Genomic DNA, 127353 nt, shown 5'->3' with positions numbered 1-127353 from the left:
CGTTCGACGATCCCGGTCTTTATGGCAGATTGCCCTCTCTGTCCCCCTAATAATTGAGTCCCCCACCACTAGAACCTGTCTAGCCTGCCCTGCGCTCCCCGTCCCCGTCTCACTGGAGCAGTCATCCCCCTGGCGTTCAGAGGGCGTGTCGTGCTGCAGCGGTGCTGGCTCTGTAATGGCATCCCCCTCATCTGCCAATCTTGCAAATTTGTTGGGTTGTGCCAGTTCAGGACTAGCCTCCCTGGTTTTCTTCCCTCTATTCCTTCTTCTTTCTGTCACCCAGCTGACTGCCTGCTCCCCCTGCTCTTCCGTACTACCATCCGCCCCCGCCTCTACCCCAGCGAGTGCCTGCTCAGTGAGCACCAAACTCCTTTCCATGATGTCAATGGCTCTCAGTGTTACCAGTTGCCCATTTAGATCCAGAATTTGGGCTTCTAAATGTGCGACGTGCATGCATCTTGCGCAACAGTATGCACACTCGATCGGCTGATCAAGGACCGCATACATTGCACAAGTAGCACACTGGATGACATTGTCAGGCATGGAGTTCATCCTAATGGGGATCTACAATTTACTTGTTGAAGTAGTGAAGATAGACTTGCTCACACTCCGCTCACCCGCTGCCGCAACCGCTGTGCCGCTGCCGCAACCGCTGTGCCGCTGCCGCAACCGCTGTGCCGCTGCCGCAACCGCTGTGCCGCTGCCGCAACCGCTGTGCCGCAACCGCTGACCCGCTGCCGCAACTCCTCACCCGCTGCCCCTCTCGCGCAACCTCTTACCCGCTGACACAGCTCACAAACACACACAGAGGTAGATACTTATCAGCTCCTCCGCTCCTCCTGGTGACGTCACCCGCTGTCCCGGCGGCCGCTCACTCTGCCCTCCTGTCTCAGCTGCTCCGCTGAACTCCTGGTGGCCTCTTGGCGCCGGCTGCTGCGCTCCGGTCACACTGGTCACTCCTGCCCCCGCACCTGCTTCGGCTGCCGCTGCCCCCGCACCTGCTTCGGCTGCCGCTGCCCCCGCACCTGCTTCGGCTGCTGAGCTGCTCCGCTCGTGCCTCCGTCTCGTGCCGCTGCTCCTGGCATCGGTTTATCTTATTCTGGATGCACATTGGAAAAGCTTAAGGTTTTTTTTTTTAACCATTTAGGAAACGTACAAATTTAACATTGATTACTAACATTTTGAGGAACATTTTGTTTTCCTACACCAAGCCAAGATTGCAAAGGCTCATAGGTGTCAGAATGATAAATACCCCCACAACTGACCCTGAGTTATTCACTGAGGGGGTCATGAGTATTTTTACCCCACAGTTTATTTTCAGGAATTAATGCAATTTAGAGGAGAATTTTTTTTCCATATTTTTGCAAATTAATCCACAGGATTTTTTTTCTGTAGTGCACATTAAAATGAGAATTTGCACCCAAAATGGATCCCCCTGGTTTTTCTGTGTTCAGAAACCTGCCTGTTGTGGCCCTAATCTTCTGTCCGTATGCACAAAGGGGCCCAAACCGTAAGGAGCAGCCAGAGGCTTTCAGAACAGAAATTTTGCTTAAAGGTATCTTAGGCCTCATCGCACACTTGTAAAGCCCTGGAGCTGCCAAAACGACAGGGAACCCCCTAAAATTACTGCATTTTGAAAACTAGACCCCTTTAACGCATTCATCTAGGAGTGTACTGCATATTTTTACCCCACAGTTTTTGAATGAATCTAAGCAAAGAAGGGGGAAAAAACTACGATTTTCATATTTTTGGCAATTGTCATTTTAAAATGTGGCCCTAATATTATGTCTGTATGCACAACGGAGCCCAACCCCAAAGGCGCATTAAACTTCAACTATGTTTTAACTTTACGTAATCGCCTTTATCCATTGGATAACGGTGATCACGTGACCACTACCTCCAGACGCCGGCAGCATGGAACTGTCCTGTCCACGGTTTGCAGAGTCAGTGTTAGACTCTTTATGCAAGCCTTGTCACAATGACTGGGAGTTGAAAGTCAAGCCAGAATCCATACACAAACAGCTCATAGGTCTCCTCACTAACTCACCTTCTAGGTGTGCTTCCCTAAGGAGAAAAGTTAACTTTTCTGACGCACATCTCAGGCCTCTCGCTAGCCAGGCCAGAAACCTACTGCACACTGATGAGGTGCAAACACCCCGAAACAGCTGTCTGTATGGATTCTGGCTTGAGTTTTAATTCCCAGTCATTGTTACAAGGCCTTGTATAAAGTGTCTAACATTGACTTGCAGAAATACTGCCTTCCAATAGGTGGCGCTGCAGAGGTATTGTTCCTTCTCCCATTCTGAGGAGCATGAATGGCCTTTTAAGTCTCCTCACTCACCTAGGTGCTCTCCCTAAAGAGAAAAGATAGCGTTCCTGACAATTCTAATTAGGAACATGATGTATATTTATGGCCTGTAGTTTATTAGATGAACGTACAGGTAATGATGTACTGAATGATGTGTACACTTTCCACCCAATCTGTGCAGGGCGGGTGCTGGCCTGTCCATGACAGCTGACACCCGCCTACAATAGCCGCAATCAGCTGATCGCAGCTGTTAAGCCATAAAATGATGCCATAAATTCTGACAGCAGCATTTAAATGTCCTGATCAGAGTTCTGCAATATGATTACGGGTGCTGTTTGGTTGCCATGGCAGCCAGAGGCCTTCTGAAGGCTGCCATTACAGTTTGCCTATCAAGCCATGCCTCTGACATGGCTTGATAGACTGCCTGTCAGAATATGGTATAATGCAATTCTACAGTACTGCATTATACTCTGAGTGATCAAATGTGTGCAATTCCAAGTCTCCTATGGAGAGTAAGAAAGATGTAAAAAGGTTTCATTATTAAAAAAAAATCCTATTAATAGTTTAACATCTGCTCTTTTCCCACATTTATAATTAAAAAGCATAAATATATTTGGTAAGGTCGCGTCCGTAAAAGTCTGATCTATGAAAGTAACGCATAAAAAAAAAACAAGTAAAACTATATAAATTTGGCATTGCCATAATAGCACCAATATTATAAAGTTACGTCTATTTTGCTGCAGTGTGTACACTGTGAAAACAACCCCCCCCCCCCTTCCCCGTGGAGTTGTGTTTTTATTTCCATTTCACACCACTTTGAATTTTTTTTTCAAGTTTTTCAGTACATTATATGGTACTAATGGAACATACAACTCATCCTCCAAGAAACAAGTCCTCAAAAAGCTACATCCATGGAAAATTAAGTCACAATTTTTTTGGAAAGTGAGGAAGAAAAACCAAAAATTGAAAAAGAAAAGGGGATTTGTCCTTTAGGCTAGGCTCACACGACCGTGAGCATAAAATGCTATGTGAATTACGCAGTGTTTTACCGAGGTAGAGCCAGCGGTGAGCCAGCCCATAGCTGCGTATAGCAGCAATTTTGGACTGTGCATGACAGCGTATCTCACACACACAGTCACATGCCGTCTTCCTTGGTTCTTCTTTTTTTTTTTTTGTTTCAACTTCCCAATCTGTCACTTTGCAGCAGTGTGTAGAAATGCCGCCCACATGCAATGTAATTGTGTATGTATAGCATTGATTACATGCCCAAAGAGAACAATGGACTCTATCGTGCGTAATAAGTGGCAAAACATGCTGCTTTTTCTTTGTCGTGTATTATACGCAATGAATATTCGCAAGTGTGAATGGATCAATGAATTGATTAATTCACATACTGCGAGGGGAAAAAAGGCAGCATGCTCCATTGCTAGGCATTCCATGGGAATGCCTTGCCCATTGTTTTCAATGGGACCTTGAAAGCTATCTCATGGCACTCAAATGCAATGTGCATGCGAGTGCAATGCTTCCCATTCAACGGCAAACTTGCAATCCTATCACATTGGCAAGCGCAATATCAGGCCAAGTGTCTGTCTGATATCATGCTTGCCCGTGTGAATATAGCCTTAGGGGGTTTTGATGGGGTCCAGATTCTCCCCCACCTTGACTAATTTATTTATGGCATGGTGGGAGGAGAATCACATCTATTTTTATTTTAACGCCTTTAGGGAGCAGATTTTGTGATATGGGAGCTACATCGACGATCTCCTCTTTGGTATGGAGCCATTATGTAGCATCCATGCGGGATACAGTCTGAGGTCCTACACAGATTCCTAATCTATATTATTTATAAGGCTGCTTTCACACCTGCGTTAGGACTCAGTTCAGGCTTTCTGTCTGCTCAGTTTGTGCAGTAGAGAAACTGATCATTTTTTTCCCTTTTTGTTTTTTTTACTGGAAAACACGCAGTGAAGAGGTCCCTGAAAAAACACCTCGGCAATGAGGTCCCTGGAAAAACTCTGGCGGAGGCAGAATGTAACACTCAGGACCAAGATTCAATTATACCAGACCTGCGTAATGCCAATATTATTGAACGGTTTGGAGACTTGGACCTTGCTGTCACAAACCACTGAGTGTCTGGAGTCCTTTCACATGCGATGCCAACGCCAGATTCTCCGTGTCCGTTGATTCGACTTCATCAGAAACAGCGAGATACAGGCTTGCACGGCGCTTGAGTCAATCACAGAAACAATAACAAGGAGACGACTCGCACTTTTTGGTCATGTTGCACGCTTGTCAGAAGCTGTCCCGGCCTACGGTGCTCTAACCATAGCAATTGCTAGAAAAATCGAGAGACGACCCCCTGCCGGATGGTGGAGGCCTCTTGGTCGTCCGCGGCGCTCGTGGGTGCAACAGATAGGCAACGGTACCTCCTCCGACATCAACACTGAATGGAACAATGCTCTCGGTCGTGGTCATTCTAGATCGGCGCTACGGACCATCGTCGTCCAAGCGAGATAACTAGCTAACTAAACATGCAGTCTGTTGGGCTTTAATAAAGAAGTGATTTTATTTTATGGAATTGACAGAATTCCTCTCTTATATTTGGACATTTCTACTACACCCCAACAGTTTCCTGAGACCCCTTCACACAGGGTGGACCCACTTGTGGAGACACAGCGGTGAGCTCATTCTGTTGGCATTGAAATTGAATCACGGACACTTTGGCTTCTTGACTGCATAGATTCGTGTCCATGAAATTTTAATGACTTTAGGATATACTGTGATGTTTAAGCACTCCCTTAATATTTTTTGAGCAATGCATATGACACCAACCTAAATAGAAGATCCCAACCACAAGTGAAGGAGTCGGAGTAGGTAGAATGACCCATTGTGTGAGCTCTGTTGTCTGGCTCATCTGCATATGGTGCAATTGTTTGGGGAGCTGTGTGGTGGGAGCAGGAGGACACAATATCTTCTTTTGAGCAGGGCATCTCACAGATGGACTATAATAAAGAGCCTTGCCAGGTGTTTGCTTTTTTGAAGGGGTATTCCCATCAAGGCTTTGATTAGGAATACTCTATACAGGATGGCCGAGAGAACAGAAACAACCAAGTGCACTGTGCTACATTGTTTCCCTATGCTTCTATGGGAGTTACAGAAGCAATATATATACAGTTTGTGTATTTCCAGCCACAGCATACAGCCAGGCCGGCGGTTGGAGGAATCCAATCACTGGAACTTGCAGCTATCAGACTTTTATGGCATGTCCTGTGGATATGCTATAAAAATCTGAGATGGAAATACCCCTTTTACATGTTTGCTGCCAGTGTTTTGGGACACTATTCACACTTTTGCCATTCACAATGAACATAGTAATATATTATGTTGGGATAAGAAAAAGATATATATCCATCTAGCTCAGCTTATTATTCCCCCAATGTTGATCCAGGGGAAGGCAAAAAAAAAGTGAGGTAGAGGCCAGTTTTCCCCATTTAAGGGCACCCACCCACTGGCGATTTTTTTTTTCTTTGCGTTTTGCGTTTTTTCTCAAGAGCAATTAGAATTGAATGTACTCCTGTCCACTGGCATTTTTTTTTTGCGTTGCGTTGCGTTTTTTAACATAGGAACTGTCAGTTGCATATGTGGCCTTATTTTTCTCCTAATGCACCCATGAAAGTCAATGGAAATTAATGGAAAAGCCGCGGAAAACGCGGGAAAAACGTTGCGAAAACGCTGCGTTTTTCACGCACGGAAATCGCAAACGCCAGTGGGTGGGCGCCCTAAAGGTGAAAAAATATATTCTCATCTCCAATCTGGCAATCAAAATAATCCCTGGATCACCGACCCTTCAGAAGTAATCAGTGAGTATAACATGTAAGCGCATTTTCTATTTCCCTCTTTCTATGTCTTCTGTTTGGACCGATCTGTTTTTTTAAGTAGACAGAGCTGGAAAATATGTATCAGGTGACTACAGCGGGAGGGAGAAGACCCGCCACTGCCCACTGACAAGTTTAAAAAAACGAATAAGTTTAAAACTGCCAAAAAATAGATAGCAAACTGAAGTCAGCCTGATGCGTCTTTTCTGTTTTTTTCAAATAAATCTGTCTAACAGGATCCGTTTGAGTCGGAAATACCGAATATACTCAAGTATAAGCCGAGTTTTTCAGCACAAAAAAATGTGCTGAAAATGCCCCCCTCGGCTTATATTCAAGTGGGATGTAAAAAAGAAAAAAAGCAATACTCACCTCTCAGCCAGCGTCACTGTCCCTGGCGCGATGCTCTCCCCGGCAGTGCGGCAAGCTGGTTCAGTGTTCTCCCCGCTGTCATCTCCCGGGCTTGTTTAATTTCCCCGCCGTCAGCACTGTGATTGGCCGGCGCTCGATAAACCAATCACAGCCATTCAGTGATGTCACTGAATGGCTGTGATTGGTTTATCAAGCGCCGGCTGTGATTGGCCGGCACTCGATCCAATCACAGCGCTGGCTCCTCCTGCAGCACAGCCGTGGAGTAGCCGGGAGATCTCCTTCTGCTGCCAGGAGTCCCCATTCCCCGGTGAGCGCTGCTGCCGATCCTTCCCGCCGGACTGTCTTACAATACAGAGCACCGCACAGTCTCCTGGGCCCGAGGACATAATGGTGAGCGGCTCTGCGGCCCCAGAGCTCCTACTGCACCTGACGGACGGACGATTCATCCTGCTGTATGTATGGTGTATGTAGTCTATTCATATTGGGGGTATATGGCTGTATACTATGTATGTGTATATATGTGTAGTCTGTACATATGGGGGGTATAAGGCTGTATGTGTATATATATGTCTGTATACTACACTGTACAGTCTGTGTATATGGTATGTATCTGTATATGTATAATGTGTCTGTCTGTCTATCTAATCCATCCATCCATCCATCCATCCATCGACATATATGAGACTATATAGGAATATGGGGTCTGACACATATACTCTCAAATATATATATTTGAGAGTATGTGTGTAAGACCCCATATTCCTGTATAGACGGTGTCCGTGTGTGTGTATATATATATATGTATATATATATATATATATATATGTATATATGTGTGTATATATATATATATATATATATATATATATCACATACCGTATATACTCAAGTCAATAAGATTTACCAGTTTTTTGTGGTAAAACTTATTGACTTCGCTTATACTCGGGTCGGCTAATGCTCGAGTATATACGGTAAATATTACAGTTCTACATTAGTTTGCAATCAGTCCTAATTTAGTTAAAAGCTGATCCATCCGGAAAGCTTTCAGTTAAAAAAAAAAAAAACGAAAAACTTAGAAGTTAATGGAGGAAAATAATCAGTTTATTTCCATTTTAATTCCTTCTCTCTGCTCCAAAAATGGAGCAGAGGAACAAAATTATGACTGAAGACCTAATGCAGATGTGAACTGAACCAGTTAGGCTGGTATCAAACGAGTGTATTTCACCTCTATATTTGGTCCGACTATAATGCGGAGCTAATGTAAATCAATAGAACTACTCACATGGCCGTATTTTAAAGGTTATACACATCTATATTGTGGATGTATGACAATACAGTCATCTGTAGCTTGCCTTAGAAGGACTCAAATTGGAGATGTGAATTCACCCTAACTGTACGCTGCATTTTCACTGTTTGAGTAGAATAAAAAGATTGTGACTACATGAATACTCCCCGATTGGTAAAGGGGGTGATAATATGAAGAAATTCCTGTATCTCACATTGGGGCCATCAAAACGTAGTACAAGGGAAGAGATGACTGTAAGAGCGGTGATCTTCCTTGCTGCTTTCACTTTCTTTTCTTGCTCTACATAGACACAGAACTAGGAAGTAAAACTTTTCAGCCTCCTCTCAAACTTTAAATGAGTGTTGCTCCCTGAATATTGCAGGGCTCCAAGCAAAACTCCAGGATTAGGTTCTATGGATCCCCAGTAGGACACTGCTGCCCTGGACAAGTGTAACTACAGAAATTTAATAAAATAATTTATTTAAAAAAAAACAAAAACGTTTTATGTGATACGCCAATTCCAAACTGTTTTGCAGATATAACTTACATATTACAAAAAAAAGCAAAAAGAAACTACAAAAAAAAAAACTTTTAAAAGTTCTGTTCACTTCAAAGCTCTTCGAGGTCTGTAAGATCAACTGCTACTTTAATAAATATTGTGTCTTCTTTAACGTAGCAAGCGTTCTTTGGATTCTCCAGCTGTGTGTGCGAGACAAAGCGAGGACACCCAGAAGCAATGTTCATCTCCCCTTCAGGCCTTTTAAAGCTGCTACTGTGAGGGTCGGCCTTGAAAACGTCTATGATATGGTTCTTTTTTCCGCTTTGGTCAATCAACATTAAGGTGACCTTTTGCTTGAATGGCCAGGACAGTAGTGAGTCAAACTCTCCTCTCATGACCACGAAATACAAAGATAAAAATGACCCCTTCCCTGACCCATCACCGTTCAGATAGGCCCGAGCACAGAGACGGTAACCACAGCGGCTGGTATAGAAATGTTGACTGTAGATGGAAACCACACGACCTTCCACTGCCTCCTTCTTCTTTCGCTCATAGTCTGTGATTTTCCAGATGAGTTTCCCATTATAACAGGTACCTTCCAGAAGCCTGAAGCGTTCCTCATTGCTATTCAGTTGAGACATGTGGATATTTATCTGGATGTCATGTTTGCTGGATTGCCCTTCAAGGATATCTGAAGAAACGGTAAAGATGTAAGAGGTAGTGAACTATTATGACCACGTGTGGTGTAACACACTAGTATATGGACTTGCACGTATCCAATAGAAACTTACAATGAAAGAGGATTTCCACCCAAAACATTGGTCTTATACTATGGCCACAAAACTCAGAGCCTATGTGGTACTATGGGACCAAACTTAGATCAACACTAGGTGTAATGGGCATAATATGGACTTAAAAATGCCATTGGCTATAATGCAGCTACTTTTCTGCATGCATATTACAGTCATTAGTACCGTACCCACCTCCCCACTATGAAGCCAACTAAAACGTAGAACACCACAGAAGATTAGGACACCCGTGGTTCAACTGAACCAAACTTGGATCTCTACAGTGATCTAAGTTAGGTCCACTTGAACAATGGGGAAGTCCAACTCCTGTGGCTGTAATAGGAATGCTAGAATGGGCTGTCTTAAAGAGGTTGTCCCACAAAAAGAAGAATGGGAATCCCAAAGATCCACTAAAAGCTGTACCCATTAATTTCAAAAGGACTGCCAAAGAAAGCCAAACTCTTGAATTTAGCCTCATTCAAGTAAATAGGACTGAGCTGCAATATAACGTGCGTTACATTTTGCAAAAAGCACAACAGTTGGACACAAAAAACAGTTCCCTGCACACCTAGGTTCAGGAGTACTACTGGGCAGGTAAAACTTAGAAGGGAATGTAGCACAACACCAGCACTGCAGTCCCTTCATTCTCAGGATTGGTGGGGATTCCAGAGGTTGCCATTAAGTGATGGCATATACCTTTAATCCAATATCCAAAGGAAACTAATATGGTATATGTTGAAGAAGCTGCATAAAATAAAAGTAGTCATGATGTCACCTCACAGCTTCCTCTCCAAAATATCTGCACATGGAACATACCTAACCGGTCTTTGTAGACCTCCATGGAGGACATCTTTTGCTTGATACCCTCAATAGCTGTCACAAGTGGCCTGAGGTTATGTTGGCTCTGTTCTTCACTAATCAACTGCACGAGGTGTATGACCTGCTCCTCCAGCCATGATGCCTTCTCCATGTAACTGGCTAAAGACTGAGGATGGAAGGGAAGGAAATATATAAAAAATAGATAGAAATAGTAGATAGTTTAGATAAGATACTGAAGTCAGTCTCTCACCTGAGCACTGAAGAGGTGACTCCCATTACCATTGAGCTGCAGAAACTGGCGACACTCTTTTTCACACCATTTAACCGTATTTGAGAGCTGCTGAATTTTGTTTTCTTTTTGTTCCAAACTTTGCTTTAAATCCAACATCTAGAAAGTACAGAGCAGTTAACTAAGCAAAATGTTAATGTAAAAGAACAGAAATGTGTAAAAGTAATAAAAAGTATTTGCTAGTCTCACACAACATGTAAAATGTCCATACATCTTCAATAGCAGTTGGCCAAACACTCATTCAGCCGACAGCTATTTCTCCCAACTCCTCCAAGCAAATGAATACTTGATTCTTTCAGGGTCAGCTGATGTGGATCCGCTATGCCACACACTGTTTTGGGCAAAATCCAGAGGTGACACCTGAGGTACCCTGGTCTTGACCCTTTAACCTCAGAAATCAGGACCTGGGCACTACTATTCTGGAAGTGGTAACAGTAAAATATTGGCAGCTGATGCTACTAAAGACAAAGGCGCAGTACCTGAGGGTGTGAACAGACTCAAACTCAGAATAATCCAGGTCGAGGTAGGCAACACAACATCAGAATGAGGAACAAGTCAAAGGTTGGGACACACATTCAAGATGGTACAGCAGGCTGAAGGTTGGAGCAGGCAGTAGTCAATATATCGGACCAGAGTCAAAAAGAGCCAAAGTCAGGAACCAGAGAATCAGGACAAACTTGAAATAGCACCTTAATTAGCATCCAACGACCACAAATGTAAACATGCTTCATAGGGGAATGTGTCTGATACAGTGAAGGATATAACATAATTGGCAGGGGAGGAATTTATAAGGTGTGCACTAGCCCTTTAAGAGCGCAGTAGCATGTGCGTTTGCACCCTTTAGACCACCCTCAGTGAGCAAGTAGATGCCAGAGTAGGGAGTCTGCTGAGGTGAAGTGCATGATGTGTTCCCTGCCACCAGGGTGTGTAAGCTGAAAGCCGCTGCCACAAACTATAGCATGTATTTTTCCAAAGGACAGTGGTGAAGCTACGGCTGGCCAGCTCTGGTAGCGACTTATCAGGGACAAAACAACTGGTTGAGATTCAATGCATCCAATACCTGACATCATCTGTTGAGAAAAGTCAAGAGACCGCCATACACATGTGAAAGTTATTCAGTCCTGTCGAAATTGGTAGTTCAGAAGACCTGTTCTCTAATATTTATGGGGGCGTTAAAGGGGTTGTCCCGCGAAAGCAAGTGGGGTTATACACTTCTGTATGGCCATATTAATGCACTTTGTAATGTACATCGTGCATTAATTATGAGCCATACAGAAGTTATTCACTTACCTGTTCCGTTGCTGGCGTCCTCGTCTCCATGGAGCCGTCTAATTTCAGCGTCTAATCGCCCGATTAGACGCGCTTGCGCAGTCCGGTCTTCTCCCTTCTGAATGGGGCCGCTCGTGCCGGAGAGCTGCTCCTCGTAGCTCCGCCCCGTCACGTGTGCCGATTCCAGCCAATCAGGAGGCTGGAATCGGCAATGGAACGCACAGAGCCCACTGTGCACCATGGGAGAAGACCTGCGGTCCACCGTGGGTGAAGATCCCGGCGGCCATCTTCGCAAGGTAAGTAAGAAGTCACCGGAGCGCGGGGATTCGGGTAAGTACTATCCGTTTTTTTTTTTAAACCCCTGCATCGGGTTTGTCTCGCGCCGAACGGGGGGGCTATTGAAAAAAAAACAAACCCGTTTCGACGCGGGACAACCCCTTTAAGGTGTAAAACATTTTTTTTATAATATTGCAGAAGAACTATTTTGTTACTTAGGGAAGGGACACCAGTACTCTAGCATTGGCACTCCTGATAGACCCTTGTGACAATGGGTTTTATTCATACTTCTGCTGCTAGATGGCATGGACCGTGGCCGTGGCCGGTGACTCCTCCAACAGTCTCCTTCCACCAGTCATAGTCTCTGTATTCCTCCTATTATGTGCAGCAGATGCTGCATAATCTCTTCAGCTGGGGCACCTGTCAATGCCGTAAGGTATACGCCCACAAGCAGTCTGCCTTTTAAAAGGCCAGCACACACACACAGATTTCCCATCCTTGGCTAATCCTGGTAGCTCCCTGGTTATTTAATACACCTTCCCCCTAGGGAGTGCCTGAGCAATTATTACTATATGGTTCTGCAAAAGTGCTGGTGTATCCTGACTGACTCCTGGTTTGACCCATGCATGATTCATTTAGCTTTACCGTCTTCCTCTGTCCTGACCTCCACGGTTATGCAAGAACTCCACCTGTCCTGACATTGACTTTGTATATCAAGTATGCCTCTGCCTACTCCCCCAGAACTGAGTTACAGTTCCTCTGACATGTCTTTGTCGGCAGCCAATGAACCAAGACTACTCTTGGGGTAATGGTGGGAGCCTCTGCAGCTGAGATCAGATTCCAATTGGAGGGGGGTAAAGGATGAAAACAGGGGAACAATGGGTGCTGCCCTCAGGAGTAGCTCAACGCCATATTGGTCAGTGGCACGGTGGCTCCACATCTGCTGTTTGTCATTAGAACTATGTCAACTATTTTTTGGGAAGGTTTTCCACCAGAGCTCTTTAGTCGCAAGAATATTAGTGAGGAGGGCACTGATGCTGGAGGACATCTCATCCTATGGATGTTTAAGCACGTTGACACGAGAAAACAGGAAATTCTAAGGTGGGGATGCAAATACATATTGCCTTTACCTGCTTCTCAAGCTTTGTATTCCTATTCATTACATAAAGCATATGGTCCCTCAGAAAGGTCTCTTCATGAACTTTTAGTTTTCCTCTTTTTACCTAAAGTCAATAAAACAGTACCAGTTGTAGAAATCAGGATTTCAGAAACACATATAAGTAGAATATATCAAACAAGTAGGAGATTGGTGAAACAGACATACAGTAGATTACCATAAGGCAGTATAATGGATTCTGCCAGGGCAGGGATATTGAAGGAAACACTTTATTTAGGTTCTTTTGCTCCCTCTAACCATAATTTCAACTGACTGTTGGTTGTAATCACTGAAATCTTTGGTGATCAGCTGTTATCGCTGGGAAGGAAGCAGTAGCCCCTACAGGAGAGATGGTGTATTACATAGCGCTCATCTAAAGAAATGAGCAACCATGTAATACAGTACAAGATTGTGCTGAGTCCTGATATGCCACTTCGGATATTAAAGGGGAGTCCTATGCAGGACATATGGACTAATGGGACAACTCCTCTAATACTGGGAGCAGGGCTGGCCTTTAGTTAGATAACAGGTCAGCAGAGCCTATCTGTAATCACAGCAGAGTTTCTGTGTAGAGCCTCAGAGATGGTAGAGCTGCGGTGTGTAGAGCAGAAGGAGCCTTGGCCGATTAAGGAAGTGGTTAAGGGCTGTCATAGGGTGGGGGAGGGGTGTTATGGCACCCCCTGAACTCCAGGAGAGTGACATATAGGTCGCACACCCATAAGGCCGGCCTTGACCAGGAGGATGCACGACTAGTAGGATTACCTTTACATAGCAGCCATAACTTGTATATGGACATTCCACTTCAGCTTCTGGACATACAACCAGGTGATCCTCTACCTGAAAAGTAAAATATGCCTTATTATATTATCTATATATACAAACAAGTGAAAATGTTTTTGCTTGTTCTTCATAGACTCCTACATGCCTTAATGGATGTCAACTAAACTAGGTGCTAGGTGTACATACTCTTCACGATCCAACTTGAAATATTGTGGGTGAATTTATATTGTTTGTTGCTCATAACAACCAATCACAACACAGCTTTCATTTTACTAGAGCAGCTTAAAAAATGATGATTGGTTATCATGTGCAAGAAACACAGATTTTTATATAGATTCAATAAATGAGGCCTACTGAACAATCTATGGTAAAATAAAATGATTTGCAACTAAACATGCTGAATAACTTTGTCGTATGGTAGTCCTGGAATGCATCAGAAAAATCAGGAACCCATTGGACAAGTCCAGTCGTAAGCAAAGAAACAAAAATTGCTGCGAGGAAGTGTGACAAGCGAACAAAGTGACCAACAACCTAAGTATGAGCGGAAAAGAGTAGTGAGGGGAGATCTCTCCATCTGGCCGATAGGGACTACCGCTGCCATTCGCGGGTCCACAACTCGTACAGCAGAATCGATTACATCTTTATCTCACACAAATTGTTAGACGGGACCCCGAAATGCACTATAGGGAACTTCCTCTGGTCCGATCATGCCCCAGTACTAGCCGAACTTAACCCGATAAAGCAGGACTACCGAGGATTTAATTGGAAATTAAACGACAATTTACTTAAAGATCCCACCTGCATGGACGACATAACTAAAACAATTACTACCTTCCTAGAGACCCACACAGCCGACACAACCCAGGTGCCGCTTAAATGGGAGGCACTAAAATGCACCCTGAGAGGAGTCTTCATCTCGCACGGCTCGAGACTTAAAAAAGAACGGTCATGTAGACTCAAACAGCTATTCCGGGACCTAGAGTCCCGCGAAATAGCCAACAAAGCACAGAGGTCAGAAGCCCTACTAACAGACATCATAAATATTAGGCATGAGATCTTGGCCATACTCGACCAGAACACCCTGAGCGCAAGGGACAGATTTCGGGCGGGGCAATACGAGTATGGCAACAAGAGTGGGAGGTGGTTGGTTAGGGCACTGCGTCCCCAGACCCCCCAAACGAACATCATGTCCATCCGTGACCCTTCAGGGACCGAGGTTTTACGCTGCTAGTGAGATTCTAGAAACCTTCAGAGTTTACTACTCCAAGCTTTACAACATACCCCGCCAGGGGGACCCGGATGGACACACTCAAAACGAGCCTACAGCACAGTACCTGCATCGTTACACACACACCACCATCTCAAGTGCTGACTCTGAAGCCCTTGAGAGTGACTTATCGCCCTCAGGACTTTCCCAGGTTCTGCGCGACCTGAAACTGGGGAAGAGTCCGGGCCCGGACGGGTTCACACCAAGGTTCTATAAACTACTGGGAGGACAGCTATCGGAACTTATGTTGTCTGCCTTTAACGCCATCACTAAGGGATGCCCATTTCCCCCTTAGGCCCTGCAGGCCAACATAGCCATGATCCTGAAGCCTGGAAGGGACCCTCTCTCATGTAAAAGCTATAGACCCATCTCTCTCATCAACAGTGACCTTAAAATATTCTCAAAAATGCTGGTCAATAGACTAAACCCTCTTATCCCATCCCTTATTGTCATTGATCAAGTCGGATTTGTCCCGGGAAGGGAAGCCAGAGAGAACACGATTAAAACAATATCACTGATCAATAAAGCTCGGAGCTCCCATACCCCACTGTGCCTTCTCGCAGTAGATGCCGAGAAGGCCTTCGTCAGGGTGAGATGGTCTTTCCTGGAGCAGGTGTTGAGGGAGGTGGGTCTAGGCCCGAGGGTCCTTTCCTGGATCATGGCCTTATACAGTAACCCCTCTGCGCATATCAGAGTGAATGGTCTTTTGTCTGAGCCCTTCCAGATGCGGAATGGGACCAGACAGGGCTGCCCCCTCTCCCCACTCCTATATATCCTAGCGATGGAACCACTGGCAGCAGCCCTGAGGAGTAACCCTGATATCCAGGGGATGTCAGACAGAGGCGGAGAACAAAAAATCTCCATTTTTGCAGACGACCTGCTGCTTTACGTTACAAGCCCCAACACATCCCTGCCCGCATTTTTAGAGGAATTAACAAGCTATGGGAAAATTAGCAATTTTAAGATAAACCATCAAAAATCCGAAATACTCAACATCTCCATACCATCAACGGAGGCCAACCTGTTGAGCGAGTCATTTCCCTTTATATGGAGAAAGGACTCCTTAACCCCTTAATGACGCGGCCATTTTTCGTTTTCCATTTTCGTTTTTTCCTCCCCCCTTTAAAAAAATCATAACTCCTTTATTTATCCATCCACGTCACTGTATGAGGGCTTGTTTTTTGCGGGATGAGTTGTATTTTTCAATGGTGCTATTTAAAGTACCATATACTGTACTGAAAAACTTTTAAAAAATTCTAAGTGGAGTAAAATGGAAAAAAAAAGACATTTTGCCATCTTTTAGTACGTCTTGCTTCTACGGCGCACAAATGGCAACAAAAACGACATGATAACTTTATTCTATGGGTCGGTACGATTACTACGATGCCAAACTTGTTTAGGTTTTTTTTTACTATACTCCTCTTTTTTTTTTTTTAAAGACATAAAATTTTTTTCAATTATTTTCTGTCGTCATTTTGTGCGCGCGATAACTTTTTTATTTTTCCGTCGACGTAGTTGAGCAAGGTCTCATTTTTTGCGGGATGTCCTGTAGTTTCTGATAGTACCATTTTGGAATACATATGACTTTTTGATCGCTTTTTATTGCGTTTTTTCTTGGAGACAGAGTAACTAAAAAAGTGCATTTCTGGCGTTCTTCATTTTTTGTTTCGGACGACGTTCACCGTGCGGGAAAAATTATGTGCTACTTTGATAGATCGGACTTTTACGGACGCGGCGATATCAAATACATATTTTTAATTTATTATTTAGATTTTTTAATAATAGATATGGCAAAAGGGGGGTGATTTAAACTTTTACAACTTTTTTTTTTTTTCAATTAAAAAAAAACTTTATTGATTCTTTTTTTTACTTTACTTTGAGGTCCCCCTGGGGGACTTTAAGATGCGATGCTTTGATCGCTCCTGCAGTATGACGTAATGCTATAGCATTACGTCATACTGCTTTTTGACAGGCAGCCTATGAAGCCACCCCACGGGGACGGCTTGATAGGCAGTCTGCTAAGGCAGCCCTGGGGCCTTTCATTAGGCCCCCGGCTGCCATGATACGTGCAAGGCTCCCCCGATCTCACCGCGGGGGGGCCGCGCGGGACCCCCGAACATCGTTCGGGGGATTTAAATGCCGCTGTCAGAATTGACAGCGGCGTTTAAATGGTTAATAGCCGCGATCGGCCGCGCGGCTATTGCCCGCGGGTGTCAGCTGTTATAAACAGCTGATGCCCGCACTGTATGAAGAGAGGTTGCCACGCAACCTCTCTTCATACATACCCCGACGCTCCATGACGTACCAGGTACGTCATTGGTCGTTAAGGGGTTAAAATACTTAGGCATAAACATCCCAGCAAATCCGTCGGATACCTTTGCTCTTAACTACAAACCCCTACTCTCCATATTTGAATCAGAAATGACGGGTTGGTCCAAATTACACCTTTCCTGGTTCGGCAGGATTAACTCACTTAAAATGAATATTCTGCCCAGAATCCTCTACGTCTTCCAGACTATGCCATATGACATACCCAGGAGTTTCTTCACACTCTTACAGAAGGCAACAACAAGATTTGTGTGGAGAAACCTCCCACCGAGAATTAGTTACAAGATTCTTACCCGACCACGGACAGCGGGGGGAGGAGGGGGGGGCCTGCCAGACCTAGAACTCTACCACAAGGCAGCAATAGGGAAATGTATCCTAGACCTACTTCATTACCCAGACACAAAAACATGGGTGACTTTAGAGACAGAACAGAATAACCTAAACCTAGGGGGCGCATTCTGGGTCCCGTGAAGAGTAGACTGGAGAGGACAGGGGGCCTCCCCCCTTGCCGTAACTCTCCTGGGGGCTTGGAACCGAATAGTCAAGAACAGGAAGATAATGAACATAAAGGACATATCAGCTAACCCACAAGATGTCCATCTCTACCAAAGCACAGGAGCTCAACTATAAAATCGTCACACAATGGTATAGAACCCCGGACAGGCTCCACAGAATTTTCCCAGAAGTCTCAAACACATGCTGGAGATGCTGCTCCGAAGTAGGAGACATGTTACACATCTGGTGGGCCTGTCAGGGTGGCCTGGGTAGATTTTAAAGGCTCCCCATCATTCCTCAAATGGCTTGCCGACGGTTCTCTATAGACAGAGATGAAAATCAATCCGGGTGGCGCTGGGATCCCCTTCCTACTCGCCCTCCTAATTCCTCTAACTCCCCTCTTCCCAGCATTAACATACGCTTAGCGAAATTATGAGACAGCCAAACCCTCTTCCTTCTCCCTCCTTTCCCCCTCTTTCCCAGTCTTTCTCTCCCCTCCCCTCCTTTTTTCTTTTCTTTTCCTCTTTTCTTCCCCCAACACTGTTTGGGGTATATCATTGTGTTTGTCAGTCTGGTTCTGTTTCTTATATAATGTTACCCACAAAATTTGCTTGCAATGCACATTACTTAATCCCACGGGAATTAAAGGAAATGTAGACTCGACGGTCCCTTAGTGGCGGGCACTGCGGGCGACTTCCCCAGAAGCCCAAAAGTTGACACCAATAATTGAAAGTAAATGTCATTGAGAGGAAGAGACCTTCATAGAAATCGGGAACCAAGGATCCCGTGGCCCACATAACGACACTATGGTCTAGACAGGTACACCCCTACCCAATAAAAACCTTGAATATTAAGCTCCCGATATAAAAAAGTGGAGAGGCACAAACCCGCGATAGCCTGTGACTCATACCGCGCTATAAGAAAAGAAAATGACACCCTGTATATTTAATTATTACCCATTTTATTGCAATGTTGTATTGTTGGCATAGAAAATCAATAAACACATTTTGAAAGAAACCATAGAACAGCATGAGGCCCAACTTCAAGTATTGCAGGAAAAAGCCAGAACATCAAGGGTTGCAGAGACTCCAAGGCAGCATGAGGGCAGCATAAAAAAAGTTGATGGAAAGATCCAGGACATCAAGGGCTGCAGAAACCTCGGAACAGTATAAGACCCAAATTCAAAAAGAAAAAGACAGAGCCAGTGCATCAAGGTTGGCAAAGCTACCTGGGCAACGCCAAGTATATAAGCTAGTTTATTATTATTTAGAGATTATTTCACTTTATGACTAAAAATATATGCTGTATACTAATACCACCCTATGGTGGTAAAACATTAGGTCATTAGTGTCCTCTCCATGATGTCCATAAAGCCAGTGCTTACCTTCTCTCTTGAACAAGTATTGCCGCAGTTGTTGAGACATGCAACTGGATATAATGGACAATACTTCCGTGTGTGAACCTGAAAGAGAATAATACTGAGATTACTGATGTATTATCCACTAATTCTATATAGTCGGCATGTCACATGATGTGTCATATTTCATATCTGAGCTAGTTTCTAGATCAATGTCCAAACCTACAAAGCTTCTGAGTAGCATGGCACTAACAAATATTATTCCCTGTCAGCAGGGCTCCTTAAGGAATAAACACAATATACGTCTGCAGAGCGCAACAAAGAGCATAGGAGATGGGGCCCTTTTACATGGAATAACCTGCCGGGCGTAGATGCTCAATAGGCCATCCCAACGATAATTGTTCCTGTACATTTAAACAGGAACGATTATCGCTAGTGAATGGCGGCAGAGAGGGCCGGGGATCATTTGACCCGTCTGCTTCCATTCACAGTAAGGGCGATTATAGACAATCTCACCGGTTATAGCACAACAAAGCGCTGCCTTTGATTCAATAGATTCGTTCAGACGAACGTGTTTTTTCTTCATCTGAGAAAAGATAGGCCCTTCCGTATGTTACGTAAAATACGCCGACGTGTGCATAAAAGCTTAGTTTGTGCAAATGCCCAGACGCTCGTGTGAAGGACCCCTTATGCATGCATAAACTGAGCAACGGACAAGAAGCGAACGGATTCTCGTTTATCTTCAGTCTTGGCATCCATTTACAGTGATCAATAATTATTCAGGTTCTCTCTGGAGACTGATCGATTTATTGGCCCGTGTAAAAGGGCCCGTAGACCTGATAGGGCATAGAGAATTCTGTGCTCCATCCTGACATATGATGGGAGTGATACAATCAATTTTGCTTCAATATCTAGCAAAATCCATATTATCACATCCTTCCAATAAAAAATTCATGGGCTGCGCAAAGCAATATGATGAATAATGCAGGACAGCAATATGCTGACAAAAGCAATTGGGTGCTGTAATGTCAGAAGCAATATAATGCAGAGGAAGCTGGGAGGATTTGTCGCAGTGGTCTGGTGCAGACAAGAGTTTTAGTGCAATGTGAAACAGAATGGATATGTGATGTGAGGTTCGACTCCGATATTGAAAACTACACAAGTTGCCATTTGGTAAACTGCAGCAGCTAAAGGGCAATACATGTGGAAAAAGCTTTATGGGACTCTATTGGGTGTCACTGTTCCCACATCTATCGTTACCTAACCCAGGCATGTAGGAGTCAGTCTGCCTTTAGGTAGTCAGGGTTTTCCTCATGACGCAACTTGTGGAAAGCCCTCAGGAAGTCCAGCTGCTGATGCACCTCAGGATAATAATCTTTATTTTTATAGTGCCAACATATTCCGCAGCGCTTACAAAGACAGGGGGGATACAGAAAGACAAAAGTACAAGAACAATTACAGAACCACAGTTACATAGTAATCAGTTGATGGAAACAATAGGGGCGAGGGTCCTACTCCAACGAGCTTACATACTACAAGTAATGGGGTGATACAGAAGGTAAAGGGGCTGGAGATGTGCACGGTATGGTGAGGTGGAGAGTGAGGGATGCTATACACATAGACAATGGTCAGACATTTAGCCATGTGATGGCAGAATTGGTATAACTGCAAGGGCAGTTGATGGTGGCTGGCAAGGATTGCAGTCAGTAGGTCAGGGAGCATGTTATCGGGCGGCGAACAGAGGGGTTTGTTTAGGGAATGCGGTATGCCTCCCTGAAGAGGTACGTTTTTAGAGCACGCCAGAAGTTCTTTGAGCCTGAATTTCCCGGGTAGCCTTTGGTAGTGCGTTCCAGAGGACTAGTGCTGCTCTGGAGAAGTCTTGGAGGCGGGAATGAGAAGTTCGAATTAGAGGGGCGTGCAGTCTAGTTTCGTTAGCAGAGCGGAAAGCCCGGGCTGGGTGATGGATTGAGATGAGGGAGGCAACATAGGGTGGTGCTGCGCTGTGGAGGGCTTTATGGATGAAGGTAGTGAGTTTAAATTGAATTCTGTATTTGACGGGCACCCAGTGCACAGGGCAGAGGCATCCGAGTAGCGGCTGGACAGGAAGAGGAGCCTGGCTGTCGCATTCAGGATGGATTGGAGAGGGTAGAGTCTGGTGCAAGGGAGGCAGATCAGCAACGAGTTGCAATAATTGAGCCGAGAGTGGATGAGGGTGACAATAAGCGTTTTTAGTGTGCCTGCACTAAGAAAAGACCGGATTCTTGCGATATTCTTGAGGTGCAGCTGACATGTTCGGACAAGAGATTGGATGTAGGGGGTAAAGGAGAGATTGGAGTCAAATATGACCCCAAGGCAGCGGGCGCGCTGTCTAGGGGTTATGGTGGCACCACACACTGAGATGGAGATGTCAGGATGAGGTCGGTTAGTGGAGGGTGGAAAGACCAGTAGGCCAGTTTTAGAGAGGTTTAGTTTTAGGTAAAGAGAGGACATAGTGTTAGAGACAGCGGACAGACAGTTAGTGATGTTTTGCAGGAAAGGTGCAGAGATGTCATGGGAAAAGGTGTATAGCTAGGTGTCATCAGCATAGAGGTGGTATTGGATGCCAAAACTCCTGATGGTATGTCCAATAGGGGCAGATCATGATGAAAGGAAGGGACTGCGCTGTACCAAAGATCATATACTAGCCATCTGGAATGTGCATGGAATGAGTCTAGGGAAATTGGACATTGTAAAATGCGAAATGATATGAAATTGGACATTAAGAAATACGAAGATCACCAAGCTCACGGATTTTGGCCATGTAATGTGAGCAGAGTTGCTAGAAACATCTATAATGCTTGGACAGATCAGTGGGAAAAGATGACCTGGACGCCAAAGAACACAATGGCTGATACTGTCAGAGCGGATACAGGCATGAATATCACACAACTGAAAGAAGCAGTGCAAAACCGAAAAAACATGGAGGGAGCCTCTAGGGTCACCGAGGGTCGTGAACAATTGTTACCTGCAGATCAATGGAAGTCATGCTTTTCTTGCAGTAGGCGCAGATTTCGTCTCTCAGTTCACACTGTGTTGCTAAGTGATTGTCCAGGTCTTTTCGGATCACCTTATCATGACAGCCGGTGTTGCTACACATGATCGTTTCATAGAGGCACTGACCCAGATGATCCTGTCAGTAAAGGAAAAGGAGTTGAATTAATAGGCCCAATGTCCACGGCGGATCTGATTTGCGGAAGATCCGCAAATAAAGCCACCCACAGGGATACATGGCCGTTCGCAAGTGAAAAAAAGCATGCGGATTTGATTTGCGGACCTTTTGGTCCGGAAAAAAAAACGCAGCATGATCCATTTCACTGCATATCCTGCACGGACGGCTTTCACTGAAGTCAATGGAAGTTGTCCCATCCGCAATTCAATTGCGGACAGGCCGTGGATCCTGCGGGAAAGCAGGAGTTTAAAGAAAAACTCTACTGCACATGTGCAGCAGCGCGCCAGCCGGCGCTTCCTGCAGTGTTGAAGACTCTCAAAAGACCCAGACGGGTAAGTAGAAGCTGTGAGCTCTCGCATGCGGAATCCAATCCGCCCGTGGACATGAGACCTTATGCAGCGAGAAAAAATGCACTTTTCTGGCTAACCAGAAATGCTTGCAGACAGGGGTTGTATTGTGGAAATTCCCTACATTTGTGTAGACTTGTTCAAGAAAAAGTCTGTACAACCTCAAGTTGTTGACTCATAAGTGCTTGTCATTGGTCAAAAGAGCTTAAAAGGCTTATCAATCCATCTTCTTGACAGCTCCACCTAGTGGATCATGCAGACAGACAGAATTTTATTATTTAACTCTATGACTATGTGAAGGGAAGCAATAGTTTTGAAGCTACTGAACTTAGGCACTTGGAAGCAGTATGGTGACTCAGCGCTGTGGTCCTAAGTTCTCCCTGTTCTCCCTTATATTCTCCCTGTTTGTGTGGGCTTCATCCCACATGCTAATAGGTGAATTAAAAAGTGTGAGCCTCAATAGGAACAGAACCCATATTATAGTAACATAGTATGTTAGGCCGAAAAAAGACATATGGCCATCCAGTTCAGCCTAGGAAGGCAATTTTTCCTATTTAAGGCTGGATTCACACGTCCAGGTCAGATTCCGCACGCGGGAGCCCGCAGCAGAATCTGACCCTGTGCCCAGCCGGCATCCGCGCATACCTGTCATTTTCTTCTTTTTCCTGTACTTCAGATGGTCCACACGGTGAGCCGTCGGACATGCGCAGTACAGTTTTTTTTTTTAAATCCCTGCTTTTCCAGTGTCGTTGCTAGGCGATGACACGGGTACCTGCGACCTTTCTGCAGTATCATTGCAGAACGGCCGCGGGTCCAACGGCTTCCATTGACTTCAATGGAAGCCGCCCATGCGGAATCCATACTGAAATACAGCATGCTGCGATTTTTCCTTTGCAAGCAGAAAATCGCAATTGATTTCTGCTTGTGGACAGGAAAAACGTTTTTCCATAGCATGCTATGCGCGGTATTTGCTGGATTCCGCAATGCAAATACGGCCGTATGCAGCCGGCCTAAAGGAAAAAAATCCTTCCTGTCTCCAATCTGGCAATCAGAATAATCCCCAGATCACCTTCTGAAGTAATAGAGTTACACTCAAGAAAGACATCCAGGCCCCTCTTGAACTCTTTTATCGAATTTGCCATTACCACGTACTCAGATAGAGAGCTTCATAGTCTCACTGCTCTTACAGTAAAGAACCCTCTACTATATTGGTGTAGAAACCTTCATTCCTCTAATCAAGTAATGTAAACTGTGGTGAAATATGTATGCGCTATATAAAGGTGATTCTTATTGAACAGTAAACCAGTGCTATGTTGTAAAATTAATCAGCACAGAATGTTAGACCTACTGAGATAAAACAATTAGATTACAGGCAGATGTTAAAAACATTAAGTAACCACGTACCTGGAACCTCCCCAGTGCTACCTTCACGTCACAGTCAGGAGCATTTCTACAATATACCATTAGGTTCAGGACTTCCCTTTTACAGCAATTGTCTTTGAATATCTAGAAAGGAATCAGAATCTCATCAGATATGTTCCATTTTACATGGTAATCTACATAACGTCAGAAACTTTGTTATACGTTCCATTCTGTAAGTTATCTTAACCTCAGTGGAAGCCTATATTATACTCTAGAGCCACCTTCATAATTCTGCAAGCTGTTACTGGAAACAGTCGACAAAATAAACAGCTGTGCTGAACTTAAGGCCCATTTAGACCTAATGATTCTTGCTCAAAAATCTCTCAAAGTCGTCTTTTGAGCGACGATCGTTGGGTCTAACTGCGCTGACATCGTGCAGTTCTTGTTAACAAGCATGCTGAAAGAGAACGATCAGCCTTATCAGGAGTTTACAGTGGGATACTGCTGATACTATTGCTTCAGCTGGTATCCCGCTCCGTGAACACAGCCGGGGTATGAAGAAGACAGCAGTCCAGCTGTGTTCTGCATACCCCACATGGAGCGCACAGCTGTATACCAACTGAGCGCTCCGTGAACAGCCGGGGTATGAAGAACACAGTGGTCCAGCTGTGTTCTGCATACCCTGCTCAGAGCGCTTAACTGTATAACAGCTTGGCGCTCCGAACAGAGAACAGCTGGATGCAGAAGACAAGCGGCCCCGCTTGTCTTCTGCATACCCAGCTGAGCACCCCAAGAAGAGAACAGCTGAATGCAGAAGACAAGCGGCCCCACTTATGTTCTGCATACCTCGCTCAGAGTGCAAAGTGATTGCTCTAATGGACGTCTGAGTGATCACCTTGCCCTGTAAATGCACACAATTCTTGCTCAAAAGATATCTTTTGAGCGAGAATCGTTGTGTCTAAACCAGGCATTATGTATTGCAAAACTCTGCGCTGCCCTGCATTTGGATGAGTTAGTTCCTCTTACTTTAGCCTTTATTGCCCGGTACAAAGGCTTCATTTCCCAGAATGCGAGTCATTAGCGTAAGCTCTGTGTACACACTGAGTCAGTAGGGAATGTTAGGAGATTTTAGCTATGAACTTTGTAAAATTGTGAAATGCAACTCTGGAGTATAATACAGGCTGTAACTCGGGATCAGAATAGGATAAGTAATGTAATGTGTGAACGATGTCACTCCACCAGCAGAATAGTGAGGGCAGCTCTGGAGTGCATTACAGCTTGTAACTCACCTTGTATTCCAACATCCCACACGAGGATGGACTGACTGCCTGCCAGGCGCATCTTGAGGCCAATGGCGTCGCCTCTGATGCAGTGCTACAACTTACAAGAATCATTCTCACACACAATTATTTCTCCTTTGGCAAAGAGATATTCCTGCAACTCACGGGGACTGCCATGGGCAGTAAAATGGCACCGCAATATGCCAACCTTTTTATGGCAAAACTAGAGAGTGACTTTCTGGCCTCCTATTCCAGCAAACCACTGGCCTACTTCTGCTACATTGATGACATCATAATCATCTGGACCCACACCAAACAAGAATTAATAAAATTCCATGAAAGATTCAATGCATTCCACCCCACCATAAAACTGACATTAAGCTACTCGCATACAGAAATCAACTTTTTGGACACCACCGTAAAGATTTTAAATAACTCAATACAGACATCCCTGTACCGAAAACCTATTGATTGGCCCACATACCTCAGATGGGACAGTTTCCATCCTAAACACATCAAAAAGTCCATTGTCTACAGCCAGGCCATCAGGTATAACCGGATCTGCTCCAACCCAACAGACAGAGAGGAACATTTGTACCATCTTAAAAGGACATTTATAAATCAGGGCTACCATCTCACCTCAATTGATGACCAAATCACCAGAGCCACCAGGATACCCAGGAATCAACTACTCCAATACAAGGAGATGGAAAGAAACAATCGTGTGCCTCTAGTAGTGACCTACAATCCGCAACTAGAGGTACTAAGGAAAACCGTAAGAAAACTCCACCATACCCTGCACAAGGATGACCGTCTGAAAACCATATTCCTGGACCCTCCGCTTCTGTGTTACAGGCAACCCCCTAACTTGAGGAACTTTATAATCAGGAGCGCATTACCCTCTGACACACAAAAAGGAACTTATCCCTGTAATGTAAGGAGCTGTAAGACCTGCTCACATATACTGACTGCGGACAGGATACGGATCCCCAACACACAGCAGGACTATAAGATCCCGGGGACATTCACATGTTCCTCGTCCAATGTTGTGTACCTGATCATGTGCAGTAAATGTCCTGTTGGGGGTCTGTATGTTGGAGAAACAGGACAGAAACTGAAAGCCAGGATGAGATCTCATCGCCACACGATTGAACACAGAAAAAGAGAATTGCCTGTGGCCGAGCACTTCTCTAACCATGAACATGACATAGGAGATATGAGAGTTTTGATATTGAAGGGTGGTTTCAAGTCACAAAACCACAGAAGAATTTGGGAATATAAATTGATAACAACCTTTGACACGCTGAATACTGGGTTAAATTATTCCCCAGGATTTATGCGTGAATGGGAAGTGTGAGACATTTATTATACAGATAAGACCCCTATCAACAGTAATTCAGGGACCATAAACTTTCACTCCGCTATCAGTGCTTAGACAAAAAAAGTTTGTTTGCTGTTGCAGAATTCCTTTTAAGTGCGAACCAATCACATCCATATCTGTGCCTTGTCATAAGTATGTATGTTATAACTGTGTATAAATATCCATGCCTCTTCAGATCCAATCCATAAGCCTGAAGAAGAACCCTGCGTTGGTTCGGAAGCTCGCTATTATTACATCATGTCTTTTTGTTAGCCATTAAAAGGTGTCATATCTACAAGATTACGTTGTTTCTCTTGCTGGGAACAATCACATTTAGCTTGTAACTCAGGATCAGTACAAATTAATTAATGCAATGTATTTACGAAGTTATTAAAAGGTAATAGGCTGGGTTCACATGGAGCGGAATTGCCGCGGAAATTCCGTCCAGAATTTCGCAGCAGAAAATCCGCCTGCGGCCGCTAATCCCGGTATTAGCCAGCCATGTGGACGAGATTTCTCAGAAATGTCGCAGAGTCGCCGGCCGCAGCATGTTCATTTTTTTTCTTCTTTCGCTGCGGCCGCGCTCTCCTCTATGGGAGCGCCAGCCACAGTGGAAGAGTGAGCAGCCAGGCCACTTCAAAACCCACGGCTAAGTGCCACGGGTTTTGAAGCAGCGCAGAAATCTCGCGTTTTTCGCTGCGGCCAAACCGCAAGATTTCCACCGGGAATCCGGCATGGGAGAATCCAGCCTTATAGTTCCACACTGCAGTTACATAGTTTGAAAAAGGACCCAAGCTTATCAAATTCAACATTTTTCAATCCATTATACATAATTACTTGCTAAATTAATTATAATCCTCAATGCAATTAGTCATTAGATAGACATCTATCCATTCTTAAATGCTGTCACTGTCACTTCCATTACTACCTCTTGGGGTAGGACATCCCATAGCTTGACTATTCTATGTCATGACACCAATAATGCTGTAACTTACAGGTTTTCGGATGGGTCTAGGCTGATGTCAGCACAGCACCCTGGACCATGTGAAGTGCGGGGGGGGGGGGGGGGGGGGGGCGCTGTCATTCAGTGCTGGACACCGAGGAAGTAACATTTTCAGTGCAAGTGCAGTGCAAGTGATCTCTCTAATATCACAGTGGACTAGAGAAATGTTTCACTTAGTTTAGTACTTTGAGTTAGTTAGTCTTAGAGGTTTAGTGTAGACTGTCGCCAGTTTGTCTCAGGCTGGTGTCAAGTCTCTGTTCCATAGTGGAGTCATGCTTTTTGGTGCGGGTGCTCCGCTTGAGGGAGTGGTCCGACTTGAGCGGTTCTGGCAAATCGGTCCATATACTTCTCCATGCCTTGCCATACTACTCTAGTATACGTAACTGTTTGTAGAGTCATGTATCATCGACTACCAAGTTGAATCAGTCTATGTTTCCATTACCCGACACTTGTGCAAACTAGTTGTACCAGCCATGACACTTTAACTGTAAAGAACCCTTTCCTATTTAGATGCCTAAACCGCATTTCCTGCACACATAATGAATATCCCCTGCTCTTTTGTACAGTCCTTGGGAAGAATAAGTCCTGAGGGCAGAGAAAGCAAGACTCACAGGTTTTCACTATGCGTGGGCAGGGGAAGCAAGACTCACAGGCTTTCACTATGCGTGGGCAGGGGAAGCAGGACTCACTTTGTATTGCCTGTACATATATACATGTAAATAAGATCACCTTTAAGTCATCTGTTTTCCAAGCCGAACAAGCCAATTTTTGCATCCTCTCATCATACAAGAGACCTCCCACCCTTTCTAATAATCTTGTCAAACCCTCTTCAGCCCACCTCTATTATTTTAAGAATATGAAACCCCAAACTGAACCCCATATTCAAGATGTGGTCTTAAAAGGGACCTATAGAGTGCTAATATCTCATTTAAAGCATAGATTTTTGTTTCTCCTTTTATACACCCCAAATCTTATTTGCTTTTGCAGCTGCTGCTTGACATTGAGTACTGCTCCTTAGTTTAATAACTATGAGAATACTTGTAGACTTGTAGAATACACAGGTACGTATTCTGTTTTGTTGTCCCCACTTCTATGCCATTTAATACATGTGTAGTAATATAATGACTGTGGCCTAGGTGCATCGCTTTACACTTATTAGCATTAAAATGATGCTGCCATGTTCTTGTCCATGGTGCCAGCTTATCCAGATCTTTCTGTAATTTTGTACAGTCATGATGGGTTTTAAGTATCCTACAAATTTTGTATCATAAGTAAAAATCGACACTTTACCTTCAACCCCATCCACAGGGTCATAAATATTGGTATTCAAAGGTGAATCCATACTCTGATATTAATATAATTAGATTTATCATAGTCTGCATGTCCATGGAAAAAGGGAAGTATCGATTATATCACATAACATGAGAGGGATTCAGCAATTATCCCCTGCCTTCCTATAATGGCTGAATGTCTAACAATGTGGCATATTTTGTCATCTAGACCCCTTCCTTCACTTTTATATTGATCATTATTCATTAACCCTTTCCAATCCACTGTCTGACCTGTGAAGACATTATGATTTAAGGCTGTACAGCTCCGATGTTGGTAGACATCCGGCAGAGTTCTCTTACTGTATATTGCCAGCCTCCCTATCCAACGTGTCACCTTATGCAGTAATGGCTTTAGCCAGCATATAGCGCCATTGTATAACAGCAGAAAAATAGTAAGCCCCCTAGGAAAACCAGGATACAAATTGGATTGGAAGGGGTTAATAGTGCCAGATCGAGAACCAGTGCTTGTTAGATGCTCTGTGCTCTTGCAGGTAAATGGGGGTCTTAACCTAATAAGACATATAGACAGGAGTTGTCAAGATGGTACACGCATTTTATATATCACAAAAAAATAGAAAAACTTTTTGAAAACTCCTCAAATCACCCACAATGAATTTCTATACGTAAATTAGTAAACCCACATACGCATATTACTCAAAACCACAGTGGCCAAAGTATCAGTCTACATTCAGGAAGCTGAATGATGCTCAGTACTGATAAAAGTGCAGATTTTCACACTTCATATTTTTTTTTCTTTTTACTGTAAGTAACACATAAACAAATAAGCATGGCAGGGATTGACAGCTCTCATTGTACACAAGCTCATAGAGAAATGCCAATCACTATGTGTGGGCAGGGGAAGCAGGACTCGCAGGCTTTCTCTATGTGTGGGCAAGGGAAGCAGGACTCACAAGCTTTCTCTATAAGTAGGCAGAGGGAAGCAGGACTCATAGGCTTTCTCTATGTGTGGGCGGAGGAAGCAGGACTCACAGACTTTCTCTATAAGTGGGCAGAGGGAAGCAGGACTCACAGGGTTTCTCTATGTATAGGCAGAGGGAAGCAGGACTCACAGGCTTTTTTTATAAGTGGGCAGAGGGAAGCAGGACTCACAGGCTTTCTCTATAAGTGGGCAGAGGGAAGCAGGACTCACAAGCTTTCTCTATGTATAGGCAGAAGGAAGCAGGACTCACAGGCTTTTTCTATAAGTGGGCAGAGGAAAGCAGGACTCACAGGGTTTCTCTATGTGTAGGCAGAGGGAAGCAGGACTCACAGGTTTTTTCTATAAGTGGGCAGAGGGAAGCAGGACTCACAGGGTTTCTCTATGTATAGGCAGAGGGAAGCAGGACTCACAGGCTTTTTCTATAAGTGGGCAGAGAGAAGCAGGACTCACAGGGTTTCTGTATGTGTAGGCAGAGGGAAACAGGACTCACATGGTTTCTCTATGTGTAGGCAAGGGAAGCAGGACTCACAGGCTTTCTCTGTAAGTGGCCAGGGGAAGCAGGACTCACCTGTTTTCTCTGTGAGTGACCAGGGGAAGCAGGACTTACAAGCTTTCTCTATAAGTAGGCAGAGGGAAGCAGGACTCAGAGGCTTTCTCTATGTGTGTGAGGAGGAAGCAGGACTCACAGGCTTTCCCTATAAGTGGGCAGAGGGAAGCAGGACTCACAGGGTTTCTCTATGTATAGGCAGAGGGAAGCAGGACTCACAGGCTTTTTCTATAAGTGGGCAGAGGGAAGCAGGACTCACAGGGTTTCTCTATGTGTAGACAGAGGGAAGCAGGAATCACAGGTTTTCTCTATAAGTGGGCAGAGAGAAGAAGGACTCACAGGCTTTCTCTATGTGTAGGCAGAGGGAAGCAGGACTCATAGGCTCTCTCTATAAGTGGGCAGGGGAAGCAGGACTTACAGGCTTTCTCTATGTGTGGGCAGAGGGAAGCAGGACTCACAGGATCTCTCTATAAAGCTGCCGGTCCACAGCCGAGGTAGCGATATTCCGCCACAGGGGCTGGGGGGGAGAACTGACAGATCTCCGTGATGAGCCTAACTGATAGATATGCTGACCATGAAAAATCGTGGCAAATCGCAGCATGCCGCTATTTGAATCCCGTGAGTGCAGAATCGTTATGATTCTTTGCTCATGGACGTCGGGCTGCACTTTCCATAGTTAGGTCTATGGAAAGCATTCACTGCATTATCCGCAGCCGGATTATCGCCACAGATAACGCATTGACATATCGCCCATAGACAGGAGGCCTTAGTGGGTAAAAAGAAGCAGGACTCACAGGCTCTCTCCACTGTATAAGTGGACAGGGGAAAGTAGGACTCACAGGCTTTCTCTATAAGTAGGCAGAGGGAAGCAGGACTCAGAGGCTTTCTCTATGTGTGGGAGGAAGAAGCAGGACTCACAGGCTTTTTCTATAAGTGGGCAGAGGGAAGCAGGACTCACAGGGTTTCTCTATGTACAGGCAGAGGGAAGCAGGACTCACAGGCTTTTTCTATAAGTGGGCAGAGAGAAGGACTCACAGGCTTTCTCTATGTGTAGGCAGAGGGAAGCAGGACTCATAGGCTCTCTCTATAAGTGGGCAGGGGAAGCAGGACTTACAGGCTTTCTCTATAAGTGGGCAGAGAGAAGAAGGACTCACAGGCTTTCTCTATGTGTGGGCAGAGGGAAGCAGGACTCATAGGCTGTCTCTATAAGTGGGAAGGGGAAGCAGGACTTACAGGCTTTCGCTATGTGTGGGCAGAGGGAAGCAGGACTCACAGGATCTCTCTATAAGGCTGCCGGTCCACAGCCGAGGCAGCAATATTCTGCCACTGGGGGACTGGGGGGAGAACTGACAGATCTCCGCAATGAGCCTATCTGATAGATAGGCTGACCGCGAAAAATCGTGGCAAATCGCAACATGCCGCGATTTTAATCCCGCGAGTGGAGAATCGTTATGATTCTCTGCTCATGGATGTCGGGCTGCGCTTTCCATAGTTAAGTCTATGGAAAGCGTTCACTGCATTATCCACGGCCAGATTATCGTCGTGGATAATGCAGTGACATATCGCCGATGGACAGGAGGCCTTAGTGGGCAAAAAGAAGCAGGACTCACAGGCTCTCTCTACTGTATAAGTGGGCAGGGGAAAGCAGGATTCACAGGCTTTCTCTATGTGTGGGTGAGGGAAGCAGGACTCACAGGCTCTTGCTATGAATGAGCAAGGGAAAATGGATTCACAAACTTTCTCTATGAAAGAACGGGAGAAGCAGGTCTCATCGTCTTTCTCTGAGGCTTAGTCTATGAGTGGGCAGGGGAAGCAGGACTCATAGGCTTTCTCTATGGGGAAGAAGGGCTCACCAACTTTCTTTCCTTGTAGCATTTAAAGAGTTTATTTTCATGAAAAACGGAAATAAACATAGAAAACTGTATCTTCCCAATTCTAGGTATCACCATTAATGGGTGATACATCTCCTGCCTCTAATAGAAATTTTAAGTCCATGCATGAAGGACAAAAGTTAGCCCTAATAGATTATTTAGTAACTTCATGTTCATCTGACATTAGTGCTATGGCTGAATGCTAAATCAGCAGGAATTCTAGTCAGTTGGGTACTAGAGTAATAAATTTAGTGCATGTTATCACAGCAATATCCTGGTTTCTATCATAATAAATAGTTTTCCTTACCTCTTGTGATTTAATATTTTCTTTGTCTATTGGACATTGAGGAATCTCATTCAACTCCCTGCAAAGGAAAATTAAAAAAAAAAGGGGTTCTGTCATTAAAAAAAACTCTACACTTATCTATTTTCCCCCAGGCAGTCTACTTACTGCATCTTCTCCTTGCTGATCTTCTCCTGTCTCCTGCAGTCCCGAGGGGGTCACCTCACCACTAGCTCGCTGATTCTTCTGCTTACTGTGACGTTACGTAAATTCACAGGCAATGCCCTGCCATGTACACTTAGTCACAAAATCACAGTCTGGCATGGGAAGTGCCGAGTTATTGCAGAGATTACTCATGCGTGCTGTCTCTGTAATAGATCAGCATTCCTTCCTAGCCAGTGAACGCTATGTCACAGGGGCAAGACCTTCACTGATCTGCCGGCTTCATAACAAGGTGGCAGGCTGGAGGTGAGCTGACCCATGGGGTGGAAGGAGGACTAGACAAGATCAGGAGGAGAAGATGCCTTAAGGAGTCTGCCTGGGAAAGAATACGTGACTATAGATTTTTTTTTTGTTGTTATGACAAAACCCCTTTAAGCTTGCAGGCTGTAGACGTTTTTGCATGTCTTTTTTTTCTTAAATTTATGTATTTTTACACAAATAATTTCTGTAATTGAAAGTAATAAAAATCTTCATTGTTTCTCTTCTGCACTTGCTGAGCATTCTTATACACTGCAAGCTGGAGGACTCATTGACTCATTTTCTTGCAAAATCCATTAGTCAGACTGAGTGACAGGTTCTGCAGCTAGTAACATGAGGGAGGTTTTTAATCTCCAGTTATCAGCAGAGAAGCTGGTAGATGTGATATATCAAATTTATAACTGGTAAGGGCTTTCTCACATGAGTGTATGATCATACAGCATAACGTGTGAGGGTTTTGTGTAAGTTATACGCTGTGCCAACATCCCATAGGCAGACATATTGCCGCTCACATGGATTGCACACATGCACGCCAAGATAATACATGGTGATAGGCAGCACAAAGCCAGTATGCAATGGCAGAATCCATCACTCAAGGCTCATTTACACGCAAAGAAAATCTTTCAAATGATTGAAGGACTGACTATTCTAGCGATCATTTTGCAGAAAGTACTAATGGACACTAATGCCCATTAGCAGTTTATCAGCTTCATTTGCATGTAAATGAGCCTCCAGCAGCTGTCTGCAGAACACAGCAGGTGGTCTGGACTTTGCACTAAGCTGCATTGTCTTTGCACAGGCTGCCACTGGCTGTCAGCAGAATACAATGTAATCAGCTGCTCCATGGAGAACACAGCGTGCGATCCCTGCTATCTCTCTCTGGCTGAACAATTGATTTTATGCTCATCTAAAAATCATCGTTCACTAGAAGAGTGAAATATGGAAGCGTTTACACGCAACAATTATCACTCAGAAAGCCATTGCTTGAACGAATTGTGAGTGATAATCATTGCGTGTAAATGGGGCTCAAGTCTCACTGACAGATTTTGCAAGGAAATGAGTCCTCCAGCTTGCAGTGTATAGCAATATACTGCAAGTGCAGAAGAAAACTGGAAAATTTTTTATAAAGTCCATTACAAAATTGTTTTTTGTGTAAAAATTTGAGATGAGCAAGCATACTTGCTAAGGCAAACTACTCGAGCGAGTAGTGCCTTATGCGAGTACCTGCCCGCTCGTCTCTAAAGATTCGGGTGCCGGCGGGGGGCTGGGAGCGGCGGGGGAGAGCGGGGAGGAACGTGGGGGAGATCTCTCTCTCACTCTCCTACCCCCGCTCCTCCCTGCTCACTTCCGCAACTCACCACTCTCCCCCGCCGCCACCCGAATCTTTAAAGAGGAGCGGGCAGGTACTCGCATAAGGCACTACTCGCTCGAGTAGTTTGCCTTAGCGAGTACGCTCGCTCATCTCTAGTAAAAAATACATACATTTGGAAAAAAAAAGTGAGAAAAGGAGTCTCCTCAGCATTCAAGCCGCTCTGCACGAGTCAGATCAGGGATACTCAGATATTTAGACATTGAGACTGTTTTATGCAGCTTTTTGTATACAGCCCTATATAGGCCACATTGATGCAGGCGCATGAAATTTTGGTGCATGAAAATCACATTGTTTTAGTATGTGTGTATTTAATGCATATTCTGGGATTTTTTTTATGCATGCGTTGCATCCGCATTCAATTAGTTTTTCACATGCACAAAAAAAATGCAAGAAGGCCCAATTTATGTCACTGCCCATGTCTTCTGCCAACATACGCAAAAATGCAGTGAATATTTGATGCACAGAATCTCATAGACTTTAATGGGCGATTTTGGTCCATTTTTCTTTATTTTATGTACATAAAATACATGCCTAAATGCCCTAAGGCAACTAAATGGTGATAAGGTTGTCCTTCTTATGTCTCTACGTAATACGGACAGAAAATATGCCTGTGTGAATGTGTCATATTTATTTCGTCAGACATTGTAAGCTCTGTAACACTATAATTTGTAAATTCAATTGATGTATTAGCTTAATATTATATGTAATGTCTAATTCTGTCAGTGCAGGCTAGCCCTGACTTGTATAGTGCTGCAGATTATGTTGGTGCTATATAGATAAAGATTAGATTTAGGCCATCATAACTTATATACCAATAAGTATTATAATCTACTAATGTGTCCCACTGTGAAGCGACCATTTATGACTTGATTGTCAGTTTATGATAGTCTGTGGAAAGCTGCTAAAGTAGTCATAGGTGGTTGTCACCCGGTATATAAGTAACTAAAGCCAGCAGTGCCTGGGTCTCCAGAGAGCGGATATAATGATGCATACTGTATGCAGACATACTTAGTGTAGCAGATGTTAAGAAGGCGACAGACACTCACTTCAGGCACAATATACATTTCTCACAGAAGCGGTGACCACATCCTGTTTGATGAGGATTGTGAAGAACTAAATGGCAACTTGCACACTTGTAGCGGTCCTGCAATGTTTCCACAAACACATATTCCAACTTCGGCTCAAAGTCAAGTGACAGTCCAGTGCTGGAGTTCTGTCTGCAGAAATTTTCGGGATGCAGAGTTATGTCAGCATAGTCCATGGCGGAGCTGGAAGAAAGCAAATACAGAATGGAACATGACTAAATATTGCTGGAAGTGAACAAACAATTACATCGCTGCCTAGTGAGTACAATGAGCTCCCCCTAGTGGCAGGGGAAAACAGTTTTATAATTGAAATTTACAATGGAAAACTGGAAACTCTGCATAAGATTACTAGTACCAGTGTTCCTGATGGCGCAATGCACCATTTACTAACATAATATAGTGAAAGGGATTGGTCATAGGTTCTAAACCAGCAGAGCTGGACAGCAACCGTGAGCTTACAGGACCTGTGATAATGCCGCTGTTATGTGATCAGTCACCGGGTCTCTGAGCTCCATCCCTGATCACATAAAGGTTACATCATCAGAGGTCCTGTAAGCACACGGCTGCTGTCAAGCTCTGCATGTTTTTAGGACCTGTGATGGACCTATCACCATCATGTGATCAGGGGCGGAGCTTAGAGCGCCAATGACTGATCACATGATGGTATAGAAATATCACAAGCAGCAAACCACAGTCCCAATATGGGTAGGAACTTGTCATACAATGCAGCAGCCACCTGGGTTTGGACCAAGTCCCAAAGTTTAGAAGATAATGAAAAAGATGACAGCACCAAAACGGTGCAAATATTCCAAAGTTTTAATCTCCCATAGCCAAAAGAAACACAATGTTTCGACCCACAATTAGGTCTTTGTCATGATTTTTTACGTGCGTCAAAACGCCCGTGTGACTGAACCCTTATAGTAGTACAGGAAAAAAAACTACATAAATTTGGTATTTTATGAATTGTACTGACCCATAGAATAAAGTTATGTAATTTTTGCCGCGGACCTGAGCATTTGGGTGCTCGCTCATCTCTAGCATCAGCATATGTGCCGAGTTATTTACCCCAGATGAAATGCTTCAGGGCTTCTTTAATGACTGTGAGCTTTGCCCGTTTTGAAGGGCCATGAAAATCACAGCCTCAAAACGGGCTGAAATGAAGCCATTGATGTCAATGGTTTTGTTTTCACTATCGGGATTCCCACACATCAATACTACATTCGAGAAAAGATAGCGCGAAGTTTAAATAGTCAAAGAAAAAAAAAACACTAGTTCATATGCTAATATGCTCCATAGCGGTCAGCGTATAAGCGCGTGCGCCCATCTGTTTAGGCCCTCAATGGGAGAATGGCTGTGTAACGCGGCATCTGATGGAATGTGCCATGATTATTTATTACTGTTGGATTCATGCATATGAAATTGAATGTATACGCAGTTCCAGTATGTCCTCAAAGACTTCCTTCATTTTCAGCTGCTTCTGAGTGTCAGCATGAATGTTTACAGGGTGTAATGTTTTTTATGAAAGTTTGAAATAATCTGTGGTTCATCTTTCTGAATAATTCTAATCACCCCAGAGATAAAAGTTTTTGCTTCCTTGCAGCTGTGATTCATGAGGCTGAGCTGCAATACCAACCCATGGACAAGAGTGGCACTATTTCTGAAAAAAGCAAACTCTAGAGATGAACGAGAACGCTCGTTTAAGGCTCATGCTCGAGCGAGTATCGGGGTCTTTTCGAATAACTGATTACTCGTCCGAGCACCATGCGGGGGGCGGGGGCGGAACGTGAGAGAGATCTCTCCCCCCCCGCGCCGCTCCCTCGCGTAGTGCTCAGACGAGTAATCAGCTACTCGAGAAGACCGATGGTTGCTCGAGCATCAGCCTTAAACGAGCGTGCTCGCTCATCTCTGGCAAACTCCTGACATGAGACATGTGTTGTAGGTGCAGAATATGACACCGGTGATGGAGTGACTTTACAGCAGTTCAGTTGAACAAACAAGACTTTACTGAATGTATGGTAAAGAATAATATGGCAATGACATATAACAGTATTATTTGGATACAATGCAAACAGTTTATTAATATTCAATTACTGCTATAACTCAGTCCATTCCCTACGATTAGAGTGCCCTTAACATTATGCACGCAATACAGAATTATCACAGGTAATAAATAATTTGCCTTGGCCGGGGGTAAATAACTCCACAGATGCTCGTTGAACATAGGATTCTCCTGTGAAGTAACTTTAGTGACCCAAATGACTCAATCCGCAGACTAAAATATGCAGTCATTGTCCCCTGAAGAAATTATTAGCACAGTACCTTTGGGGAGGTTGTGCAGTGATGAAATCAAACTAATCTGTTTTACAGGTGAAATCTGGTGGTTGGTAACTGCAGCTGACGTTTCCTTAGATGATATGCAGACCTCCTGTTGTAACAGCTGGATAAAGCCACTCCAGGTATCTGAGTTGCACTCTCTCTCTGGTACAGGAAACTCTATAGTAACAGTGGGGTCGCTTACTCCTCACAAGGCTCTCTACAAAAACTGTTGAATCACCCAGAACTTGCTTTTTATACCCAGCACATCAGTCTATCAATGGACTCCTCATTCACAGCAGCATGGTGACTTAAAAAAACATCATCATGTGATCCCTCTGAAGTTTCTGGCAAAAATATATATTGTATAAAGTCCAGCAATAATATACATAGGTATGCAGGGTGATTACAATTAAAGTATCACTATTCAAAAATGTCTGGAGACATCTACTGAGTGTAAATGAACCAAACTTGATAATAATACTATCCAGGACATGCGGAAGTGATCCATGTGGAAAAGAAAATGATCCCAAATTTCACCACCAGGGGTCAATCTGGCACTGTGAGAGACATGAAAAACTAATTCAAGTAGACTGGGCATGGGAAAAACAGGAAGCAGTTCTTGCAATAGTTTGATCTTCTACGGGAAAAATTGCAACACCTTAAGTAGGATTTTCAGCACCGTTGACTGATCACACTTTATATGCATGGGTATTTATAGAAGTTTTACCAGAATTACTAGCTATCTTCTATCTACAGGATATGTATGTACATAAGCTAAAAACGCCCAGTGCTCCAGTGACCAAGATAGTTTCTAGTAGTAAAGCAATATAGAACTTACTTTACAGGGGTGCCTCTGGTGAGTGCACCCCTAGTCCAAGCCAGCGTGGTATATATAGGTAGTAGGATGTAGAAGAACGGGGGTCGAATCCCGATAGTGTCCGATACTGGCTTGGACTAAGGGTGCACTCACTAGAGACAACCCTGTAAAGTTCTATATTGCTTTACTACTAGAAACAATCTTGCTCACTGGAGCGCTGGGCTTTTTTGGCTTATGTACATATCGCCTTTCTTCTGATATAGCTGTATACTCGGAGTCCTCATATGATGCTCTCCATGACGTGGATGTCTTAAAGACCAGTGACCCTGGATCATCCATTAGAATTAATCACTGCCAACTTGGATTTTGATGTACCGGTATTCCCTAGGGAAAATCCGGGTACGTCAGGGTGAGTCGGATTAATACTTATCTTCCATTTCTAATCATACCATCTGATACATCCCCTCCCCTTCCCTGGAGCGCTGCCTTCTGAACCTCCTATCTACAGGATAGGGGATAACTTGTTAATAAGTGGGGGGGGGGGGGGGGGTCTGACCAGTGAGACCCCAATTAATCCTAAGAACACTAAAGTTGCAACTAGGACACTAAGCCAGGGTCTACTACACTAACACTAATTGGGTTGCTAGTCCTGCTTTGATGGGTCACTTTCAGAAGCTTGACAATGCAGCTTCAGATTAATGCTTGACAATTCTCCCGAGTTACTGAGTACTACTTTTGGTGCATGTTTTGATTTGGGGTCTGTATAAAGAGGAGAAGATCTATCTAGCCTGGGGATTACATCTTTCTATAGAGGTCTGGTATCTGGTCTGTAACCATTTTGGGGTCTGCCAAAAGGAGTCATATGTATTAGTTGTGATGAAATATCATAGGTTGGGATCGTGCCCCATATAGAGAACTGTGCAAAAGTTTTTAGCAGATGCGTAAAATAATGCGGCAAAGTATGAATGAATTCAAAAATAGAAGTGTTATTAGTTTATTTTTGTCAATTAAAGGGGTTGTCAAAGATATAGCTTAATGGTAAAACCCATTCTGGATGCAGAAAAACAACAAATAGGCTTATACTCATCTCTCCCTGGTCCCGTGCCGGTGTCCGATCCTCTATGCCTGTGATCTCCGGTAAACAGGCTGGGGAAGCCTGTGACAGTGATGTCAGACGGGGGACCCAGAGCAACACCATGGGGCACAGCAGGAGTGAGGATTAGTGTGTAAAAGCCAAGTTGTTATTTTACAGCATGCACAATGGGTTTTTACCATTAAGCTATAACTTAGACAATCCAATTAGCAAAATGCAAAGTGAATGAACAAAAGATTAGTGTACATATGTAAATGGGTGGGACCTATAGAAAAATATTATCTTTTAAAGCTTCCTGATGGCCCCTTTTAAAAGTTGGTAAGTATGTGAGATTCGTAAGGATGGAGGAGCCGATGCTGAACGTTTTGCACCAAGGTCCAAAAAACTTTAGCTATGACCCTGCTTAAAGCATTACCACTAGTCGAAAAACATATAAACTGAACATATGCCATAAACATCCGGCTCAACACGGTACAGCAAACCCCTGTGATATAGGATCTAGACTTTCAGTAGATTACATCATCATGTAATCAATGAAACCAAATTGAGAACGTTGACTCCTCAACATAAGTACATGCGGCCAATAAAAAGAAAACTGGTACAGACTTACTGTAATAAGTCACTGAATCAGCTTCCTGTTGATATATGAGGCCGTCTCATCAAAGGCTTTTGTGGTTGAAAAGTAGAAAAGTGCAAAACTATGCAGTGGCAAGATAAGAGAAATTAGAAGCACTAAAGCACACTTAGGCCGAGGTCAGATGAGCGTGTTTTTTTGTGCGCCTATGTGTGCGTAAAAAATGAGCTGCTAGCATTAGCTGAAAACGTGTGAATGGGCAAAGTTTCATATGTGTGATGATGGGACTTCCCACGGAGATGAAGGGATCCCCAACCACAGCTGTGGCAGAGGAACGCGATGTCATTCCATTGCTTTCAATGGGATGAAGGCAACCCCTGCAAGGGATTTTCGGGGAAGGGCTTGCACAGATCTCAGCATTTAGGGGGTTAACAGCAGGGGTCTTTGTCCTTATCTACCCCCGCTGCTGCAGAGAGGGGCCGACTATTGGTAACAGCTGGCTCCTGCTGCAGGATGGCACGGGATCAGCTTCTGATCCCGCGACATCCACATGACATAAGGTTACGTCCTGTCATGTGAAATACTACGCTGCCATGAAGTAACCTTATGTCCTGTGGCGTTAAGGGGTTTAAGGCTATGGAAACCTTTGTGCATGAAAAATCAATACACATATACCTTACTAATTTCCAGCAGAAAAAAATTATGCAGTTATCTGGGTTTTTTTTTGGGGGGGGGGGGGTTGCATTGAGTTTTTCATTAAGAAAGCCTCATACTTAGCTCTCCTACATTCAAGTTTCTGGCTGGGGGGCATTCTCAGTACTGATCAGATGATCTCTCCCATGATGGTGCACAAGTTCAGCTCCCCCTTCCTTCTCCTCTTTCAGAGACTGTGTAACAAAACCACACCCACTCGGTACTACACAGTTATCTCTCTGTCTATCTCATCCTCTCTCTGTGTTGCTGCTAGTCCGTTCCCCCTCACTTCTAATAAAAAAAGAAAATTCAGCTGAAGTGTATTACAACCCTTTGTAATAGTAGTTTTCTCAGATCTGCTCTCTTCTAGCTTTCCCTGACACTGTCATATAGCCCTCTGTATAGCACTATGGAAAGGCAGTTATGTGCATTCACAACTGGGAAGCAGCTAGAGAAGGAGCTGTCAGTTTAGTCTTAGAATTTGCTAAGATTTCAGTCCTGCAGTCTGCAGTGCCTTGGAAAACAATACAGGCATAGAAATCAAATAATCAGATATTTTTGCTGAAAACTAATTACAAAACGTCTTCATTAAAAAACAAAAAACACATTGATTACAAGGGGAAAAAAAGAGTACATAGCCTTTAATAGGAGCATATTCAATCTAGCCTGACATAAGGTATATATACAGCCCTGGATATAGATAAGAAAGGACTAAGCAATATATGTAAAGACTCTAAAAGACTACAGGGTTGTTTTTTTTTCTTTTCTTTCTGCAGATTAGGTGGAAATGTACTTTAACTTGAAATATTTTCACTTTGAGCTAGGTCTTGTTATCTGTGCTATCTTTTAGTTCTGAGGTTACAGACTTGTTTTCTCTGTCTCTACAGTAAATGTCTAAGTTCATGACTAATGTCATACATGTAGTATATTAGTCAGTGACACATAATAATGAATTGTGTAGAACATAGTAGATATTGATGGGGGACTGAAAAATCACTTTCTGTACTGTTCATTACAGTTTTAGTATAATGTGATTGTTCCCAGCAAGAGAAACCATGTAATCTTGTAGATATGATACCTTTTAATGGCTAACAAAAATACATGATGTTATGGCAAGCTTTCGAACCTCTCAGGATTCTTCCTCAGGCATAATGAAATAGATCTGAAGAGGCATGCATATATGTACACACATACTTATGACAAAGCACAGACATGGATGTGATTAATTTGCACTTGAAAGGATACTACAGCGGATGGGTAGAGAAATAAAAACATATTTTAATAGTTCACTGATAAAGATGTAAAAGTTGTACAGCCCCTGAATTAATGTTAGGGGATCACCAGCCTAGCAGTGTTATCTGTGCTATAGATTTCTTATACTTCCCATTAACGCATCACACTCACATCAGGGGAAAGTGGCCTCTTCCTAACCCTCCTGAAGACTGTAGATCCGCCTTTACAAGGGTATAGCTATAGGGGTGCAGAGTTAACCGTCACACCCTGGTCTTGGTGTCTGGGGGCAGCAAAAGGCTTTTCAGCCACGTAAGACGACACATGGAAAGTGGTGGGGCTATAACATATTTTACGTGGGGACTGAAAAACCTTTAAAAAAAGCTATCATCAGAAAATGTCTTGCTGTGTAAATCAAATTTCTATGTTAAAGAGGTTTTCCAGGCAAATACTATTGATGACCTATCCTTAGGATCCCCAGTAGAGTTGAGCGAACATACTCTGCTAAGCTTGATGCTCATTCGAGCATTAGCGTACTCGATGGTGCTTGTTACTCGAACGAGCATCAAGCAGTGTTCGACCCCGCCCCAGTTTTTGGCTCCTCCCCGCTGTGACCTGCCTGTTTTGGCCCCTCCCCGCCGCGACGCAGTGTGCGTCATTGGCAAATTTTTTGTATGGCTGGTGAGAGAGAGAGAACGAACCTAGGGAAAAAAAAAAAGCTCGGCACCCGGCGTCACACATACAAAAATGCTCGAGTCTCCCATTGTAGTCAATGGGGTTCGTTGCTCGAGTAGAACTCTCGAATTTTACAAAAAGCTCAACTCAAATAACGCAGACTCGAGAGTTTGGGTGCTCGCTCATCTCTAATCCCCAGCAATCAATTGTCAGTACACTGGGGCCAGATCGGGGTCAGAGGCAGAAGCATCACTGAGATCAATGAGAGAGAAGCCTTCTACCCGGTATCGGAGCTAGAAGTGCCTGAAGTGTAATAGGAGGTTTCAGCTCTCATCAATTTCAATGGGAGTGAAATCTTCAATGACACTTATGCCTCCGACCCCAATGATGATGTCCAGCCCAGCTGCACTGACAGCAGGCTGAACAGTCAATTAGCTCATCACTGGGATGTTGAGTGGTGGGTCCCCAGCTAACAATTATTGATGACCTATCCTGAGGATGGGTCATCAATAGCATTTGCTCAGAAAACCCTTCTAAATATTTTTTAAGAATTTTGGCGATTTCTTTTTTAATTTTCATGTCAGCATCTGATTAATTTTTTTTCTTTTTTAATCCTGCAGTTTTCACATTGACTACTAAACCTAATAATAGTCTGAGACTTCCTGTTCTGTACAGAAAAATTTTCAGCACTCATCTCATAATTATATATTCAAGTAAAGAGGACTGAGCAGTAAACCAACGATGGGGATGCGCCATTCTTTATCCCCTTTAATCAGCTGATTAAAAGGAGTGCAGAGAATTGGAACAAACTGGTCAGATATTGATAGCCTGTCTTAACCCCTTAAGGAATTAGCATGGTAAACATACGGCGCTTGTTCCTGGGCTTTAATCCCGCAGATAGCAGATATACGGCGCGGGATTAAAGCCTATGCTCCTGCAATCCAACAGGAGCAGGTTGTGTTCTCGGCTGTTAGTCACAGCTGAGAACCCAGAGGAGAAGAGAGAAGCCGTTTTTAACCACTTCTGCCTTCTCCTTTCCCTGGTACACAGCGCTCAATAAGCGCTATGTACTAATAAGTGAAAGTGGAAGTGTTTCTTCCACTATGCAACCCAGCGATCATGAGACCACCGGGTGCCCCCTGTCACAGCAAAGCTACGGGGTCCCAGCAGACCCCGATCAGCTCTGCCAGTGACTATTGTCACTGCAGGGGGATGTTTTCTATGCTCCTATGAATGAAAAAGTGTGTAATAAAAAAAAACAATGTAAATGTCACCCATAGGTATTATATGACATCATGGGGGTCATAGATGGTAAAAAAAATAGTTACAAAAATAAGTTTAAAAAATTTACAGAATAAAAAAGTAAATGGCCTAAAGCCGACCCCAACCAAAACCGTCACCGTATGCGCCCTGTAGTCCAAAACCATACATATTCTATATCAAAACGTCCAAAACAAAACGAGAAACCCATTCCCATACTTTATTTTAGCATTAATATACTTATTAAAAAAAAACAATTATAAATATTAAAAAACAACATTTTTTAAAGCTTTTTTACCCCCAATAAAACTAAAAAACGAAAAAAAAAAAAAAATTAAAAATAGCCCCATATGTCGCGGAAAGAAACACTAAAACTAATTTTGGTATATGAAGGAAAAAGAATAGGGCAGTATAAAATAAAAATCCGTAAAAAGTTTTTGGTCCTTTAGGTACAAAACAGCCTGATCCTTAAGGGGTTAGAGAAAGTGTGCCAAGTTTTAAAGGATAGGGAATAGTGTCTGATTTGCTGGGACCCCTATCCATTAGAGAACAGGAGGCCCGTGCCCCACCCCCCATACGAATGGAGTGGAGGTCAAGCATGCAAGCTGCCTTTCCATTCACCTCTATGTAAGCGCCTCACACACTGTTCACACTATTTTTATAATATACTATTCCGCCCTATGTGATATATATTTATATGATGTTATGGCTTATTTTTTACCAAGAGTCTTTATTTGCATATACACGCATACATGTGTATACATATATATAATCTCTTTGGTGATGACATATAATCTATTTTATTTATGGTGATCTTATCGTTGATATGCATATTATAGCTTTTCTTTTTATCCCTCCCTCCTCGTTCCCGCCTCCCCCCTTCCCCTTCCTTCCCTTTTTTCCCACCATTATGTTTGTACCACCTATTTAGACTTGTGCTTGAGAAGGGAGCTTATCTACGCTCCGAAACGCGTTGCACCAGACCTTAGCCCAGTTTTATATACTGGGCCTTTACTGACTGTGTCCTAATAAACTCGAATTCAGCACTCCAGCAGACATTGGTATTTGATTGTATACGGCAACCTGGGACCATCTAGGGTGGAGTTAAACCTGGCCACTCCTTAGCCTCAGATTACTTTGATGTTCTGCTTAAGGCTTAATTAGGGCTGATCTCAAATCAAAGAAGGTGAAAAAGGCCTTGCATACCTTGTCACAGACTTTGAGTGACTTTCAACCTTACCCATAATCTAACTTGTCATTGTATCAGTCAAGGACTATGAGCTGGGACACCCTTACCCTCAATGTTTTGTGTCTGTTGAGAATATCAGTTTCACTAAAGTGTGCAGTGCTATAGCCATAATAGAATGCATTCCAACAGTCCAACTCAACCATGAAGGGTAGGAATTAAGAACATTTACCCCAAAAGTGGGGATGTTGATGGCCATTCCTGTGGTGGGGCTTACATGTCCTGATTTGGGGGGTTTAACTGTTGTTAGGTACGTACATGATGAGCTGGTGCAGTGCTCAGTTGAATGTCCTAGGTCTCTTCTTTTTAGCAACTGGGATTCTCCACTCACTGGCTCTCACCAATGCTAAAAGTTGAGGAATACTTTAACAAGATTTCATGGATATTCATTCACATTAGTAACAGAAATCAGATTGTTAGAGCATATGGGTGTCATGGAGGGGGTCCCTAATCTCAAACTCCCTTTTGTGGCTTGAACTGTAAGTGCAGCTCCCGCCTTGGTGGACTTAACCCGTCCATACATTATATGGCTGGTCATTTATCTGATTGGTGGTATGCAATAATATACTTTCTCTAAAGCAAATGCTGCAAAATGTATGGCCAGCTGTGGCTTGGTGATAAAATCTGATTAGCTGGGTTTAGACACTCCATGCCTGAGATGAGCTGTCCTATGAATGGGGTATACCTATGAGAGAACTCCTTTAACTAAGAAACAACAGGACTGCATAGAGATTAACAGACATAAAGAAATGGGACCATGGTATGGCATAGAAAAGAGGAGAAGAGTACATGGAGAGAGCAAGAAATATCCAGATAAGAGAAAGAAGGGGTTATTGCTGTGGTGGCGAACCTATGGCATGCTTGCCAGAGGCGGCACACAGAGCCTTTTTGCTACTGGCACGCGTCACCATCGGCCACTTACCACTTGTGAATGTCGGCAGGGGCAGCGGCTCCCCTGCCGGCATTCACTCAGCAGCGCTGCTAGTGTGACATCAGTGTGCAGCCAGGAGTCTCCTCGCCCCAACGCATATTAACGTTTTCCACACCACTTCTGCCCTATTCAGCAATTCCAGCGACCTGATTGGTTGTTTCGTGGATCAGTCAACCCAAACAACCAATCAGGTTGCTGGAATTGTGAATTAGCCAACCCAAACAACCAATCAGGTGGAAGTGGTGTGGAAGAAGTTAATATGCCGCCGGGACAGAGGACAGCGCCGACCCTGGGAGCTGCGGCGGCAGAGGCTGAGGCGCAGGAGGACCACAACTGAGTGAGTGAGGGGAGGGAGGCCGCTGTGGGGTGTCACTATTACTGCGGGCGGCTGTGGGATGTCACTATTACTGGGGGGCTCTGTGGGATGTCACTATTACGGGGGGCCGCTGTGGGATGTCACTATTACTGGGGGCTGCTGTGGGGTGTCACTACTACTGGGGGCCGCTGTGGGGTGTCACTATTACTGCGGGCGGCTGTGGGATGTCACTATTACTGGGGGGCTATGTGGGATGTCACTATTACTGGGGGCCGCTGTGGGATGTCACTATTACTGGGGGCCGCTGTGAGATGTCACTATTACTGGGGGCTGCTGTGGGGTGTCACTACTACTGCGGGCCGCTGTGGGGTGTCACTACTACTGGGGGCGGCTGTGGGATGTCACTATTAGTGGGGGCCACTGTGGGATGTCACTATTACTGGGGGCCGCTGTGGGATGTCACTATTATTGGGGGCCGCTATGGGATGTCACTATTACTGGGGGCCGCTATGGGATGTCACTATTACTTGGGGCCGCTGTGGGATGTCACTATTATTGGGGGCCGCTATGGGATGTCACTATTACTGGGGGCCGCTATGGGATGTCACTATTACTGGAGGCCGCTGTGGCATGTCACTATTACTGGAGGCCGCTGTGGGATGTCACTATTACTGGGGGCTGCTGTGGGGTGTCACTACTACTGCGGGCCGCTGTGGGGTGTCACTACTACTGGGGGCGGCTGTGGGATGTCACTATTAGTGGGGGCCGCTGTGGGATGTCACTATTACTGGGGGCCGCTATGGGATGTCACTATTACTGGAGGCCGCTGTGGCATGTCACTATTACTGGGAGCCGCTGTGGGATGTCACTATTACTGGGGGCCGCTGTGGGATGTCACTATTACTGGGGGCCGCTATGGGATGTCACTATTACTGGGGGCCACTGTGGGATGTCACTATAACTGGGGGCCGCTATGGGATGTCACTATTACTGGGGGCCACTGTGGAGTGTCACTATTACACTGGGGGCCGCTGTGGGATGTCACTATTTCTGCAGGTCACTGTGGGCTGTCACTATTCCTGGGGGCCGCTGTGGGGTGTCACTATTACTGGGGGCCGCTGTGGGGTGTAACTATTACAGGGCCGCTGTGGGATGTAACTATTACTGGCGGCCGCTGTGGGGTGTCACTATTACTGGGGGCCACTGTGGGATGTCACTATTACTACTGGGGGCTGCTGCGGGGTGTCACTATTACGCTGGGGGCCACTGGGGGATGGCAGGGCTGTTTTAAAATAGACAGCGTGCAGATTTTGACTGCTTGTTAGATGCGGAAATGCTGCAGAATTTTCCACAGAAATTTCCGCTGGGGACATTCTGCAGTATTTTTGCATCCAAAAAACAGTCAAAATCTGCACACTGTCTATTTTGAAACAGCCCTGTCCTTTTTATAACGATGGGGGTAAAATCATAGGTCGTGATAAGCCCCGCCCCCTGACATGTTGGCACTTTGAGATAAATAAGTAGGTTTTGGGTTGTAGTTTGGGCACTCGGTCTCTAAAAGGTTCGCCATCACTGGGTTATTGGGACCAATAGTAATAAAGTAGAACTCTAGATGGATGCAAGCCTAGAAGGAAGCAGAATAAAGCGAGACAGGGAACCCTATGACTTCTAAAACATCAGAAATTTAAAGTGAGAATGTTTATGAATACTAACCCCCTTCACTGATCTGGAAATGAATGACCCACTGAAAAAGCCCTTCCATTTATTTTCATGAAAATGTGGGTGATTCTCATAATTAAAAGTTTAGAGGGGAAATCCACTCAAATCATCTTCTGATGTGTCTTACATACATGTGAGAAGATCACACGTTTATGATTTCAGGTCAGCACTGACTTCCAAAATGAAAGGTCCCTGTAGAATTATCTAGCCTTTTTGGTGCCGCTCAGAACCTTCTGTTACTGGAAATCTGATTCAACTTTCTAACCAAAGGACCTGAATTGTGTTCAGACCTTGTGAAATACTATTGTAGAATTTACACGGCTTCAGGCTTAAAGAAAATCACTTGGTTGTCTTTAGTTCCTAAACCTATTTGTTTTATTATATTTTTAAATGCTACCGTATATCATTTGCAGCATTTCAACTACTAGACTGTACGAGCTAAATCACGTGACGACAGCACTGGATCAAGTGATTCAGTTTTATTCATATATATATATATATATATATATATATATATATATATATATATATATATACACACACAAATATATACACATAAACCATGGTTGGACAATACAACAGCTAAATTAAACCTGGTAAATCTTATATGAATTTAATGTTATATCTAGATATACATAGATTTCTTCGCAAAAAGGCATTGGATGATTCCCAGATGCACGGACTTGCAGCCATAAATCCACATGCAAAATATCCAATAAGTTCAGCTTCTTAAAAGAATCACTTTTATTTCATAGATATATCTTAAGGCTGCCTGCCCACGGGCATTGCGGTATCCCGCGGCGGATCTTCGTCGCGGGAGCAGGAGCCTCCGGATCTCTGCGGTCAGCCTGTCTGACAGATAGGCTGACCCTGGAGAATCGCAGCAATTCGCAGCATGCTGCGAATTTCCGTCCGTGAACAGAGAATCGCTATGATTCTCCGCTCGTGGACAGGGGGGCTGCGCTTTCTATAGCAACGCTATGGAGAGCGTGCATTACATTGCCGGCGGTGAACGTAATTCAAAAACACTCTTGGACAGGCAGCCTTAAAATCACATAAGATTAATCAGGCTTAGTTTAGCTGGTGTAATATCCAGCCATGGTCTAAGTGCAACTGCACATTTAATTTATTTGCTAGAAGTAGTAAATTTGACTGTCCAATGGCAGCATTTACACTAGACTGTAGACTGTCAAGCGGCAGCGTTTACATTGGACTTAAAGGGGTTGTCTCGCGAAATCAAGTGGGGTTATACACTTCTGTATGGCCATATTAATGCACTTTGTAATATACATCGTGCATTAAATATGAGCCATACAGAAGTTATTCACTTACCTGCTCCGTTGCTAGCGTCCTCTTCTCCATGGTTCCGTCTAATTTCGCTGGCGGCTTGCTTTTTTAGACGCGCTTGCGCAGTCCGGTCTTCTGCTCTGAGCACGAGCCGCTTCAGTGTGCTCGCCGCTACAGCTCTTCTGCGCATGCGCAGACGAGCTGTAACTTCTCGGGAGCGCGCTGGAGCGGCCATTCTGCTACCATCCTCTCTTAGAGGAAGGTGCAGAAACTTGAGCCGCCCAGCAGAGCCGCCCAGCCGAGCCGCCCAGGTAAGTGATGGGTGACGGACTGACGGAGGTGCCGAGTGACGGACTGCCGCTGTGGCCCCGGAGCCTACCGCTGTGGCCCCGGAGCCTACCGCTGTGGCCCCGGAGCCTACCGCTGGGCCCCGGGGGCCTACCGCTGTGGCCCCGGAGCCTACCGCTGGTCCCCGGAGCCTACCGCTGGGCCCCGGGGCCTACCACTGTGGCCCTGGAGCCTACCGCTGGGCCCCGGGGCCTACCGCTGGGCCCCGGAGCCTACCGCTGGGCTCCGTGGCCTACGGCTGTGGCCCCGGAGCCTACCGCTGAGCCCCGGGGCCTTCTGCTGTGGCCCCCGGAGCCTACCGCTGGGCCCCGGGGCCTAGCGCTGGGGAGCCGGGGCCTAGCGCTGGGGAGCCGGGGCCTAGCGCTGGGGAGCCGGGGCCTAGCGCTGGGGAGCCGGGGCCTAGCGCTGGGGAGCCGGGGCCTAGCGCGGGGGTGCCGGGGCCTAGCGCGGGGGTGCCGGGGCCTAGCGCTGGGGAGCCGGGGCCTAGCGCGGGGGAGCCGGGGCCTAGCGCGGGGGAGCCAGGGCCTAGCGCGGGGGAGCCAGGGCCTAGCGCCGGTTACCTGCTGCCTGGCAGTGGGTGACTGTGGCCCAAGAGCGTGTGCCGTGGTCGACGGCCGCGGTGGGTCCGGTCGGCGGCTGCGGGGCGTCTGGTTGTCAGGGAGACACAGCTGGTAGCGTCTCGGGAGCGCGCACGTCGGGCTACAGCAAGCGACGGGAAAAGAGCCGGCGGCCATCTTGGGGAAACTTTTTCTAAGTTGTTGAAACGCTGGAACTGTAAGTACAAACCAGCTAGAAAAGTCATTTACAGGGGGGCTTAGTAATGTATGCTTAATAAGGGGGACTGGGCAAAAAAAAAATTTCACTGCTTCCTCAAGACAACCCCTTTAAGGCTGACCGGCGACAGGTGTTTTTCACACAAACAAGTTGTCTCACCTTGCTTCATCCACATGTGCTTCACTGCATATTTTGCCTTGATAGGGAGAGGCAAATACTCACGTCCAAAAGCTACTTGATCAGGTGGTCTGATTCCTAGCAAATATCCAGATAAATGGGAACTCGGACTTCAGTGAATAAAACCTTCTCTTTATTGAAAAATGTGCTTCATAAAATCAGACACATGGAGGACGCGTTTCAGCTCAGTGTGAGCCTGACCGGCGACAGGCAGTGTGTACATTCGACTGCACTGACAGGTGGCAGCGTATTCCACAACACTGTGGACTGATCAGCGGTATGTTCTACCTTTTAAGCTGCCTCTGGTGCAAAAGTATAAATATTAAGCAGACAAATGTTTCATTTTTTTGTTGCATTAGCTACCATTTTCTGAGAAATCTCGTCCACATGGCTGGCCAATCCCGAGATTAGCGGCCGCAGGCGGATTTGCTGCGGCGAAATTCCGTGTGGGATTTCCGCGGTAAATCCGCCCTGTGTGAACCCAGCCTTAAACCCTACAATTGCTGTCTCATCTCCTGCCCTAAAATAGGCATACTTCTGACCTCCTCTTTATAACACCCACCATCTTCGTGGTAACTATTTCTTATCCAAATCTCAGCTACCAGAGTACTGGTGCTCCAGAGAGCCAAAGCACTACTGCACCACTGCAAAAACACATTCCTATTCCACCCACTATTTGCACTATTTCAGGTGCAATATCTTGGACTGTGTCTAGTATCTAAGGGTAGTTTTACACCTGTGCCAAACCTCTGTTCGGAGGTTCCATCACAAATGCAGCTAAAATTACCAGAAAAAAAAGTGCATGCAGCACTCTTTCTTCTGTCTAAAAGCTGCCAAGTTGAGTACAATGGGGCAGAACCCATTATCATCAGTGGGGTCCATCCGGTGCTGTTCGGTTCTGTCCAGAGACGGATGCGTTTGCCCATGGGGATTCCCCTTTCCTACTCCCTGAATGCAGCAGAAAAGCCAAATCCCCCGTGCAGATGTTAAATCACTCTAAATGTCATTATTCAACTTCTACCTAAATCATTAAGGCCCATGGAAGTAATAGACAAAGGTCTACAGATCAAGACCCCTTCTGTGAGTCAGAATAGAAAGCTTCTCTTGTAGCTTTAGATACTCAATTAGAAAAAAACGTTAGTTTTTTTATCCCCAAAAAGCGGCACATATGTCCAAGGGATGCGTTTAGTATTACAGCTCACGTCTAGTAACAACAATAGACTTTTCTGTTCTGGGGTGGAAGGATGTGGTAATAAGAATCCCCACCAGAAGGGGGCACTATTAACATTTTTTTTAAATCTACACTAGTACTTCCAAACCTTTTTAACAGGAGGGAACCTTAAAATCTCTCCCACTACTAGACGTCTGTTTTGGGAACATACGGAATATTAAAGGGGTAGTCCAAGCTTAGAAAAAAATAGCTGCTTTCTTCCAAACACAGCACTTGACTTGTCCATAAGTTGTGTTGGATACTGCAGCTCATCTCCCAGTCATTTCAATGGAGCCGAGCTGCAATACCACAGACAACCCTATGGACAAGGGTGGAGCTGTGTTTGGAAAAAAACTGCCATATTTTTCTAAGCCTGGACAACCTGTTTAGCCTACAACCCCAGAAGAATAAGGAGAATGTTCCTCATGAATGGACAAGATGAGAACAGGACAAACCTTGTGAGAATCTCTTGTTGTAAAAGGGAAACTAGAAAGAAGGAGCTATTTCTATACTTACCGTATATACTAAAGTATTAGCCGACCGGAGTATAAGCCAAGACAATATGTTTCACCAGAAAAAACTGTGAAAACTTATAGACTCGAGTATAAGCCTAGCTATACTCAAGTATATACTAGGTAAAATAAAAAAAACCTCCAGCCGGCGTCTGTGTCTGTGTGACAGGCTGCTTGAATTCTCCTCGCTGTCATCCCCCGCCGTCTTCTCTGCTTGGCTCTGTCAGTGTTGTGTAAGTAAGCGCTGGCGCTCAATAGAATCACAGTGCTTACTTACACAGCACTGACGGCAGGGGATTTGAAAGCCGAACAGGGAGATGACAATGGGGAGAATTCTTTTTTTTTTCAAATCCAATTTTTATTAAGGTTTTCACAGAATAAACAGGGGATCAAACATCAAATTCTACAAAGGCAGATCTTCCAATGGAATGTAATCCGCCGCATAACGACGTTTCAACAAGATAACTCAATGGGGAGAATTCTAAAGCAGCTTGATTGGCTGTGAATGATAGAGCAACGGCTGTGATTGTCTGATGCTCGATCCAATCACAGCTCTTACTTACACAGCGCTGATGGCGGGGGCTGACAGCGGAGAGAATTCAAGCAGCCTGCCGTACCCCCGCCGGAGACACACCAGCCTGCTGCACCGCCGCCAGCTGGGAGGTGAGTATGGAGGTTTTTTTAAGCCTTCCCTGACTCGAGTATAAACCGAGGGGGGCTTTTTCAGCGCAAAAAAAAATGTGCTAAAAAACTAGACTTATACTCGAGCATATACAGTACTTAAGAAAATGAGACATTTTATACAAAAAACCACAGGTACCAGTACTACATGTTCTAATGAGGGATTATCCTTATCGAGAGAAACATTTTGTAACTATAGTATTACCGCCATTAGTCATTGTATTGTTCCCCATGACCACCGCAACAGTAAAAATTGTATAAAGAAGTCAAAAGAAAAGTATTACAACTGAAAACACAGAATAAAACTCTCAAACTTAATTAGCGATAAACCTTGTGCGATCTCAGTATTACATGAATGACTACATTACACACACACATGTAAACTCAAGCTGCTTTACCTTGCCTTGTTCCTGGTCTGTATTTGGACTCAATTGAAGTTATCATCTATTGTGGTTTTCTGCCTATCTCTGCTGACGTCCACCAAAATGAGATCACAATCTCATTAGAGAAAGCAATCCATGTAGAGATAAAAGAACAAACCCGTCCAATACAAATTAATATACTGTAATTGTATTCAGCGAGGAAACAACTCAAAAATCCAATTCAACCATCTGCATTAAAAGTAAATTGTATCAGAGCACATAGTATAGTATACAAGGCAAAATCTAAAAATGTCACACACACTGATATTTAAACTAGAGCGTAGGGAGAGAACATGACCCATGAGCAGCTGCTTGCTTGCTACTCGTATGTCATTTCCTGCAAGGTGTGTATGGAGGAAGCACAAGTGAGTTATTTTAACTCATAGAATCATAGAGTGGTAGAGTTGGAAGGGACCTCCAGGGTCATCGGGTCCGACCCCCTGCTCAGTGCAGGATTCACTAAATCATCCCAGACAGATGTCTGTCCAGCCTTTGTTTGAACACTTCCACTGAAGAACTCACCACTTCCCGTGGCAACCTGTTCCACTCATTGATCACCCTCACTGTCAGAAAGTTTTTTCTAATATCTAATCTGTGTCTCCTCCCTTTCAGTTTCATCCGATTGCTTCTAGTCTTTCCTTGTGCAAATGAGAATAGGGCTGATCCCTTTGCCTGTGACAGCTCTTCAGATATTTGTAGACAGCTCTTAAAGGGGTTGTCTCGCGAAAGCAAGTGGGGTTAAGTACTTCTGTATGGCCATATTAATGCACTTTGTAATATAGATCGTGCATTAAATATGAGCCATACAGAAGTTATTCACTTACCTGCTCCGTTGCTGGCGTCCCCGTCTCCATGGCTCCGTCTAATTTCGGTGTCTTCTTGCTTTTTTAGACGCGCTTGCGCAGATGGGTCTTCTCCCTTCGGCTCGGCAGCAGCTGCGTTTTGGCTCCGCCCCCTTGTACGCGTCATCGCGTAGCTCCGCCCCTGTCACATGTGCCGATTCAAGCCTCCTGATTGGCGGAGCCTAGGACAGAGCCTTGTGGTACCCCACTTGATACATTCTTCCACTTGGATGTGCAGCCATTTATGACCACTCTTTGAGTACGATCACTCAGCCAGTTGTGAATCCACCTAACAGTTGCTTTGTCAATTCTATATTTAATAATAATAATAATAATAATAATAATCTTTATTTGTATACCGCCAATTTATTCCACATCGCTTTGGTCAGTGTTTCAATAAGGATGGTTTGAGATACTTTGTCAAATGCTTTACTAAAGTCAACTTATACTATATCTACAAAATAGGAATTCAAAAGTTTGGCCTTCTCAGCAGCATTTTTAGCCAATTCACCATTTTCATCCTGTAAGCATCCAATAGCATCTTTGACTTTTCTTTTGCTTTTGGCATACCCCCAAATCCTTTTTTATTGCTTTAAGCCTCTGTGGCAAGCCTCAGTTTATCATTAGCTTTAGCTTTTCTGACACTTGCTCTACAGTTTCTGCAGACTGCATTATATTCTTCTTTAGATATTCCCCCTCTTTCCATTTAATAAACAAGTTTTTCAGAGTTTTTAACGTGTGCAAGTTCTGTGTTCATCCATCCTGGTCTCCTTAAATGCTTCCCATTCTTCCTTCTTTTAGGGATTGTCAACAATTGTGTCAACAATATTTCCCAACCTTCTTGGACATTTCGGCCCTTAAGAACATGCAGCCATTGGATTCTTCCTGTCCATTTTTGAGTCCATTAAAATCTGCCATTCTGAAATCCAACCTTGAGGTCTGAGTCTTCTCAGGTCTACTTCCTCTTTTTATCCAAAATTCAAGGATCGCATGATCACTGCCTCCTAAGGACCCAGCCACCCTTACTTCCTCAACCATTTTCTTCCTGTTGGTAAGAATTCAGTCCAAGATATCAGGTCCCCTTGTTTTCTCTTCTACCTTTTGGAAGATGAAGTTGTCAGCAAGCGTGGATAAGAATGTGTTGGATCCATTACTTTTACCTGAGAGAGATTCCCAACAAATGTCTGGATAGTTAAAATCTCCCACGATCACTATGTTGTGTTTCTTGAAAGCTTGGCCATCTGATGTAGAAAGAGTTCATCCATATCTTCTGCTTGTCCAGGCGGCCTATAGTAAATGCCTACAATGGTGTCCTTTTTTGTTGTTCCCACCTTGTATTCTTACCCAAACCATCTCCATAGAACTGCCATGCTCTGAAGCTTCAATCTCTGTGGAGATGAATGCTTTCCTAACATACAACGCAATACCTCCTCCCCTTTTATTAGGCCTGTTTCTTATTAAAAAAAAAGTTGTATCTTTCAAGCCTTCTATTCCAATCATGTGTATCATCTCCCCAAGTTTCCGTGATGCCTATGACATCATATTTCTCTTCCTGTGTTAGGAGCTTCAATTTTCCTTGTTTGTTTCCCATGCTCTGTGCATTTCTGTAGAAACATTTTAGTTTGTGATCGGTGTTTCTTGCTCCTTTACATTTCTTCAGAATTTTTTGTTCTTTCTTCCCACTTCTAATACCAAGGTTCTCAAATGTATTAATTAGCTGTATATTTTTGTCTGGCCTTTGACTTTTCTTCCCATATTGTTCTAGTTTAAAGCTCTCCTGATAAGTGTAGCAAGGCGCCCATCAAATACATGCTTACCTGTCTTTGTAACGTGCAACCCGTCTCTAGCAACTGAAACTACCGGCTGCATTATTTTCTGGGGGCAATATTTGGATAGCATTATGTATGCCATGCATTAGATGTGGACCCAGTGTGATCCACCCACTGATTTGGTTTCTTCTTGGCTATTTCTGATGTTAGCACCTAGGAGTTCCTTGCTTTTTAGCCTTTAACCTCTTTTTGAGAGATCTGGTCAGACTGATCTGATCGGCAAAGGCCCCTAGGCTGTTAGCCCAAGAGTAATTTGGTGCAGTGGGAGCTGGCACAGAAGGTCAGATGCACCATTTGGTGCAGTGGGAGCTGGCACAGAAGGTCAGATGCACCATTTGGTGCAGTGGGAGCTGGCACAGAAGGTCAGATGCACCATAGTGTGGTACTGGAGGGACAGACAGAGATTAAGTTGATATCACAAGCCAAAATCAGGACAGGTGGAGTTCATTCAAAAGGGAAAGACAAGCAGAGAGGGTCAGGGCAGACAGCAATTAGGCAAAACATAGTGAAGGAAAAAGCCATGGTCAGGATAGGAGAAGTTAGAAAAGCTGGGTGAACAGGCATAGGTCAAAAAACAGGAATTGAGCAAGAATCAAGAGCACCTTTGCAGAAACTAATGGAACCTGTTGATCAGACAAACTCCTGTGGGGAAAGGGTGCATACAATATCTGCATTGTTTTATGGGGTACTCTTTGGTTGACTCTATTTCAGGGCACTTTTGGGCATCTGTCTTTTATAGGGACACTAATTTGACTGGCATTGAATTCAACATTTCTCCATGTAGTAGAGTCTTTTCTATCTGACACTGTATCTAAGGGGATTGTGGTTGGCTCTATTTATGGTAAATTTTTGGGCAGCTATGTTTTATAGGGGCATTGCATAGCTGGTTCTGTTTATAGGCATACTCTCTAACTGACATTGCTTATAAAGGCAATCTCTGATTACACTGTGTTGTAGGGAAATTTTCTATATGGCACTATTATGACATGGTTTATAGGGTACTCTCTGGTTGAGTATATAGGGTACTCTCTGGTTGGGTGTATATAGGGTACTCTCTGGTTGGGTGTATATAGGGTACTCTCTGGTTGGGTGTATATAGGGTACTCTCTGGTTGGGTGTATGTAGGGTACTCTCTGGTTGGGGTATATAGCGTACTCTCTGGTTGGGTTTATAGGGTACTCTCTGGTTGGGTGTATATAGGGTACTCTCTGGTTGGGGGTATATAGCGTACTCTCTGGTTGGGTTTATAGGGTACTCTCTGGTTGAGTTTATAGGGTACTCTCTGGTTGAGTTTATAGGGTACTCTCTGGTTGGGTTTATAGGGTACTCTCTGGTTGGGTTTATAGGGTACTCTCTGGTTGGGTTTATAGGGTACTCTCTGGTTGGGTTTATAGGGTACTCTCTGGTTGAGTTTATAGGGTACTCTCTGGTTGGGTTTATAGGGTACTCTCTGGTTGGGTTTATAGGGTACTCTCTGGTTGAGTTTATAGGGTACTCTCTGGTTGCGTTTATAGGGTACTCTCTGGTTGGGTTTATAGGGTACTCTCTGGTTGGGTTTATAGGGTACTCTCTGGTTGGGTATATAGGGTACTCTCTGGTTGGGTATATAGGGTACTCTCTGGTTGGCTCTATTTCACTGTACTTTTTGGGCAGCTGTCATTTATCGGGACACTCATTTACGAGCACATGGCTGGTGTTTTATGCTATAAATTGTGTTTTCTCTAATGAGATTGTGATGCCTTTGGTGGACGCTAGCAGAGACAGGCAGGAAACCGCAGTAAATGACAATAACTTTAATTAAATCAGAATACAGACCAGGAACAAGGCAAGGTAAAGCATCTCGAGTCAGGGTAGTCACATGGAAAATCCAAAGACCGGATTACTCAGAAGGCACTGAAATCACTAAACTGGAAACACTGACCGAGGGCCTATTTCCATGGGCGTACTTTCTGTATTCGTTACTTCCGTATTTTGCACCGCATACAACAACACTGATCTGCATTGGTGCATTCAGATGTGCATTTTTTTCACAAACCGATTGTTCGCTTAAAAAAAAAAAGCATGTTCTATTTTCACCTATATTTATGGCCTGAAATAGCCCATTTAGCGTTTATTTACATGAATATATGCGTAAATATGTCCGCCTATAGGGAACATATTTACACATTTATGAATTTTTAACACGCTTCACTCACGAGCGTAAGTAGAGTTTTTAAAGCCATTCATACCGTGCGCTGCAGGTAAAGCACAAAACGCTGAACCGGTTGCAAAAACGACTGGAAGAAATGCTCAGAAGCGCAATTAAATGCCTAATTAGGGCGAGCTGTCCTCTTTTCCCTGCGTTGTACGCAGGGTAACTCCCTCCACCTCCCTTTTTTTAACTGCTATTACAGTCTATGGCAGCTTTCTGCGTAACGGACAAAGATAGGCCATGACCTGTCTTTTCACGCCTCGTATAAAAGACTAGCTGATATACCCGGCTTCGCCCGAGTTAATTTGGTACTGGTGTTTATCTGGTGTTCACACGGAAAATCTTATGAAGTCGTGGTTACTTTAGAGATACTGAGGAAAAAGATATGTTCACCATTTTGCATAGTTCTCTGCGTTACCCAGGAAATACTACAGGGAGGCAACCATGCGACGTTTCCTTTATATAAAATGACATCAGGAAGTTAGAGAATTAGATTACATACGTAAAATTTTGACACTAATTCTTTTGCGCTTAGAATTGAATAATCGAGTTGGGACCCATTAGCTTTTCCTATTTATGACATAATCAATGCTTGTGAAAAATTTCACGTTTCTATGACACCGGAAAGTGAAAAAATTACATTCCGTACGTAAAATTTGGACGCTAATTCTTTTGCCCATAGAATTGAATAATGGAGTTGGGACCCATTAGCTTTTCCTATTTATGACATAATCAATGCTCGTGCCAAATTTCCTGTTTCTATGACACCGGAAAGTGAAAAAATTACATTCCGCACGTAAAATTTCGACGCCAATTCTTTTGCGCTAGAATTTAATAATCGAGTTGGGACCCATTAGCTTTTCTTATGTATAACATAATCAATGCTCGTGCCAAATTTCCCGTTTCTATGACACCGGAAAGTGAAAAAATTACATTCCGTACGTAAAATTTCGACGCCAATTCTTTTGCGCTAGAATTGAATAATCGAGTTTGGACCCATTAGCTTTTCCTATTTATGACATAATCAATGCTCGTGCCAAATTTCCTGTTTCTATGACACCGGAAAGGGAAGAAATTACATTCCGTACGTAAAATTTGGACGCTAACTCTTTTGCGCATAGAATTGAATAATTGAGTTGGGACCCATTAGCTTTTCCTATTTATGACATAATCAATGCTCGTGCCAAATTTCCCGTTTCTATGACACCGGAAAGTAAAAAAATTACATTCCGTACGTAAAATTTCGACACCAATTCTTTTGCGCTAGAATTGAATAATGGAGTTGGGACCCATTAACTTTTCCTATATATGACATAATCAATGCTTGTGCCAAATTTTACGTTTCTATGACACCGGAAAGTGAGAAAATTACATTCCGCACGTAAAATTTGGACGCTAATTCTTTTGCGCATAGAATTGAATAATCGAGTTGGGACCCATAAGATTTTCCTATTTATGACATAATCAATGCTTGTGCCAAATTTTACGTTTCTATGACACCGGAAAGTGAGAAAATTACATTCCGCACGTAAAATTTGGACGCTAATTCTTTTGCGCATAGAATTGAATAATCGAGTTGGGACCCATTAGCTTTTCCTATTTATGACATAATCAATGCTCGTGCCAAATTTCCTGTTTCTATGACACCGGAAAGTGAAAAAATTACATTCCGTACGTAAAATTTCGACACCAATTCTTTTGCGCTAGAATTGAATAATGGAGTTGGGACCCATTAGCTTTTCCTATTTATGACATAATCAATGCTCGTGCCAAATTTTACGTTTCTATGACACCGGAAAGTGAAAAAATTACATTCCGCACGTAAAATTTCGATGCCAATTCTTTTGCGCATAGAATTGAACAATCGAGTTGGGACCCATTAGCTTTTCCTATTTATGACATAATCAATGCTCGTGCCAAATTTCCCGTTTCTATGACACCGGAAAGTGAAAAAATTACATTCCGCACGTAAACTTTTGACGCCAATTCTTTTGCGCATAGAATTGAATAATCGAGTTGGGACCCATTAGCTTTTCCTATTTATGTCATAATCAATGCTTGTGCCAAATTTTAAGTTCCTAAGGCATTGGGAAGTGACAGATTTAGATTATGTACGTAAAATTTCGACGCCAATTCTTTTGCGCTAAAATTGAATAATCGAGTTGGGACCCAATTACTTTTCCTATTTTGGAGATAATCTATGCTCGTGCCAAAATTCATGTTTCTATGATATCGGGAAGTTGGAGAACTTTTGGCGAGTGAGTGAGTGAGTGAGTGAGTGAGTGAGTGAGTGAGTCAGTCAGTCAGTGAGTCAGTGAGGGCTTTCAGCTTTATATAGATACATCCGAGAAAGATAGAGCAGTTCCTATATTTTCTCACACAAATATTTTGCGCAGAAGAAACACGTTCGTCTAAACGAAGACATTGAAATCAAAGGCGTCGCTTGGTCGCGTTATACTTGCAATGTTTTAATGTGCGGAAAAACACAGCAAACTCGCAGACCGTTGAGGGCGGTCTCACATGAGCATATTTGCGCACGTATTTGTACACGCATTGTGTAGAGAATAGAACCCATTGTTTTCAGTGGATGAAGTCTTAATTTCGCTTTTGAGCGCGCAAAAAGAAAAATGTGACATGCTCTATTTTGTTGTGCATTTGCGCACCAAAGGCACCATAGGAGTCTACAAAGGGGGGGGGGGGGTGCACAAATGCATACCTGATCCCTGCGGAAATGTGCAATAACTGCAGCGAAATCGATAACAGTGGAGACTAATTAGGCTGCACAGCCTTTTAAATGTGGGTGTGTCCTACGCCAATGTTAACGGTCCCCTGCAGCACCAAAAGTACAGTAAACAGCGTCGGGGTCCTCCTTAAGGCGGTCTCATAAGCGCAGAAACGCCTGCAATTGTGCGACTTTTTGCGCCGTGAAGGTCGGGCTATCAGATGCGTATTGGCATTGTTTACTATATTTTCTGTGCCAATCACGAAAGGGCCAGTGTCTCTAATAAAAGGGGGACATTGACATTGGCGCAGGACGCACCCACAAATGCGCACCAAAATCGAACGTGTCGCGCTTCTCTGTGTAAAACACTTGGAAACAATTGGTTCTATTCCGTGTAAAACGGAGCAACGCAAACGCGCTCATGTGAGACCGCCCTTATGAGAACTTTTGGGCGGCTGGGTTTTATAGGGGCACTCCATAGCTGGTTCCGTTTATAGGGCGACTCTCCCAGGGTCCATCCACGCTGTTACACGGTCAGCCGTGCTTTTCTATCCCACAAAAAACGTATGGCGACGTCCACTTTTTTTTATAACATGGCAGTTAATGGAAATGGATGGCTGTACTTTTCCATCTGCTTGAGGGTGGAGTCAGACGAATGTATTTGCGGAGGCGTTTGCGCACGTGAAAATCTCTTCCGTATAACGCGACAAAGCAATGCCTTTTATTCCAATAGGTTCGTTCAGACGAATGTGTTTTTTCTGCGCAAAATCTTAATTCGTGAAAAGATAGCTCCTGCTTTATCTTTGTCCGTGTTACGCAGAAGGCTGCCATAGACTTCCACAGCAATTTGAAAATTGGAGGGGGAGGGAGTTACCCTGCATACAATGGAAGGAAAAAAAAGGCATCTGGCCCTAATTAGGCATTTAATTGCCATTCTATTCCATGGGGAAGGTGTAAGCCCTAAAGTATACATTTTTTAAGTTGAACTAGGAAACTTTATTAGAACAAAAGAGTTTACGGCGAAAAACGTGTATGTTTGTCATAAACAAAAATGGATGAAAACGAATCAAAAGTTATCACGCACAGACAATACTAAACATGTAAACGTATCCTTACAATACTTGTGTTTTTACACGTTTTTTAAGTATGTTTCTCGCATACGTGAAAGTTCCGGTGTGGATGGGCCATCTCTGACAATGCTCATGAGGGCAGTCTACACTATAGGGTCACTATGTAGCTCTGTCTATGAGGCACTCTCTGTCTGACGCTCTCCTCTCTGACTGCTCTTCCTATGATCGTCTCTTCACTACTGTATATAGATATAAAACAAGAAGAGACCGTCATTTACAATCAGCTGATCACCGTTTCTAAGAAATGAGCCCAGGCACGTCTCCTGGAAGGGACAAACAGGAAGGGATGGAAATAGCACTTCGGCTTACAGAAAGCAGATCAGTAATTAGCAGAGTTGCCAACAGTCCAGAGATTCCTGGACAGTCTGTAAAAATGGGGCAATTTTTTCCAGCGTCCGCAAAAAAATATATATTTTTGTTTTTGAGGCCAGTGGTAATTGAGTAGATGATTGTAAAGTTATTAATCATCATCTTACATTTAATGCTGGTAATACCCATACACATGTACCGTGTTTCCCCCAAAATAAGACACTGTCTTATATTAATTTTTGCCTCAAAAAAGGCACAGTGTCTTATTTTTGGGGGAGGGGAGGGAGTTGGTGTCTTATAATACTCGCCTAGCAGCTGGAGTTCTGGTCCCTCGCGATGGTCTCTGTTGCTTCTGCAGGCTTCTGTGTCCTCTGGCACGCAGACAGAGCAGTTCTTCCTGGTAGCAGGGCTTGAATACCCCGCCTCCAGCAAGCTAATGCCACGTCAGCCAATGAGAGCTGGCACTCGATTAACCAATCACAGCCATTTATTGAACGACATCATTGAATGATTGTGACTGTTAAATCGAGCGCCAGCTTTCATTGGCTGGCGCAGCGCTCGATTAACCAATCAGAGCATTAGCTTGCTGGAGGCGAGATATTTAAGTCCCGTTACCAGGAAGAACTGCTCTGCAGCAGCGACGGAAACCAGCGCGAGAAACCCAAATCGCCAGCTGCTAGCTGAGTATTGTTTTTTGTTTTTTACATGAAGTATAGCGAGGGCTTATTTTCGGGGGAGCACTTATATTTTAAATCAGGGTACGGTAGGGCTTATTACCGGGGAAACACGGTATCACTTATAATCTTTATCATTCATTGTAGTTTTCTAAAACATTTTGTTTGTCCATTATTTATGGGCAAGTTGTCCAGAAAAAAGAAAAATTTGGGTAGATGCTACGTAGTGAGTGATGCTCATGTGAATGAGCTCTGCAGTATGTGACAGACGTCATTCATGGAAACAACAAATCCCAAACCACTTCATAGAAGGGAAAACCTCTATATTTGTTCTTTTATCACATCTATCTCTGGGAAGCTTCAGTTTGAAGGTTCACAAGTTAAAGGCAACCTGTCACCACCTATGAGGACCACAAAATAAGTAAACGCTGAGGTCTGTGATTGGCTGCAGCAGCCAGTGATGTACTTATGCATGGGCTGCTGCAGCCTGTAAGCAAAGTGTCATAGAAGAGACAGGAGGATGTTGGTGCTGGAGCTGCGGGGATCAGGAAATATATGATGTTATTACTTTTAGTCATGAGGAGCAGAAATTTAAAAAAATTAACATGGACAAAACCCTTAAAGGGGTTGTCCCGCGAAACAAAGTTGGGGTATACACTTCTGTATGGCCATATTAATGCACTTTGTAATATACATTGTGCATTAATTATGAGCCATACAGAAGTTATTCACTTACCTGTTCTGTTGCTAGCGTCCTCGTCTCCATGGTGCCGTCTAATTTTCAGCGTCTAATCGCCCGATTAGACGCGCTTGCGCAGTCCGGTCTTCTCCCTTCTGAATGGGGCCGCTCGTGCCAGAGAGCTGCTCCTCGTAGCTCCGCCCCGTCACGTGTGCCGATTCCAGCCAATCAGGAGGCTGGAATCGGCAATGGACCGCACAGAAGACCTGCGGTCCACCGAGGGTGAAGATCCCGGCGGCCATCTTCACCAGGTAAGTAAGAAGTCACCGGAGCGCGGGGATTCAGGTAAGCACTATCCGGTTTTCTTTTTTAACCCCTGCATCGGGTTTGTCTCGCGCCGAACGGGGGGGCTATTGAAAAAAAAAAAACCCGTTTCGGCGCGGGACAACCCCTTTAAGTTTCTTTGGTTAAGCAAGCCATATACACTGAATGACTACTTTATTAGAGACCCCCATTTAGTAGTGTGCTGATCCTCCTTTGGCTTTAGGACTGCAGCAATTCATCATGGCATCCATTCTCAGGTATTAGAAAACCCAGGGTATGCCAAGAAACCATCTCCCACACCATTACTCCACCAGCATGTACTGCAGACACCTGGCAGGAAGGGGTCATCGATTCATACTGCTTGGATCAAATTCTGACCCTTCCATCAGCACGGCGCAACAGAAATCTGGATTTATCTGACCAGGTGATCTTCTTCTACTGCTCAGTAATCCAGTTTTTAATTTCTTTTACCCACTAGAGTCTTGTCTTTCTGTTCCCCTAGGTGCTAGAACTGGTCATCTGCTGCTACAGCCCATCCATGCTAAGGAACAATGGGTTTTGCGTTCATACACTTTAGTTACAGATGTATTCAGCAGTAATTTGCTTGACTACGCACTGCCTGTTCATCAGAATGATTCTTAACATCCTCCTCTGACCCCTTTCATCGTCAAGTTGTTTACATCTCCAGGATCCCCTTTCGATGGATGCTTTCCTTGATCACACCATTCTTGGTAAACTCTCCACACTGTCACAGTAAAAAAAAGCCCACAAGGTTGACAATGAAATCCTGACCCCGGCTAGTCTAGCATCGATGACCAGGCCTTGTGGGAAATTGCTCAGATCGCTGGATGTTTCCCTTTCAGTGTGGATTCACATTGAAACTGATCCACTTGCTCACTTGATTTTATGCTACACTCCGGGATCACGTGTCTAATTTCCACACACCGGGGAACTCCAACCACGAAAGGGCCAGTGTCTCAAATAAAAGGGCTATTTAGTGTACATCAGATAAACTCAGGGAAAATGTCATGGCTGATGTGCAGGAAATAAGGAGTCACCCGATATTTCCAGGTATAGAAGTACTGCAGGGTAGACAGATGACAGATAAAAATCAACTCAGTGACTACATAAAATTTTTTCCTGTCTGATTGGTCATAGTGGTAACCGGCACTATTATAAGATGATCGATGACATCACGTTAGTGACCACAGAAATATTTTCTCCTGGGACAGCACCTTATGCCAGACAAGATAGACAAGGTGGAAAGTTGACAAATCACAGGCTGACAAAGCGACGGACACAAGGTCAGAAATAAACAGTGGAAGCCCAAGGAAAATCCTAAAAGTTCACCGACTAGCTACTGTTAAATTGTAACCTTCATTCGATGTGCCTTTAAACATCTCCACAAGCCAGACAAACCATACTGAACACTAAAACATACATACATTAATGCAGGGGCATATCTATAGGGGGCGCAGAGGTAGGAGTCGCTACTGGGCTCTGGAGCCTTAGGAGGCCCAAATGGCCCCTCTATCATATACAAAAGCACCATTACTATTATTGATAGCACATGGATGGTTGAGGGACCCTGTTACAGATTTTGCATTGAGGCTCCCCACATTTAGTCTCTGCCTAATTTTCTGAGATTCTAGCAATACCCCTGCCGGCTAGTATTGCATCGATGGGTTCCTTAAGAGACTCAACGATGCATAGGAAAGTTGTGGGAGGGCCCCCATGCTGAACTTTTGCATTTGTGACCACAAACCTTTAGCTGTGCCTCTGCATTAATGTGTGGAACGTAATGGTGACGGGGGTTTTAAAACCATCCATATTGTCAACCTAATGTATGGCCCTCCTTGAAGAGCAGGACTAAAGGCCAATTTCCACATAACGATTATCGTTCACAAATTCACTCATAAGAAGCAAAAATAAGGTATAATCGTTGCGTGTAAATGCTGCCATAGTGCACTTTTCGTCTGAACGATGATTTTAAGGTGAACATAAAGTATCTCATGCTGTGTTCTCCACGGGATCCGGGAGATTACATTGTATTCTGCCGGGAGCCCCACGTAAAGAATAATGCAGCTGTGCGCACAGCTGGTCCTGTGAGTAGTCTGGGCTCTGCAAACAGCTCTTGAAGGCCCATTTACATGCAAATGAAGATGATAAAGTGTTAATGAGCATTACTGACCATTAACACTTTATGCGAAAAGATCCCTAAAACTTTTAATGTTTGAAAGAAAAATAAATAAATCTTGTTATTTGTATAGCGCCAACTTATTCCGCAACACTTTCAGGTAATTTATTTATTAATTCCCCCCCACCAAGCTGGGTACTCATTTTACCGAGCTCGGAAGGATGGAAGGCTGAGTCAACTTTGGGACGGCTACCTGAACTATGCATGGATTGAACTCGCAGCCTTCAGGTCATGAGCGAGAGCTTAGGACTGCATTTCTGCTGCCCCTTGTTGGCAGCCAGCAATGGGAGGGAGCTTAGCAACTAGCTCTGCCCCCTCCGATTGCAAACAGCCAGCAAGGGTCAGAGGGGAGGAGAAAAGGGGGAGAGAGTTTAGCAGTCACACTTCTAAACTCCCTCCCAACTCCCTTTTCCGACAGCTTGGAATCCAATGCATCAGATGGTAACGTATATCGGCCGGCCGTGAAAACGGGGACTGATATACGCTCCTGTGAATAAAGTCTTAGGCCCCCCGTCCACGACGGCGAATCACGCAGGCTGGAGCAGGCTGAAGCTTTCCATAGCGTTGCTATGGAGAGCGCCGGCCCTGTGTCCACGAGTGGAGAATCATTGCGATTCTCCGCTCGCGGCGGGCAATTCGCAGCATGCTGCGAATTGCCCCGATTCTCCGCGCTCAGCCTATCTATTAGATTAGGCTGACCGGCGGAGATTTGTGTGCGGCTCCTGCTCCCGGGTGGCAGCTCGCGTGGCAGAGATCTGCCGCAGGACTTCACAACGCCTGTGGACAGCCGGCCTTACACGCACTGTTACTTTGGTTTGTCTGGCCTCTGGAGGTTTTTAAAGGCACATCTATTAAAGGTTACATTTTATTGGTAGCTAGTTGACAAATGTTGGGGTGTAAAGCTGGGCAGGAAACTGACTATAAAGTTAGTATAGTTGTAATCCTCCATTCAGGAACCTCCTTTACTGCATGGTGTAGAATGACTACAAAGAGCTTCCCTTGCCCTGGAGGACTGGACACAGGCATAGAATACATGGGCAGTCAATTGATTTCAAAGAGCACTGTGTAATGCTTCATTTCTCCTGTGGTGGTGCTACAGGGAAATCAAAGACTTACGGCTGGGTTCCCATCTAGATTTCAGCTGATTGTCCTGGCAACGGATCACTACGTTGTCAACCTTTGGTCAAAGGAACCTTCAGTCCGCTTCCCACATCTCTCTAAGGCTAATGTCACACGGCCGAGCGCGGTAGAGGGCCGTGAAACTCAGCCCGATATTGCGCTCTGGAACGGGCGATGTCTAAAATGCCGTGGACTGGACTGTCGAACGTCTCCATGCATGTGTCGTAGCAGGAGGCGACTTTGAATCCACTTTCCTTACTTCAGTCCTAGCAGCGGTCCCACGGGACTCAAAGTGTCTCTCTGCATCTCACATGCTTATCTTCAAGTTTACAGTTGGGTTTTACTCCCTCTCTCTCTTAAGCCGCCTGCAGACGGCCGGGTCGGATCCCCTGCGAGAATTCTCACAGCGGGATCCGACCCGTGCCCCTGCAGGGACCAGTGCGGCTCTCACCTGCTCCTGCAGTTTTGGCTTTGTGATGTGCTGGCTGCCGCCCAGCGGGCGCTCTGCGAGACCCGAACAGAAATAGAACATGCCGCGATTTGTTTTCCGCGTGTGTTTTCACGCGGACAAATCGCGGCCGTCTGCATAGAATTGCGTTTTGCAATGCAATCCTATGCATGCGGGCATGGGCGGAAATTCTGCGGGAAATACCACTGCAGAATTTCCGCCCGTGTGCAGGGGGCCATAGGCCTCTTTCCCACGAGCATATATCAGCCGGCCATTTTCACGTCTGGCCGATATACGCTACGTTGGGAGAGATAAAATTGGTGAACGGGCACACAAATCAAACGTTTGTGCGCCCGTTCAGAATGCATGGGTCCGGGCACATATACGCCTAGACTACCATGCCGTCACCCCTTTCCCCTCCCCCCGTGCAGGCTCACCTCTGCTTTTGTAGAGCTAAGCTCCCGCCTTTCTCCGCCCCTTGTCCATAGCCAATTAATGGGAGGAGGTGGTACGGGCCGGCGCTTAGCTCTGCCCCCGCCCCTCCCATTGCAAAGAACATGCATGGAGGAGAGCAGAGGTGAGGGGTAGGGGGTGAGGAGAGCAGAGGGAAGGAGTTTAGCAGCCACGCTGCTAAACTCCCTCCCACCTGCGGCTGCTGCCATGGGCTCTGCAGCGGCCAACGGATTTCGGCCTAAAAGATAGTTCCAGGACTATCTTTTGGGCCTGACATAAAAACGCCTAGCGGTATATTGGCCGGCCGGCCGCTTTTACATCGTGGGAATACGGCCACGTGATCTGATGCATTGGAATCCAATGCATCAGAACACAGCGTATATCAGCCGGCCATGAAAACGGCGGGCTGATATACACTTGTGGGAAAGAGGCCTTAGGCCGGTCTCACACAACCGGATTTGTATTGAGGATTCCACGATCGCCATCCACGCGGAAGATCCGCAGTAAAACGCGGAAAGGCATGTATTCTTGAATTTTCTTTCATACTCACGGGTACAAATTGCGCATTCTGCAAGTGGAAGAAAAATTGCAGCATGCTCTATTTTATTGGGGATTCAGTGCGGAGGGGTTCCATTGAAGGAGTGAGGAGAGAGAAGAGAGTGAGGCTAGAGATACAGAGAGAGGAGAGCAAGAGAGGGAGAGGGAGAAGAGAGAGATGAGGAGAGAAAGAGAGAGATACAGAGCGAGAGAGAGAGAGGGAGAAGAGAGAGATACAGAGCAAGAGAGAGAGAGGGAGAAGAGAGAGAGAGATACAGAGCGAGAGAGAGAGAAGGAGAAGAGAGAGAGAGAGATACAGAGCGAGAGAGAGAGAGAGAAAAGATAGAGATGAGGAGAGAGAGAGAGATACAGAGTGAGAGAGAGAGAAGAGAGAGATACAGAGCGAGAGAGAGAGAGAAAAGATAGAGATGAGGAGAGAGAGAGGGGAGAGATGAGGAGAGAGAGAGAAAATAGAGATACAGAGAGAGGAGAACAAGAGAGATACAGAGCGAGAGAGGTAGATATTAGAGATGAGCGAACGTGCTCGGCCACGCCCCTTTTTCGCCCAAATACCGCGATTTCCGAGTACTTCCGTACTCGGGCGAAAAAATTCGGGGGGCGCCGTGGCGGCACGGGGGGTAGCAGTGGGGAGTGGGGGGGAGAGGGAGAGAGAGAGGGCTCCCCCCTGTTCCCCGCTGCTACCCCCCGCACCGCCACGCCTCTCCCCGCCCCCCGAATCTTTTCACCCGAGTACTGAAGTACTCGAAAATGGCGGTACTCGGGTGCGTAAGTACTCGAAACGAGTACGTTCGCTCATCTCTAGTAGATATATATATATATATATAGAGAGAGAGAGACAGAGATCATATGCGTACAGCCGCATGGAACTCTGCATGCATCCGCGATCTTCCACATCCATACACAATTACTTTCCGCAATTGATCGCAGTCTTCCACTGTGGATATCCGCATGCGGAATTCGACACATTCGTGTGAGCCTGGCCTTACAGGGGTCACAACACAAAATTGAGTTCCATGTTCCGTGGCCCCCGTGTAGCGCATCCATGCCTTCCTATAGCAGCCCCCGTTATTTCAGTATAGCACTGACATATAGCGCTGGAGGGGCTCCCTGACTGCACCCTGTATATACAGAGCAGTATATGGGATCCCTGGCAGTCCTTACATGCGGGGCTCCAGTTACATCCCACCGGCTCTGAAGTGTCACAGTAATCAGCCTGCGGGGTATAAGTGATACATCGGTAGTCTTACCTCGGAGGTGCGCGGCACAGAGCGGCTCTGCTGTACCCCGGGGCGGCGCTGCGTGGCGCTGTCCTGCAGTGGCAGCGGTATTACACGGCCGCGCCGGTGTGAACGGACAGCGAGGAGCGGAGAAGACGCCACATTCTACTTCTCGCTGTCATCCGGCGCAGGAGGAGCCGCTGCCGGGAGGAGGAGCGGCTGCCGGGAGGAGAAGCGGCTGCCGGGGGTTGTGGCCGGACGTCACTGCTGGAGGCGGTGAAGTGCGAAGAGGAAAATCTCGGGGTCGTCCCAACCTTGTCCTAGGTGTGCATGTAAACCGCATCTCAGCCTGCTGGGACTTGTAGTTCCCCGGTGCAGTCTATAGAGAAGACATAGCACTTGCCTGTTCCTCACTGCATACATTTCTACTGGCTTCTAAAACACTCGTGCGGGAAGATGCCTGCTTGCAGTCAGTGAATGGGAACTAACATTTCTCACTGCTGAGGTTTTGCTACAGTTGAATCCAGGACAAACCTCTCCCTCTGTTCACACTACTGTTGCGGGTTCTTTTAGGGGTTCCAGACGGGGCGGAATTTCCAAATTCCACGATATTTGCAGTAACAGCAAAGTGGATGAGATTTAGAAAAAATCGGCATAAAACCCGTGCAAAAATTGACATGCGGTGCGGAAATAAATTCCGCAGCATGTCCGTTTTTATCACTATTTCCGCTGCGGAATTCACCTCTTTTCAATGAGGGGTTGAATTTCGCACAGAGGTATGCGTTAAAACCCACTTCAAAATCTGCGCCAAATGGGGCAAGTTAGAGGCAGTCTGTCCGCCGCGGACATCGCACTGCGAATCAGACCCAGCCTGCTAACGGAAGCAGATGTATCGTACGATGCGTACCACTAGTGCCCAGCGGACCCCACTTCTACGGCCCGTTCACATCGCCGTTTCTGGATTCTGATTTCCTACTGTGTCATGGGATGTAGAAAAACGGAATCCTTGGCCAGAACAGATCCGTTCTATGAAGGAACAGAGCAGCAGATGACCCCCACTGACTTGTAACAAGATTACAAGTTATCCCCAGATAACCTGCTGATCAGTGGGGGTCTCACTGCTGAAACCCCCGCCGATCTCAAGAACAGGAGTGTTCCGTCCTCCTCACTGGGGGGTTACTATATCCTCCATAGTGGGGAGGCTGAACGGAGCGCCGGTTGCACAAGCGCACTAACGCTCCATTGACTTTCAATGGGTTTACGGAGATAGCTGAGTGGCAAACGCTCTGCATTTCCATCAGCCCCATTGAAATGGAGCACCGACCCCGGATGCACGGCCTGCGCGCCATTCATTCTGATGTCACTGCAGGGGGGGAAGCGACCCCAGCAGTGATTGGTAGACGGGGACACAGGACCCTTGTTCTGAAGATTGACAGGGGAAGGGGTGTCAGCAGTGAGACCCCAACCAATCAACAAGTTATCCCCTATCCTTTGCAACCCCTTTAACCCTTTCCAATCCACTGTCTGACGTCTTAAGACATTATGATTTAAGGCTGTACAGCTCCGATGTTGGAAGACGTCCGTCGTAGTTCTCTTACTGTATATTGCCAGCCTCTCTGCTGTTGGAGCCTATCCAATGTGTCACCTCATGCAGTACTGGCTTTAGCCAGCAGATGGCGCTGTTGTATAATGGCAGAAAAAGAGTAAGCCCCCTAGGAAAACCAGGATACAAATTGGATTGGAAAGGGTTAATGGCGTCTGTCCAGCTCTTGTTATGCCCTCCGGCATTTCTTCAGACGAAAAAGTCCGGTATGTAGCGCTAATTTGCGCTGGATCTCAATGGACATCTGAGATGGAACCTTGGATGCAGGTCTGAACGAGCCCCAAGGCTACATTCACACTTGTTTTTCCCCTCCGTTCTAGTTTCTGCTGTCTGGGGTACGACGGAAGCGAACAGACCTCATGGACTATAACAGGGTCCGTTTGGTTTCCATTCAGCTGCCCAGAATTTTACTAGAAGAAAAAGCGCTATTTCTTCTGGTATTTCGTGCCGCATCTGTGACGCAGGTTCCATCGCAGATGTGAAAGCAGCCCATCTGCTATATTTATATGGAATGGACAGTAAAGACCCTTGTAGTGACCATTGAGCGTCAAGGTCTCATTATCTAACATTGATCACCCACATACAAGCTACCTGTGGCTGTCATGGCATGAGAGGACTTGTAGTTCCACTACAGTATTGGTCGCCTATCCAACTCGGCCTATCCGGCATTGGTGGCCTATCTACAGTGTAGAACACAAGTCACAGGTAGGAGGTGTAATTTTTCACATGTGCGCTATTTTTTTGTCATGTACAGTATGTTAGTTGTAACATACTGCCCTCTGCTGGTGGTCAGCCATACTACAGTGTTGTTTACTTATACGGCTTCTGACAGATAAAGGGAAAAACCAGATAAATGGAAATTCCCCATGTTATTATTATGGAGACCTTGAGACTTCGTAATAAAGGATTTTTTTCCCCATTGCTATTTGCTAAGCAGCAATCAGATTACGTGTGACCTGTTGCTTAGGCCTCGTTCACGTGGGCGACAAAGTTGCACGATTTTGTCACGTTGCCACAAATTGCATGTATGTGAAGCTCATGCTTTCCTATGGGTTACTTCACACATGCGATGTATTGTAGCATGCAACAACCCGACACAAAAACTTGCGGGTCCGGCAATATGCCCGCGACTCGGGAGGTTTTTTAGCCCATGTTTTCCTATGGAGCCTTCTCTGTTGAATCGCATAGCACGAAAACACGATTTTCGTGCGGTGCGATGTAACTTTGACAGTAGGAAATCCTACTGCCAAAGCCCTAAACTAAGCCCTAACTGCGGGAAAAAATAAAAAAATACACATACATCACCCTAGAAGCTTTCTCCGACGCAGCAGCAGCTTCTTCCAGCTTCCTGGAAGTGATGGCTGTGATTGGCTAAGTGTCAGCCAATCACAACCAGCACTTCCAGGAGGCGGGGATATTTCAATTCCCGGGCAGAAGTGAAGACCAGACCGGGGAGAAGCTGCAGCGGAGCCACGGACAGCGCCTCTAGGTGATGTATACTTTAAAAAAAAAAAAAATTTTCCTTCAGCTATGGATTATTTTTGGGGTAGGGCTTATATTTCAAGCCCCCCCCCCCCATGAAAATCCTCGCACGTGGTGCTACAAAGTCGCAGTATCATTTCGAGAAACCGCAGCAACGTGTGAACAAGGCCCTAGCAACATTTGCTACAACAATCAGCCTGAGAAACAACCTGATGTATCGATCACTTTTCTACGACTGTATTTACACGCGTGAGTGAAATATCAGTCAGAGAATCGGACAGATATCGCACTTGTAAACCTGGGATTTTTTTTCTGCAATGCATTTTTTCCAGAAAAACCAATCCTATAACTGTAATGCTATGTTTACACACGTGAAAAAAAATCCAGTTTTAATAGCGGAGATGTGAAAAAAAATGCATCACATTCGCATGGCAAGCGAATGCGATTTATTTTTTTTCAAACTCTAATTGTAAAGAATGGGCGATTCTCTCTTTAAGGGCATCTTTTTAGTTGTCCTTACTAGAGATGAGCGAGCGTACTCGGAAAAGCACTACTCGCTCGAGTAATTTGCTTTATCCGAGTATCGCTGTGCTCGTCCCTGAAGATTCGGGTGCCGCTGCGGCTGACAGGTGAGTCGCAGCGGGGAGCAGGGGAGAGCGGGCGGGAGAGAGGGAGAGAAAGATCTTACCTCCGTTCCTCCCCGCTCCGTGCCGGCACCCGAATCTTCAGGGACGAGCACAGCGATAAAGCAAATTACTCGAGCGAGTAGTGCTTTTCCGAGTACGCCCGCTCATCCCTAGTCCTTACCCCTTAAGGACACGGCTCTTTTTTCTTCTCCCGATTTTTTTGTTTCTCCTCCCAATGTTCAAAAAAAAAAATCCTGACTTTTTTTTCTTTTTCTGTCGACGCAGCTGTCTGACGGCTTGTTTTTCGCAGGAAGAGTTGTCCTTTTTATTGATGCTATTTAATGTACTATGTAATATACTGAAAAACTTTTAAGTGGAGCGGACTGGGGAATAAAAAACAAAAAACGCGATTTCACTATTTGTTTTTACGGCGTACATACTTTGGCAAAAATGCCATAACTATTCTGTGGGTCAGAATGATCACAATGATACCAAATGTAGATAGCTTTTATGGCTGGACAGTTTGTAATCATGTAATATGTAGATATAGTTGCTATCTTCTGACCGCTGTCATCTTTCTGCCGATTGTTCTGGTGGTGGGCTCATTTTTTATGGGACAATCAGTGGTTTCTATTGGTACCATTTCAGAGTGCATGTGACTTTTTGATCGCTTTTAGAGATGAGCGAGCGTACTCGCTAAGGCAAACTACTCGAGCGAGTAATGCCTTATGCGAGTATCTGCCCGCTTGTCTCAAAAGATTCGGGTGCCGGGGAGCAGCAGAGGAGAGTGGGGGGGAACGGGGGGAGATCTCTCCCTCACTCTCTCCCCCCTGCTCACTCCCGCAACTCACCGTTCTCCCCCGCCGGCACCCGAATCTTTTGAGATGAGCGGGCAGGTACTCGCATAAGGCACTACTCGCTCGAGTAGTTTGCCTTAGCGAGTACGCTCGCTCATCTCTAATTGCTTTTCATTATATTTTTTTCCTTAAGGCTGCATTCCCACGAAGTATATCGGCTCGGTTTTCACGCCGAGCCAATATACGTTGTCCTCATGTGCAGGGGGGGAGGATGGAAGAGCCAAGAGCAGGAACTGAGCTCCCACCCCCTCTGCCTCCTCTCCGCCCCTCTGCACTATTTGCAATGGGGAGAGGCAGAATGGGTGTGGGGCTAATTCGTGGAACTTAGCCCCGCCCCCAGCCCTGGCTCTTCCATCCTCCCCCCTGCACACGAGGACAACGTATATCGGCTCGGCGTGAAAACCGAGCCGATATCCGTTCGTCTGAATGCAGCCTAAGAGACAGGAGGATTGGAGCGTTGGGGCTGTGGTGCTGGCGAAAGCTACTGCGTATGCCCTGGACGGTGAGAGTAACAAACAGAGAAGTCCTGAATCGTATAAAACCCGATACATCACTGGAGGGTAAGGTGACCAGACTCACACTCATGTATTTTGGCCATGTACTGCGAGCAGAGTCGCTAGAAATATCTATAATGCTTGAACAGATCAGTGGCAAAAGACGACCCGGCCGCCAAAGACACAATGGTTAATACTGTCAAAGCTGATACTGGCATGGAGAGAACGTGGAGGGAGCTCACCATTAGGGTCGCCGAGGGTTGTGAATGACTAAACGGCTAACAACAACATAGTGCCATTATAGATGACAACAAGAAGCCTTCTAAGCCAAATTTCAAAAGAAACTCCCTAAGAAAGCTCCAGTGTACATGATCAAACGCCTTCTCAGCATCCAGAGCAAGGAGCAGAGAAGGCACCCCCCCCCCCCCCCCGCCACATAGATAAGATCTATGAAAGCATGTGTAATCTTCTGTCTGACAACCTTTGATGAAGCCAACCTGGTCTTTGTTAATTAGGTTGGGCATGGCTTCTGAGATTCTGTTGGCTAATATTCTAGCATATACTGTAATTTATATCTGTATTCAGAAGGTATATAGGCCTAAAATTGGGTGGGCAGTCTGGGACCTTCCCAGGCTTAAGTTAAGTGATGATGATAGCGTTCAGCATCTCGGGTGGGGAGCGACCCTTGGTCACCATCTCATTGAATGCTTTGGTTAGGTATGGAGCCAAAATGAATTTATGGACTTTATAGTACTCATTCGTGAGACCGTCAGGACCCGGAAATTTGATGGATTTGAGGGCGTTAATAGCTTCTAAGAGCTCAGCTGTGTTGAATGGTTGAGATAGGATACGCAGCTCAGCTGTAGATAGAGTAGGAAGCTCTAAGGCAGGGGTCCCCAACTCCAGTCCTCAGGGACCACCAACAGGTCATGTTTTCTGGATATCCTTTGGTAAGAACACCTGTGGCAATGTCTGAGGCCCCAACAATAATTACATCACCTGTGCAACACTGAGGAAATCCTGAAAACATGACCTGTTGGTGGTCCCTGAGGACTGGAGTTGGGGAACACTGCTCTAAGGTATTCAGGAACTCAATTATCTGATTGTGCGTGGGTTGCATGGTAGAGATATCTTCAGCTAAAAGGTCCATTTAGACACAATGGTTATAGCCCAAAAGCAGTCTTTTGAGCGATTACTGTTGTGTCTAAACGCGCTGTCATCATGCACTGTTCGTTCATCGCTGATTTCTAGCAAGCCAGAAATCACTGATGACTGTTATCAGCGCCACAGGCAGATTTTCTCAGCGGGCGGTGCTGATGGCATTCTTTCAGCTGCAATCCCCCTGGGGCTTCTCAGCAGGATACTAGCTGAACGCTCCTGAGAATAAAAGGAGCTGTTTGCATATCCTGCTCCACCTGCATTTAACTCTTTAAGTAGCTAATTAGCTACTTAAGAGTTATGCAAAGGTGATTGCTCAAATTAGTCACTCAAACTGTCGTTTGAGCGATCATCTTCCAGTGTTAAGGCACCTTAAGTTGTACAAAGATTTGTAGAAAGTTGCTAATGTGTCTACAATTCCCGGAGTGTTAAAAACCTAATTGTTTTTGGAGTCATGGATCAAGGGTATGCGAAGCTTAGATGATCGTGATTTAGCTTGTTTTGCTAGTAAGGCTCCTAGTTTCTTGCCACAAACCGCAGCTTTTAAGTGTGAAAGACAGCCATCATGTATGGAACGGGATTAGCTCTCGATCCCACTGCATACAAACCCTGCACCTGGAGGGAATTCATGTGTCCTTTAGGGTGGGTTCACACGAGCATGTTTTTGTGCGTACTTAGGTGCGCACCTAAATACGAGCAAAAACATGCGTGAACACAGCTGCGTGCTTGTTGTTAATGGAGCCGCAGCTGCTGCCAGCACCTTTGCTTTCTTTTTCGGGAAGGGCTTTACATATAAGCCCTTCCCTGAAAAAGAAACATTTTAGTGTAAAAAAAATGCAGGCATCCTCTTCAATGGAGCCGCTGCTGCTGCTGCCGGCACCCCTGCATTCTTTTTCAGGGAAGGGCTTTACATATAATGTGATTGGCTGAGGTGCTCAGCCAATCACAGGCAGCTCTCGCCAGTCATTCATTCGGGGGAGAGCTGCCTGTGATTGGCTGAGCACCTCAGCCAATCACATTCAGCTCTTTCAGCAGGCGGGGATAGATCAGCACCACAGTGCAGGGGACAGCAGAAGAAGACACGGCTGTGCCCCGGCAGCGGAAGCAAGTTGAGTATCTATTTTTTTTTTAAAACCACTTTTACTTGATTTTCAGGGAAGGGCTTATATTTAAAGCCCTTTTCTGAAAATCAATTGCCAGCAGCAGAATCCTCTACCGCAGCTGACGTGTGACAGCTGCGGTAGAGAATTGAAGAATTCCTCTGCTGCATCTGTCACAGATGTGGCAGATGTAGCAGCAGGGAATTCTTTTAACTAGCGGGGATGAAGGAAACATCTCCCGCAGATGTGTTCTTCATCCCCGGGGGTCACGGCAGCGGCGGACAGGGAAGTATATATATATTTTTTTCACACTAAAATGTTTGTTTCTCAGGGAAGGGCTTATATGTAAAGCTCTTCCCTGAAAAACAATTCAGGTGTTCCGGCAGCAGCCGTGGCTCCATTGAAAACAATGCGTGCATTCCCTATGGTGCACGCATGTCCTATCTTTGCAGGCATGCACCTGCAAAGCACCGACATGTGCACACACCATAGGGAATGGATTGTTGCAAATAGAAGCGTGTTTTTGTGCGTGTATGTACCCACCCTTAGGGTTAAAGGGTACCTGTCATGTGGAGTCTGGCGGTGGGATTGTACACAGTAGGCAGCACGTCTAAAGGGAACCCATCACAAAAAACTAATTCACAGCACATGGCCATCTGGTAGGTTTTTTTCCCCCCATTTATTATATACTTACCTGGCTCCCAGTTTCCTTGCTGTCAGACATGGAAACCAGGATTTGACATAGAGAAGCATGTTTGCACGCGCACTGACCGCATAGATGAGTCCGATAAATGGACCGAGGGCCGGTAAATATGGGTAGGGGAAACAAATGATCACCTTTTTGCCTAACTCTCAAGTCACACCGAACTACATCTTCTTACTTCTGGGTAGTGCCGTTACATGCTAGACACGTGGATGGCGCTGGATAATCCCTGGTCTTAGAGTCTGAGACCAATCGTTGGCCAGCGCTGGTAACGTGTATGGGCACATACACATTCCTGAAAGTAAAAAAAAAAAAAAAAAGATACAACTCGAAGCAGCCTGGCGCGTGCGCAACAGGATTTTTTTTTCTAGATCAGTGAACCTGGAAAAGGGCCTCACACTGCATCTACTGAACCAGTGTCTGGAGGGGTCCCATGGGGCTTCGGATATCACGGGGACTGGAGCCAGTGCTCCAATGATAATCTAGCCCTGCTGTTCAGGCCACAGAGGGAGGTTCCAAGCAGGAAATGCCACTCTATGATGGGGAGGGGGGGGGGGGGGGCGCATATGAACAGGGAATGCCTTTTTGTAACAACCCCTTTAAATCTCTTTTAGTAGCAGCCCAATTTTTCAAATCCAACGTGTCACTTTATGCAGTAGTAACTTTGGAATGCTTTTAATGTAAATAATGTAAAAAAAGGTTAATAACTATGCGCTTGATTTAACAGTATTTTTCACAGACAGCCGCTTTAATAAAAGCAATGGCAGGAGAGCTAATAGTTTCCCTTTAAACCAGGGGTCCCCAACTCCAGTCCTCAGGGACCACCAACAGGTCATGTTTTCAGGATATCCTATAGTAAGAACACCTGTGGTAATGTCTGAGGCGCCGACAATAATTACATCACCTGTGCAATACTAAGGAAATCCTGATAACATGACCTGTTGGCGGTCCCTGAGGACTGGAGTTGGGGAACCCTGCTTTAAACAATCCACATAAAAAGGTAAATGGCAGAAACTACAAACACTAATAAATTGACAACCGCTTACGGTCATTGTTTCAACTTTTATTTTTGCCATATTTAAAATGACAGAAAAAGAGAAAAATAAAAATAAAAATCAACCCAACCCTGTTTATTTACACAGCATTTAATACATTTTACTTGGGGAGGGGGTTTAGGACAAAAAAAGCATAATAAGAAACAACAAAGCTTTAATGCAAAATAGCGCACATTACACTGTTGTAATCCATTTATAATTACATAACACCGTACGGGTAGAGTTTACAGAATTTTGTAAAAACTCCAGTTTACCATACTGAAAGACCGGTAATAGACAATGATTCTGGGCAACGATTTAATCTTACATTTTGCAGCACGAAAATGAGGAAATCATCACGTAAGTGCACTTTCTAGAATTAAAACAGGTTAGAAAAAAAAAAAAGGAAAATAAAAAATACACACACACAAAAAATAAAAAAAAATTCCAAGAATTCTATATATTGATAGACCAGGGAAAGTCTATAAAAAGTCTAGTTACTAAGTGCCAATGCAATAAATAAAATCGAAATACACAAACCTGATTCCCTGTTGTGTAAGAGAAACACAAGTCCGTAAACTAGAAACACAGCTGACAATTGATACTTGACAGTCACATACAAGACGAGGACGGTATTCATCATATTACATCAAGGTAAATACAGCCAATAAATTAAAACTTACATGATAAATCTAACATGATCTCTCCTAAGTATGCATGGCGATATGTGCAAGCCAAAACACATTTCTTCGATAGCCATGGGAGGGCAATAAACTCCATTCAAAGAGTTTCAAAAAAGGTTAGAAAAAACACAAATGTATACATAGAAATAAAAAAAAAAATAAAAAAAATGAAATTACTGCATACACTTAGAACGTTCATACTTTTTAGACAAATGTTGAAGCTTGAAAATACATTTTTTTTTAAACATGATAAATAAATTCAAATGGGCTACAAGTACTACAAAAAGGTTGTAAACGGCAACATCCACCAGGATGAAAGCTTTTTGCATTGCAAGTACCTTTTTTATGACCAGTGATTGGCAATTAAAATCAGAACATGGCTTCTGATCACAGAAGGGGTTGCCAACTGCATAGCACTGCCAAAGCTTGTTAAATGGCGACTGGTGCGGAGGGAGTTTCCTTAACTTTGGAGACAAGTATGGCTACATGAAACCAATTAAGGGTATGTCCACACGGGACGGAATTTGCTATGAACTGTCCACACAGGCCAGATTTTCCATGCGCTGTGGACACTTCGAGGTTCCTAAGGGCTTGTTCACATCTGCACTGTAGATTTCCATTATAATCCCGGATGAAATAGCACTGTGTGCACAGTTTTGCCCTGGAAAATACTGGAGGACATAATGGAATCTGGACAGACCCCATTCTAGTCAATGAGATCCAGCATCCAAATTTTACCCCTGTTCGATTCCTAGGACAGAAGCAAAACAACGGAAATAAATGGCAGTGTGAACGAGCTCTAATAAATACTTCAGGTAATGTCAGGATTTCTTGCTGCGAGAGGGGAAGAGAGAGCTGCATTATTTGCTGTCTGGACACAGAGCTTGTCATAAAGCTACTCAGACCAGACTCCATGGTTATTTAGAGATGAGCCTGGCAATTTTTCATGGGACCAAGAGTAATTCACTTAGAATTTTTCTTTTCTGATTTATGTGTTTACAACCCCTTTAAAAAAGTGTATGAGCTAGGAAGAGTGAAGACAGGAACCGCTCATCTGCACACAGTGGAAGCCATTTTATTGATTGACACAATACACTATGAAAATCATTACTGAGGTACAAGACAAATGGCTAAAATGCCTTATGGCTATCTTCACTTATGTGTAGGCGAGTTCACTGTAAGGATGATATGAAAACTGCATCTCACCGAGCTAAAATACTTACAGTTCACTGACATTTGTGATTTATTGCATATGGTCAGCATATAAAATGCTGAAATATGACACACAGTAACATGTAACAGAGGAGTCTTAATGTGGAGAACACTTTGGTTTACAGAATGCCTATGTCTGACTGTATATATATTTATAAAAAAAAAAAGCTTACAATACATTCTGGATCAGTTTAGTGTATGGGTACAGTCATTTTTTGTTTTTATTGTCTGGATTTGATAACGTACATTAGACGTAGCAAAACCCAGCTTAGTGAATGGCTCCGAGACTACTCCCACAGAAGTAAAAAGTTCCAGGTTCCATCGAAGGAATTGATTTATTTACATCAATGCATTGTGGGCTGTGGTTCAGTCTGAATCCCAATAAGAGACGACGGCTGTGGACCTGAACTTGTGGTCACCGATGGCCTTGGGTTTAGACGAGGAGGCAAAGAGCTAGCTGGGCGAATTAGCGGTGGTGGGGGTTGGTTGAGGGTCGGCCTTGGCTGAGCAAATCGGGCTTGCTGCTGCAGAGGTGGAGGCTGCCGATGTAAGGCCGGAGCCGCTGGAAGTGTTGGCCGAAGAAGAGGTGGAGGCTGATTCATAGCTGTTACCGAAGCGGTCGGTGCTGGGGCTACAGACTGCGCCGGAGGTGACGGGCCGGTGGGTGGTGCTGTCTGGCTGCTCTGGGTCTAAAACAAAACAAAAACGGACTTCAAACCAAGACTATTACAAAAAAATGAGTTGCTTTACAAAACGGAAAAAAAAGTTTATGTACAGTATTCCAATACACTGATATCTTCTAATATCCATTAAATAACGTTCCAATCATTATCTATAGTTCTAAACATATAAAATGCAGTTACCAGAGATTATATGTTGCATTCTACCTTTTTATCATCTATTCGCAATTTAGCAGTAACTTTAGAACAAAAAATAAAAAGAAATGCTGAACTCAATACTGTGGATACACAAACACACCTCATCCTCTTCATCAGTGCTCTTTCCTGATGGTACATGAGAAGTGTTTTTTGTGTCATCCCCTAAAGTAGAAGCATCACCATTAGAGGCCTGGGTTCCTTGTTCTGCTTCCCATTCCTGCAATACCTCCTCTAAGTTAAACCGACGCCTGTAGTTTACAAAGAAGTTCTTCACTTGACCAACAGTCTTGTTGCCAATTACATCTGCAATAGCTTGAAAATCTTTACCATATTTGCGGACACCTGGAAGGCAAAGTACAATATTCACCAAAGACGATCCACTCATGCGGTGCTTTGTATGTCAACAAATCTGCAAGGACCCTCTGCCTATAGATAGCGGTCATCATCCCTAAATGTTCCATTAACGGCATGTAAACAGTGTGCCAGTGACAACTTATTCGTATTGGGGGGAAAGAGTAAATTCAATATGTAGGGAGAGAAAATACATTATACCAGGACACAAATATATATGGTCCAGCAGTATAAAAAAAAAAAAGGAATATGCATTCATAAATCATCCTTTTACGTGTTAAACCCTACTCACGTCTCTCCCAAGCTTCGGTACATAGATGGCACTTAAATGGGTTAGCCCAAAATGGACTACGGATAGGTGATAGAAGTGTAATAGTGAGGGGGGTGCAATCCCCGCAGTGTGGAGGGGGACACAGGATCCCTTGGTCTCATTAGCAGGACCCCCCACTTTTCACACTTTTATCACCCATCATGTCAATCTTGGAAATGCCCCCTTTAACTTTGTTCTTTTCGAGTTTTAGAAGCTGCATGGTTTCTTGAGCAATCTTTCTGGTAGCATGGAATTAACCCAAGATGATAACATTACCACTTCCTTCCGGGTAGCTTAGGGTAGGAATCCTTGGTGAGGTATACATCTACTATAATACACAAGGTACTTATAGAAAAACTGTTTTTTTTCCAAATGGCTTTAATCTGATAACAATTACTTTGCCCTCTGCTTGTGCCCATCTACCCTTTAGATCCCCTCTCCTGTATGTTCAACAGGCTCATTCTCTCTAGTATTAACTGTCTGTATTGATGACCACACTGTATATGCATATAGTATATATAATATCAGTGATGACCGATAGTAGCAGTTCGACCATTTCCTAAATAATCTACTTGGTCACTTATGACAGCATTATATTGTTAATGTGTTCCACACTTGGCAGTTGTAGCATTTCCTTTGCCGTCTCCCAAGCGTTCCACCGTCATTGTCAAGGCTTCCGCTGTGATCTCAGAAACTGCTCAGATTTGAGACAAAAAGCTGAATTTTCAGTATTTGTCTGGAGTAGCACTTCATCAGAAATAAAAACTCATCCCTTCAAGAAATGCTTTTAGGCTAGCCACACATGCAGTAAGGAGGCTAAACTAGTCTGTCCACCTTGTGCAGTCGCTGAGCCCAATGTGTGCGTTTATGGGAACGTCAGAAGATATCGTTGCTGGCTAGAGATGAGCGAGCATACTCGCTAAGGGCAATTACTTGATCGAGCACTGCCCTTAGCGAGTACCTGCCCGCTCGGAAGAAAAGATTCGTCTGCCAGCGGGGAGGAACGGAGAGGGGATCTCCCTCTCTCTACCCCCCCCCCCCCCCCGCTGACTGCCGCATCTCACCTCTCACCCGCGCCGGCAGCCGAACCTTTTCTTCCGAGCGGGCAAGTACTCGCTAAGGACAATGCTCGATCGAGTAAGTGTCCTTAGCGAGTATGCTCGCTCATCTCTATTGCTGGCCCAACTAGCGTTTCCCCAACTGCCGCCTCATGTGGCTTTAGTTTTTTTTATTCGGATACATAAGAACATGTTCCAATTAGACATTGTCATTTTGCAGATGCTTTCTCCACAATGAAGTTAAGACACAGACACGTTTTGACATCTTATTACAGAAGCTTTAAGTCGTGGCGCTGAGAAGGGAAGGAGGGGTCATCATGGCAGAAACAAACCCAGAAGCCTTAGCGGGACTATGGTGATAATTGGAGCTTTGGCCTAAAACAGTGGAGCTGAGGCTTCGGTAATCTACTCAGGGCACAGCAGTAGATTTTCATTTACCAGTAGCCTACAGTGAATGTAGACTAAAGGTCCTTTTACACACAGGCCTGTGATCGGCAGCATGCGCACACCGGGAGAGGAGCAGCTTACAAGCTAGCATTTTTAGGTTTGCAAAAAACGAGGCGATCAGCTGACGACGTTGGCACGTTTACACGGCCCAATGATTGGATGACGATTCGTATTGAATCGTTCCTGTAAAAGGCCCTTTAGCTACATGTACACTCCGACAGTCCATATCTCTACTAGATAACCCAATCTACCACATCCTAAGGCCTCATGTCCATGGGCATAATTGAATTGCGGAATCCGCAGTTCAATATGCCCACAGACCATCATTGGGCATCCATACGTGGGGAAGAAATACAGCATGCTCCATTTTTCTTGTGGATCCCGTAGGGACGGCTTCCATTGTAGTCAATGATCCGCAGAAAAGCAGGAGACTAAAAAAAAAAAAAAAAAGTAAAAAGACACACCGCATACACACGAGCACATCTGCCGCGCAGACGAAAAAAGATCTGGCCGTGACGGAGAAGGCCCGAGTCCGGACAGGTGAGTAAATTTATTTTTTGCCTCATGTCTGTGGCCAGGCAGGAATCCGCTCCGAGATTCTGCACTCTGTGCGTGCCTGTGGACATGAGGCCTTAAGAATAAAGTAAAACCAACTGCGTATATATATATATATATATATTTATTTCTCTATCACAGTTCACTATATTCATATATAAAAAAAACAATACTATTATTAACTTTATGCATATTAGACTTTCTAGACTTCTGTAGGATATATTGAGCCTTTTCAAAGCTCTGATAAGGTAAATTAATACTGCTAGAGGGTACTGGTGTATCTTGACGCCACCAGGAAGCTAGGGGTTTGACAGGGTTTCCATGGAGGAACGCCCCTGTCACACCTCTAGCTCCCTATTGGCTGCATACTTGTATGGGCAGCAGAGCTTGGGATCAGTGAAGACAGCAGGGGCGCGCGGCGGCGGTAAATGCAGGGGCAGAAGACAGCGGGTAAAAAAGTAGGCGGAACTGCATGAGAGCCGGCGGGGAACAGCATGTATGCAAGACTTACATAGGGGAGGCCGGCGGCAACACTCAGCGGCGGACCCTGCGTGGACACATGCCAGGCCCCCAGGCCACTGTGACAGCGGGTCCGCTAGCCCATAAACTGCAGCAGCGGGGGCGGCACATGGTAGACCCCGGTGCACACTTACTACACCAGCCAAGCAAGGGAAGATGGCAGCGGGACACTGCGAGCTGCGGGGTCTGGAGGGGAGATGGAGCATGCGCAGGAGGTGAGTGGGCCGTTGGGGGTCACTGTCAGAGTGCTGCAGCCGAGAAAGCATGACCATGCAGACCGACGGCCTGTCACTGCCACAGCCGCTCGGCCAAAGCATGCATGGCAGCGGAGATGCTACAGCGCCGGGGATAGAGCAGAGATCAGCCAATCATCAACGGGGTGCGTGACCTGGCTGTCAAACAGCCTAACCCTTGTCTCCACCCATCAGTTCCAGTGTTATAAAGATATATCAGTACCCTGCTAGAGTCCTTTGAGGACATGCTGGTTTGTTATGGTATTTGGTACAGATTTCTATGGGTCTTGCAACAGATTTCCATTACACAATGATATTATCTCCTTTTTGAGTGCCTGGGAAAAAACAAAACAAGACAAAAAAAAACATGGCTGTGCCAATATTCAGCATCAGAGCAGGTCGCATAAATCAAAAGGGCCAGAATATGCACTGCCTTGCTGCTAACAACTTGGTAGTTACTGAAGTTAAAGGGGTTCTGGGCACAAAATAACATTTCAAAATCTAATGTACATCATTACATAAGTCATTTTGTAATAGGTGCACTGTACCCGGTCTAGCTACTTTCTTTTTCTATGTCACGTGATCTTCTGCCTGAAAAATAGCTTTACTTCTTCTGACATCTTATCTGCATTTGCTACTTGCTTCCCTGTCCATAGCCTCAAACATGATGGGATGACAGGAGTACAAGTACAGCGCTGTACTGCCCGTGTGCAGTTCAGAGGTCCGGTCTGTCTGCTTCAGTTGGTTTCTCTGGCACTCTGAGTGAGGAGGAGGTTGGTACTAGTAAGTTCTAGGACCTGTGAGCTGTGGGCGGAGCTACAGCGCTGGCAGGTAGACAAGCGCTAACTATGCTGTAGGTAACAGTCTGTCGCTGTGCTCATTGTGGAAGTGATACATGAAAACTCAGGGGCAGATCAGCAGCTGTATGGGAAAAAGGAGAGGGTCCAAAGCGGCAGCTAAAAGTTACAGGTTGCCACTGCTTAGCTGTACCTCCTAGATTTCAGCATTTTTCAGAACTTGCACTTTGTGCCTGGAACACCCCTTTAGCCAATTGCTATATCCAATAATGTGCTTCCCCTCCACAGGCATAAAGGCTGCAAAGAAGTTGCTAAGAAGACATATCAGATGGAGACTGACTGTTGGGGTCATATTCCAATAGACAAAAGAGCAGAACAGAGGACACTATTATTCTACATTGTAGTACAAACCCCAAATAAGAGTCATGTGGCACACAGTTTGTAAACCACATCTCTGGGCCCAGAAAATTGCAAGATTAGGGCCTCGTTCACACGGGCAACAAAGTCGTGCGATTTTCTTGCGTTGCAACAACTACAAATCGCATGTATGTGAAGCCCATGCTTTCCTATGGGTTCCTTCACGTTTGTGATGTTTTCTAGCATGCGATATTGCGAGACAAAAACCTTGTGTCCCGCGATATGCACGCGACCTGTGAGGTTCCGTAGTCCATGTTTTCCAATAGAGCCTTCCCCTCTGTTAAATCGCCTGAAAATGCGGTTCCATGCGATGCAACTTTGACCGTAGGAAATCCTACTGTCAAAGCCCAAAACTAAGCCCTAGTTGCAGGACCCCCCCCCCCCCCCCCTCAAAAAAATACACATACATCACCTAGAATTGTTGTCCGGGGCTCTGCTGCATCTTCTCCCCGATACTGGTCTTCAGCATTTCTTATGGCCGGGGATTAGAAAATCCCTGTCTCTAGGAAGCGCTGGCTGAGGGCCTTAGCTCAGCCAGCGCTCGTTGAACCAATCACAGGCCCTCAGCTAATCACAGCCAGCGCTTCTTGGAGGCAGGGGTTTTCCAATCCCTGGCCTGAAGAGATGCTGAAGACCAGTGCCGGGAAGAAGATGCAGCGAAGCCCTGGACAGCGCTTCTAGGTGACGTATGTGTTTTGTTTTGCAGCTAGGGCTTATTTTCCAGGCAGGCTTATATTTCAAGCCCCTTCCCCTGAAAATCCTCGCATGTGGTGCTCTAAAGTCACATGACTTTGAAGTACCATGTGCGACTTTGTAGCTCCACAAAATCGCGGTATTGCCGAGAGAAAACACAGTGATATCGTACATACCACCGATGCGATATCACTGCGATGCCATGTCACCCGTGTAAAGAAAGCCTTAAAGTTACCCTCCTGAAAGGACTCATTGCAATCATAAAGCATTTGCAAAGTAGATTGAAATAAGAGAGCACATGCTTCGTTACTAGATAGCCTTCTGCCTAAATCAACACTACAAATTGTTGTATTTGCATCTAATTTAAAAAGAGTAACCGCAGTTTTATAAAACTTTTTAACATGTAGTTGTGATCTGTACGTTTTCATCAGTGGGGATCCGAGTGATGAGACCCCTGCTGATCGCTGAAACGAAGGTGCTGAAGCATGCACCGAGTTCTGTGCCCTTCAGTTGTCACTCGTCGGCTCTTCTTGGCTACATAGAAGTAAATAAAAGTCTATGAGCCTGCCTGTAGCAGCAGAGAGCAACAATGACAGCTGAAGGGCTCCAGCGCTCAGCGAATGCTTCTGCCTCTTCATTTCAGTGAAGGTCTCACTGAATCCGAAATCCCACTGATCAAAAGTTAGACTACAGTTAGACTACACTCACACAGGGGCGAGTGCAATATCAGGCCAAGAAACTCGGCCCGATACCACGCTGGTCGATGTGCATTTTACACGCAGATGCGTTCATTCAAGAACGTCTCGCATCACTTCTGGGAAATTGTGACTCTTAGATGTGTGGTTTAGGAGTTCATATTCACGCGAGTTTCGTGAGATTCTTGCTGGTGTGCATGTAGCCTTACTCTTTAGTTATATTCCATTCTTATGTAATCCTTAAAAGGGGTTTTCCAGGCACAAATACAATTGTTGGCGTATCCTCAGGATAAGTCATCAATATTAGATTATCCGGGGTCTGCCACTGTTCCGACTCCTGTGTAGTGGTCAGCACTGGTAACTTCAGGCTGGGGTCTTACTGATTTCAATGGAATCTGCACCAGCCATTGCATGGTGGTCGGAACATCAGCTTCCACTCCGACCTCTGTGTATAGCGGCGCTAACGGCAGGCGCCCACTCAGCTGGGGTTTGCCTGAGGATAGGTCATCAATAATATTTGTACCTGAAAACCCCCTTTAAACAGAGCTCATGTAGAGCAGTGGTCAAATAGGAGATAAAGCTATTGTTACAATGAGGACCAGTTGATTTTAATGCTTGCTGTCTCGCTAATGAGATGTTAAATGTTGCAGCTCAAATCTGCTTAATTTGTGGCACTAAAACAATCCCTGCCTAGATTTGCCTAACCCGGCACACACATTGGTGTTCTGGATTTGTCTTCCCTTTTACAGAGTTTTGATGCTTTAGAAGGCATACCGCCTCACACCCCAGTCACCACAGCTCATCTTTAGCATCTTACAAACACATTTTCTTTGCCAACTGTTCCTGGTCTGACACATTTGCTTGTACCCCATTTTGGGTTTAAACAATGAAAATGATGGACTAGCACGACTAGGAAACATGCAAGTTCTATGCTAAAAATTCATGGAAATTAAATGTTAGGCAATAAACATGCAGTTGACCAGGGGAGTGTAAAAAAATATGTAATGCATATTAACCCATTTAGGACCCTTGCCATACAAGTACGACACGTGGTTCTGGGCTGTAAACCTGTACCATACATTTACAACTTCCTGCAGAAGTGGGGATGGGACCCTGAGGAGGACAGAAAAGCGGTTTGTAACCAGTTCTGTCTTCTAATTTGGAGTCTACAGGGTGCTTCAAAGCTCTGCCTGTGACTACCGTGAGCACAGAGGGCCGACTTCCTCTGTAACTGGGGCTCCTACGGATGCTATCGTTACCATGGAAAACTGCAAAACAGAAATAATTGTAGACGTCCTTCAGAGGTCTTTTAGGACTTGTTGACGAATAATAAAAAAAAAAAAAAAAAAGAGAAATCAAAGGGGTTTTCCAGGGAGAATACTATTGATGACCTATGGAGGATAATCATCAATAGTTGATCGGTTGGGTTCTGCCGCTTGAGGCCCCTGACCAATCAGCTAAGCGGACACATGCTGCCAGTGTCGCAAATACACAGAGGTCGGAGCAGAAGTCTCAGCTCCGACCTCTGTGTAGTGGGCGGCACTTGTAACTGCAACCACGGCTCTCATTGAAATCAACGCAAGCTTTGCCTGCAGTTACAAGCGCCGGCCACTACACTGATGGCCTATCCTGAGGCTAGGTCATTAATAAAAGGCAGGATAACCCCTTTAAACCAGTGAGCAGATTGGTCAGTACGCGCAATTACCATTTTTACATATCATTCCGATGTGTTACCGAACACTATTATTTATAGACCGTATAAAGAATTCTGTTTCTTGCCCAAGATACCTACAGTATTATAGCATAAAATGATGCCAAGCTTCTTTACCTATAAATTTTGATTATGGCTTGAAAAGTAGAATATGCGGGACTTTAGAATTGATGGCCAATCCTTAGGATACACTAAAAACATTACATCAGTGGGAGTTTGACTCTCAGCACCCCCACCAATCAGCTGCTTAAGAGTGCCATGCTGCTCCTCTTCATTGTTCAGATGGCCCAGCACCATATTTTTTTTTTATAGTGGCTGTGCCTTGTATCATGGCTTAGTCCCATTCACTTCAATGGGACAAAGCTTTAGGGCTCACGTCAACGGACAAGTAGGAGCCTGCAGCAGAATCCGCCCCTGCCTGCGGCCGAGGACCCTGCTTACCCCTCTGGGTCTTCTTTTTTCTGTACGGCGGATGTGTGTGCAGTAGAGTTTTTTTTAAACTCCTGCTTTCCCACAGAATCTGCGGCCCATATGCAATGTCAATTATGGACGGTCCGTGGATTGGATGGCCTCCATTGACTTCAATGGAAGCAGTCCGTGAGAGAACCACACTGATATGGAACATTCTGTGATTTGATTTCTGCACCCAAAAGGTCCGCAAATCGCAACTGAATTAAAGCATTCCGATTTGAACACCCACGTTTGCCTATAGGCGGCTTGAATTGCAGATCAACCGCATTTTAAATCCACTTGTGGACATTGGGCTTAAGTTGGCTGTAATACCAAGCATTACCACTAACAAAACAACAGAGCTGTGTCTGAGTGTTGTGGCCTCTTTAAACAGCTGTTCGATGACCACCAATCTAATATTGATCACCTATCCTAGAGGATAACCCCTTAAAGCAACAGCCATGTGTGATTCAAGTTTCATAGACATACACAGTCTACTATGACTTTTATCATGCTTCCCTTCCTAGAATACAGTTTGTTAAATTTGAAGGATTACATATTTAACTTTTTTTTTTTTACTACGTTATATGAAGTCAAACATGCCAATCCTAACTGAGCCTTTTATCCGGCCTCCCATCTTATCTCCTACTATGACCAAGCTACATTTTCACCCTTTCAGAAATGTACAGTTCTTAAGGCTCTGTGCCCAAGCAGCAGATTAGTTGCAGATTTTTGGTGTGAAACCCCAAAATCCACCACAAAATTACAGGCAGAGTATAACGCAAGTGAATGAAGTTTAATCAAACCCCAAGCAAAAGGAAACCTTTTTACATTTGACAGGATGCTTGCTACATGTATGCATGCAATGGGAGAAATTCCAATGGTGATCTGCATGCAATGGGTTTCAGGCCAATTCCTAGCCGATAATGTCAGTGTTAAACACTAGGGATGCCCCTACTAATCTAGTGAGTGCAGCAGGGTCTTAGCGTAGAATCCTTCAGTTGAATGTGTGTGTTAAAACAGTGTTCACACCTTGAGGTTTTACAGCGATGCTTGCAAAGTACAATGTGTGGGCGCAATCTAAATAGTAAGGGCTTACTTACATCAGCAAATGTCACGCAGGTAATACACACTGCTAAAAGTCCATCGATGTCTATTGGACCACTCACGTAGTTTTTTCTTTTCTTTCACGTGTGGAAAAATACACAGCAGGTCTTATTTTGGTGCATAATATGCAGCTACACTAGATGGACGAAAGTATTTGGACACTGCATGTTTTTCAAGCTTTATTATTCTATTTAGTAACGTGTCGGCCGTCCTTTTGCTTGTATTACACAGTGGTAGCACCTCGAGGCATACTTCCCACAAGTTCTCTGTAAGTCTGGGCAGGAATAGCTCGCCATTCCTCATGTAAGGCTGTGAGAAGAGACTGTTGTGAAGATGGGCGTGGGTGGCGGTGTCGTACCAGTCGCTCCAGTTCGTCCCACAAGGGCTCCATCGGATGAATGAATAGTTATTACGAAATGAGGAGCCTTTTCTTTTACCCGCGCCCTTCCCAGCATACTGTTCGGCAAACTCAGTATTTGCATATTTTCTGATTTTCTGCACTGTCCGAATACTTTTGTCCATATAGTGTATATAGGCAATGGGGATTTAGCATAGGCAGCAAACACACATGTATATGCGCATTTGCTGTGTACTGCATTTTTTACGTGCGTAATACACCTGACACATACGCCCGTGTGAGTCAGCCCTTAGATTGTTGATTGTTGATGGCTGAAGTGGCTTGCAGCCTGCAGTATGTTATGTAGATGAACAGATTGCTTCCCCCACTCACTCATGGCAAGAGTGGGGGAAAAAATGAATATGACTACGTAAATGAATAATGGTGTAAGCTGCAAGTTTTAATGACCAGTGTCCTGAAACCCTCATTGAGATACTCATACTCACTTGAATTGAGGGGGTTTCCAGGCAGATTTTTAGAGTCAATAAGCATCTAATCAGTTGTTGAGAAATATTGTTTAGGCCAAGTTCGGACATAACGTACTACACATGTCTGTCCACCAAGTGGCTCACAATTAGGTCTTAATTGTCTTTTGAGCACATCATGAACTGAAGTGAGAATCCTGAATAATGAGAATTATAACACATCCACAGGATATGCCTGATAGATGCAGCCTCCAAACCTATCCCCAAAATGCAGGTCCCCTGATCCCTGTTCCACCTGGTGAGCCGTTCATCACATCCAAGTGGGGAATGAATGGAGAAGAGGCGGTGCATGCCCTTGGCTCGTTCTCCATTTCACGGGAGTTGGTGAATCGGCAGATTAAGGTGGAAAAATCTCTTTTCAGGCCATGTTCAAACGTGGTGGATGTGTTGTGGATACTCCGTGCAGATTCTACACAATTTTTAGCACAATACATGTTGATGGAGCCCTCAGAAGTCCCTCCACATGTACAGCAAAAAAACAAACAAAAGGGCAGTACAAAATTAGCATACGCTGCAGTCCCTGTTCCAGAGATAATGCACAGAGTAAAGTCTGCAGCAGAAAGCCTTTCCTGGATTTTCCCTTAGTATGCTACGATCTGATACTGGGCGCAGAGTGACCTCAGTAGAATCAGACTGCTTTATTTTAACTCTCTGATTCAATGTCATTGTTGCATAGGCTACATAACTTTCATGTATATCATTTGATTGTGTCCTCTTCCAAATGCTGTACAGAAGCACATTATGTAGCATTTTGTTTTTGAAGTTTCAGCTTACATTCGCCATCAACTAAATGGTTAGTGGGGCTGCCTACATCAGAGGGGAGGGCAGCATACCATATCATACTCTTGACAGGTATATTGCCTATGGCAGACAGTTTCTTGCTAAAGACAAGTAATACATGCATACAGATTGCAGTACACTAATGTTCAGAACTACAAATACACCTCTCCCCTCTTCACTTACCTTGTACTGCGAGAAGCTGTTCTTCTGTTGTCCAACGTGCATTTATTTTCTGATTTGACTGTAAAATTAAAAAAAAATAAAATAAAATGAAAAGGAAAAAAAGAAAAAAAAAACAATGGCACACAGAGGCTACAATCCATCAACTCAAGCCTGAAATTATAGCATGGGCTCACAGATATGCCATTCATGTTACCTCTGCTGGTTTGAACTCTTCTATGCCTCCTTCCAGCTTTTGCTTAAGTGCACTGTTAACTTGCTTAGTGTTCTGAACCTTTAAATAAAAACAAACTCTTAAGTAATTACAAGTAAAAAAAGCTGTATTGTATACCAAAAATATAAGCATGTAAAGGTACTTTTACATGGACGACTAAATCATGGAGTGTCAGTCAGTCATTCAGAGGAGGAGGTTGAGCAAGCCAGAGATCTTACGGCCTTTTTTCTCCTCCGAGTGTCTCAAACATGGAGGTCATCCCGGGATTAGCCAGCAGAGTGGACAAGATTTTGTAAAAATCTCGTCCACATGCTGCGGCCAAGCCGCACTGAAACAGACATGCCGCGTGGAAAACAAAGACACAGCATGTCAATTCTTTTATCATTTCCTCTGCGGCCTCTCTCCTCTCTATGGGAAGAGATGGCCCCAGCGGAGATGTAGGGGGCGAACCCGCTTCAAAACCCACGGTTTTCCGGTGCGGCCAAGCCGTGGGATTTCTGTCCCGTGAGAACCCAACCTTAAGGGCCTTTTACACAGCCTAATGATTGGGCAAGAACATTTGTTTGTCTGATCATTAGACCGTGTGTCAGGTGATCACATCTTTCATGTGGCACAGAGAAAAAAACAACAACAAAACATTTCTGTAGGTGAGACACTTCTCTGCGTTTTTGGGGGTTGTGCTGCCAATAATAATGAAACTACGGAGAACAATGACAAATCGTTTATCTCCCCCCCCCCCAATAGAGTCTGAATCAACCTAAGAATCAACCTCGTTGATTGGCACTCATCATCAAAGAGAACTGCAAAGTGTAAAAGGGCCCATAGGCTAGGGCTAAGATTGCGGTGTAGTCCTGTGGATTGCAAATAACCTGCAAAGTTGGATTTTAATGATCTGTGGATTGCAGATACTTGCAAGTTGCAATGCGACCCACAGTAACTTCTATTGGTTTAGGAGATCACAGGGATACACTGCAATCTTTGGTGCATGCCTAAAGTCTCCATGTAGTCCTGCCTTAGTCAGACAGGATCTAAGCAATTTTTTCCTGTGTCGACTTTAGTCTTCCAGATGACTAAAAAGAGGAAGGGATTAAAAAAAAAAAAATTGAATAAAAAATTATTACCTGCCGTTTTAAGGATATTAACTCCATATCCAACTGACGGAGAATAGTATTGGCAGCGTTAGGGCTACAGGACACAGCCACAACATCATCCTTACTTATATACATTCCCTTTGGAGGACGACATTTAGACCTCTGGGAGTGGTGACGGTGCTGTAAACTTTGGTATTCTCTTCTACCAAGAGCAACCTTGACAGGCTGAATACAGGAATCTCCACTTGGCTGAAAAAAAGAAAAAACACAATTACTAATGAACAAATAGATTCACAGCTGTCAGGGCTCACTCACACAGGCGTATTTTGGCTGCGTATTACATAGTATGGAGCAAATATGCATGTAACGTGTATTCATTGCATATTTTATGCACCAATAGACTAACTGTGCATAATATAAACCGAAATTGGATATGCTGCTTTCTTTTTTTTTCCCTTTCGAAAAATGACCAATGTAAATAAATGGAGTTTTAGCAGTTAGAATACACTTATGTGAGTGAGCCCTTAATATACGTCCACAAACATTTTACATTTCGTAAAAGCATTTGTAGTACAGTCAATGTAGGAATGCCAAGGAACAGGTTGGCTGTCTGTGATAACCTGCAACAGGTAGTTGCAGGTTATCACAGACAGACAACTGGATGACAACAACGCCACTGAGCAGGAAAAATGTATAGGATGACGCAGAGCGACACAAGTGCAAGGCCCCTATATTCTCAGGAGCAGCGGAGGTCCCAGAGGTCGGACCCTACAAATCGTAAAGCAAAGGCATATTCTAGCAACATGCCATCAATTTGTTAGGCAGGAATAACCCTTTGCAGGTACATTTCAGTCAAAACAAAGAAGAGCTCAATTTAACAAACCTCACAAGACGAATCAATCCTCCTCTCCTCATTGCTAGTGTCGCTTTCAATTCATAAGCCATGCTAGTTATTGCATGCAATATAGTTTTGTGCATCACTGACATAACTGGAGCTCTTTTTTGGTGATCCCACCCTATTCCCTATCCTACATCAGGCTTCTCCCAGGCAGAGCTATAAAAAAAAAAATCCAGCCTGCAAGTGGAGATCCTGCTTATGTTACATGACAGCTTGTACATGGTTAATCACACGCACACAAGCTGACCTCTTATGGGCTGAGAAAAGCAGTTACAGTTTCTAGCATGAATGATAAGAACTTTTACTATTTTAAATCCGTATGCCTGTAATTCTTCTTTAACACCTTCCCGCCACAGGGCGTAACTGTACGTCCTGACAGGGAGGAATTAAGCGCAACTGGGCGTACAGTCACACCCTGGGGATAGCACAAGATCATAAGAGATCTCGCGCTATCCGTTAGCGGGAGACGGCTGTCACCGATAGGAGCAGCAACCCCCGCTGTTAACCCCTTCTCTGCCGCGATCTATGTAGATTGCGGCATGTGAAAGGTTCACAGAGGGAGGGTGCTCCCTCTGTGAGGTCATCAGACTCTTACGATATAATTGCGGAAAGCCCGACTGGTTACCATGGCAACAGGACTCCAGATACCAGCGTCCTGTATTGCCAGTGCCTGTGATTGCTGTAACAAGCGGTAAGGCAGTGCAGGACAGAAGTCCTGCAATGCCTTATCATAGATGGTATGGTACAAGTCCCCCACAGGGACATAAAATGTGTAAAAAAAAAAAAAGATAAACATAAACATAAACATAATGTACAAAAAAAGAAAGAACCTTTTTTGTGCTTTTTCTCATATTAGCATAAAAAAAATTAAAATCCCACACATTTGGCATCATCGTATCCGTAACAACGCGTATAAGTTGAACACACTTTTTATCCTGCAAACCCTTAAAAAAAACTGAGGCAAAATGCTAATTTTTAGCATTTTACCTCCCAAAAATGCAATAAAAGTGATTGAACAAGCAGTATGTACCTCAAAATGGTGCCAATAGAAACTACAGCTAATCTCGCAAAAAACAAGCACTTACAGAGCTCCATCCGTGGAAAAATAAAAAAGTTATAGTACATTGAATGCAGCAATTTAGAATTTTTTTTTTTAAAGGTGTGTGTGTGTGTGGGGGGGGGGGGGGGGTGTTATTGTAGAAAAGTGGAAAACTCTAAAAAAATATATATATATATATAAATAAATTTTGTTATCGTTGTAATTGTACCGTCCCGCAGAAAAAATGTATTGCATCATTTATGCTGCATGATTAACTCTGTAAAAAAAAAATTAAAAAATAATATATATCTATGGCAGGATTGAGGTTTTCTCACTTTGTCATAAATATACGCTTCCATCTGAGCAGTTTCCCCTTTCCTTCCCCTCACTTGCTCTCTGCCTCACTCCTCCACTCTGGCGTTTGCAATGGGAGGGGCTCCACTATGTCCCGCCCACTTTCAGTACTGGCTGCGGACAAGGGGCGGGAGCTTAGCTCCGCCCCGTTCACTTCCATTGTAAACCGCTCGGAGGGGAGGAGAAAGACAGACAGCCGGTGAGGGGGAGGGAAAGGGGGGGGGATGCACAGATGGAAGCGTATATCGGCCGGCCATGAAAACGCTGGCCGATATACGCTCATGTAAATAAGCCCTTAAGTCAAAGATCCAGGTATTCTTATACATCACTAGGGAAAATAAATTTTAAAAAATACATATAATGTATTACTCACATCTTTTTTAGTTTCTTTTTTAGGGTCATAATCACTATCAGGTGTCTCCTTTGGATGGGCTTCTTCCACGTCCTCATCACTGAATGTAAACACAAATCATTTAAGAGTCAGAGTCAGACTATCCAAGATCCAATGTCTTTCTGGTGTAATAAGGCTTATTGTCCTCAATTTTATGTCGATGTTCACATTTCATCAATACTTAGAAAAACTATATATATATATAAAATGACAGTAGTACAAAAAGCAAGTAAACAAAGTTTTGGAGGGACTGCTTTGAAAATTACCAAATCGGACACATAATCTATCCATACCTATTGTATATGAAGGGAGTGAAATCCATGGCAAATGTGCCTGTAAAAGCAGATGTTATAAGGAATCTGCAATGTGTGAATATGTTCCAACTATACCCATCACTTGTACATAGTCAGTAGTGCAAGTACCGAGGTGACTGACACCCAGGCTGCATCAACATAAGTTGTCAGCCTGGTTTCAGTCTTAAAGGGGTTTTCACATTACCTATAAGGACTGCCGTATGAGTAAAAGGCTGCGGGTCTCAACGCAGCGTTTTACACATTTGACAGCTATACGGTCTGCTGGCAGAGACCGCGTATGGCACTGCACATGCCTGCGAATCACACGCACGTGGACATGCAGAGAGTGATTTTTATTTATTTATTTATTTTTAATTCCTGGCTCTGTTCAGAGCAGGGATACATATGGAAACCCTGCCCATAAGCAATGTATTACATATGGATAGTGTATCCACTGTATACACTGCCCATAAAGTGTATAGAGCTCAGGCCAAGTACAAACAGAGAAATAGGAGCATGCTTCGATTTATTTCTCCTGCCCATCGATACGCAAGGTCCACGGAGGTGCATGGATCAATGAAAGTCCATTGACTTTCACTGACTCCATTCACTGTATCTCACGTGTCCATGATACGTCGTGAAAAGACAGTTGTGGGCATGAGCCCTAATTGCATCACAGCCACTCTGTACTTCCTGGCTGTTGCTGACCAGGACATGTGACTGCTGCAGCCAATCACTGCCTAGAGAAAAATCACTGCTGTGCTCAGTGATTGGCTGCAGCAGTCACAAAACCAGAAAGTAGTGTGACCGTAAAGAAATTTCAGGTAATGGGAAAATCCCTTTAAGTATAATCTTTAGCTCTATAGGAGGACATGCTACTAAAAAGATCCGAGCAGAGCTGGGTCCACTGGGTAGCTCAATTGACAGGACTCTCCCTAAATGCAAATTGGGAGAAACTTGTCATTCAAGTATTGGGTGGGACGGAGCCCAACATCTACTTCTCTCCATCCTCTGAAGTTTTTGAATGTAAAAATGTTATTAATTCTCCAAGACTAGTGAACTCAATCACACCAAGAGTCAACATTTCTATTTTCACAAGGACATCAAAAGTGGATGTGTATCATGGCCATTGCTTCAAGACATGGACATGCTTCTAGATCTGGTACTTACCATGCAATTACCTCCTCCACTTACAAGGGGCCATTTGTATTGCATTAAAAAAACATAATATTCTAATGTTTGAGAAAAAAAAAAAAAAGCAGTTAAACATGCAGTGCGGCTCCTACTACTTCAGAAGCTACAATAATACCATAGTTGTTATTATACTGTGGTGGTCAAAAGATCACATTATTCTTTGCAAGTTATATCTAAACTAACGTGAAGGACAAAAGAAGGCTCTGTTGTCTGGTGGCTCAGAAAATCTCCCATCGTATCCACCAAACATATAGCGCATACACAGGCAACCGTTTGCCATACTTTTCTCGCATGATACATGGAGTAGTCTACTAGGCTTTCCAATACAAAATAAGGTACAGTAGCACCATGCGGGCACCAAGGTAAAGTCCCATTTACATGGGACGATTATTGCTCAAAATGTACTAAAACGATGTCTTTTGAGCGATAATCGCTGCGTGTAAATGCTACTATCGTTAGCTGTTCGGGCGAACAGCAATTTTATGTTGAGGTTAAAATCCATCATTGGGCTAGGCAGCAGATAGCAGGGACCGCACACTGTGATTCTCCATGGGAGCGCTGATAACATTGAATTTAGCTGCAGAGTTTTGCGGCAGAACAAAGGGGCTGTACGCACATAACAGATCACCTGCTGTTATCTGCATATAGCGAAGGGAGGCTCATTTACATGTAAATGAAGCTAATAAGCTACTAATGGGTATTAGTGCCCATTAGCAGCTTACACAAAATGACCACTCAAACGGTCATTCTCCTTACCTTTTGAACTAATTTTGAGCGATCATCTTTGCGTGTAAATGGGGCCTAAGTGTACTCATAATTGTTATTGTTTTCATTACTGCTATATTCACTATACTTATAAATCTCAAGTTCTTAGTGCACATTCTGATCAAACTCTGAGCACAACTCCCATGACCGGGTGACCCCTAGGAGAGGAGTCCCTACACTACATAGTGTAGCCATGAAACTGGAAACTTGTCTCTCGTGTCCTGCAACCTTGGTCAAATGTGACAACATATGCAGCAGATGCAACCGAAAAAGCAATCATTCTTCATCAAAGCCTTTCTTTCTACATGCTCTTTTACATCTAAAAGCACAAAAAAAAATATTTTTAAAAAGAAACAAATCATCCAATAGCAGAATAATGCACACCTTTCTCCATTAGTGTTTTTACTGGCCAACTTCCTTGCTTGCCGATCCATCAAGCTTGTCCGAGAACGTGTTTTTTTCCAGGAGTAGTAGTATTTTACCAGACTTGCGATGGTCTTATCTGGAAGCTAAAAATCAACAAAATATAAATTTAGGAAGTTATATCAATAGGCACACACAATAAGAATAAAACATGCTTTAGGGTACTTCACAGGTATTGGAAAATGGGGCAGATTTCAACAGCGGAAAAACTGACTGGATGCGTCAAAATCTATGCAAATGCAGCGGATTTTGACATGATTTATAATGCAGATCCTCAGTAGATTTCACGCTTTCAACTCAAGTGCTAAAAACTGCTGCGTATCTGCATAAAAAAAAAAAGAGCACATCAAAATTCACATGAATGGCGTAGAGTTTGACATTTTCTTTGGTTGCAATTTTGATGCAGACTGTGGTGTAGAGTTTTTGGTGCGGAAAAATCCACACCATCCTCATTTTCATGTGCACTATAGAAAAAAAAATAGGTCTTTAAAATGACATATTTGCAAAGTATAAATTTTGTGTTTTCTCCTCTAAATTGCATGAACTCCTGAAAAAAAAACTGTGTGAATTCATTAAGGGCTCCTTCCCACGGACGGATTTCCGCCGCGTTGCCCGCAGCTATTAGGTTCTATTGAACCTAATAGCACAATGCTTATGTTGCGGAATTCCACCGCGGAATTCCGCACAGTAAAATCACCCGTCCTCACCCACGGCATGCTCGGGTGTACGCGCGGACGGCTTCCATTGCAGTCAATGGAAGCCGTCCGTCACGCTATCTTCCGCTGTAGCACAGCGGAAGATAGCGTGAAACCGCTTCCCCGCCCACCGCGTCATATGACGCTGTGGGCATGTCATATGACGCGGCCGGCGCGTCATGCGGGACGGAAGACACCGGATCCGGAGGTAAGCATTGGGGTCTCTTGGGGGCGCCCTGACGGGCTCTGCCGTGGAATTCCGCGGCGGAGCCGTCACGGTCGCGTGCAGCCGGCCTAAGGGGTGTAGTTTTTAAAATGGGGTATCTGGCATTCTATGAGCCTATGAGCCTTTGCAATCTTGGCTTGGTGTAGGAAAACAAAGTGTTTCTCAAAATGTTGATAAATAATGTTAAATTTGTACGTCTCCTAAATGGTTTTTCAAATGTGCGTCCAGCATAAAGTAAACAGATGGAAATATATATATTATCAAAAATTTGTACAGTATGTTTGCACATATTTGATATTACAGTTGAAAATGTGAAAAAAAACGACTTTTTTCAAAATGTTCCCAATTTGGCACTTTTCATAAATATACACAAATGCTATCGGTCTATTTTTACCACCAAAATGAAGTATAGTATGTGACGAACAAGCAATGTCAGAATCACTTGGATATGCAAAACCTTAACAGAGTTATCCTATGTTAAAGTGACATGTCAGATTTCCAAAATTTGGCCTGGTCAATAAGGTGCAAACAGGCTTTATCACTGAAGGGTTAACATAAAGTGCGGGAGTTATTGAAAGTCAATTTTTCAAGGTATGATAGATTTAGACGCAGTAAAAAAGAAGATCCAGCTGCGGCGGCGGCGACCTGTGCCGCATCCGGACAGGTGAGTAAATGTATTTTTTGCTCCATGTCTGCGGGCACGGCAGAAATCCGCTGCGGGATTCTGCACTTAGAATCCGTGCGTGCCCGTGGACATGAGGCCTAAAGAAAGAAAATTAAATTCTTAAGAGTATCAGAAACCTGTGAGTAGTGCCAAAGGGCTTTAAGAGCCCCAGAGAGCCCTTCCAATTTGCAGTAGTTCAATATTATAGACTTCTTCAATCTCATTTTCTCAGATGTATTTATGACAGATCAACAGATGGTATGTGATGATGGTACCTGACATGTAATGACATATGATAAGATCTCACCATTTGCTGAATTCTATGGAAGCTTTTCCCATGAAAGCTAAATGCCTGTTCAAACAGAACTTTATCTTCCACTGTCCACTCATCAGGGAAGGGAGTGAAATTGGGCAAATCAGCAAGCGATTTCTCGATATTGTGTTTGTGCCAAAACAGCATGCCAAGCGCCTTGAGAAAAGAAAGACGTATTATGAACATACTTTCTATTAGCATCTAACAAGTGTGTATCTTTTCGCTCTTCACGTCAGCAAAGAACATTTAATCAGTAGACCAGCGATGGTAAACTGGCTGCCCAAGGGCAATATGTGGCCCTCACATGCAGTCTCCGGAGAAAGTCGCCTTCCCCAGAATAATGATCAAGCATGAGCACTCCTGTATACTGACTGCTCTGCCCATGCAGAAAGAATGGAAGAGCTCTGTTCTCCTCTTTTATGGGAGCACATGTGTACATATAGGTCTACGTAGGAGCTTTTTCCATGTCTGTGTTCTGATCACAGTTTTTTTTACCAAAACCAAAAATAAATTAAGAAGTTAGGCCAAGTAAAATATTTGAAGGACAGAAATATGCCGGGTGTCCTTTATTTCAGCCACCAATCTGCTCCCTGGCAGTTTTAACCCTTTGCAATCCAATTTTGAATTCAGGGTTTCCTAGGGGTTTTTCTCTTTCCACCATTATACAATGGTGCCATCTGCTGGCTAGAGCCAGTACTGCGGTATGGAACATGCTGGAGAGGCCCCGACAGCAGAGCGGCCAGTAATATACAGTAAGAATACCCTGCCGGACGTCTTCCGACATCAGAGCTGTACAGACTTCAAGCAGAAGGTCTTCAAACGTCAGACAGTGGATTGGAAAGGGTTAAACTAACCTCGGAAAACCCCTTTAACTTTGTCAAATACAACATAAGCTACACCGATAATTATTTTAAAAAGGAACACAAAATCTATACCTGCTCCACGTTGTAGCCATGTTTCTCTTTTGCTATAGCAATGTATTCATCCACTGGAAGAGAAGAGGAACAAATATACTTAGAGACACTCACATATACCATCTGTTTATAAAGTTTCAATTCAGTCACATGAAGTTGCAAACGTGTGGAGGAATCTGTATAGAGGCACATTGAGGCCCTGCAATATTGTAGTACAAACCACTGCTCCATGAGAGACTGCGAGCGGCTGTGTGGTAAGGGATTACTCTCCCAAAAGGCATCAGCCCCCAGAGGCAATACTTCTAGAAAGAGACACCTCTGTAATACGGCGCCTGATGGAGCGTGCAAGAGATTTTTCTCCAATGTCAGATTCAAATAGAATTTAATAGAAAAAAACCTTGCTATTGAAGATATATGGAGCACCAGTCAGGTCTCATATAGGTACCGTATTACAGCTTTTCATAGATCCAAAAGGGTCTTTGGATGCAAGTGAAGTTAACCACTTCAAGACTGCCGAACGGCTATAAACATCCTTCGGTCCTGCAGTGCTCGGAAGTAGAGTCTGCTCCATACCTGGCGGCTATCAGCTGTTTCTGATAACTACCAGTAACTGCTGCAGAGTTAGCTCTGATAGCAGCAGTTACTGGCCAGTCATAGCTGACCATGCTTCTAAACAGCCAGTGGGTGGGGGGGTGCCCCCTCCTGTAACCTATTGGCAACGACCACAGCGCGATAAGAGGGTGCTGATGGGCCAAAATGGCAGCCTGGAGCCTACTGAAGTCCTGAGTGGCAACATCAAAATTGGTGGTATACTACAATACTGACAGCTGAAGTATTGCAATATATAGTATAAAGGCCCATTTACATAGGACGAGTGTCGGGCAAATGATGCCCAACACTCGGTTCTGTGTCTCCGCACTCCTGCACGGGAGCTAGCAGAGCTGGCTGTGTCATGGAGTGGCCAGCAGGGGCAGGAGATTTCTCTCCTCTCGCTCCCCCATCCCTCTCCACTGTAATAACAGGGCAGGCCTTCGCTACTAAACGGAAGCTGTTTAAACTGCACAATGAGCAATGAGCTTTATTTCTCATCTTTTATGCTGCCTGAAAGATGAGCGATAAAGCTTATCGCTTCTTCGTGCAGTTTAAACAGTGGCTGTTCAGTAGCGAACGGCCTCTGTATATCTCAATGGAGAGGGGCGGGGGAGCGAGAGGAGAGAAATCTCCTGCACTGCCCCACCCCCCTGCTGGCCGCTCTGTGTGTGAGCCAGCTCTGCTAGCTCCCGTGCAGGAGCACGGAGACACAGGGACGAGTGTTGGGCATGGGGGAATGATGTCTAATCGCCAAAGCTCTAACTGATCCCAGAGATCTCAAGACCAGACAACCAAAATATCCCATGTGAATGGAGTGGCAGTGTGCATGCGTAACCACTGCTCCATTTACTTCTATGGGGCAAAGGCAGATCTAGCTGAGTGTATCGATCTCCACCTGTCCCAAGGAAGCAAATGGTGCGGCAGTTGAACATGCTCATCACTGTTCCCCTCATAGGCAGACCCTATGTGAATGTAGCAGCTGTTTGTATGTATGACCACTGCTCCATTCACTTCTATGGGTCAGAGGTAGATTGTCAAGTGCATGAATCTCTACCTGTCCCATAAAGGAAGCAGTCACACATGAACACCGCCACTCCATTCACATTGGGCATTTAGGTGCACCAGTCTCGGGATTGCATCATTCCAAATGTCGCCATTTCCTGCCTTCTTCATGGATTGACAGCTGCTGCTGGTTACATTCTCTGCCGCTGTGTACAAATATATGGCAACAGTATAATGTATTACCCCAGTTTAAGCGTTTTGACAATGCTGTACTTACATTTCAGATCGGGTATAATGTGATAAGGAGACCACACCAACATTCCTCCATTATCTTTATCCGTATACTTCGTAGCACCTTAAAAGGAAAGGGCAAAATCAGAGATAAATCACTTTTCCCTAAGGATCTCTAATAAGACAATAATTATTATATTCACGTAATTATTACAATGTCAGTAATTAAAAGAAAATGTATTGCCTGTCATCTATACAAACAAATGGTTTCAGGCTGAAGTATTGTTACATGATAGTGAGAACCAGAAAAGCTTCGAAGTCAGAGAAAACTGAATGCTATTCTAGTCCTTTCAAGGACTATTCCAGGACATTTAATAATGTTTTCTACTGATCCGCCTCAGCTCCATTCCCCCCCAAGGGACTGCGGAGAAGCTGTTGGGCATTCACCCCCATTATACATGTGCAGGCTATTTAACGGTATCTCATTCCACTCTCCCCATTGAGATGACAGGCATGTCCAGCCAGACATCGCTGGTGGCAGCTTACCACCCATAAGATGATCAGGCAGTTGAAAGTGATTATGTCCAATCCTTCCCACCACCTGCCTGACATCTGTCATTAGCTCAGATTTTAGATATTAGTTGGCCGCTATAAATGACATTACTCGTGTGGAGGATGAATCACTTTTCCAAAGCATGCTATGGACGGCATTTGCTGTAGAACCCGAGGCAAACGCCCGCCCCAAACTCCGCAACGCAGATCCGCCCGTGTGCAGGCAGCGTAAGACTCAGTGTGCATCCCCTCCCCGTCTCGCTGGTTTCTGAGGCAGGGGGCTGTATGCCATCATGATCTGGAGATTGTATAACAATTATCGCTTCATTGCAACCAACTTTAGGGAACCCATTTCAGCAAAATGTCCCTTTTCTATGTCGACGTAACAATCATTTTAGATATATTTTTCTGCACTATGAGGCTCATTTTCATCATAAAAAACACTTACAATGTCATCCTTATGAATTTCATTGCGTGCCTTAATCATAATGGCCCACACCTATAAAGATATATTATAAAGTGATTCAGCACATTATCTTGGACCCGTTTAGGACTAGAAGAAAATATAGGATAGGACATAAAATAGAAATTCCACCCAAATACAACATTGCTCATATATTAGTAGATTGGAGAGCGATATCTAGTTTAAGAAATTCATTTTCATTTGAAAAAACCCCCAATGATAAACTGAATGCAGGGTCTGCAAATCTTGGACACCAACTAGTGATCAGCTATAGTCTGTTGGGGTGATCTGGTGATCTGGTAGTGCCACCACAGTTTTTAAAACACAAAACACCACATCAAAACACAAAAAGAGCATTACATAGTTCCCATCAAAAATCATTGTGCTGTCTGTGTAATGCAAGCAGCAGGAGCATGGAGAAAATCATAGAGAACAACTGATCAGTACAGATGGGATTCTAACACTGGAGTGAGCTAGTAAAACACTTACTAGAAGCTGCAGCGTCTTCTGTCTGTCACTAACAGACAACGCACTGAAAAGATCAGAGCGCTTCCTCCTTAAATCTCCTCCTCTCTTTTGATCCTATGTTGTCTCATAGTACAGTTAAAACAGAAGATTTCCTTATATATTTCTCAATGTGTCAGAGATTATCAGCCATATCCCCCCCCCCCCCTCCCCTTCACTGTCCTGTGTTTAACTGTAAGGGCAGGTATAATACACGGTGAAGAGATGAAAGTACATTGATTTTCATTGACCTGCTCACACTAGCATTTTTTTGCGTACAATAAGTGCGTAAAAAAAGAAAAAAAACAAACAAACACAGCATGTTCTATTTTACCACGGATTACGTACTATAGCGCGTACATATGCAATTACATTGCTTATCTGTGGCGTTTATACACAACGTCGCTGAGTGACAGAGCGGAAATAAAAAAAAATAAATGCGTATGACAGCGTGTGCGAGATGTCATGTGTGGTGCAAACATTGCTGCCCTACATAGCGATATGTATGCACACAGTCGACTCACACAGCGGTAAAATGCTGTATTGCTCATGCAGCGTTTTACGCATACGTTTGTGTGACGGCGCTAAGCCTGCTCTCAGTCATTTTACCGCGATCAGCGCACTAACCGTAGCACAACGTCTCCATTGATTTAAATGGCGCTTCACAGACTAGCGTTCGAACACAGTGTTTCTAATGCTGCGATTTTCAAGCGCTGCCTGCTCTATTTTTGTGTGTTTTAGTTTTTGATAACGCACCTCCTCACCCATCACAATGATGGGATAAAAAAAATGTCAAATGCCGTAACGCGCATTCGTAAATACAGCACGAAATCGTGGTAGAAGGCTGCCGTTTCTGACGTTGTGTTTTGTGAATACGTGTGGAAGCGGCCTAACGGTGTATTCAGATACTGTAGTTAAAACCGCACTAAAAAGTTAAAAAGCAGAAAACAAACAGTGTGCCGTCTTATCACGTTGTGTATTGGCTTTCAAGGTGGTAAAAGCTGCATCGAAAACTACTGCAGATCGTCGTATGTGGTTTATCGGTGCTTTTTTCCCCCTAATGCCCAGTCTGAATACAGCCCAAAACAAAGAGCTACAACAGGAGCCCCTCCTCCCCCACATTTACAGCAGGACCAGAAGATTTATAAGCCTCATCCCTTAAGGCCCCTTTACACGCAACGATTATCCCTCAAAATTCATTCAAACAATGGCTTCTGGGCAATAATCATTGCGTGTAAACGCTTCCATCTTTTATTCTTCGCCTGAACGATGATTTTTAGGTGAGCTTAAAATCCATCTTTCAGCCAGAGAGAGATAAGGACCGCACACTGTGTTCTCCATGGGAGTATGTGATTACATTGTATTCAGCTGACAGCTCATGTGAAGACAATGCAGCTGAGTGCAAAGTCCAGACGACATGCTGGGATTTGCAAACAGCTGCTGGAGGGTCATTTACATGCAGATGAAGGTAATAAACTGCTAATGGACATTACTACCCATTAGCAGTTATGCAAAACTCACTAAAACCATTAATCTTTCAGTTGTTTGAAAGATTGTCTTTGCGTTTAATTGGGCTTTACATTATGTTCTCTGCTCCAGCCAATCACTGATCTAGGTGAGCCATGGCCTGAAATCGCTGAGGTCAGCAATTGGCTGCGGCGGTCATGTACAGCCCCAGAATATGCCTGTTTCTTACCGTGAACATATTATACATACTTCGGGTACTTTTACATGGGCTGATAGTCACCCACCCAAGCTTAAAAGGAAGAACAAAAACAAAAACACTTGTCAGAATCACCTGGTTTTTAGCTCTTCTAAAAGCCAAAAAACTGTTGGCACGTGTAAAATAGCGTTCATCTATGAATGACTGCCTGTTTACCATGAATGGAGGCAGGTGGCCGGAAGAGAACGCCAGTGAGCGATTATAGTTCCTGTTTAAAAGTGCTCTTATTCTTGCCCTTATCCATCCTCCACTTAATTACTGTAATTTGCTACTAACCCGTCTTCCCCTCGTTAGACTCTCCAATCCTGAATGCAGCAGCCAGATATCTTTCTGTCCTACATTGATGCCTCAACCTTGTGCCAGTCACTCAGTGATGCAGGCGAGTATAATACAACAAAACCACAAACACATCACCGGCCCCCCATAACATAGTTGATGGTGATGGCAGGGTCCCTTTAAGTAATGTGCCTCTTGCAAGACATTTTTGGATCGATGTGCTGCCAACAACTTTTGCTTTTTCTGCCTGCACACAAGATGCGATCACTAAAAGGCCCATTTAGACGGGACAACGATTTCTCTCCTCGCTCTTCTCCACCCCTCTCCATTGACATTACATAGCGGAAGTTCAGTACGGAGGAAGTAAGGGTGGCTGGGACCCTAGGAGGCAGGGATCATGCTAGCCTTGAATTTTGGATAAAAAGAGGAGAAGGTTGGATTTCAGAAAGGCTGGTTTTAATGGACTCAGAAAGAGGGTAGGAAGAATCCAATGGCTGGATGTTCTTAAGAAAAGAAATGTCCAAGAAGGTTGGGAAATATTGTGAAATGAGATTCTCAAAGCACAATCGTTAACAATCCCTGAAAGAAGGAAGAATGGGAAGCATTTAAAGAGTCCAGGATGGATGAACACAGAACTTACACAGATGTTAAAAAGGAAGAAAAATGGAAAGAGGTGGGAATATCTAAAGAAGAATATAATGCGGTCTGCAGAAACTGTAGGGCAAGTGTCAGAAAAGCTAAAGCTAATAATGAATTGAGGCCAAAAGCAGTAAAAAAGGATTTTGGGGGTATGTCAAAAGCAAAGAGGCTATTGGATGCTTACAGGATGAACATGGTGAATTGGTTAAGAATCATGTTGAGAAGGCCGAACTTTTAAAAATCCGCGGCGTTTCACCACAGCTATTAGGTTCTATTGAACCTAATAGCTAAATGTACACGCTGCAGGATTCCACCGTGGAATTCCGCAGCGTGAAATTATCCGCGGCATGTCCTATTTGCTGCGGGTATACGCGCAGACGGCTTCCATTGTAGTCAATGGAAGCCGCCTGTCATGCTATACTACCGCTGCGGAGCCAGTGATGACCGTGTGCATAAGGTCTTAGCAAACTTAAATGAATCAAGTTTCAAAGTCCAGGTGAATTACATCCTAGGATACTAAAGGAAGCAGCGGAGGTAATTGCTGAACCACTCACCAAAATCTTTGAAAATTCCTGGATGACAGAAGAACCAGAAGATTGGAAAAGGGCAAATGTTGTCCCTATCTTCAAAAAAGGGAATAAGGTGGATCCAGGAAACTACAGGCCTGTGAGTCTGACTTCTATACTGGGAAAATTCTTTGAACTAATTATTAAACAGCATGTATGCAAGTGCTTGGATGGGAATAGAGTAATTAACCAGAGCCAGCATGGGTTTGTAACAAACAAGTCATGCCAGCCTAATCTAATTTCCTTCTATGACAGAATCACCGACTGGGTTGATCAGGGAAATGCAGTGGATATAGTATATCTTGACTTTAGTAAAGCATTTGAAAAAGTATCTCATACCATACTTATTTAAAAAACGACCAAATATGGGATTGACAAGGCAACTGTTAAGTGGATTCACAACTGGCTGAGTGATCGTACTCAAAGAGTGGTCATAAATGGCTGCACATCCAAGTGGAAGAATATATCAAGTGGGGTACCACAAGACTCAGTCCTAGGCCCAGTGTTGGTCAACATTTTTATAAATGATCTGGAGAAGGGAATTGATGGGACTCGTTCTGTCAAAATGCGATGACATCGTGCAGTTTTGGTGCACGAGTTGTTATTGCTGAATTCCAGCTTGTTAAAATTGAGGGATCAGCTGTTATTAGTGGCACAGTCTGTTATCAGCCGACTGCACTGATAAGATTCTCTGTGCCTGTGTCCTGCTGTGAATTGATAGTGGAGAACACTACAGCTGTTTGCTTATGCAAATCAGCTGTATTGTTCTAGTAGTGGCCATGGCAGTGTCCCGCTGTGCCTGCATAGTAGCTAATTAGCTAATTAGCTACTATAAAGTATGCAAAGATGATTGCTCAAAACTGTCCTTTCAGAGATCATCTGTCAGTGTGAGGGGGGGGGAGCACACTGTGTACTAGTAATGCATTGGTAGTCTAAAACACTACAGGCTGCTCACACGGACGTCACTCAGAGCGGCATGTAGTGCATATCGCACATCAGGTAGTCAGAGAAGGGCTGCAGCCATTATTTGTCCAGGATTGGAGGGTTGCTTTAACACATTAACTGCCATTTAAGCTTTGAGCCCAGGGCCTCGCGCGTTACATAGAACACCCACATTTCATAAGGCACAATGCCCCCAGGGAAATTTTTTCTTCTAGTGCGACAGTCAAGGTCTTCATCTGTGAGCGAATCCACAGAACATCCATTTGAAAAACCACAGAAGAAATACAAAGATCAGTTTGGGATTTCGGTCAACGATTCTCTTACATCTGCACAAAAAAAATTGTTGTGTCCATATGGCCTAAAATAACAGAGGGCGATTCTCTCGCTAGGAAACCCAAACATTCCCCAATAACTTTGTAAATGGTCTGTTCCCTATGAAAACGGCATTTACCTTGTATGTTTACCAAACCAGCCTTACCTAGAAGATATGCTGAAAAATGGCCCCCAGCATCCATCCTTTAGAATGAGAGTCATTGGCGACAACCTCCCGACCCATCGCGTCTTTGAGGATGCCAGTTATTGGCAGCTTATTGCGGTATCCACAGCCTACAGTGAACCGCACGGGAAGAAGTCAGCTGATGTCCGCGTCGCTGATCTTGGCGGCCACAGATTATTAAAAAAAAAATAAAAACTTTGAATTTCGCTCAGGTTTGCATTAGTTATGAGATGCGTTGCGTCGTCATGTTCAACGTTCCCTTCCGCTGGTGTATACAGGATGTGGTCAGCGACTCCCTTCACCGTACTTCTTCCAAACTGGCTGTGACCTTGTTTAGTGAAAGCCGTTCCACAGTATTCGCCAACAGTAAGCACACACGTTTGTGGCGCACCGAGGGCCCGTTTACATGAGTGTACGCGAGTTTCGCCTGAGATTCTTGGGGGCAACTCTATCAAACAGACATTCTGTTCCATAATATGGGCCACTATAGGACGAGCGGCGATGTCTATCATATGGACCAGCAGTCCGTGGAGAAAAGAAAAGCCTGTGAGCAGCGTATAGCAGGTCTGTGTGCGGTCCGTAAAATACATGGACAGGAAATACACCTGTGTAAATAGTCAAAAGCCTTTATGGCAGTTGTGTCCCAACGTCACGGGAACAAACTGTTGCGGTGGTTCTGGGGTTGCTGCCTTGCTGATACTCTGGTGCAGGTTTTGTAGGTGTTTATCTTCTGACTCTGGTGGGTGTGGTATTAGGCGAGACGTAGTTAGTCTCACCTGTGGTTAATTGTCAGGGCTATTTAGCCTGGCCTGATACTGAGCTGAATTGCTGTTGAATCATCAGTCTCCCTCTGACTGGGCTAGCAGTCAGTTTAGTCCTGGATCTGCCCTTTACCTGTTGCATCTCAGAGCAAAGTTCTGCGCTTGTCTGCATTTCTATTTGATTTCCTGTGTTATTTCCTTGTCCTACATAGGGTCAGCTAGTGGCCGAGGTACAGAGCCAGGTTTGTCCTGATCAGGACAGGTAGTCTCTTTTAGGCAGGTCCCCTTCCCTATGCTACCGTAGTTATTTAGGGACAGTGTTTCCCATGTTTTGGTTATCTGTATTGTTTTGACACTATTTGTTTCTGTCAAATGTACGCAGCATCTGAAACATGGCTATCCGGTCAGTCAACGGGCACATATAGAATAGCTTTACATTTGCAACACAAATCCTTAAAGGGGTTGTCCCACGAAACAAAGTGGGGGTATACACTTCTGTATGGCCATATTAATGCACTTTGTAATGTACATTGTGCATTAATTATGAGCCATACAGAAGTTATTCACTTACCTGCTCCGTTGCTAGCGTCCTCGTCTCCATAGTGCCGTCTAATTTTCAGCGTCTAATCGCCCGATTAGACACGCTTGCGCAGTCCGGTCTTCTCCCTTCTGAATGGGGCCACTCGTGCCAGAGAGCTGCTCCTCGTAGCTCCACCCCGTCACGTGTGCCGATTCCAGCCAATCAGGAGGCTGGAATCGGCAATGGACCGCACAAAAGACCTGCGGTCCACCGAGGGTGAAGATCCCGGCGGCCATCTTCGCAATGTAAGTAAGGAGTCACCGGAGCGCGGGGATTCGGGTAAGTACTATCCGTTTTGGTTTTTTTTAACCCCTGCATCGGGTTTGTCTCGCGCCGAACGGGGGGCTATTGAAAAAAAAAAAACCTGCTTCGGCGCGGGACAACCCCTTTAAGCGGAGGTATTGTCTCCACCACATGCGGTTTGGAATACTTCAATACAGACCAAAACGGGTGCTAGACAAATCGCATGAGTCTCTTCTTCCCAACAAGACACAGGGCGACAAGGTATTCTCTGACCGCCCACTTCATCGCTGACAGATAAAGAGTAATCCATGATAAATTTGGCTTCGTGTCAATCTGGGCGGATTCACACACGTCTATTGGCTGCTGGTCAGAGATGTCAGCACCGGTCAAAGATGTCAGCACCGTGTCCAGGCGCTCCTGGAGGTTATCATTATCCACATGGTGGAGCCAGTAAGCAAGTAGCAATGCAAGCAAGGAGAGGAGGGGGAGACACAGGAGCTTGGGGGCAGCCATGAGTCAGCACATCCAATACTAGCACTGCTGTCAGTGCAGCACACAGTACACTACTCTGCACTCAGGTAACACCTCCTGGCTGAGCACAAACTTCCCAAGGCTGCATTACATAGGATATGAATCGAAATCTGGCGAAAAGATAGGAATATCGTTGAGATATACCAGAACAAAGCGGCTAATAAATTCATAGAGGACCTCATTAATAAGGGACTGGAAAACTGCAGGAGCGTTTGTTAAACCAAATGGCATCACCAAGTTCAAAAGAGAATGGTCCAGGGTTATGCGACGTATAGCCGTTTTTCGTGGTATGTCGCGTCCAACCAGGATGTGCTGGATCCGCCCCCCGTAGATCTCACACACATGCAAAACAATAAAGATAACCAAAACACAGGAAACACTGTCCCTAAGTAAGGCCGTTTGCATGCACAGCAAATACAGCCCATAGCATGCAATGGAACCCCCCCCCCCCCCCCCCCGCTCCCCTCCCCCTTCCTGCACACGAGCAGAAACTAGTACCATTTTTCTGCTCGCAGAATGCTCCATTTCTAGGTGGAATCCATGTGGACGGCTTGTGGAAGCCATTTGACCCACGGCCCTTCCGCAATCATCATTGTGGAAAGGTCGCGGGATCTGTGTCATTGTTTAACGACTGCGCAGCAAAATCTGTACTGCGCATGTGCGCTGGCCCATCCATACGCAGCACAGATAAAAACTTCAGACAGGTATGCGGGGGGTCACCGGCCAGGCGCAGGGTCAGATTCTGCATGCGGAATCCAACTTGTCCATGTGCAGACGACCTAACTAACACAGGGAATGGGACGTGCCTAAATGCAGATTACCCGTCCTGATCAGGACGAACCTTGCCCCGTACCTCGGCCACTAGCCGACCCTACATCGGACAAGGGAATAACACAGGAAACCAAATAGAAATGCAAACAAGCGCAGAACTTGGCTCTAAGATGAAACAGGTAAATGGCAGATCCAGGAGCAAACTAACCCTGTCAGAGGGAGACTGAAGATTCAACAGCAATCCAGCTCAGCATCAGGCCAGGCTAAATGGCCCTGACAATTAACAACCAAACCTGATTACAGTATTGAGGAAGGTTTGTGTTCTCTAGCGAAATAATCACCCCGTATTATACAATGGCAGTCTGAGCGCAGTCTGACATTTTCTGACCGGTCACTGCCATCGGTGGCCCTCCTGGCTTATCTGCTTTCAGCAAATACTCGTATTCCCCACAAAATACAAATTCTTGAGTTCTTTTTGTAGAACTCTGAGTTGTGCTCTGTTACTCCTCCTGGAAATGTATAAATTAGTCTTTGATCACATCAGTGTTCTGTCATCCGTCCCTTCCCCATTCAAAAACAATGTGTTAGGCCGCTTTCACCTTTGTGTTGGAATCTCCACTCAGAGGGTCCGTCACAGGTCCATCACGGGCGAGCGCGATATCCGGCCACCTGCGCGATATCCTGGTCTTGGCTCACAAAATGCTGACATGTGAATAATCCCTAAAGGGGGTTTCTTGTAATATTAAGTTATCACCTGGACAGGTGATAAGTGGTGGACTGCCTGCTGGAACGCCCACCGATCGTAGCGCCCCTGCCCTCCTCCGGGTTGGAGGGAGTAACAGCAGCGTGTGAAGGACTGCTGGAGCTTGTACTCCGCCACCCGCTGCAGTCCCACGGAAAGACCCCCGCTCCATTCACTCGAAGATATTCGGGACCCCCATTTTCGTTGAGCATATCAGATGCTTATCCCGTCCGGTGGGAAGATACGCTCATGTGAACGAACCCACTGAAAGCAATGGGTTCTTTTACCTGTGTAGCATGTGCGCAAAATTTGCGCACGCAATACGCTTGTCTGAATGAGCCATAAGGCGGGTCACATGGCTGCAAGTACAAAGCGCTGCAGCGGTCCCGCAACTGTGCAGCCGGCGGTGAGCCTGCGTACTGCCGCGTATGGCGGCGAAACTGTACTGCGCATGACAGCGTACTCCCGCAGGCCGTTATCAGCGGTACACTGGGGGGTTGTCGTATTTATATTCCCCTCGCTTCACGATGAGGCATATACCTGTATATACCCACCCATACAGCGCAATGGGCTCCAGCTCGCATGTATATATGGGCGGCAAAAAAACCCGCTGCGTTATAACTTACACGATCGTCCTAAAATACGCATCAAACACGGACGCCCGGCTGCTACACCCCGGTGAGCGCGATACGGGGACGTGCGCTTTTACACGGATGCGAGGCGTTTTTCTGGCAAAAAAAAAAAAAAAGCGCCTCCCATCACTTCTGTGAAGCATCGATCCTCCGGCGCAGCTTTCACGCGCGTTACCGGGGCGGCAAGTGTCTTCCATTGCTTTCAATGGTAAAGCTCGCGCCGCACAGCGTGTGATGCGTTCCGAGGAACACCAAAATATGAGATGCGCCACTTTTTTTTTTTCAAAATATCTATTCGCGCGAGTCTTGTCCTTCTCGCAACGTACCGGCTGACGCGAGAGTCTCGTCCGTGTAAATCCGGCCTGGCACGCATTTTTTTTTTTACCACAATGAGGGGGGGAAAAGCGCCAATTTTTAATCTTAGCGCATGTGGGGGAAAAAAACGGATGACACGCGTTTTTTTTTTAACATGCGTTTTTTTCACACACGCCTGCAGCGAAATCCGTTTTTCTCGGACTGAAATTGCGCCCGCCCGTGCGAACCAGCCCTCCGTGGTTTATCTTTTCATTCATTTCCAGGAAGAACAGAGGGAGGGCCCAAGGCAGAGTCCAAGATCAATACTGCTTGGTGGCAGAAGCATTGATGCAGCGGTCTAATACTGGACTGTGATATCTGCCTACATATCAGACGTTATATTCCACGTGCACATATAATACAGAGGTTATACAATGCAGACCTTCTAGACATGCTATACATCCCCGTATCTGCAGCTCTAGCAGGGTAATAATGACGTATCTGCCGCCCTCTATATAACACCACATGACTCGGTAGACCGAGGCTACCACCGCCACCCCGGCCGCAGCCCCACAGACAAAATGGCAGACGTACCGGGCTCGTAGTCGGGGATCCGGGCCTGGAAGTCGGCTCCCACCCTCATGCCCACATCTGTAAAGAGAACAGGAGAGGCTATAGCGGGGGCGCAGGCCGCACTCACACTCAGACGGGGACACGGGGGACGGGGAGGCTCAGTCACACACAGATCGAGGCTACCACCGTGCTCGTCGTCGCTGCCGCCGCTCTCCTCAGAGTAATGACCATTGGAGGCGCTGGACGGGCTCTTGGTGCCGTTGCTGCGGTTCTTGCCTAGGAAGTCGGTGCCCTTGTCCATCATGCCCGGCATGGCTGCGGTTCCCGCCCGGTAGTCGGTCTCGGTGAAGGGGGACTTGTTAATATGGAGGAGGCTCGGGGCGCACTCACACGCAGACGGCTTACTGCTGAGCCTGGTATCACTACGCCGTCGGGCTCAGGGCTTCGCTCTCAGGGCGGTCATGTGACCAGATGGCGGGCGGGCTGGGGGTGCTAAGGTGGAGGGAGATGCTCTGGGCTGAGGTGGAGGGGGAACAGACGGGTGTGCGAGGGGATTAGGGCCTGAGTGGGCGCTGAACTCTTTGACCTGGTGGAAGCGGCCGCCGTGAGGTGTCCTGTGCGGAGTGACACGGCCGCCAGTGACGTGACTGCCTGGGAGAAGGACCGAGGACAAGGCGCGGGGAGCCCTGTGTGTGTCCTGCGCCAGACAGCGTGTGCGGGCGGGAGGGGGCTGTATGCTGCTGCAGCACGGGCGTGTGTAATATATATATATACACACACACACCAGTGTACCATATATACTGCTGCAGCGTGTGTGTGTATATATGTGTATATATATATATATAACACCCACACACACCAGTGTACCATGTATATATACTGCACCACTACAGACGTATATACAGCTTGGTGTACCGTGTACATTAAATACTGCTCCAACACAGATCTATATACACAGCCCAGTGTACCATGTGTATACTGCTGCAGCACAAACGTATACAGCTCAGGGGATTGTGGCCACTATATACTACCCCATCACAGATAGATAGATATATATATACATAAACAAACATATACACACACCAGTGCACCATGTATATACTGCCCTACCACAGACTTGTATACAGCTCGGTGTACCATGGACACTATATACTGCTCCAGCACCAATAAATATATATACCCCCAGTGTACAATGCTTGTACTGCTGCAGCTCAGGTGTGTACACAACTCGGTGTACTGCAGACAGTATACACAGCTCCACCACAGGTGTGTGTGTGTGTGTGTATGTATATATATATATATATATATATATATTATACTTGAAACTTATTACCTCGCCCTCCACCATGCCAGACAAGTTTGTTTCACCTCCCTGGTCTCCTCCCACCACATATATAGACCAGTGTACCATATATATATATATATATATATATATATATATATATATATATATATATATTGCTCCGCCGCTCCCTCCTCAGCCCCACGGAGCAGGCCCGGACGGATCTCAGTGTTGGAGAACTGGCCGCCTATTTCAAAGAAAAAAATGAAAACATCCGAAAATAAGTCTCTGAACATTCCAGAGCTCGCCCCGACCCCGGTCTGCTCCGCACTGCGTCCATCACCCACTCACTATGTTAGAACCAACGACAGAGGAAGTATTTGGACTACTCTGCTCGCCCCACCTGTGCTAGCGACCCTCTTCCCTCTCACCACCTCCGTCCCTCCCCGGCTGTCATTACCCCCCTCACCACCATCTGCAGCCTCTCTCTGGCATCTTGTGAAAAAGGCTGGTTTACAGCTGAAACATGTCTGGCACTTTGGAGAATGTCATGTCTCTGAAAAGTAACGTTAATAAAGAAGATTACCCCACATGAAGCCGACTTTTATTAAACTGTGTTTTGCATATTGCTTCCCCTGCTGAAGCTGGAGGCTTAAAGGGGTTGTCCCGCGCCGAAACGGGTTTTTTTTTTTTTTCAACCCCCCCCCGTTCGGCGCGAGACAACCCCGATGCAGGGGTTAAAAAAGAACACCGGAGAGTGCTTACCTGAATCCCCGCGCTCCGGTGACTTCTTACTTACCTGCTGAAGATGGCCGCCGGGATCTTCACCCTCGGTGGACCGCAGGGCTTCTGTGCGGTCCATTGCCGATTCCAGCCTCCTGATTGGCTGGAATTGGCACGTGACGGGACGGAGCTACACGGAGCCCCATTGAGGAAAGAAGAAGACCAGGACTGCGCAAGCGCGGCTAATTTGGCCATTAGACGGCGAAAATTAGTCGGCACCATGGAGACGAAGACGCCAGCAACGGAGCAGGTAAGTATAAAACTTTTGATAACTTCTGTATGGCCCATAATTAATGCACAATGTACATTACAAAGTGCATTAATATGGCCATACAGAAGTGTATAGACCCACTTGCTGCCGCGGGACAACCCCTTTAAGTCTAAACTTCCTGGAGGATCTTCATCAGGCAGCTGGGGGTCCCGCTTGAGAAGGTGAGCCTAACGAACTTTCTTTTTCTATTTGATTCATAACTCCATCATATCCCCTCTGCTAAAGAAGCCGACCCGTGACCCGACCAACTGCCGACCCGTCTCAATCCTTCCCTTCATCTCCATGCTTTTAGAACACCTGGTCTATTCCCGCCTCACATGCTTTCGCTCTGACAACTCCCTCCTCAACCCCCTCCACTCCGGCTTCTGCCCCTGTACACTCGACCGAAACCGCCCTTCGCTCCATCGGCCTAAAGGACACTGCTCTCTCCTGGTTCTCCTCTCACCTCTCTGACTGCTCTTTCAGCGTCTCCGCTGGCTTTATCCTCTCTCCACTTCCTCTCGCTGTTGGGGTCCCCAGGGCTCGGTCCCCTCCTCTTCTCTATCTACACAGCCTGACTTTGGCCTCCAACATCATCTCTATGCTGACGACACCCAGCTATACTCTACTTCCCGCGACATCTCTGAACCATTCCTCCAAAATATCACCGACTGTCTGCTGTCTCTAGCACCATGTCCTCCCTTTTTCTCAAACTTAACCTCTCAAAAACTCACCTCTCCGCACTCAAGCAGCCAACCTCCCCCCAACACCTCCATATCAGTATCTGGCACCACCATAACCCCTAGATGGCACGCCTGGTGCTAGGAGTCACACTGGACTCCGACCTCTCCTTCTCCCCCCCCCCCCCCCACATCCAATCCCTGGCCCGAACATGCCACCCGCACTTCAGAAATATTGCTACGATCCGGCCATTTCTCACCACGGGCACGCTAAAGACACTCGTCGCCCTCATCCCTTCCTGACTCGATTACTGTAGCCCACTGCTCATTGGCTTTCCCCGCACCAGACTTTCTCCTCTCCAATTCATACTAGATGCGGCAGCTAGACTCCTCTTCTTATCCATCTGCTTCTCAGATGCCTCCACACTCTGCCAGTCACTGCATTGGCTTGCCCATCCACTACAGAACTCAATTCAAACTCATCACCCTCACCCACAAAGCTCTCTATAGCACCCCAACACCGTACATCGCCTCGTACAACCGTACAACCCTTCCTCTCCATACATCACCCAGCCTACACAGTCCAACCAGCCAACACATTTAGATTAAACGCCCCTCTAATTCGAGCCTCACATGCTCACCTCCAGCAACTCACTACAGCAGCATCGGTCCTCTGGAACGCTGTACCCCAAAACATCCTGACAATCCCCGACACACGGAACTTCAAACGCGCCTTAAAAACACACCTTTTCAGGGAGGCATACCAAATCTCCTGATCCATTCCCCCACCCCCCATAATACGCCCCTATAGATCCCCACACCTTCCACTCTGCCTATGGTATATGTCCTCTGCCCCCGTACCTCCTTATCACCCCCACCATGCTTGTTCCCTAATAACTGTATACCGCTTGTAATTATCGTACTGTCTGCTCCCCCGTGCCTCATAACCTGCCCCTGCACCTCCCGCATTACCCCCCACCCCAATAGTTCCCAATTAACTGTACCACATGTAATTGTTCATGCTCCCCATGCTTTGAATAAATTGGCACTATACAATAATAATAATAATAATAATCTTTATTTGTATAGCGCCAACTTATTCCGCAGCGCTTTCAGGCATGGATAAATGCAAAACAATACAACAATTACAATATAAAGTACATTGGGTTAGACACAAATGGGTTGAGGGTGGTACAGGAGGTGCAGGGGGTGGGGAACACAGGCAATAGGAAATATTATGTACAGATCATTTATCAGAAGGCAAACAGGGTGGAGCACCATAGTGAGGGGCAGGGGACTAGGTCAGGAGATTTGGTATGCTTCCCTGAAGAGGTGCGTTTTTAAGGCACGTCTGAAATTTCGTGCATCGGGAATTGTCCGGATGCCTTGGGGTAGAGCGTTCCAGAGGATGGGTGCTGCTCTGGTGAAGTCCTGTAGGCGAGCATGTGAGGTTCGTATTACAGGGGTGTTTACTCTGAGTGTGTTGGCCGATCGGAGTGAGCGTGCTGGGTGGTATACCGACAGTAGGGAGGCGATGTATGGTGGCGCAGCGCCATGCAGAGCTTTGTGAGTGAGGTAGAGGAGTTTAAATTTAGTTCTGCAGTGGATGGGCAGCCAGTGCAGCGACTGGCATAATGCAGAGGCGTCTGAATAACGACTGGATAGGAAAATGAGTCTAGCTGCTGCATTTAGTATGGATTGGAGCGGAGCGAGTCTAGTGCGGGGGAGGCCAATGAGTAGCGAGTTGCAGTAGTCAAGCCGGGAGTGGATGAGCGTAACCACGAGCGTCTTTAGCGTGTCCGTGGTTAGGAACGGACGTATTTTAGCAATATTTCTGAGGTGCATGTGGCATGTTTGGGCCAGAGATTGGATATGGGGGGCAAAGGAGAGGTCAGAGTCCAGTGTGACGCCAAGGCATCGGGCATGCCGTCGGGGGGTTATGATGGTGCCAGACACTGGAATGGAGATGTTGAGGGGAGGTCGGTTAGAAGGTGGAAAGACAAGGAGGTCAGTTTTAGAGAGGTTTAGTTTGAGAAAAAGGGAGGACATAGTGTTAGAGACAGCAGACAGACAGTCGGTGATATTTTGGAGGAATGGTCCAGAGATTTCACGAGAGGAGGTGTATAGTTGGGTGTCGTCAGCATAGAGATGGTATTGGAGGCCGAATCTGTGGATGGTTTGTCCAATTGGGGCAGTATAGATAGAGAAAAGAAGGGGACCAAGGACCGAGCCCTGGGGTACCCCGACAGCGAGAGGAAGTGGAGCAGAGATAGAACCAGCAAAGGAAACACTGAAAGAGCGGTCAGAGAGGTAGGAGGAGAACCAGGAGAGAGCAGTATCCTTTAGACCAATAGAGTGGAGCATAGTGAGAAGGAGATTATGGTCGACCGTGTCAAATGCAGCAGACAGGTCAAGGAGGATTAGTAGAGAGTAATCACCTCTCGACTTTGTAGTCTTCAGGTCATTTGTTACTTTTGTAAGGGCAGTTTCGGTCGAGTGTAGAGAGCGGAAACCAGACTGGAGGGGGTCGAGGAGTGAGTTGTCAGAGAGAAAGCGAGTAAGCCGGGAGTAGACCAGGCGTTCCAGTAGTTTGGAGATAAAGGGGAGGTTTGAGACGGGTCGGTAGTTAGCAGCATTAGTCGGGTCCAGGGTTGGTTTTTTAAGCAGAGGGGATATAATGGAGTGTTTGAATGAGGAGGGAAAAGTGCCAGAGGTTAGGGAGAGGTTGCAGATTGTGGTAAGGTGAGTAATGAGAGCTGGGGAAAGGGAGCGGAGGAGGTGAGAGGGGAGAGGGTCGCTGGCGCAGGTGGTAGGGCGGGCAGTGGAAAGGAGCCTGGAGACTTCTTCCTCTGTCGTTGGTTCTAACGTAGATAGTGAGTAGGTGCTGGGTGCAGTGCTGATGAAGCTGGGATCAGGGCTAACCACGCAGCTTTCAGAGATTTCTTTTCGAATGTGGTCAATTTTTTCTTTGAAATAGGCAGCTAGCTCTCCAGCAGTCAGGTCTGTCGCAGGGGCCTGTTCCTTGGGGCTGAGGAGGGAGTGAAAGGTCTCAAAGAGTTGTTTGGGGTTGTGGGATAGTGAGGAGACAAGGGAGGTGAAATAAACTTGTTTGGCATGGTGAAGGGCTAGGTTATACATTTTAAGCATGAATTTGAAGTGGAGGAAGTCTGCTGGCAGCTTTGACTTTCTCCACAGCCGCTCGGCGCACCTAGAGCACCGCCGGATGAAGCGTGTTTGGGACGTGAGCCAGGGTTGCCGTGGTCTGCGTTTGACAGCTCGCGTCACGGGCGGTGCCACTTCATCCAAGGCACGGCTGAGGGTGGTGTGGTAGTATTCGGCTGCCAGGTTAGGGCAGGGGAGGCGAGAGATGGGCGATAGGGAGGACTGAATAGCTTCGGCAAACTGTTTAGTGCGGACAGACTGGAGGTTCCTAGAGGTGCGATAGATAGGAGGGTCAGGAGAGATGCTAGGGTGCCTGATGGAGAAAGAGAGAAGGTTGTGATCCGAGAGTGGAAGTGGGGAGTTAGTAAAGTGAGAAGCAGAGCAGAGACGGAGGAAAACTAAATCGAGAGTGTTACCATCTCTATGAGTGGGGGAGTCAGAGATTAGCGATAGGCCAAGGGAGGAGGTAAGTGTTAAGAGCCGGGAGGCAGATGAGGAGCTAGAGTCGTTAGTAGGAATGTTGAAATCACCAAGGATGAGGGTTGGCATTTCACAGGATAGGAAGTGGGGGAGCCAGGCAGCAAAGTGGTCTAGAAACAGGTGGGTAGGACCTGGGGGGCGGTAAATAACTGCGACACGCAGAGGCAGTGGGCGGAAGAGTCGCAGGGTGTGGACTTCGAAGGAGTGAAAAGTAAGCGAGGGAGCTGAAGGAATGACCTGGAAGGTACAGTTTGGGGAGAGGATGATGCCTACTCCTCCACCGCGTCTGTCATCCGATCTGGGGGTGTGGGAGAACTGCAGGCCATCATAGGACAATGCAGCAGGGGAGGTAGAATCGGACTGCTGTATCCAGGTTTCCGTGAGGGCGAGCAAGTTCAAGTGTTTACTGGTGAAAAGGTCATGGATAGTTGGGAGTTTGTTACGCGCAGATTGGGAGTTCCATAGGGCGCATTTGAATGGGGCAGGGGGGGCATTTTGGTAGAGAACAGTACGGGGTGGGCCTGGGTTGGGGGAGATGTCCCCTGCAGCTAGAAGTAGCAGAGTAGCAAGGGTGAGCACATGGCTAGGGGATTTGTGTGGGTGGCTGAGGTGTTTCTTTGCAGTATTAGGGGGTTGAAGGCGTCTTAGGAAGTTGAACAGTGCATGGGAGCCATACATAGGTGAGGAGAGGAGGGAAGGGCTGATGTGGATGGAGTGTGTTGGGGCTGGACGTTGAAGGAAAGTGTGAAGGCTTGAAAAGAGGATAGTGAAGGAGATTAGTGCAAAGAGGAGAGTATTTCCCTCCAGGCTTTGGGCAGTTGTGCATGTTACCTGTCTCCTGCACTGTCCAACTGCGCTGTATAACTGCATCATTCAACAGCATCAACACTTGTTGCTGGACACTTAGTGCTGGACACATCAGGGGAGGCTGCCTCAGGGGAGGCATGGAGGGTAGAACAAATAATACAAATAATACAAATAAAGATATATATACAGTATATATGCACATCAGTTTACCATGTATATACTACCCCCACGGCGATATATATGCAGCTCAGTGTACCATGTACAGTATTTACTGCTCCACCACAGATTATATATCAATGCATACACCAGTGTGCCATGTATCTACTGCAATATATGTGTGTATATATTGTACTAGCTGATATACCCGGCTCCGCCCGAGTTAATTTGGTACTGGTGTTTATCTGGTGTTCACACGGAAAATCTTATGAAGTCGTGGTTACTTTAGAGATACCGGGAAAAACATATGTTCACCATTTTGCATAGTTCTCTGCATTACCCAGGAAACACCACGAGGAGGTAACCATGCGACGTTTCCTTTATATAAAATGACATCAGGAAGTGAGAGAATTAGATTCCATATGTAAAACTTGGATGCTATTTCTTTTTCACTTAGAATTGAATAATCGAGTTGGAACCCATTAACTTTTCCTATTTATGACATAATCAATGCCCGTGCCAAATTTCAAGTTTCTATGACATCGGGAAGTGAGAGAATTAAATTTCATACGTAAAATGTGGACGTTAATTCTTTTGCGCTTAGAATTGAACAATCGAGGTGGGACCCATAAACTTTTCCTATTTATGACATAATCAATGCTTATGGCAAATTTCATGTTTCTATGACATTGGGAAGTGAGAGATTTAGATTGTGTACGTAAAATGTCGACGCTAATTCTTTTGCGCTAGAATTAAATAATCGAGTTGGGACCCATTAGCTTTTCCTATTTATGACATAATCAATGCTCGTGCCAAATTTCACGTTTCTATGACACCGGAAAGTGAGAAAATTACATTCCGTACATAAAATTTGGATGCTAATTCTTTTGTGCATGGAATTGAATAATCGAGTTGGGACCCATTAGCTTTGCCTATTTATGACATAATCAATGCCCGTTCCAAATTTCATGTTTCTATGACACCAAGAAGTGAGAGAATTAGATTTCGTACGTAAAATTTGGACGCTAGTTCTTTTGCGCTAGAATTGAATAATCGCGTTGGGACCCATTAACTTTTCCTATTTATGACATATTCAATGCTCGTGCCAAATTTTAAGTTTCTATGACATTGGGAAGTGATTTAGATTATGTACGTAAAATTTCGACGCCAATTCTTCTGCGCTAGAATTGAATAATCGAGTTGGGACCCAATTACTTTTCCTATTTTGGAGATAATCTATGCCTGTGCCAAAATTCATGTTTCTACGACATCGGGAAGTTGGAGAACTTTTGGCGAGTCAGTCAGTGAGTCAGTCAGTGAGGGCTTTATATATACCGGTATATATATATGGTACGCCGATCTGTACACGCATCAGTGGTAGAGCAGTGTGTATATACTACTAGGGTGTGCATATGTATGCATATATAATATAGCTACACCTACATATGCACACACCTGTGCTCTGTATATATGTATACTATATATATATACACACACATATGCACAAGTGTAGTATGTATATGCTACCCCACCACAAAATGCATGCACAAATATGTCCATGCAAAGCCAGCCTAAGGCTGGGTTCACACAGGGCGGATTTGCCGCAGCAGATCCGCTCGCGGCCTCTAATCCCGGGATTAGCCAGCAATGTGGACGAGGTTTCTCAGAAATCTTGTCCACACGGGACGGCTAATCTGCTGCGGTAAATCCGGTTGAAACCGCGGCTGCGGCCGCCGCGGTTTCAAAAGAAGCAGCATGTCTGTTTACTTTCTTTTTTTTGTTTATTTATGTCACGGCCGCACTCTCCTCTATGGGAGCGCCGGCCGCAACGGAAAAGCATGCGGCCGAGCCGCTTCAAAGCCGCCGCAGCTTAAACCACGGCGGTTCTCCCGGCGGAGATCTCGCGGTTTTTGCTGCGGCCAAACCGTGAGATTTCCGACGGGAATACGCCCCATGTGAACCCAGCCTTAGTGTGCATCAACTATTACCATCCCCGTAACAATGTGTCAGGTAGATAGCCACATAACAGTCACGGAAACAACAGTCAGCCACAGATATCCCATAGACATGCATCAGCCATTGACATCCCAATGGTGAGACACTCCCATAACTGTAGTTACACGGCCAATATTCTTTTGCGAGTTTTGTGTGTTGCAAGAACATACAAGCATCATTTACGAAGGGTGTATTTACATGTGCGATTCTTCTTATACAGTATATATCTGATATATCGCAACATATCTGATTTTTTTGCAAGAATAGGACTTGCAATGTGCCGTCTCTCACACATCGCCCAGCATACGGACGGACTCGCTGCTGGCCAAGTAAATACGGCTTAAGGCCACTCTCACACATGCGCTTGTACAAACGCTGCATTTTCATGCGGTTTTGACAACGTTTGACTGCGTTTTCAGCATGGTTATGAACTCGTCCAAGCAAGCTGATAATGCCAGAGCTGAAAAAGACGCAATCAAAAGCATGGTAACCACATTCTACCGCATCTTCAATGGGCAAAGCATCACGCTTTGAAACACAGGAACGCATGAAATAGAACAGATAGAGCTTGAAAAACACAGCGTTTTAGCGCATCTCTGAAAAGCCCCGTAGAAATCAGTGGTAGCGTTTGACTGTTTAGCGCTGCGGCCACAGACACCTCCGTAATAATGCATCAGCCAGAGAGATCCTCATAACAGTGCCTTAGTGCTAGACATCCCATAACATCATCCATACACACCCAAGAGTGTGTCAGATATAGACACCCCTATAAAAAAGGCTTCTACCATAGACACCTCATAAGTGTGTCAGCCAAAGATACCCCCATAACCGTGCATCAGCCGTAAACATCCCCATAATTATGCCTTACCTGGAGACACCCGCATAACGAGGTGTCAACACATAGCCCCCTATAACTGTGTAATAGAAGTCCCCATATCAGTGCCTCAGCCACAGACACTTCCATAACAATACCTCAGTCAGAGGTAACCTCATAAAAGTGCCTCAGGTACCCCTATGACAGTGCCTCAGCCACAGACATCCCCATAATCGTGCATCAGCCATTACCATCCCCATAACGGTGTGTCCGCCATAGACAGCACCACATCAATGTGTCACACAGACACCCCCATAATGGTGCATCAGCCATGTACAAAACCATAATGGAGTCGTGCCTGTAGTTACAAATGCCCACCACTACACGGGATGGAGCAGCGCCTTCTGCTCTGACCCCTGTGTAATTGCGGTGCTGTTAGTAGGCGCATAGTCAGCTGATCAGTTTGGGTCCCAAATGACAAACTCCAGCCGAACAACCATTGATGACCTATACTGAGGATAAGTCAGTATTAGTATTTTACCCTGAAAACCACTTTAACGCAATAGTGCCTGACAAGATATGTTTTACGGGGTTTGGAAGGGCATTTTCACATACAAATCTCCACCACAATCTGCATAATTCTGTGTAAAAAAAAAAAATGTCAAACTCCACACCAATTTTTAAAAAATAGTTATTTCTTTATTAAAATGATTTTGAAGTAATTGACATAAACAAAACAAA

The 127353-nt window shown here is 45.1% G+C and overlaps 2 protein-coding genes across 9 annotated transcripts; both read right to left on the bottom strand.

The window, feature by feature from the left end:
- Window positions 1–8300: 8300 nt before the first annotated feature.
- Window positions 8301–70794, bottom strand: TRAF5 (TNF receptor associated factor 5). Of its 4 annotated transcripts, none has more exons than XM_066595607.1 (11): window positions 70633–70794; window positions 35591–35812; window positions 32717–32774; window positions 24120–24221; window positions 22165–22329; window positions 19188–19265; window positions 13696–13770; window positions 12908–13000; window positions 10194–10331; window positions 9941–10109; window positions 8301–9027 (listed from the first exon to the last, which is right to left on the bottom strand). In XM_066595607.1, exons 2-11 carry the CDS (start codon window positions 35803–35805, stop codon window positions 8447–8449), a joined length of 1674 nt encoding a protein of 557 aa, XP_066451704.1. In that variant the 5' UTR covers window positions 35806–35812; window positions 70633–70794; the 3' UTR covers window positions 8301–8446. The 4 variants fall into 4 exon arrangements, with proteins under 4 accessions (XP_066451704.1, XP_066451705.1, XP_066451706.1 ...); XM_066595608.1 differs by lacking the exon at window positions 70633–70794 and adding an exon at window positions 53887–53975; XM_066595609.1 differs by lacking the exon at window positions 70633–70794 and having other exon boundaries at window positions 35616–35770.
- An 8879-nt stretch (window positions 70795–79673) lies between these two features.
- Window positions 79674–116766, bottom strand: RCOR3 (REST corepressor 3). Of its 5 annotated transcripts, none has more exons than XM_066595602.1 (12): window positions 116387–116766; window positions 116225–116281; window positions 104962–105039; window positions 103113–103165; window positions 102172–102333; window positions 100241–100365; window positions 97587–97665; window positions 94953–95171; window positions 93814–93891; window positions 93621–93678; window positions 82533–82774; window positions 79674–82243 (listed from the first exon to the last, which is right to left on the bottom strand). In XM_066595602.1, the coding sequence occupies exons 1-12, from the start codon at window positions 116514–116516 to the stop codon at window positions 81899–81901; spliced, it is 1626 nt and encodes a 541-aa protein (XP_066451699.1). In that variant the 5' UTR covers window positions 116517–116766; the 3' UTR covers window positions 79674–81898. The 5 variants fall into 5 exon arrangements, with proteins under 5 accessions (XP_066451699.1, XP_066451700.1, XP_066451702.1 ...); XM_066595603.1 differs by having other exon boundaries at window positions 116390–116765; XM_066595605.1 differs by having other exon boundaries at window positions 116480–116765.
- Window positions 116767–127353: the final 10587 nt, after the last annotated feature.

Source organism: Eleutherodactylus coqui, chromosome 3, assembly GCF_035609145.1.
Source record: "Eleutherodactylus coqui strain aEleCoq1 chromosome 3, aEleCoq1.hap1, whole genome shotgun sequence".
Classification (NCBI taxonomy): Eukaryota; Metazoa; Chordata; class Amphibia; order Anura; family Eleutherodactylidae; genus Eleutherodactylus; species Eleutherodactylus coqui.
The sequence above is the reverse complement of the archived record's forward strand: the minus strand, read 5'-3'. Positions and strand labels throughout refer to the sequence as shown.

Coding starts and splice junctions, on each gene's coding strand:
- TRAF5 (XM_066595607.1), bottom strand. CDS start 35,805: ATGGACTATGCTGACATAACTCTGCATCCCGAAAATTTCTGCAGACAG. Junction 24,222..32,716: donor AAAATATTAAATCACAAGAG/GTAAGGAAAACT, acceptor ATTCCTTTCTAG/ATATTCAAAGACAATTGCTG. Junction 19,266..22,164: donor TGACTTCCATTGATCTGCAG/GTAACAATTGTT, acceptor ATTCTCTTTCAG/GTTCACACACGGAAGTATTG.
- RCOR3 (XM_066595602.1), bottom strand. CDS start 116,516: ATGCCGGGCATGATGGACAAGGGCACCGACTTCCTAGGCAAGAACCGC. Junction 116,282..116,386: donor CAGCGACGACGAGCACGGTG/GTAGCCTCGATC, acceptor TTCTCTTTACAG/ATGTGGGCATGAGGGTGGGA. Junction 100,366..102,171: donor TCCATAGAATTCAGCAAATG/GTGAGATCTTAT, acceptor GTTGATTTTTAG/CTTCCAGATAAGACCATCGC.